The sequence below is a fragment of the Scyliorhinus canicula genome, chromosome 20 (genome assembly GCF_902713615.1).
Source record: "Scyliorhinus canicula chromosome 20, sScyCan1.1, whole genome shotgun sequence".
Lineage (NCBI taxonomy): Eukaryota > Metazoa > Chordata > Chondrichthyes > Carcharhiniformes > Scyliorhinidae > Scyliorhinus > Scyliorhinus canicula.
This window is the reverse complement of record NC_052165.1, coordinates 17064575-17207752: the sequence shown is the minus strand read 5'-3', so window position 1 is coordinate 17207752 and position 143178 is coordinate 17064575. Positions and strand designations below refer to the sequence as shown.

General features: G+C 47.9%; 3 protein-coding genes across 7 annotated transcripts in view; 1 reads left to right on the top strand and 2 right to left on the bottom strand.

The window, feature by feature from the left end:
• Positions 1-7326: 7326 nt before the first annotated feature.
• On the bottom strand, positions 7327-20476 carry tmbim4 (transmembrane BAX inhibitor motif containing 4). Its single transcript, XM_038780168.1, has 7 exons — positions 20302-20476; positions 14529-14637; positions 14146-14251; positions 11736-11769; positions 10697-10814; positions 9209-9254; positions 7327-8077 (listed from the first exon to the last, which is right to left on the bottom strand). The coding sequence occupies exons 1-7, from the start codon at positions 20384-20386 to the stop codon at positions 7871-7873; spliced, it is 705 nt and encodes a 234-aa protein (XP_038636096.1). The 5' UTR covers positions 20387-20476; the 3' UTR covers positions 7327-7870.
• A 19104-nt stretch (positions 20477-39580) lies between these two features.
• On the top strand, positions 39581-100149 carry helb (helicase (DNA) B). Its single transcript, XM_038780432.1, has 13 exons — positions 39581-39848; positions 47683-48039; positions 52974-53167; positions 58067-58840; positions 65402-65582; positions 67667-67808; positions 82554-82699; positions 83326-83410; positions 85530-85589; positions 88210-88375; positions 90688-90834; positions 92668-93351; positions 99465-100149. Exons 1-13 carry the CDS (start codon positions 39656-39658, stop codon positions 99576-99578), a joined length of 3243 nt encoding a protein of 1080 aa, XP_038636360.1. The 5' UTR covers positions 39581-39655; the 3' UTR covers positions 99579-100149.
• A 7495-nt stretch (positions 100150-107644) lies between these two features.
• Positions 107645-143178, bottom strand: part of grip1 (glutamate receptor interacting protein 1) — a 480409-nt gene continuing 444875 nt past the window's right edge. For all 5 annotated transcript variants that reach the window (XM_038780539.1, XM_038780540.1, XM_038780538.1 and 2 more), the window contains 10 exons: positions 140740-140809; positions 138779-138924; positions 129529-129673; positions 128369-128508; positions 127565-127750; positions 111259-111412; positions 110724-110835; positions 109956-110192; positions 109217-109363; positions 107645-109086 (listed from right to left, as the gene is read on the bottom strand). In XM_038780539.1, coding sequence (XP_038636467.1) covers positions 108847-109086; positions 109217-109363; positions 109956-110192; positions 110724-110835; positions 111259-111412; positions 127565-127750; positions 128369-128508; positions 129529-129673; positions 138779-138924; positions 140740-140809 — 1577 coding nt within the window. In that variant the 3' untranslated portion in view covers positions 107645-108846. The remainder of the gene's footprint in view (positions 109087-109216; positions 109364-109955; positions 110193-110723; positions 110836-111258; positions 111413-127564; positions 127751-128368; positions 128509-129528; positions 129674-138778; positions 138925-140739; positions 140810-143178) is intronic.

The following is a 143178-nucleotide window of genomic DNA, read 5'->3' as shown; positions in this document are numbered from 1 at the left end:
AAACTCTATCAAGTTATTGAGACACGACCTCCCCTTCACAAAACCATGCTGCCTCTCGCTATTATGTCCATTTGCTTCCAAATGGGAGTAGATCCTGTCTCGAAGAATTCTCTCCAGTAATTTCCCTACCACTGGCTCACCGGCCTGTAGTTCCCTGGATTATCCTTGCTACCCTTCTTAAATAAAGGAACAACATTGGCTATTCTCCAGTCCTCCAGGGCATCACCTGAAGACAGTGAGGATGCAAAGATTTCTGTCAAGGCCTCAGCAATTTTCTCTCTTGCCTCCTTCAGTATTCTGGGGTAGGTCCCATCAGGCCCTGGGGACTTATCCACCTTAATATTTTTCAAGACGCCCAACACCTCATCTTTTTGGATCTCAATGTGACCCAGGCTATCTACACACCCTTCTCCTGACTCAACATCCACCAATTCTTTCTCTTTGGTGAATACTGATGTAAAGTATTCATTTAGTACCTCGCCCATTTCCTCTGGCTCCACACATAGATTCCCTCCCCTGTCTTTCAGTGGGCTAACCCTTTCCCTGGCTACCCTCTTGCTTTTTATGTATGGGTAAAAAGCCGTGGGATTTTCCATAACCCTATTTGCCAATGACTTTTCGTGACCCTTTTAGCCCTCCTGACTCCTTGGTTAAGTTCCTTCCTACTTTCCTTATATTCTACACAGGCTTTGTCTGCTCCCAGCCTTCTAGCCCAGACAAATGCCTCCTTTTTCTTTTTGACAAGGTCTACAATATCCCTCGTTATCCAAGGATTGCAGAATTTGCCATATTTATCCTGCTTGTCATCAACGTCTGCTCGCATCAAGGGAAGGATCCCGAGGTGTGGGAAATGATCCACATTATCCAAGGGCTCACCGAGGATCTTGATGGCCAGGGGCAGTTTTGTGTGGTAGAAGTGGATTGGTATAGAACCTTTGGTTTCTGGATGTTTATCTGAGGCCCATTCTCTCATATGCCTTGGTTAATGCGTCGACACTGGTTTGTAGCTCGGCCACGTAAATATGCACACAGACGTAGAGTTTTATACGAAGTTCTCTGTAGAGTTTTATAGGAAGTTCTCTGAGCTGGTGGGCCCGGTCTTGGCGAGGGTTTTCAATGAGGCAAGGGACAGAGGGACCCTGCCGCCTACAATGTCACAAGCCACCATATCTCTGATATTGAAGCGGGGTAAAGACCCGGAGGCGTGCGGGTCCTACAGGCCAATCTCCCTGATTAATGTAGACGCCAAGCTCCTGGCAAAGGTACTGGCGGGTAGAATGGAGGACTGTGTACCGGAGGTGATTGGGTGGGATCAAACTGGGTTCGTGAAAGGTAGGCAGCTGGCGGCCAATCTGAGGAGATTACTCAATGTGATAATGATGCCCCCGGCGGGTAGGGAGGTGGAGGTAGTGGTGGCAATGGACGCCGAGAAGGCCTTTGACCGGGTGGAGTGGGACTATCTATGGGAGGTGCTCGGACGGTTTGGGTTCGGGGAGGGATTGGTGGATTGGATCAAATTATTATATCAGGCCCCGAGGGCCAGCGTCAGGACCAACAGAGAAGTGTCGGAGTACTTTAGGTTGTACCGAGGGACCAGACAGGGCTGCCCGCTCTCCCTGCTGCTGTTTGCGCTGGCCATAGAGCCGCTGGCGATTGCGCTGAGAGCCGCAGAGGGTTGGAAGGGGATGGTGAGGGGCGGGGTTGAACACATGGTTTCTCTTTATGCAGACGACCTGCTCCTGTACGTGTCGGACCCAGTGGCCGGGATGGGAACTATACTGGGAATGCTGAGGAAGTTCGGCCAGTTCTCAGGATACAAATTAAATACGGTCAAGAGTGAAATGTTTGTGGTCTAGGCAAGGGGCCAGGAGAACAGATTGAGAGGGCTACCGTTTAGGCTGGTTGAGGAAAATTTCCGGTATTTGGGAATCCAGGTGGCACGAGACTGGGGCAGGCTGCATAAGTTAAATTTGGCCAGGGTGGTGGAGCAAATGAAGGGAGAGTTTCGGAGATGGGATGCACCCCCGCTGTCGCTGGCAGGGAGGGTGCAGACTGTAAAGATGACAATCCTCCCTCGATTTTTGTTTATTTTTCAGTGCCTCCCGATCTTTATCCCACAGTCCTTCTTCAAAAGAGTTAACGGGCTGATCATGAGCTTTGTCTGGGCGGGAAAATCCCCGCGGGTGAAGAAGGCGATGTTGGAGAGGAACCGCAGCGAGGGAGGGCTGGCTTTGCCGAGTCTGATCAATTATTACTGGGCGGCCAACATCGCTACGATAAGGAAGTGGATGGTGGGTACGGGGTCTATTTGGGAGCGGGTGGAGGCGACTTCGTGCAGGGGCTCCAGCTTGGAAGCCCTGGTCACGGCTCCTCTACCGCTGCCGCCGGCCAAGTACACCACCAGCCCGGTAGTGATGGCGACCCTGCGGATATGGGGCAGTGGAGGAGGCATGTGGGGGAGATGGGGGCGTCTGTCTGGGCGCCAATCTGCGACAACCATCGGTTTGCCCCCGGCAGTATGGATGGGGGGTTCCGAGTATGGCGGTGAGCGGGGGCGGGAATGGTGGGTGATATGTTCCTGGAAGGGAGCTTCGCGAGTTTGAGGAGCTTGGAGGAGAAATTTGAGTTGGTATGGGGAAATGATTTTAGATACCTACAGTTGCGGGACTTTGTTCGTAGACAGGTCCCATCTTTCCCATGCCTCCCGCCAATGGGGATCTTCGACAGAATAGTCTCTAGGAGGGAAGAAGGGGAGGGCAGAGTCTCGGGTATATATAAGGTGCTCATGAGGGAGGGAGGGTCCCAGACAGAGGAACTGAAACTTAAATGGGAGGAGGAGCTAGGCAGGGAAATGGAGGATGGGCTGTGGGCAGAGGCCCTGAGTCGGGTAAATTCGACCACGACATGTGCTAGGCTCGGGCTGATCCAATTTAAGGTCGTTCACCGGGCCCATATGACGGTGGCTCGGATGAGCAAATTTTTCAGGATAGAGGACAAATGCGCTAGGTGCGCGGGAGGACCAGCGAACCATGTTCACATGTTTTGGGCATGCCCTAAGCTGAGGGGGTACTGGGAGGGATTTGCAGGGGCCATGTCCCAGGTGCTAAAAACAAGGGTGGTGATGAGTCCAGGGGTGGCAATTTTTGGGGTTTCGGAAGACCCGGGCGTCCAGGGGGAGAAAGAGGCCGATGTTTTGGCCTTTGCTTCCCTGATAGCCCGGCGACGAATATTATTGGCGTGGAGGGACTCAAAGCCCCCGAAGACTGAGTGGTGGCTTGCGGACATGTCGAGTTTCCTGGGGATGGAAAAAATTAAGTTCGCCTTGAGGGGATCTGTGCAGGGGTTCGCCCGGAGGTGGCAACCATTTATTGACTTCTTTGCGGGAGAGTGAGCGTCAGCAGGGGGGTGGGGGGGGGTAGAGTAGGAGGGAAAATATGGCGGGTAGTACCGGGTAGTACCAAAAAAAATATGCACACAGACACAGGCACGGTTTTTGTTGCATGCTGAAGATCATGTCCATTGAGCCTCTTGAAGGGCAGAAGCTACACTGAGACAGAGGGAGGACAAGAGTGAGTACTTTGTGGTATCTCGGCCGGGTTGGGGGGGGGGGGGGGGGGGGGGGGGTGCTGCCATTCCGTAGGGCAGGGACTCACTTTAGGTACTTGGGGGTGCAGGTTGCCCAGGAGTTTTGGGGGGGGGGGGGGGTGTGGCTCCGCAGGTACAACATTTCTAGTTTGGTGAGGAGAGTGAAAGTGAGAATGTGAAGCAAGGGTTAATAGCTAGAACCATCCAGAATAAATGGGACACATTAGTGGAAAGTTACTAAGGAGGGAGTTATTATTGAATTCGTGAGCCGATTCATGACTGTAAGCCAAATAGCCTTGAGAAACAAGGAAGATGGCTGGATGACGGAATATGAAATGTAAGAGCCATTGATAAATCATGGCTGGACACCTGGTGTTTTGCTAAAATTACTATATGCTCATGTGCCAATAGATAACCTCAATGTCTGTAAAATTATGTATTGAAAATATGACAATAACAAATTAATCATGTACTAAACATTTGGTAAAAACAAGCTGTAATCTGTACTGGAGGCAAGCTCAAGTGAATGTAAGGGACAGCCCCTTAAAAAAATATATAAAGATAGGATGCTTTGGGCAAAACTTTGGCACACTCAGAGGTGTTTCTTTGGAATACCTAGAGGGCTGCCCAATAAAGAATATTCTAAAGTACGAACGTGTTCGAGACCGTTTCTTCCAGACTGAGAGACAAGTGAATTAGAGACACATTCACAAAAGCGGATCTGGCAAGGTGGCATGGTCTCCCTCTGTCATTGGCGGGTCGGGTCCAGGCGGTTAAAATGAACGTGTTGCCACGATTTCGGTTTATTTTTCAATGTATGCCGATTTTCCTCCCAAAGGCTTTTTTTAGAGAGATTGAGGGAGTTATTACGTCGTTCATGTGGGGAGGGAAGGTGGCCAGAGTTAGAAAGGTGCTACTGCAGAGGGGAAGGCAGGCAGGGGGTTTGGGTCTTCCGAACCTGATGTATTATTACTGGGCAGCAAATGTGGAGAAGGTGCGGAGCTGGGTAAGAGGAGTTCTTTCCCAGTGGGTCAGAATGGAGGAGAGTTTGTGCAGGGGGTCAGGATTGAAAGCACTAGCAACAGCGCCGCTCCCAATAGCCCCGGGGAAGTACTCGGGGAGTCCGGTAATAATAGCTTCATTGAGAATTTGGAGGCAGTTTCGGCAACACTTCGGGTTGGGGGCAGGGTCAAGGGAAATGCCGATTCGGGGGAACCACAGATTTTAGCCAGGGAGGTGGGATGGAAATTTTCAGAAATGGGATGAGAAGGGCATTAAGACGCTAAAAGATTTGTTTCTTAGGGGTCGGTAGAGCACCCGGCTCTAGCTGCCAATATGCCCTGGAGAATTACCAGCGGCAGCCGCTCGTGGACCTTGCCCATGAAATAGATCCCCCCCCACACTTAGGCCGGCTCACATGCCCGGGCCACCCCCCCCCCCCCCCCCCTCCAAAATGGCCCTCCCCCAACTGGGGCAACGCTGGACTGAGTCCGCAGCCAGCACCCGAGTTTCCGATGGGTGACACCATGAGACTCACGCCATTGGGAACTCGCCCAGAAAGCATCAGTTGGGGGGGGGGGCAGGCAATATCCTGATGCTCTCGCTTTGGAGGGGGCGGAGCATTGCGAAAGCGGCACCGCCCCCGATTTGGTCGAAAACTTGGATTCTCCGGCCAATCGCCGAACGCGATTTCATTATTGGCGACCGTAGAATCCAGCCCACGATCTCCAGGGAGTCATGGGTGACTGAGGCAGGAAAGCAAGTGGTGACCACAATCAAATCAGCCATGATCTTATTAAATGGCAGCGAAGGTTTGAGGGGCTGAATGGCCTCCTCTTTCTTATTTTGATTGTATTTCTTTGGATTATATCGGTTAAGTAGATCATTACTGTAAATCTATTACTTCTTCTTCCATTCACTTATTTTTGTTGTTCATAATTGGTCTAATTTTAAATAGCCACCGCCACAGTTTGAACTTATTCTTCTGCCTATACAAAGTCAAGGAAACCACATGGCAGATATATCCCGAAGTCCAAACTGCAAGGGAAAAGGTTCGGCGTAATTCTTTGAGATTGGATAAGTTACACTTTATTGAGAGGATTTACTTCCAAGAGCAAGTTGTGATGCTGAATGCAAGAAAAATGTTTACTGTAAAAACCCCAAACAGATTGCGCTGCATGGCAGTACATAAGCACAGAAATTAAGATTCACAGAATAGCATAAATCATGTTTCACAGACTGGAATCATTCCTCTAATGAGCTTTAAATTATCTAGAAAGCAAGTGCAATATCAGCATTGCAATATGTTGCAACTCATTTTATCATATTCCGAAGCAGTATTCCGTATTTAAAACGGCGATGTCATTATGTTTGGGTGGCTTGGTTGTTCAAGCTCCCAGGTTGTTTTATTGGGAAGAAACTGCGAGATATTCACACCTGTAAACAATGATCTGAACTGACAATGAATAGATTGTTAGTCTCTAATTCCCAGAGATATGTTATAAGTGTCAGGTTTTGTAAATGATTATGCTTTAAATCATCTATTTACTCCGAAGTTAGAGATAAGTTGGAGGTCGAGAGCAGTTTTTCAACTTTTTTTCCCAGGACCCATTTTTACCAGTTGGCCGACCTTCGCGACCCACCATTTTCACTTACCTTTCATGCAACAGGTGGCCATCACAATCTCTTTTGCTTTGATAGTCAATGTTACATTTCTACTAAGGATTTCAGTTGATGATTTAAGTTCTTCAAAGAATCATAGAATTTACAGTGCAGGAGGCCATTCAGCCCATCGAGTCTGCACCGGGCCTTGGAAAGAGCACCCTACATAAACCCCACGCCTCCACCCTATATCCCCATCTAACCTTTTTGGACACTAAGGGCAATTTAGAATGACATCCAGTGAAGTTATCGGTCTCTGTTGGGATTTTAAGAGAGTATGAACAGACCATTTGGCTCAATTGGTCTGTGTCAAGGTTTATGCTCCACATAAACCACTTCCCAATCTACCCTATCAGCGTATGCTTCTATTAATTTCTCCTTCATATATTTATCTTCCTTCCCTTAAAATGAATTAGTGTGATTTGCCAGTTCCATGTTCTAATCTCTCTGGGTTGAACCAGTGTGCGTGCTTGACCTACTTTAAAAGCATTTGTAGGTGATGCTGCATGGAAAATGGGATACCTCACACCTCAGCTATGCCACATCAGATGGCTGTAGTTGGAAAAAAAAGATACCTGTTTGCATAATCAGGTATGCCTTTTTATAAATGGAAGGGAAAAGTCATCAGGGGCATTTCAGATTTGGGTCCAAATAAATAATTTTGTCCAATATTAAAAACAAACTCTGAATAAATACAATTTTTTTAAAAGAACAAAAAACTGGGACAAGGACCGATCATGCAACTCAGTGACAGAGAAAGTGCAATAAAATCTCACATTTCTCAATAACACATGTCAGTTGAATTGTTTTAAGTCTTTTAACGCATTAAGATTTAAAATTTCTCATCCTGCTTTTAAAGTTCCTTGCCCTTCTAGCTCTGTAGCCTCCACTACCACACAACCTTCCCAGGTCTATGTTCGTCCCATTCTGGCCTCTTACTCAGCCGATTTTCATCACTTTAGCATTGGCATCATGCCTTTTGGCTACCTGGGCCCCTAAAGAAAAAGGGTATTTCACAATTGGCTGCCTGGAAGATTAATAAGTTATTATTTAATATCTTTTAAAATAAACACTTAAATATAAAAGGTGAACTGCACAGATTTTATTTAAAGGGATGTCTTACATGCAATTGAACAAAAACGTTTTTACAGAATAGGACATCAATCTATGAACATTTAAATAATTACAAGAGAAAAGTATTGCAATAAAAAAGGATACGGTGACAATCCTTTGTTGAGCCCACACCTAATCAAAACTTGTTTCCTCCCAATTTAGCATCAAATTTCAATTTAGAGCCTAAAAAGATGTTTTGAACAATCTAAATTCAAAACAAACAAAGCTGCTGACAAAAAAACGTTGATGGATTCTGAGTTTGCATTGGTGCCCATTCCCAGTTTATAATTTACCAAAAAAACTATTTGCCAAAAGTGCCCTCAATTGCCCCAAAATAAAAACTATACAAATTGACTACAATAACTCAAAATTATCTACATCATACAATGAATATAAATATGATCCATTAAGAACAGTGACAATAAATCAGCAAGCCCATACACAAAATGCACCCCTTCATTAAATTTCAGTTAGAGACATATTAACATCTTTACTGCAATAACCCGAGTGATTACTTTTTGTTAAGCGATTGCAGGATTCGAAGGATATGCAAGAATAGGTTAATGATATCCAAGTACAAGTTAATTGAAGCCAGTACATATTCTTCAGGTGAGAGTTTGTGCATCAGTATGTGTGTGTCATAGATGATAAAGCCACAGAAGAGGAGAGCTCCTGCAGATGCAAATACAAGTTCCACTGTGTCGCCCAAGAAGAACAGCTAAAGCAAATTAAGAGACAAACATTAGGAATCCTTTTATGGTTCATGCCATGTGAGAAATGTGAAGCATTTGTCTACAAGGTTGTGCAATTACTTTTTTTCCATGTGACTTTACAGAGTTAAAACAGGCCTGCCATTATTTAAATGTTTCCACATTAAAGACATTATGTAAAAGTTCTAACATACACAGAATCAGACCCAGATTGTTTTTAATATCCCCAGAATAGAAACATGGGGCATATCTTTGACAAGCACCCTGACGTCAACTGATATTCAGCAAAAAGAGATCACACAACTATGTCAAAGATTGTTCGGGTCCAATCCCTGCAAATAAGAACTAAATATAATCCAGCTGGAGAGTGCAGATAATCACATTTTAACTTGTCCCCCTACCAATATTAAATATCAATATCCAATGCACCATTGACTATGGTACATCAAAGTATTTTTACTTCCTTATTTGTTCAAGAGAATGCACTATTATTATTTTCACCTGAGGAAATCGAACGTGTGACTTGGGATATCTTACTGGTCCAGGATTGTGAAGTCTGTCAGTGCCTTCATTCTGTTAGATACACTATATAGCTTTGTGCAACAGATCCCAATAAATACTAGCAAATAAACATATATAAATCACATAAAAATCAAGAATGGATTTATAAAGGCGTTTGTTAAATAACTGATCAAATCAGTGGTTAGCACTACTGCCTCAGGGCACCAGAGACCCGGGTTTAATTCGGCCATGGGTGTCTGTGTGGAGTTGGCACATTTTCCCCATGTCTGCATGGGTTTCCTCCGGGTGCTCCGCTCGGAGTTTCCTCCCACAGTCCAAAGATGTGCAGGTTTGGTGGATTGGCCATGCTAAAAGTTTGCCTCTTAGTGGGCAGTTAGATGGGGTTACGGTGATAGGGCGGGGGAGTGGGCCTGGGTGAGGTGCATTTTCAGAGAGTCAGTCCAGACTCCTGGGTCGAATAGCCTCCTCCTGCAGAGTCGGGATTTTATCTGTGAAATCCAACTTGTTTGCTTATACAAATTAATATCTCTGACCATAAGTTTTTAAATCAAATCCACATTAAAAAATGATATAGAGCTAACTAATTCAGTTACAATTGAAAAAAAACCAATACTTACTTTTAAAAGTCCAGCCAAGATCAAAATCCACAGACATGCAAACAGACTAAAGAGAAGACAAAATAAAAATGTTGGCATTTAGTCTTATCCTGTGTAGGTTGCATGATGACATGTACTATAATCATCATGAATTGTATTTGACAACTCAAGTTAAGCTTCATCACAGCACTGTGGGAACTTGAGATATGGCACATGGGTAACTTCTCTTCTATTTGGTGTTGATTTAAAAACGTACAAGTTATAGGAGTGTACAAACCATTCATTAAGAGTACTTGAAATCATTCAATTTTACATTTTTGGAAGTAATACTCTCTTTCAGATTAAACATATTAAATCATTTAGGGTGGCCCAGTGCTTAGCACTGCTGCCTCACGGTGCTGAGAATCCAGGTTTGATCCCGGCCCCGGGTTACTGTCTGTGTGGAGTTTGCACATTCTCCCCGTGTTTGTATGGGTCTCACCTCCACAACCAAAAGATGTGCAGGGTAGGTGGATTGGCCATGCTAACTTGCCCCTTAATTGGGGACCAAAACGAATTGGGTACTCTATATTTTTAAAAATCAAATAATTTCAGTTTGTGGCAAGCTTGGCTTCTGAATTTAATCGGGAATTACTGTTAGACAACCGCACACAGTACTACATGACATTCTTCCAATTTGGTAATTACAAAGAAGTATTTTCCAGGACGGACACGGCTTTTGTCCACCTAATATTTTTATCTTTATAATCTATTCTTAGTGGTCATGAATATTTTGGGACTAGATCCAACAACATCCAAAGGTTCTTCAACAAATAACCCTGATCAATGCAAGTAGTTACACAATAATATAAATCAGCATCACTGTTATAGCCGAGACCTCCAGAATTTTAAACTGTAATGAACTATAAACACAAACTTATACTGTAAACATAAATAAGGGCATAACATTTGGCACTTCACCTCCCCTTTGTAAAGTTGCAATTTATGAAACGATTGCTTTGGCACAGAAAAGCCATTCAGTACTTTACCCAAGGGGCAATTACTTTGAGTGAATCTTTGGCAGGATGTGCAACTGCAGGACATCATAAATGACTATAATTTTGTCCTGAATCAACGTCCCCTTTCACAGTAAATATAATGTTTCTACACTTGTGCAGAGCTGTTAATTAAGATAATTAAAGCTAAGTTTATAGTTGTAACCGTGATTAGCTGGCACCCAAAACCTTAAGGCTCCTAGTCAACCATGTAAATTTAAGTGCCACACCAAATGGTAATTTATGAACTCAAGCCAGATCATAGGAGGAGGTGTAAGTGTAGGTTAGAGAACAAATGTCTTCAGGTCACAATGGAACAATTTATGGTGGTCAATGATTCCCTGTTATTTAAAAAGCAAGCTATCTGAAGATTTCACCTGGCAAAAGAAGGCGAAGTACCAAAAGATCCAAATAAAAAGGGCATTTGGCAGAACTTTTAAAGTATATCCAAGTATTTTTTCCCCAGTGCACATACCCTGCTCCAAATTTACTGAAATCTCTCTTTGACTGAAACGTGTAGAAAGTCAATGCAACGAATACAGCTGTTGTAAGAGCGAACGCTTGTAGAACCACTGCATAGTCATAGAAGGTAACTAAAATTTAAAAAAAGACAAAGATAGCTTTCATAGAATTTCAAGACAGATATTTCACAATATCTCTGAAACAACACTTGATTTACTGCACTATCCTACAGAATGAATCCTAAAGGATTAGGCACAAATCGATTGATTGATTGGATTGATTAACACAAGCTTTCAGGTGAACAAATGATACAGTGGAGCCCTCAAGATTTAGCTTGTGAAATTCAAACAGTTATGTTGCTTTCTTATGAGCAACCATGGAACATAACCAGATTTACTCGCGCTCATGTTGCATAGCATTCTCAAACAAGTAATCTGATAGGAAAGTCAACAAGAGCTAATTAATTTTTGCTCAGTAATGTCATGTGACTATTGGTGAATTTGAATATCAATCTAATCGCGCAGAGCTACCTTGAACTTAAGCTAAAATTATAGAGCACTGTTAAGCAACTTGTCTGTATGGGTTGGCGGGGGGGGGACACTGATTCTATTAGATCACACTGATGGATTCTTTTCAGTCTATTATATGAGAGTATTGTGGTCCCGTTAACAGGCTGTTATTAAGATTATCACAGAGGATTAACATGGTTTCAAACTTTCATTTTCAAATATATTGTCTTGGAATCATATTGATACCAAAAATCATCAACATCCCCTCCCAACCAAGGAATTATAAGCCAGGAAAATTAAACAAAATTTTGCTTTCAATTATATTTTCATACCAAACTTTCCTAGGCCTTATTTCGTTAGTAGTAAAGCAAAGAGAAAGATTGAAACAATAAAAAGGTCACATGAATATTTCACATTCACATGTTGGCAGTTTTACCATTTTCCAACCCAAGTACCCAAAACTTGGAAGAACATCCATGTAATTGAAATTGAAATGTTACATCTTCCTGTAAACAAGAGTCAAGATTGAGAAAAGTCCCTTACCAGCAGCAGCTACAGTCGAAGCCTCCAGCAGGGTCTGTAGAGAAAACATTATAGCACGTGATAGAAGAATTTACAAGTTGATGCTCAAGCACATTATGACCTTAGCCTTCAGGGCCTGGAGTGGCAGAGGCACTCAGGGGCAGAGATGCTACCCACTGCACCACAAGGTCTCCCGTGGTTCATAATAGCATACATTAAAAATGGAGCCCATCTTTCCACACCTTAAGAGAGTTGTCAGTTGACAGTGGGTAAGTACCAAATAGGATCAGAGCACTGTAGCTGAAATTAGACGATCAACTGAAACCGACATGCAATTTGAAAAAGCCAAGTTGTCTCTTACTACACCTTGCAATAACTGATTACCTTGCTGTGTCATTCTGATTGTGTAGATCAATTAACATATGATTGTCACTTTTTTTAGATATTATATTTAGTCAGCAATAGGAGAATGTGGTGAGGATCCAGTGTGATCTTCAATTAATAATGTACTGCAATTTAGGGGCACCTTCTAAATAGAGACTGATAACCTTACAAGGATGCAAGTCGAATTTTATAGGAGATGCAATACGCTAATAGAAATTGCTTCTAGCCGTGAAGAAAAATGTGTCAGGGAAATAGTCTGAACAGTCAACAGTACAAAAATACGTGTAAAATCATTACAAAAATTCATAAGCATTTCAAGTTCAGTATAATGCAAACTTGAACATTATCACAAACATCTAAATTGTAACTCAAATCTGAAAAACAATTAAACTTCAACAGGATTCTCGTTGCTCACTGGTTTTATCAATAGAAGCCTGGACTTGCATGTTCTCACCTGACAACTTTTAAAATACAGCAAATAGCTTAATCGTTTTATAAGACCAGGATTTGAAGAATGAGAAGCAACCTTATTGAAACATATCGGATTCTCAGGGGTCTGACAGGGTAGATGCTGCTTCTCCCTGTGGGAGAGTCTATGACCAGAGGGCATAATGATACCCACTTAAGATAGAGATGAAAAGAAATTTCTTCTCTCAGAGTTGTGAATCCATGGAATTCTTTACCACAGAGAGCTGTAGTGGCTGGGTTGTTATGTATGTTCAAGATGTGGAGATGCCGGCGTTGGACTGGCGTGAGCACAGTAAGAAGTCTTACAACACCAGGTTAAAGTCCAACAGGTTTGTTTCAAACACGAGCTTTTGGAGCACTGCTCCTTCCTCAGGTGAATCAGGTATGTTCAAGGCTGAGATAAACAGGTTCCTTTTATATCAAATCAGCCATGATCTGAGCAGCACAGTGGTTAGCACTGATACCTCATCACGCCAGGGACCCAGGCACAATGCCTGCCTCGGGTGACTGTCTGCGTGGAGTTTGGAAGTTGTCCCCGTGCCTGCATGTGTTTCCTCCGGGTGCTTTGGTTTCTTCCTACAGCCCAAAGATGTGCAGCTTAGGTAGCCTGGCCATGCTAATTTGCCCCTTAGTGTCCAAAGATGTGCAGGTTAAGTGGGGTTGCGGGGAAGTGGACCGAGGTAGGGTACTCTTTCAGAGGGTAGATGCAGACTCAATGGACCAAATAGCCTCCTTCTGCACTTTAAGAATTCTATGATCTCATTTAATGGTGGAGCAGACTTGGTGACCAAGTGGCCTACTTCTGCTCCTACGTCATATGGATTTATGGACTTATTACATAGGATTCAGTTTTTCCATTGGTATTAAAAGTATTTAGATTCAACAAACAGCATCTGCTTATTCAATGATTATATAAGAGCATGTTTTGCTAGTGTTTGGCAAGGTTTCTAGATAAAGTATTCCACAATTGATTCTTACAATGGTGGCATGTGGCGCAGTGGTTAGCACTGGGACTGTGGTGCTGAGGATCCGGGTTCGAATCCCGGCCCTGGGTTACTGTCCGTGTGGAGTTTGCACATTCTCCCCATGCCTGCGTGGGTTTCACCCCCACAACCCAAAGATGTGCGGGTTAGGTGGATTGACCATGCTAAAATGTTGCCCCTTAATTGGAAAAAAAATAATTGGGCACTGTAAAATTTTTTAAACTCTTACAATAAGAGAATTTTAAAAAACATTTAGAGTACCCAATTCATTTTTCCAATTAAGGGGCAATTTAGCATGGCAATCCACCTACCCTGCACTCTTTGGGTTGTGTGGGCGAAACCCACGTAAACACGGGGAGAATGTGCAAACTCCACAAGGACAGTGACTAAGAGCCGGGATCGAACCTGGGACCTCGGCGCCGTGAGGCAGCAGGGCTAACCCACTGTGCTGCCCTATAAGAGAAATTGACTAGACAAAGTTTTGTGTGGGACCAGTTATCTGATAAAGTGAAGCATTTAACAACAGCTTAACTCGGTGATATAGAGTTAGAAAGTAGGCACATAATCTCAATTCAATTAAATTGTTGAGTACTTACAAAAGCAAACAGGAGATATAGATTAATGGGATGCTGATGTCTGTAGATTGCCAGAGCAATTATTAGACCCAGAGATCCTAAACATGCTACCAACAGCAATGCGGGACTAGAATAGGAATAAGCAATCAATTAGAACTGCATATATAACACAAAGTATGCATTTTTTATGAAATTTGAAATCAGTTTATTGTACAGTGCCAGTCTACAGTAGAAGAACAGTTGCAATCTATTTCAGTATTAGAACTGGAATTGAGTTGGCTTAAATTACAGTCCCTGGAATAGTCACATTGGATCTCACCTTGGTCAAAACAAAACAAAATTCTGGGAAAAGGTGACCTAATCCATCAATGTATAATTTATGTTCTGTGACTAATAGGAGTTACCTTCCATGAACCACATCCTTGATTGTGTCACTATACATGAACACTGCAGATGTCACAGTAGTAATAATAATCTGGACAGTCAAAATGCTGTACACCTTCCGCAGAAACCCTATCAAACAGGAAAGAACAGATATTAAGCAGATCGCATCGAGAGCCAACATTTGTCAAACATAAGTATTGTGAGGGCAGCACGGTGGCCAAGTGGTTAGCATAACCGCCTCACAGCGCTGAGGTCCCAGGTTCGATCCCGGCTCTGGGTCACTGTCTGTGTGGAGTTTGCACATTCTCCCCGTGTCTGCGTGGGTTTCGCCCCCACAACCCAAAAATGTGCAGAGTAGGTGGATTGGCCACGCTAAATTGCCCCTTAATTGGAAAAAATAATTGGGTAATCTAAATTTATAAAAAAAAAAAAAAAACATAAGTATTGTGTACCTGATGAGACATTTGTTAGCATTGCCAAACTACAGTAGTTTTGTGTTGTCGGGAGTTAACTGTTCTGTACCTTCCACCTGCAGCAGATAGTTCAACTGTGGCTCTCATGCCAACTTCCAGAATGTTTGGTCAGATAGCCCCTTGCCATCCACAACCAGTCACAAGAATTCTGATATTCAAATGCCTATAGTTCACAGGTTACTGTTTTTTTGAGTCCAAAATTCTTTTTTTTTTTCAATTAAGGGGCAATTTAGCATGGCCCTGCGCATCTTTGCGTTGTGGGGGTGAAACCCATGCAGACACGGGGAGAATGTGCAAAACTCCACAAGGATAGTGACCCGGGGTCAGGATCGAACCCGGGTCCTCGGTGCCGTGAGGCAGCAGTGCTAACCACTGCGCCACCGTGCTGCCCTTTAGTTCACAGGTTATGATTCCGAATTTGTCAATAAAGTTTCCCCATCTGGTCACATATTTCACCATATAGCCTACTTTGGTTTTGCCCTAGCCTTGTGACGCACCAGGGGATTTATTTAATGTACAACGTTGAAGCAATTGAAATTGAATTCAAAGTATAATTGAGGGCCCCTGCAGTACCCCCTTTTGAAACATAATCTATTAATTTATTTAAAAATTATACACACCCTCTTTCTGACAGAGAATAAGTGTGCGTGCAATGACTTTTAGGGATGTTCAAGTATTTTGCAATGAAGTACAGTATAGAATCTGAAAGCTGGTGCAGGGTTTCAAGGGTTTGACCAGCCCTCACCCTCCACCCACAACCCCTCCTCCATTCGTCAATCCCTATCTTCCCCTCATCCGATCTGTGTCCTCTCTCTCCACTCCTCATTTCTCCCCTCCTTCTTCCCCCATCACCACATCTTCTCATACCCATCTCCCTCTACCCCTCCACAACTCTGCATTTCCAATAAAACCACCCTATCATCCCCAACTCCCCACATTGGCACCTCGGGCTCGTTCAGATATCAAGGTTCGGAATTTTATATGACGGATCTTCCCAAAATTCCCCATGGTGCCGTTCTCTTGTGGGGTCAGAGGAGGGAGGCACATCTGGCATTTATGGGCAGATTCTGGCAGAAGATTCGGCTTCAGTGGAAGGGGTAAAAGCCACAGGGGAAGAGGATCTAAGCCCACAATGGATGATGAGTGGAGTGAGGCCCTTCGCAGGGTGAACCCCTTGTCCTCATGCACGAGGCTGGGTTTTATCCAGATTAAAGTGGTGTTTAGATCCCACCTGACCAAGTCTCGGAGGTGGATGACAGGTGCGAGCGCTGTTCCGGCGCACATGTTCTGCTCTTGTCCCAAGCCTGTGAACATTTGGGTCTCTTTTTTTCGCAACATGTTGCCCATTTTGAACAATGAACTGTGGTCCTAGTTGTCATATTTGGGGTGTCGGACTCGCTGGGGCTGCAGATGGGTACGAATGTTCTTGCCTTCGCTTCATTGATTGCCTGGAGGTGGGTTCTGCTGGGGTAGAGGTCAGCATTTCCACCCAGCGCCTCAGTGTGGTTGGGAGACTTGGGGTTTTTGTGCCTAGAGACGATCAAGTACACAGTGAGGGGTTCTGTTGAGGGATTCTGCTGGAGGTGGCAACCGTTCCTAATTTACTTTAAGGCACTGATCACTGTCAATTGTTAGGGGGGATGGTGCGGTGAAGGGGGTTGTGTTGGTGTTACTTTTAATGCCTTTTTTCTGTAAATTATATTTGATTTGTTTGCATAGATTTGACAATTTTGTAATTTATGAAACAAACAGAATAAAAACATTTTAAAAATAAATTTCTCACTACCCCCCAGGATCTCCTCCCGCCACCTCCTTCTCTCCCACCCCCCCCCCCCCCCCCCCAATTCATCTCACTCCTCATCCATCTCTTACCCGTCTCCCTCTTCCCCGGTCTCACTCCACCATCCCCCCCACCCCCCCAATCATTCTCACCGTCTCTCCTCCCCGTCATCTCTCTCTCTCCCCTCCCCCATCACCTCTCTTGCACTCTCTGCCCCAATCATCTCCCTCCCTAATCTTCCCATTATTTCTCTCCCTCCCATCATTTCTGTCTCTCCATCCCTCATTTTCTCTCTCTCTCCCTCTCATCATTTCTGTCTCTCTCTCCCTCCCATCATTTCTGTCTCTCTCTCCCTCCCATCATTTCTGTCTCTCTCTCCCTCCCATCATTTCTGTCTCTCTCTCCCTCCCTCCCATAACTTCTGTCTCTCTCCCTCCCATCATCTCTGTCTTTCTCCCTCCCATCATTTCTGTCTCTCTCCCTCCCATCATTTGTCTCTCTCATAATTTCTGTCTCTCGCTCCCTCCCATCATATCTGTCTCTCTCCCTCCCTCCCATCATTTATGTCTCTCTCTCCCTCCCATCATTTCTGTCTCTCTCTCCCTCCCTCCCATCATTTCTGTCTCTCTCTCCCTCCCATCATTTCTGTCTCTCTCCCATCATTTCTGTCTCTCTCTCCCTCCCTCCTATCATTTCTGTCTCTCTCTCTCTCTCTCCCTCCCACCCATCATTTCTGTCTCTCTCGCTCTCTCTCCCTCCCATAATTTGTCACTCGTTCCCTCCCTCCCATCATTTCTGTCTCTCTTCCACCCCCAAGCTCCCTTCCCCCCTCCAAATCCCCCTCTCTCTTCTCCCCCACATGCCCCTCTCTATCGCCCTCTCCCCCCATTCTCCTTCGCCCCCAACACATTCTCCCTCTTCCCCCATTCTCCCTTTCCTCCCCCTCTCTCTCCCCCCAATTCTCTCCCTCTCCCCCCCCCCAATTCTATCCCTCTTCCCCCCACATATTCTCTCCCTCCCCCCAAATCTACTCCTCCCCCATTCACCCTCTCTTGCCCCCATTCTCCTCCCTCCCCATTCCCCCCAATTCTATCCCTCTTCCCCCCCACATATTCTCTCCCTCCCCCCAAAATCTACTCCTCCCCCATTCTCCCTCTCTTGCCCCCATTCTCCTCCCTCCCCATTCCCCCCATTCTCCTCCCTCCCCATTCCCCCCATTCTTCCTCTCTTGCCCCCATTCTCCTCCCTCCCCTCCCCATTCTCCCCCTCTCCGCCCCCCCATCCCCCCCTCTCTCCCCATCCCCCCTCGCTCCCCCATTCTCCCCCTCTCTCCCAGCCCATTCTCCCCATCCCCCCCTTCTCCCCCATTCCATCTCCCCCCATTCTCCTCCCTCTCCCTCCCAATTCTCCTCCTTCCCCCCCAATTCTCTCCTCCCCCACCCCCAATTCTCCTCCCCACCACCCCAATTCTCCTCCCCCCACCCCCAATTCTCCTCCCCCCACCCCCAATTCTCCTCCCCCCACCCCCAATTCTCCCTCCCCCCACCCCCAATTCTCCTCTCTCCCCCCCTCCCCAATTCTCCTCTCTCCCCCCCCTCCCCAATTCTCCTCTCTCTCCCCCCCCTCCCCAATTCTCCTCTCTCTCCCCCCCATCCCCAATTCTCCTCTCTCCCCCCCCATCCCCAATTCTCCTCTCTCCCCCCACTCCCCAATTCTCCTCTCTCCCCCCACTCCCCAATTCTCCTCTCTCCCCCCACTCCCCAATTCTCCTCTCCCCCCACTCCCCAATTCTCCTCTCTCCCCCTCCCTCCCCAATTCTCTTCTCTCTCTCCCCCCCCCTCCCCAATTCTCCTCTCTCCCCCCCCTCCCCAATTCTCCTCTCCCCCCCTCCCCAATTCTCCTCTCTCCCCCCCCTCCCCAATTCTCCTCTCCCCCCTCCCCAATTCTCCTCTCTCCCCCCACCTCCCCAATTCTCCTCTCTCCCCCCACCTCCCCAATTCTCCTCTCTCCCCCTCCCCAATTCTCCTCTCTCTCCCCCCCAATTCTCCTCTCTCTCCCCCCCAATTCTCCTCTCTCCCCCCCTCCCCAATTCTCCTCTCTCCCCCCTCCCCAATTCTCCTCTCTCCCCCCCCCCCTCCCCAATTCTCCCCTCCCCCCCCCCCCAATTCTCCTCTCTCCCCCACCTCCCCAATTCTCCTCTCTCCCCCCACCTCCCCAATCTCTCTCTCTCCCCCCACCTCCCCAATTCTCCTCTCTCCCCCCTCCCCAATTCTCCTCTCTCTCCCCTCCAATTCTCCTCTCCTCCCCCCCCAATTCTCCTCTCTCCTCCCCCCCAAAATTCTCCTCTCTCCCCCCCTACCCAATTCTCCTCTCCCCCCCTCCCCAAATCTCCTCTCCCCCCCCTCCCCAAATCTCCTCTCCCCCCTCATTCTCCTCTCTCTCCCCCAATTCTCCTCTCTCCCCCCTCCCCAATTCTCCTCTCCCCCCCTCCCCAAATCTCCTCTCCCCCCCCTCATTCTCCTCTCTCTCCCCCCCAATTCTCCTCTCTCTCCCCCCCCCAATTCTCCTCTCTCTCCCCCCCCCCCATTCCCCCTCTCCTCCTCCCCCCCCAATTCTCCTCTCTCCTCCCCCCCCCAATTCTCCTCTCTCCTCCCCCCCCCAATTCTCCTCTCTCCTCCCCCCCAATTCTCCTCTCTCCTCCCCCCCCCAAAAGTCTCCTCTCTCCCCCTCCCCAATTCTCCTCTCCCCCCCTCCCCAAATCTCCTCTCCCCCCTCCCCAAATCTCCTCTCCCCCCCCTCCCCAATTCTCCTCTCCCCCCTCCCCAAATCTCCTCTCCCCCCTCATTCTCCTCTCCCCCCTCATTCTCCTCTCTCTCCCCCAATTCTCCTCTCTCCCCCCTCCCCAATTCTCCTCTCCCCCCTCCCCAAATCTCCTCTCTCTCCCCCCCCAATTCTCCTCTCTCTCCCCCCCCAATTCTCCTCTCTCTCCCCCCCCCCAATTCTCCTCTCTCTCTCCCCCCCCAATTCTCCTCTCTCCTCCCCCCCAATTCTCCCCTCCCCTCCCCCCCCAATTCTCCCCTCCCCTCCCCCCCCAATTCTCCCCTCTCCCCCCAAATTCTCCCCTCCCCCCCCAATTCTCCCCTCTCCCCCCCCCCCAATTCTCCCCTCTCCCCCCCCCCCAATTCTCCACTCTCTCCCCCCCAATTCTCCCCTCTCCCCCCAATTCTCCTCTCTCCTCCCCCCAAAAAATTCTCCCCTCTCCCCCCAATTCTCCTCTCTCCTCCCCCCAAAAAATTCTCCCCTCTCCCCCCAATTCTCCCCTCTCCCCCCAATTCTCCCCTCTCCCCCCAATTCTCCCCTCTCCCCCCAATTCTCCCCTCTCCCCCCAATTCTCCCCTGTCTCTCACTCTCCCTCCAATCTCTCCCCTCTCCAGCAGCAGCTGCTGCGCAATGTCGGGCGGGGGAGCGGCCGACGCCGCCTCGGATCGGCGGTCAGTCTCTCCGCCTGCCGGCTATCGACCGCCCTCGGGCTGCTCTTACCCATGCGGATGTCGACGCTGGCGGACGCCACACTGGTGCCATAGTTGAAGTCATCCTCGATGGAGGATCTGGGATACGGATCCATCGCGTCTCCAAACAGCCGATCTCAGACTGGGTGTGCGCGTGCGCGAGGCTGCGAGTAACCACTTCCGGGGTCAGCGGGTGACCCGGATCTGCACCAGCCCAGCAGCCGCCCATGGCCCTGTACAGGCCCCAGGCCGCTCATGGCCCTGTACAGGCCCCAGGCCGCTCATGGCCCTGTCCAGACCCCGGTCCCAGGCCGCCCATGGTCCTGTCCAGACCCCGGCCCCAGGCCGCCCATCGCCCTGTCCAGACCCCGGCCCCAGGCCGCCCATCGCCCTGTCCAGACCCCGGTCCCAGGCCGCCCATCGCCCTGTCCAGACCCCGGTCCCAGGCCGCCCATCGCCCTGTCCAGGCTCCTGTCGCAGGATGTGTTCACCCGACTGAGGCCTTTAAATGGTGCACCTGTGCAGCATGGATCAGCAGTCTCCACTTACCTATATCCCCCAACACTGCAGCCCCCCCACCCACACACCTTCTTCTCTGCAGTGCCCCCCCCCCCCATCTCCTAAACTGCAGTCCCCTCACTGACACCTTCTCTGCAGTTCCCACCACCCACACACCTCCTACACTGCAGTCCCCCACCCACACACCTCCTTCTCTGCAGTCCCCCACCCACACACCTCCTTCTCTGCTGTCCCCCACCCACACACCTCCTACACTGCAGTCCCCCACCCATACACCTCCTTCTCTGCAGTCCCCCACCCACACACCTCCTTCTCTGCAGTCCCCCCCCCACCCACACACCTTCTCTGCAGTCCCCCCCCACCCACACACCTCCTTCTCTGCTGTCCCCCACCCACACACCTCCTACACTGCAGTCCCCCACCCATACACCTCCTTCTCTGCAGTCCCCCACCCACATTCCTCCTCTGCAGTTCCCCCACCCACACACCTCCTTCTCTGCAGTCCCCCACCCACACATCTTCTCTGCAGTCCCCCCCCACCCACACACCTCCTACACTGCTGTCCCCCACCCATACACCTCCTTCTCTGCAGTCCCCCACCCACACTCCTCCTCTGCAGTTCCCCCACCCACACACCTCCTTCTCTGCAGTCCCCCACCCACACATCTTCTCTGCTGTCCCCCACCCACGCACCATATCCTCTGCAGTCCGCCCCACTCACCTCTTTCCCTGTTGTCCCCCCACCCACCTACCTGCTACTCTGCAGTCGTTCCCCCCCCCCCCCATCTTTGCAGTCTGTTCCAACCTACCAGCTCTGCGGTCTCCCCTTCCCTGGCTCTGCAGTGCACCCCAGTCTCTAGAGTACCCCCGACACCCCCAGCTCAGTGTCACTAACCCCTGGCTCTGCAGAAACCCTGGTTGCTGCTGCAGTATCCAGATCCAAAGTTGTGTTTTTATAATGATATAAAAGCATCAACCGCTCATAAGGAATTGTGTGAACGCATTGTGGGTTATTTTGTTTAAACTAGACAGGTATGAGAAGCACGGTCGCAATGTGATTAAAACTGTTGTTTCATAGCTCCAGGGCCCCAGGTTCGATTCCCGGCTTGGGTCAATGTCTGTGCAGAGTCTGCACGTTCTCCCTGTATCTGTGGTATTCCTCCAGGTTCTCCGGTTTCCTCCCATAGTCCAAAGATATGCAGGTTAGGTGGTTTGGCCATGCAAAATTACCCTTAGTGTCAAAAAGGTTAGGTGGGGTTACTGAGTTACAGGGATAGGTTGGAGGCGTGGGTTTAAGTAGGGTTCTCTTTCCAAGGGCCAGTGCAGACTCGATGGGCCGAATGGCCTCCTTTTGCACTAAACATACACATAAATAGAAAGCTCAAAGACATAAGCAGCAGAGTTGTATACTGTCTGCTCAGCTCACAGGCCAAAGTGAAAATGATGTTGGATCACATGACACACTTCCATTCCAGTGATGACATCCTGCTATCCCTGAAATACAAGTTACAACAAAAGCGCCCTTAATGTTTCCTCTGAGAGTTAGTCACCCAGAATCAAGTGCTGCCTGACATACTGAGTACTTCCTGCATTTTTTATGTTTCATCCACACCAATCTAAATCTGACCACATCAGTTTAACCATTTTGTCATAATTTTTATTGTCACAAGTAACACTGCAATGAAGTTACTGTGAAAATCCCCACATTCCAGCGCCTGTACAGGTACACGGAGAGAGAATTCAGAATGTCCAATTCACTTAACAGCACATCTGACGGACTTGTAGGAAACTGGAGCACCCGGAGGAAAGCCACGCAGATTCAGGGAGAGCGTGCAGAGCCCGCACATGCAGTGACCCAAGCCGCAAATCGAACCTGGGACCATGGTACTGTGAAACAACAGTGCTAACCACTGCTACCGTGTGGACCGATTCAATCAGTCTAATCCAGTGCGAAGAAAGATGACAGGTTTTTTTATATATATAAATTTAGAGTACCCAATTCATTTTTCCTATTAAGGGGCAATTTAGCTTTGCCTCCTTGGTAGCCTATAGACGGATCTTATTCATGTGGAGGAACTCAAAGCCCCCGAGTGCAGAGATCTGGGTCAGTGATATGACTGAGTTTCTCAGTCTCGAGAAAATAAAGTTCGCCTTAAGAGGGTCAATGTCAGAGTTCACCAGGAGGTGGCAGCCATTCGTCGACTTTCTCGGGGGAAAATTAAAATGTCAGCAGAAGCAGAATTCCAAAGGGGCCAGACTGTTGTTTTATGGTTGTGGTGTGTGAAGATTGTGATGGGGATGGAAATGTTTATTGTACCATGTTTATGTCGCTGTTGTTATTATTATAAAAACTGCAAATACCCTAATACAAATATATATTTTTTAAAAGGGGCAATTTAGCGTGGTCAATCCACCTACCCTGCACATCCTTGGGTTTCATAGAATTTACAGTGCAGAAGGAGGCCATTCGGCCATCGAGTCTGCACCGGCTCCTGGAAAGAGCACCTTACCCAAGGTTAACGTCTCCACCCTATCCCCATAACCCAGTAACCCCACCAAACACTAAGGGCAATTTATCATGGCCAATCCACCTAACCTGCACATCTTTGGACTGTGGGAGGAAACCGGAGCACCCGGAGGAAACTCACGCACACACGGGGAGGATGTGCAGACTCCGCACAGACAGTGACCCAAGCCGGAATCGAACCTGGGACCCTGGAGCTGTTAAGCGATTGTGCTATCCACAATTCTACCGTGTTGTGGGGGCGAAACCCACGCAAACACGGGGAGAATGTGAAAACGCCACACGGACAGTGACCCAGAGCCGGGATCGAACATGGGACCTCGGCACCGTGAGGCAGCAGTGCTAACCACTGCACCACCGTGCTACCCCGACAGTTTATTTCTGTCCCGTATAGCTCAATACAGGTCAACTCGAAAGACATGTACTTTGCTAATGCCTTTACAACCTGTGATTATAAATAAATAATCTTTATTGTCACAAGTAGGCTTACATTAACACTGCAATGAAGTTACTGTGAAAAGCCCCGTTGCCACATTCCAGCGCCTGTTCGGGTACACCGAGGGAGAATTCCGAATTCTCAGCTGGTACGGGAATTGAACCCACGCTGCTGGCCTTGTTCTACATCACAAACTAGCTGTCTAGCCCACTGAGCCGGCAAAGATGTTCATTGAAGGCTCACTTAGAGAAATTGTGACTTGGATTTTGTGATCAGAAAATGAGCAGTGCTTGTCACTACTTACCCACAGATTTTGTGTTTTTTTGCTCTGCAATTCCTTGCAATCAAATAGTCAATAAACAACACACCAGCCTCTACAGCAGTGATTTTCAAACGTTTTTTTCCCTGGGACCCACTTTTGCTAGTTGATCTTCATGGCACATGACACATTCGTTTACCTTTAATGCAAATGTGAAGCCGGTTTGGTCCTCGTAATCTCAATTACTGGCCCTCTATCCAGCCCAACTACCCATGCCCCTCCCTCCCCCCTACAACATTATAAATCTGACCCTACTTCCAGTTCTCCCCAGCTTTGACAAAGAGTCATCCAGGCTTGAAAAATTAGCTCCCTTCTCTCTCCACAGGTGCTGCCAGACGTGCTGAGATTGTCTCACTTCAGGGTCAGCGTTACTGGGTCCCAGGTTCGATTCCTGGCTTGGGTCACTGTCTGTGGGGAGTCTGTACGTTCTCCCTGTGTCTGTATGGGTTTCCTCCGGGTGCTCCATTTTCTCCCACAAGTTCTGAAAAACATGCTTGTTAGGTAATTTGGACATTCTTCATTCTCCCTCGGTGTACCTGAACAGGTGCCTGGGTGTGGTGACTTCGTTGCAATGTTAATGTAAGCCTACTTGTGAGAATAATAAAGATTATTATAGTATTTTCTGTTTTGGTCCAGCATCTACAGTCCCCACATTGGTAGCCCCCTTGTCCGCCTGAGTGTCCTACTGCTGGGCTCCTCTCCTCTTTTCTGCGGCTTTTGTTGTTGACCTTGTGGGTTCGGAGGGGGGGGGGAGGGGCTTCCTGCCCCCTCCCCTCTCCCCTTTTTTCCCACATGTTTCTCAATGTGGCTGATGCACCATCAATTGGACTCGAGTCATAGTGAAGTTCCAAACAACAGGCTTTAATACGCTGGATGTGAGCCAGGCAGTGGTCGTACAGAGAAAGGCCGACTGCCAGCCAACACGAGCTCTTATACCCCGCCTTGTAGGCAAGCTACCAACCTCTCAGCCAATCGGCGGGGAATCACATGACCAGCCACAACCAATTGGCAGAGAGGCACATGACTTGCCTGGGACAATGGGCAGCGAGGCTGCTGTACCAATGGCAGCCTGGTTCTCCGGTAATATCTCTCTAGCCATACTACCACATTCACCCCTTATGGAGAAAGAAGCGGGGCGGGGGGAAGGAGTGGCAGGAGAGACGCGGGGAGGGGAGGTGCATAGTCCAAAGAACTGGTAGTATGACTAGAGGCTACCAACCTCTAAGCCAAATTTAGCTCCCTTCTCTCTCCACAGATGCTGCCAGATGTGCTGAGATTGTCTCACTTCAGGGTCAGGGTTACTGGGTCCCAGGTTCGATTCCTGGCTTGGGTCACTGTCTGTGGGGAGTCTGTACGTTCTCCCTGTGTCTGTATGGGTTTCCTCCAGGTGCTCCATTTTCTCCCACAAGTTCTGAAAAACATGCTTGTTAGGTAATTTGGACATTCTGAATTCTCCCTCGGTGTACCTGAACAGGTGCCTGGGTGTGGTGACTTTGTTGCAATGTTAATGTAAGCCTACTTGTGAGAATAATAATAAAGATTATTATAATATTTTCTGTTTTGGTCCAGCATCTACAGTCCCCACATTGGTAGCCCCCTCGTCCGCTGGGTGTCCTACTGCTGAGCTCCTCTCTTCTTTTCTGCAGCTTTTGTTGTTGACCTTGTGGGTTCGGGGGGGGGGGGGGGGGGGGGGGGGCTTCCTGCCCCCTCCCCTCCTCCCTTTTTCCCCCACATGTTTCTCTGTGTGGCTCCCTTGGGTTCCCTCCTCATCTCTCCCCCCTCCCCCTTTGTACTTTCCTGTTGTATGCGTTCTTGTCTGCTCTCCTCCACCTCCCCAGCTTTTCCTAGTCGCCATTGGCCTCGAACAGGTCTTGGAACAGGCCGACAAATGGCCCCCACGCTTTGTGGAAGCCCTTTTTTTGACCCTCGGATGGTGTCCTTAATCTTCGCCAAGTGGAGAAATTCCGCCAGGTCTGCTAGCCAGTCTGCAGCTGTGGGTGGTGCTGCTGATCGCCAACCGGGCAGGATTCTCCAGCGTGCAATTAAGGAAGCAAAAGCAAAGGAGTCGGCCTCCTTCCCCATATGTAGCTCTGGCTGTTCCAATATCCCGAAGACTGCCACTCTCGGGCTCGGCTCCACCCTCACCCCACAACCTTTTTTTTTATATATAAATTTAGATTACCCAATTATTTTTTCCAATTAAGGGGCAATTTAGCGTGGCCAATCCACCTACTCTGCACATTTTTGGGTTGTGGGGGCGAAACCCACGCAGACACGGGGAGAATGTGCAAACTCCACACGGACAGTGACCCAGAGCTGGGATCGAACCTGGGACCTCAGCGCCGTGAGGCGGTTGTGCTAACCACTAGGCCACCGTGCTGCCCTCCACAACCTTATTTTGAAGTACTTCTGAAGTGTGGTCACCGTTGTAATGTACAAAACACTTCAGTCAATGTGCGTTCAGCAAACCCCCACAAACAATATGATAATGATCAGATAATCTGCTTTTGTTGTGATGGTGATTGAGGGTTAAATATTTGCCAGGGCACCAGGGATAACCTCTCTTGCACTTCTTTGAAATGTGCCATGGAATATTCTATACCCAGCTGGGCAGACAGATAGGGCCTCAGTTTAATGGCAGTGCATTGCTCCCTCGGTACAGCACTGGAGGGTCAGCCTTGATTTCTGTGCTCAAGCCAAGGAGTGGGATTGAACCCAGAATCTTTATGACCTTGCCATGATGTGTCTCACCACAGGGAATGCAGCGAGCCATTTAAATTGCCGTTTACTTTGGCTGCACCATAACGTCACTGCCGGGCAGGATGGTCCATAAATTCATGGCCAGAGATAAGAGTGCCATGAAGTAAGCTACAAAAAGACAGAAAATACTGGCAATAATTAGACGGTAAGGCAGTAGCTGTGAAGAGAAAAACTGAGTCAACCATCTTTCATGGGAACTGGAATAAGTAAGAGATTTTTTTAAAAAAATTATAGAGTACCCAATTATTTTTTTCCAATTATGTGCCAATTTAGTGTGACCAATCCACTTAACCTGCACATCTTTGGGTTGTGGGGGTGAAACCCAAGCAGACATGGGGAGAATGTGGGGCAGCACGGTAGCATGGTGGTTAGCATAAATGCTTCACAGCTCCAGGGTCTCAGGTTCAATTCCCGGCTGGGTCACTGTCTGTGCGGAGTCTGCACGTCCTCCCCGTGTGTGCGTGGGTTTCCTCCGGGTGCTCCGGTTTCCTCCCACAGTCCAAAGATGTGCAGGTTAGGTGGATTGGCCAGGATAAATTGCCCTTAGTGTCCTAAAAAGTAAGGTTAATTGGGGGGGGGGTTACTGGTATAGGGTGGATACGTTAGGCTTGAGTAGGGTGATCATTGCTCGGCACAACATCGAGGGCCGAAGGGCCTGTACTGTTCTATGTTCTAATGTGCAAACTCCACACAGACAGTGACCTGGAGCTGGGACCGAACCCGGGTCCTCAGCGCTGTAGGCAGCAGTGCTGACCACTGTGCCACCGTGCCGCCCTGCACATGTATAGATAGATGGTCACTTCCAGGATGAACCCAGCTGGGAGGCAGCACTGGAGCATTAGCAGGGCCTGGTGCCAAAGCACATTACGTCCCGAGTGTAGTGCCTGAAGGGAATATGAACCAGAGGCCATGCAAAAACCAGGAACACCCTACAGGCGACGTGACAAACAGCATCTACCTCCAGGATGAGCAAGGGAATGTAACAGGCTGAGGACCAACATGTGCAGTCCCTACTTCAGTCAACTCCAGAAACAGAAGAAGGAATTGGAGTATGTTGTTGAGTCTGTTATCTTGCCAGCCAAGTGTGGAGCAAACCGGTGTTGCTGAAGTGCAAGGCTCTAACTGGTGGTATGGTATTGTTTATGTAGAAAGTAGCAGTATTACTATCACACATTTAATGGGGCGTCATGCTGTTTACCAGGCCACTTGAAAGTGTTTCTTGTTTTTTACACAAAAGCAGAATATACTGGACAATCTCAGCATCTGTTTTTTATTGTCTACCAAATGAGTCTTTGGATCCAAATTTGGGAGTTTTCCCGATTGTAGCTTTATTGCCCGTGGGGGGGGGGGGGGGGGGGGGGGGGGGGGCTGCCGAATGGCGGTACTGAGAGGAGAGATATGGACTGTCTTTTTAGAAAGTTGTGGCTCCATTATAACAACTGATGAAGAAAGTTGACGTCCAACTCAACACTGGGCAGGAAATTAAGGGCTGGAATCAATGGGTAAGCGTTGGCAAGCATTGAAGTATAAAACCCCAGATATGGTCTTAAAATTGACACCACCAAGTCAGGTGACCAACCCTAGTGTGATGAGAAGTATGGACAGCGCACTAGGAAATACTTGGTGTACCTGAAAAGAGTTGGTAACTTAGCAAAGCTATACAAAAGACTCTTCTCGGGCAACCCCTCAGGGTCGAGGATGATTTGCTGCTACTCTGGAAGGTGGATTGTGCGGTGGCTAAATTGTCCAATCCTGGATCCACAGACTCTAGTCATCGGACTCGAAACGTTAGCTCTTTTCTCTCCCTGCAGATGCTGCCAGACTTGCTGAGATTATCCAGCATTTTCCCTTTCGTTCCACAGACTCTGCCACAGGTTTGGCAGGTGGTGTGTGACGAGGTGGGTGGGACACTCTGGATTCTACATTCTCCTTCAGCTGTTTACGCTTGGCCTCTGCATGCTCCACCCTCAGCGGAGGAGCTTGTACTCCACGGGAACCATGGGGAAGATATCATTCCCATCCCGTAAGTCCCATGCAGAATATTACATTCCTCACCCCAAAAGTCTGAAGACTCCCTCGCACGACCTATGAGGAGGAGCAGGTGGAGGGCTTCAAACTCTCTTCGGTTTCGCTAAATCGTCGTGCACCTGATGCGCCGGATCAGTCAGCGTATACCTCATTGGGGAATCCCACCTGCAGCAGGAACGTCATGGGGACGATCGGCTGGAGGATGCTGAACTGTGGAATCAGCACCCAAGATCTCAGACATCTGCGTCTCCATTTCTGTATCCAAAGATACACCATCATGCTTACCAGCGTCAACATAGCATGCTGGTTCAATAATGGAGGCGGAGGATCCACCACTGTTTTCTTCCAAGGAATCTAATGAGGGACCAACCTCTACAAGCGAATATGATCCAAATACCGTCTCATCAGTTGGTAACTTGGTAAAACACTGGTCCCGTTTGACGGACGGAGAGGCAGCGAACACCATCGTTGAAGTTACGAATGAACACGTCAGGTGCGAAGCGTCGGAGAGATCGATGTTGAAATGGGCAATTCCCTAGCAAGACCTACCTTCGTGTACCTTCGCGCTGATGTCTGGGAGAATCAAACTAAATTGAGTAGGAAGCCTATTGAGCATCTCAGCGGGACCACACCAGTCACTGCATACAGGGTGGTCCTGTCCGAGGATAAAAAACATGCCAGCCTGGTATCCATCGAGCCCGAAGTCTGCTTCTTTTTAAAAAAATATTTTTATTCTCCATTTTCACATTTTCTTCAGAATTTACACCCCACCAACAAACAGTAAACGGTAACGAATACAAAGTCAATCCCCTTATCAACAACAACGATCCCATCCTCCCACCACCCCAAACCACGGCCCACCTGACAATATAAGCATCAACCGTATATAACCGTAAATGACATCCATAAATTGTAAACCCCCTCCCCCCCGACTCCTCCCCTCCACTTCCTCTTATAAAACTCCTCCGCCCAATCTCTGTTCCTTTCCCCCAACTTTCCATCCCGGCTAGACTCATCAGAACCTGCTCTGCCAGGCTCCGATGGCCGCAGCCCCTCCCCTCACCTCACTCTCATTCAGTGGCTGGCTTAAACCGGCCAAAATAAAAGTCCTTGGATTTGTTGGTCACCCTCAACTTCACTGGGTGTACTATGGCGCACTGCATCTTACTGATGTACAGTGCCTTCTTCACCTGGCTGAAGGCAGCTAACCTCCTCGCCAGCTCCACCGTAAAGTCCTAATATGTGTGTATACCAGCTCCAGCCCACTGCATCACCTGCTTCTGCTTTGCCCAGCACAGGACCTTCTCTTTCACACTGTACCTTTGAAAAGACAGCGTCACTACTCTTGGTAGCTCACTCTCCTTTGGTACAGGCCTCCACAACCGATGAGGCCGATCCAGTTCATATCGGGAGGGATCATCCCCCTTCCCCAATAGCTTCGCCAACATCGTGGCAAAATACTCAGTTGGCCTCAGGCCTTCCACCCCTTCGGGCAGACCCACAATCCTCAGATTCCGTCGCCTGGATCTGTTTTCCAAGTCGTCCATTTTGGCTCGCAAACCCTTGTTGATCTCTATCACCTTCCGCATTTCCTTCCCCATCGAGGTAAGTTGATCATTGTGCTGCGATAATGTCTCTTCCACTTCCTTCAGCGCTTCACCTTGCACCCGCATCTCCGCCACTGCGCTCAATACCACCACCCTCACCGGGGCAATCGCCGCGTCCACCAGCACTTTCAATACCGCCCCCATCTCCTTCCTCATCGCCTCCATATGTTTTGTGAACTGTCTTTCGAGTTCCACGGCCATCACCTTAGTCATTTCTTCAGCCGCGGGCAATGCGGCCTCCCCTGGTGCCCCAGCCTCCACTTTTCTTGCCGTCATGCAGTGACCTTTCCACTTCCCGATGGACTTTCAGCTGCTTTTTTCACGGTTGTTTTTTTACTTATGTTTGACATTTCCCTTCACTGTGCCTTCTCCCTGCTTTTGCCGCCTTCGTTGCCCCTAGGACCGGGCGTTAAACCCCGAAAATGCCATTCCCGAACGGGAGCCCTCCAATGTGCCGAAGTCTGCTTCTTTAATCCCCATTTAATTGTACGTATGGCCCTCTCTGGCAAGCCATTTGATGCTGGATGGCATGCAGGGCCGGCTCAAGGCACCGGCAACTCGGGCAGTCGCCCGGGGCGCCATGTGCTGGGGGGCGCCAGAGACTCGGGTCCCGCGCATGCGCAGTTGGGCCGGTACCAACCAGCGCATGCGCGGTGGCCGCCCTCCCCCAAGGCGCCCCCCCCCCGGTCCGCCCCCCCGCTTGGTCCGCTCCCCCCCTCGGTCCTCCCCGCCCGCCCCCCCCCTCGGGTCCGCCCCCCCCCGCCCCCCCCTCGGGTACGCGCCCCCCCCCCCCCCCCCCGGGTCCGCCCCCCCTCGGGTCCGCCGCCCCCCTCGGCTCGGCCCCGCCCCCCCTCGGCCCCCCCCCTCGGCCCCGCTCGGCCCCCCCTCGGCCCCGCTCGCCCCCCCTCGGCCCCGCCCCCCTCGGCCCCGCCCCCCTCGCCCCCCACCCCTCGGCCCCGCCCCACCAAGGGCGCCGAAGTTCAGCTTGCCCGGGGCGCCAGCAACCCTAGGGCCGGCGCTGATGGCATGGGGCAGTGTGGACATGCCGAATCCCGTTGCCTTTCATGAAAGCGGCAAATTCTTCACTCATGAAAGAGGCCCCGCACCTCCTGTGCAAAAAAAAAATGCGCAATCGCTCAATGTTTGCCTGGGAGGTGATTGTTGCCATCTTGTAGATCTCCAGCCACTTGGAGTGGACGTCCAGCAGAGTGAGAAACATCGAACCCAGGAATGGACCAGCAAAATTAACGTGTACCTTTGTCCAGGGGCGCCCCGGCCACTCCCAAGGGTGTAGGGGTAGTGCCGTGTGGAACCTCTGGTGCTCTTGACAGATGGAGCACCATGCAGCCAATTTCGCGATATCGTGTCCAAACCCGGCCACCAGACCAGCATCTGCATTTTAGACACTCCAGGGTGCCTGTTGTGAAGGTCCTTCAACATGATTTCCTGGCCCTTTGCCAGAATAAGAACCCTTGTGTCCCACAGGAGGGTACTGTCTTCCAGAGTCAGTTCCGAGAACTTTGATAAGGATTCCTTCAACTCCCCTGGTAGCTTTTGATGCTGGACACAGTATAGCACCAGATATCTATCCTTGTTAAGAATCCTCATTACTATATTGATTAGTTTCCCTGCCTGCCACATGGGAGACCGAGGTTCAATGCCCAGATAGCGAGATTTTAACTTGTCCCGAAGCTCCCATGGTGTTATTTTGAGCGACACGGTGGACAGTGATTAGCATTGCTGCCTCACAGCGCCAGGCACCCCGGTTCCATTACGACATCGGGTGACTATCTGTGTGGAGTTTGCACTTTCTCCCCTTGTCAGTGTGGGTTTCCTCTGGGTGCTCCAGTTTGCTCCCACAACCAAAGATGTGCAGGTTATGTGAATTGGCCATTGTAATATTGCCCAAATGTTCAGTGGGGTTATGGGGATAGGAGCGGAATTAGATCTAGGTAGGGTGCTCTATCAGAGCAAGAGCTGATGCACACTGGATGGGCCAAATGGACTCCTTCCACACTGTAGAGTATCAATGATTCTATGATGGGGTCGGTTTGCATCCAGTCACGAATATGCAATGCAGCGTTGTGCAAGGAGTCCCTAAAATTCAGGACAGCGACCACTTTGTCCACTGCAGGGGGGTTTGCAGAGTGGATCTGCAGAGGAAGACGGCTCAACGCATCAGTATGCGCAACCTGAGTCCCTGGGCGGTGCTCGGAAGAGTATTTGTAAGCAAGGTCCAGCGCTGGATCCTGGTGGAATCAATTGATGGGATTGCCTTGTCTTCACGGAAGAACTTGTGATCTGTGAGAGTAAAGAAGTGGAGGCCATAGATGTACTGATGAAATCACTTCACTCCAAATACTACCGGCAGACCTATTTTTCTATTTGATGGTACTTTCGCTCAGCTACAGCCAGCGTCCGGGAGGCAAAGGACGTTCATAGCCATCGCTCATCCAGTGAGACAGGACTGCCCTGATCCCATATGGCGATCCTTCACATGTGACTAATAATGGCTTGAAGGATCAAAATATGTCAACTCCCCTGACGAGGACAATCGCTGTTTCACTTTTGTTTAAATGCCTCATCCTGGGCCTTGCTCCGCACCCAAGGCTGGTGCTTCTTGAGGAGCAAATGAAGGGGGGACCAGGACGGTTGCCAAATTCAGAATGAACCTGCCACAATAATTGACCAATCCGAGAAAAGAGCGAAGCTCCGTTGCATCACGAGAGGAGGGGGCCAGTTTGATGGCTCTCAATTTCTCTGCGACCGGGCGCAGGCCATCTTGGTCCACCGAACACCCCAAATAGTCAACTTATTTTGCCTGAAACATGCACTTTGCGCACCACAGATGGACCCCATACTCGGAAAAGTGCTTCAAACACCGCTTTGAGGTTCTGCACATTTTCCTGTCCGTGGTGACTGACATGTCATCTAAATAAACCGCATGCATGGACTTCTGGTGGCGGCCATGGAGGAGTAGGTCGCACATTTGATAGCTCCTGCCTCTGACGGACTTTTGGGCCTTTTTCTCAGTTTTTTCCCGGATTTTATTGGATGAATTTGTGGAGAGTGAGAGTGAGGAGAAATCCCCCTCCAGTGTATGGAGAATTGGACCAGAAGTGGCCATGTAAGAAGACAAAGTTTAACAAGACATACACGAGCAGAGCTGGCAACGCGGGAAAGCATGGCGGAGAAGCAGGGCCGCGGGAAGATGGCACGGTGGTTGACGGAGCAGCTGGTGAAGTTTTTTGAAGATTGCTTCGTCAAGCTCAAGAAGGACATGCTGGACCCAATCAAGGCTTCGATTGATCAGGTTCTGCAAAATCAGGAAGTCCACGGACGTGCGATCTGGGAGGTGGAGAAAAAGGTGTCCGAGCACAAGGAATATCTAACCGTGCTGGAGACCAAGGTGGAGATGACGAATGGCCGCCAGAAAAGAATACAGGAGAAACTGGAGGACTTGGAGAACAGGTCCAGGAGGCAGAACCTGAGAATCGTCAGCCTCCCGAAGGGCAGTGAGGAATTGGGTGCGAGGGCCTATGTGACGAACATGCTGGAGAAGTTGATGGGGCTGAGGCATTCTCTCGGCCCCTGGAAGTGGATAGTGCGCACAGAGCCCTCGCAAAGAAGCCTCGAACGAGCCGCCGAGGGCGATGGTGGTACGTATGCACCAATTCCTGGACAAGGAACATGTTCTGCGGACGGCCAAGAAACAGCGGAGCAACAGGTCGGAGAATTGTGAGCTGCACATTAATCAAGACCTGGGAGCGGATTTGGCCAAGAGGTAAGCCGGGTTTAATCGGGCAAAATCAGCCCTCTTTAAGAAGGGGATGAAGTTCGGGATGTTGCACCCAGACCCAGTGGGTCACATATGAGGACCGGGAATTTTACTTCGAAACACCAGACGATGCATTGACTTTCATCAGGAATGTGAACTAAAGATACTGAATCCTTAGGGAGAGTATTGCAATGGCGATTTGTTGGCAATACCTTTTGTTCTGGTTTGAATAAGTAGTTTTATGTGCAATAAGGGGCTGTTTCGATGGCTAAAGTTAACTTTGTCCTACTGGGAGCTGGTTGGGGGGGGGGGGGGGGGGGTTCTGTGGTTGCTTTTTCTGGGGTTGTTTTTCCACTTTTTTATTTACTGTTTGTTTACTGGGGAATGTGATGCTTTGAATATGTATGATGTGGAGATGCCGGCGTTGGACTGGGGTGAGCACAGTCCGAAGGAGCCGTGCTCCGAAAGCTCGTGTTTGAAACAAACCTGTTGGACTTTAACCTGGTGTTGTAAGACTTCTTATTGAATATGTATGTCCAAGTGGGGGGAGAGGTGAGAGAACAATGGGGAGACAGTCTGTTTGGTGCCATGGGTGGGAGATATCAGGTCAGCTGACTCACAGAAGCACATCGGTGGGCCAGCAGGTGATAAGCTTGAGCTTGATATGGGGGGTTGGGTTTCTGGTGCTGTGACTCGAGGGGAGGGAGGGTGGGAGTTGCTTTGCTGACAGGGGAGGGACTGTTACTAGGGGACAAATGGGAGGTCGGGGATGGAGGATGCACGAGGGCGGGCTCAAGGAGGCCGGGGATGCGAGCTGGAGGCTGGCCTAAAAAGGGTGATGGCTAGTCGGCAGCTGACTACAAGGAACGTTAGAGGGCTAAACGGGCCGGTCAAGAGGGCTTGCATGTTTGCGCATTTGAGGGGCTGAAAGCGGACGTGGCAACGTTAAAAGAGACACACCTAAAAGTTACAGACCAGGCTAGATTGAGAAAGGGGTGGGTTTGCCAAGTATTCCACTCAGGGCAGGACTCAAAGACGGGGGGGGGGGGGGGGGGGGGGGGGGGGGGGGGGGGATTTTGATTAATAAACGGGTGGCATTCGAGGCAGGGTGAATTGTGTCAGACAGGGGGGGCAGGTACAGAATGGTAAGTGGGAAGCTGGATGGGGTGGGGGTGGTACTTGTGAACATATATGCTCTGAATTGGGACGATGTGGAATTTCTGAGGCGGATGTTAGGTAAGATCCCAGACTTAGAGTCACATAACCTGATCATGGAGGGGAGATTTTAATACAGTCATTGATCCAGAATTGGACCGGTCAAAATCCAGGACAGGGATGGAGTCAGCCGCGGCAAAGGAACTGAAGGGGTTTATGGAACAGATGGGGGGAGTAGACCCATGGAGGTTTGCTGGGCCAAGGGCGAAGGAGTTTTCTTTTTTCTCACATACTTTTAAAGATCTCTGGTCTGGTTATAGTACTGTGCCATGGGTTGGTTGAGTGAGTGTGTATCTGGCGCCACTGGATATGTAAGACTCCTGATCTCTCCGAACATGTGTATCCCGCAGGCCGTCAACATTTTGACCGTCTGCCGCTCGTTCTTTTGTGATGCTGTTGGCACAGAAGAAGAAACGCATCCTTTCTGTGTACTGGTTTCAATTTACAACACCAGCATCAAGTGCATCTATTCGCCCAAACAGAGGCATGGAGAAATAATTGGCTCCAACCTGGCTCCAGAAGATCGGGGAGGTGGCTCAACTGAGTAGGTCGCAGTGTTGACAGCAATCCAGTTTACACCTCGTCGCCAGTTTAATAAGGACTCAGGAGTTCACACCGAGTAAAATAAAGAACTTTGTTTTATTCACAATAACGGTATGTACACGACCCGGTAGATCCCTGCCGGGTATCATTCCAGTTGGTGCCTTGCTGGCCGAACTTTTATACAATGCTAAATGGAGTTTCCCCGCCCCTCAGCGGGGGAGCTCGTACTCTGCAAGAACCATGGGTTCCCATCCTGTAAGTCCGGTGTGGGATATTTCAGTCAGTATCCCTGCGAGAGATAACTGCAGATACTAGACATGCTTGGTGAACTCAGCTGGAGTTCACACTCCATGGTTGTTTGATGGCGTCAATGTCATGTGAAAGAACCCCATACATGTTGGTAGTGGGCTCCTCCACATGTTCCAGATGTTCCCTCACAGACAGCGCAATGCATTCAGCAATTGCTGCAATTGCCGCTGTATAGGAAGTGTTTTCAAAGTCTGCATTTTTATTCTTCTGAACAGAACTGGATGTGATCTACCTTGGTGGTGAGTAGGGACAGAGGTGATTCTCACTGGGAAAGGAGAATGAAATCCTTGAACTAAGTTCCATTCAAACCATGGTGCTTCAAAACAAGTAACGATTGAGATAGAGACTATTTCTAAAGGATCAATATAAGATCAGGGGAATGAGGTGGATTAAATGTCAGCTACTGGGAAGGTGCCTTCAATTTGTGTGATGCAGGGGGATTATGGGATAGTTTCAGTGTGAATATCAGTAGGTTATGATACTTTACAGGTAAATTACTTTACACTTATTGTTACATTTAGTCTATATCAGTAAGTTATTTTTTACAGCTAGTTTTGATTGAAATCTGAGTGCTACCACTGTTACCATTAGTTACTGGTGGAATTAAAGTACTTCCCATCGCTTATAAACCACTCTCCCACCTCCCGGTGGAAGTTTCTCTTCCTTGCTTGCTTATTTGTGGCCTCCCGGTTGAAACTCCGCCTACATCAGCTACAGGAATCCCTCAACAGGGAAGGAAGTAAGGAACTGGGAAGAAACTGGGAATGGCAATTGCTCAAGAGTGAGAGAGACATGCAAGAAGCTGCAGAGTGTGGTGAACTCAGCCCAACGCATCACACAAGCTTGCCACCCTCACATTAATTCTGTATACACCTCCCACTGCCTCAGGAAGGCAGACAGCATTGTCAGAGACCCCTCCCACCCTGGCATTGCCTTCTTCCAGACCCTTCCATCAGGCAGAAGATACAGAAGCCTGAAGATCCGCACATCCAGACATAGGAACAGCTTCTTTCCACAGCTACAAGACTCTCAACAACTCCCCCTCAACTGATCTGTTCCTGTAAGAACACTATTCATGACGCCCTATGCTGCTCTTGCTCATATATTTGCTTTGTTTGGCCCCTTGTTCCGCACTGTAACCAATCACTGTTTGTCAATGCACCATTTGTCAATGTACTCTGTTGATTGTTCTTTTTGTCTACTATGTACGTACTGTGTACATTCCCTTGGCCGCAGAAAAATACTTTTCATTGTACTTCGGTACATGTGACAATAAATCAAATCAAATCAAATTCCACACTGACTGCAGTAACTGATTCCACCTGATGCAGGAGACCAGTAAAGGGTCGAGTAGCCTTTCATTCTCCTGAGGGATACTTGAAGACTGGAGCTTGAGACTTCGAGAGGCTTGCATAGAGTGCAAGAAGCACAGTCTGGAGGGAGAATACAACACGGAGGGTGAAGGAGCAAAACCAGGAGTAAAGATAGTCAGCTGCAGTTTGCCCCAAATTTTCTCAGGTCAAACATCTTGATTTTAAATTATCTTTGTTTTCAAATCCCTCCATGTCCTCCTCCCTATCTGCGTTATCTCCTCCAGCCCCTCAACCCTCCGAAATATCTATGATCCTTTAAATCTGGCCTCTTCAGCATCCCTGACTCCATCGCTCCATTTAGGAATAGGCAATAAATGCTGGCCTAACCAGCGACACCCACATCCCATAAAGAAATATCATTGGTGGTGTGCTTTTGGTTACCCAGGCTCTGAGTTCTGGGAGTCCCTCCATACCTCTCTACCTTGATTTCCCCCCTTTAAGACCTAGCTCACAGACTAAGCAATTGTATTACAGCTAGTGTCTCCTTTTGTGCCGCAGTGTCATATTTTGTTTTACAGTGCTGTTGTGTAGTTGGGATATTTTATTATGTCAGAGGGAGTTCTACGAGTATGCGTTGTTGTTGTAAATATCAATTGCATTTGCAAGCCTGGTCATAGTGCCACATGATAAACATATCCTCCTATTTCTTCCCCTTCCCTCACAATTCTTTCAACGAGGGTTGTTAGAATAGAATAGAATCCCTACAGTGCAGAAAGAGACCATTTGGCTCCCATCGAATCTGTACCAACCCTCTGAAGCACTTCACAGATGCGGGTTGTGTTTGCTGCTTGCTACTGCTGGTGGCTGCAAATGCCTGGAAGCTGCTGTCGCTGTTTCATACTTTTTCTTTCTTTTTAAATTTAAAGTATCCAATTTTGTTTTCTCCCAATTAAGGGGCAATTTAGCGTGGCCAATCCACCTAGCCTGCACATCTTTGGATTGTGGGGGTGAGAGCCACGCAGACACGGGAAGAATGCGCAAACTCCACACAGGCAGTGACCCGGGGCCAGGATTGAACCAGGGTCCTCGGCGCCGTGAGGCAGCAGTGCCAACCACTGCACCACCGTGCTGCCCATTTCCTTCCTTTTCTGCAGCTGGAAAGGACTGTTTTTTCTAAGATACCTGTGTCCTGGCACACCGGGCTCAAGTGGATGTATGAGTCCGGAAGGCAATTCGGTTTGAAGCCAGAAGACGCTGCGGGACCTGGTGCGTGACATTGATCCAAAGGGGCCACCTGACGACCCCGTTGAAGAAATGCTTTTGCAGATTGCTGATGCATTTGAGTTGAGTGCCTCATGTAACTGGCACGTCACCGCGGGTTAAACACGCTGGAAGTCAAGGTTGTTCAACTGCACCTTGAGCACCAGCAGAATACGTGGGTGCCAGGATTTGGTTCCGGTTAGATTGGGCCATGTGATAGGGCCTGCACAGCTACGGCTCCTGGATGGAAAATGCGTGGAACAAGTCACACATAGCTGGACGGATCATTTCTACAACAAAGTTCTGGACTCAGGCTCAGGCTTATCCTCAGTTTCTCTTGAGGAACCTGCGCGGGGTGATACCGTGCGTTCGGTTTTATTTGTGAAAATGAATATTTGCATTGGTACTGATGTGGAACGGTGACGTTTCCTTGTTGTTTGATGGTTGTCCCGAAGTATGGAATGTTACCCAGTTGATTTTCAAATCTCTGTTACTGTTGGCTGTTCAATAAACAAAATATTCCCCACTGAAGGAGCACTGCCTATACCTGTTGGCAGCCTTATCTGTTCTAGTGATTGAATCTGAAAAGTGTCCTAGAAAGGTTTGCATGTTTGGGTGGATGAAAGGAAAGGGAGTGGGGTGGATGAAAGGAAAGGGAGTGGTGTGTGTGTTGGGGATCCGGATTGGTGTTGGCGGGAATGGGCGGGCTGCAGTGTGCTGGAGCTGCCGGCGGTGTGGGCCTGAGCTGAGGTGCCCTTCCCGGGATTCTGCACCATGTCCCGGCGGAGCGCGGACCCAGGGAAGACCAGGCTGCTGGAAGGATACATTGTATCGCCCAAGGAGAAAGAGCAACAAGATTCGGATACAGAGGAGGAGGAGGACCCGCAGTTCCTGGATCTCAGCGACATGATGCTTGTTTCTGACGGTGCAAGTTCCATCAAAGCCTCTTCCGTGGCGCGGCATTTCGGTAAAAAAACGCACAACACGAACTTCATTCGCAATCTGTTCCATGTCGCACACGGTGCAGTCCAGCCCGAGAAGTGCAGCTCAAACCTTTTCAAACTTCCCTCTTTCCGCTGAAGGGATCCTCCCAGTTGAATTGGTGTGGGGCCTTGTGTGTGTGTGTGAGAGAAAGAGACGGTGCCATTCCCACAGGCAAACCTGAAAAGAAAATGGTCTCAACCGGTCTGGCAGCATCTCTACAGGGAGAAAGCACAGTTAATGTTTCATTTTTTTTTTATTTTTTTTTATAAATTTAGATTACCCAATTATTTTTTCTATTAAGGGGCAATTTAGAGTGGCCAATCCACCTACTCTGCACATTTTTGGGTTGTGGGGGCGAAACCCACGCAGACACGGGGAGAATGTGCAAACTCCACACAGACAGTGACCCAGAACCGGGATCGAACCTGGGACCTCAGAGCCCTGAGGCGGTTGTGCTAACCACTAGGCACAGTTAATGTTTCATGTCTGACCTCCAATACAGATCAAAATGGGTCATTAGGGCTGCACGGTAGCAATATGCACAGTTGCTTCACAGCTCCAGGGTCCCAGGTTCGATTCCCAGCTTGGGTCACTGTCTGTGTGGAGTCTGCACGTTCTCCCTGTATCGGCTTGGGTTTCCCCGGGGGGGCTACGGTTTCGTCCCATAAGTCCCAAAAGACGTGGTTGTTAGGTGAATTAGGCATTCTGAATTCTCCCTTAATTTTCCCCAACAGCCGCCGGAGTGTAATGACTAGGGGCTTTTCACAGTAACTTCATTGCAGTGTTAATGTAAACCTACTTGTGACTACTACTTGTAAAGATTATAATAACTATTATTGATGTCGTGCAAATCTGGTTATGGCTGCTCACTCGCGAGAATACATTACCAGGATGTATGGCTTTATGCTGCACCTTCCAGCTCCATGTGATGCCCATCCCCAGTGGCATGATGTCATGCTGGGGCAATTTGCAACAAATCCAGTCATGATACGGAGATGCCTAGAGGCTGCGGGATTGAGGCTGGGCATTGCTCCCTTATGTGTGTGGTGGGGGAAGGTTGGGAGAGGGGTGCGCAGCGGAGAACGTGATGGGAAGGGGGGAAAAGTGTGCCCCCCCCCAATTCTTCAGTTGCGGGGGTTCACCCCGAAGCTTGTTGGGGGGTTCCTCCATGGCCATGAGGGGGGAAGGGAAGTATATTTTTTAGTGTAATTCGAAACGCACCAATCTCAGTGTAGTTGGTCTTGCTGGCTTAATGAGGCCCCATCAGAGTGATGGCACAAAACACGGCCACTGAATCTTTTTTCTGACCATGTCAGAAGATCTAGACAGAGAACTTGGCTGTGTTTCTGGGGAGAAACACGACAGTTTCCATTCAGAACCTGTCACTTGGCCATTTGTTCAGAAAATTACACCCCTTCATTATTTCTCTCTGTGCAGCTGTTGCCAGACCGACTGGGTGGGATTGTCTTCCCTCTTCCGTGGCTTATAATAATAGTAATAATCTTTATTATTATCACAAGTATGCTTACATTAACACTGCGATGAAGTTACTGTGCATGTTCTGCAGTGGCGGATGGCGGCTCGCCAATGTACGGTTGTGGGATCTTCTGGTTCCGTCATTGCCAAACAGCGTTTCCAGTTGAACGCACCCCTCGCGTCCGTGAAACCCGCAGCAAGGGTGCACCATCGGCAGTTCCATAAGATCCTGCCAGCGCAAGCGGTTAGAAAATCCTGCCAACTGTGATGGCTGTCGCTCCTGACCTCGAAGAAAGCTGCCCACAAGGATCTTGTGATCTTTGGTGTGGATTTTCTCCTTTGCTATTATTAGTTGAATCTGGTGCCAAGTCCAGGGGATATTCAGATGTCCAGCTAAAGTGAAGTCCTCAATAGTGAAACAGCCAGTTACATTGGCACAGTTTTTGCGATTGTATTGACGGTGAATTTGTCAGGATATCCTTACTCCTCTGAAACTAACAGCAACATCTGGATTCAGCAGATGTGCAGTTAAACAAAGAAATCCAGAAGTTGCTGATACTGATTCCACTCTTCTTGGGCATGTTCTATAAGATCCTCCAGGGTCAATATAAATCACACTGGCGCAAAGGTTACTTTTACACCATTGGTTGTTGAATGAAGTGCAATGTGGTTTAAAAAATCTTTTTATTGATTTTTTAAAAAGAGGAGAGGAGCAGGAAAACAAAGTACAATACAGTATCAGTTATTTTTATAAATTTTAGAGTACCCAATTCATTTTTTTCCAATTAAGGGGCAATTTAGTGTGGCCAATCCACCTACCCTGAACATCTTTTGGGTTGTGGGGACAAAACCCACGCAGACACAGGGAGAATGTGCAAACTCCACACGGACAGTGACCCAGGGCCGGGAACGAACCTGGGACCTTGGCGCCGTGAGGCAGCAATGCTAACCACTGCGCCACCGTGCTGCCGTTCAATACAGTATCATAATGCAACTCTGCTCCAATAAACAAACAAAAACTACAAAAATAAAGTTAATTTTTTTTTCATAAAGTTAGAGTACCCTCTTCCAATTAAGGGGCAATTTAGCGTGGCCAATTCACATCTTTGTGTTGTGGGGACGAAACCCATGCAAACACGCAGAGAATGTGTAAACGCCACACGGACAGTGACCCAGAGCTGGGATCGAACCTCGGCGCTGTGAGGCTGCAGTGCTAACCACTGCGCCACCGTGCTGCCCCCCCACAAAAAGTAAAATTAACAGTTGACAGTAATTAACTCTTTAAAGAAAGAGACAAATGGGGCGGCACAGTGGTTAGCACCGCTGCCTCGCGGCGCTGAGGACCCGGGTTCGAGCCTGGCCCCGGTCACTGTCCATGTGGGGTTTGCACATTCTCAACCCCACAACCCAAAAAGTTGTGATGGGTAGGTGGATTGGCCACGCTAAATAGCCCCTGAATTGGAAAAAAAAAGAATTGGGTACTCTACATTAATAAAAAATTTAAAAAAGAAAGACAAATAGTTGCCATCTGAGAAAAAAAGTTTGTGTCTGGGAGCTGGACCCCCTCTGACAGATTGTGTCCTTTTGGTAACTTTTTACAATTGGCAGCTTGTTTCACACAGACAGAACTGAAGATTTTTAACTTCCGCAGTAAATAATGGAACTAGAGATTTTAAACTGGTTGCAGTTTAATATCTAATATCTAAAGATGCCCAAATTGCCCTCTTCAACCAGTTTAAACTTGGATCGTGACGCTCAAGATAAAACCCTTTGACAGTAGATTAGGAACAACTGGCCCACAAATCTGTCTCCCTCTTTGAAGTATCGCTGTCCGGACTCGGGGACTCCTGCCTGTCAAGATAAATGTTGATGTCAGCTTGTTAACCATAACAAAAATGATTTTGATAGAAAAATAGGGAGACATTGGGGAATCTGGGAAGAATATTCGTTTTTATGGATTGAATTTTGCCAGCCAGGGAAAAAGCAAACTATTCCAGCACTGCAAATCCTCTTTACCTTTGACCAGGCTTGTAAGATGTCTTCTATGAACATGGACTCTCTTGCAACTCATGTTCACCACTAAGTAGCGAAAACCAGCACCAAATATACAAAACGGCAAAGCTCTTGGGGGATTTGTTTGGCACTAGAGTTAATTAGGAAACACTCACTTTTGTTGATATTCAATATATAGTCAGAGAAAAAGCCAAAGGCACTGAAAATATTCATTATGCCATCAACACAGGGTTAGTAATCTCTGATAGGAGGTCATCAGCATATCAGGATGCACGGTGCATCACACCGGCTCGAAAGATACCCTTTAGCAGTGTAGAGAAGGGTATTGACAGGGCTGTCGCCAGGGCAAAGAGCAGTGGGGACAGAGGGTACGTTCGACTGGTTCCCCTGGATAAGGGGAAGTACTCCTGAGTGTAGAGAGTTAGTGGGCACACTCCCTGTGTGGGAGGTATAAAGGAGGCGAATCCATGAAGGAAATTATGGACCCAACTCAAATTTATCCAAAATTGCAAACCAATAATCCCACTGCACCCGGTCAAAAGCCTTCTTCGCGTCCAGAGAGAGACGACAACTTCAGGCACAGTCGAGGCAGTTAGGGAAAGTATAATGTCAAGAAGATGATGTACAGGGCAGCACGGTAGCCTAGTGGTTAGCACAGCTGCCTCACGGCGCTGAGGTCCCAGGTTCGATCCTGGCTCTGGGTCACTGTCCTTGTGGAGTTTGCACATTCTCCTCGTGTCTGCGTGGGTTTCGCCCCCACAACCCAAAAATGTGCAGAGTAAGTGGATTGGTCACACTAAATTGCCCCTTAGTTGGAAAAATAATTGGGTAATCTAAATTTATAAAAAAAAAGATGATGTACATTTGAGGATAATTGGCATCCCTTTATAAAGCCAGATCACATCGGGGAGACATGGCTGCAAGCGGCACGCCATTTCCTTAGCTCACAGCTTTATGCCCGAGTTTAAAAGAGAGATTCCGATATGAGCCACATTTTTCAGGATCCCTGTCCTTTTTTTAGCATAAGCCAAATGGAAGCTTGTGTCAATGCAGGGGGAAAGAAAATAGTCAGATAATGAGTCGTTAAACATATCTCGCAATAGGGGCGCAAGTTGAGTGCAGGACCTTTTATAAACATCAATAAGGAAGTCATCAGGGCCTAGGGCCTTACTACTTTGCATCAACTTAAAGCAGTTTGTTTTCTCATCCAGGCGCAAAATGTCATCTAAGGCTGCGATTCACCAGAGCAATTTCAAAGTCTGGTTTTGGGTCTGTTTGGTGGGATGTTTCTCGAATACTGCAGCACTGAGATACACACCGCTATTCAATGTCACTGCATGTTTGGGCCGCGGGGAGTTTCCGCCCGGCGAGGCCATACTGAGAATGTTTTCCTGCCCTGGGGAATTAAGCTGCTTCGCGGGACCGGCTCCTCGCAGATCAGGGTGCCATTGAAAGGTTCCCCGTTTTCTACACCCCCTGTCTTTCAGCACCTCCTGCTTTCAGGGCATCAACCCCAAACCTTTCTGCAGCATCCCCCCCCTTATCATGGGCATAGCTCCCCAGCCCATGGCTGTGCCAACCTGCTACCCTCAGCACTGAGGGTGAATCTCAGCACTGCCAGTCTGGCACCCTGGCAGTCTCAACCAGGCAGCCTGGCAGTGCCAGGTAGGCCCACCAGGTTCTGAGATTCCATTTAAGGGGAGAACTGTATTCTTTTATTCATCAACATTCCCATTAAAACTGGAGTGAAACACCTGGCCGACCCGTGCTTTACTTAATCTGTTCTGATCTTTAACACGAAGATGCATTTCTTGAAACATCAGTGTTAAGGCTCTTGAGATGTGAAAACACTTTGGAACGTTTTACTGGGCCATTTAACCTCCGCGTAACTGACTAACCTGATAGAGAGCCCCTGAGCGCCTGAGCTAGTCAGACGGAGGAAGACTTTATAAGAAGCTCGGTAAATTGAATAGGAAAGAAAGCAAAGCCGAGGGGATCCATGACATCGTGAAAATGGCCAAATACAAAAAGGTCTTTGATTATCTTTGGGAGGAAATTCCTCCCACCCCACTCCATCCCCAGAACAATCCCAAATCTAGAACAAAAACCCAACAGTGTGATAAACCTTTAAATGAAACCATGAATCAAATCCTAAGGTTGGCATTTGAGCTAATAATAATAATCGCTTATTGTCACAAGTAGGCTTCCATGAAGTTGCTGTGAAAAGCCCCTAGTCGCCACATTCTGGCACCTGTTCGGGGAGGCCAGTACAGGAATTGAACCCGCGCTGCTGGCCTTGTTCTGCATTACAAGCCAGCTGTTTAGCTCACTGTGCTAAACCAGCCCCTGATATCAAGGTAGGTGGGATAGTAAGAGGAGGTAAAAAGTCTACAAATGGATATAGATAGGTTAAGTAAGCGTTCAAAAATGTAATACAATGTGGGCAAAAATGAACTAGTCCACCTTGGCAGGAAGAATAGAAAAGCAGTACACTATTTCCTCAGGGAAATTGAAGAACGTGGTGAGTGTACAGAGGGTGGCCTGGTACATGAATCACAGAAAATGGGATTTCTTAATAATATCAGCATTTCAGGCGTTCGGTAAGGTAGACTGGAGATTGTTCACAATGTTCAATTTTAGCCATTGGATGATGGAATTTCTGTCCATTCCACTAACTTGTCCACATCCTTTTGGCGGTTTCTGCACTGTTCCCCTCACAGTTCACAATGCTCTTCATTGTAAACAGCCTGCTAACCCTTCTAGGGTGTCACCTGAATGTTTTTTTTGAAAGATGTGGGGCAGCTGCCAGTGTCCATAGAGCTCTGACTTCGCGTGAGTTAAATGGCTTGGAAGCTTGTCCCATGTGTGCAACCAGGGAGTTAGGCCAGAAAATCCCATTCTTTCCTGTGCCCGTTCTGTAGATGTCAAGTTATACTCAAATTTCCTGTGAATGCTCCAAGAATAAGTCCAAATGTAAAATAGACAGAAATCCGCGTAAACAATCAGAATCCAAGGGAATCACCAAACTCACACCATGAGTGACATGGTAGCACAGTGGTTAGCACTGTCGCTTCACAGCTCCAGGGTCCCAGGTTCAATTCCTGGTTTGGGTCACTGTCTGTGTGGAGGCTGCACGTTCTCCCTGCGTGGGTTTCCTCCGGGTGCTCTGGTTTCCTCCCACCAGTCCCGAAAGACGTGCTGTTAGGTGAATGGGACATTCTGAATTCTCCCTCAGTGTACCCGAACAGGTGCCGGAGTGTGGCGACTAGGGGCTTTTCACAGTAACTTTATTGCAGTGTTAATGTAAACCTACTTGTGACAATGATAAAGATTATTATAATAAAATATCCTTTTTGTGACAATTAAAAGTTTCTACCTATTTAAGCATCACCAATGCCTGTTAGGCACAGTGTGCTTAACAACCTGCAAAGTTGCATGTGACTTTGTAGGTGTACCATAAAAATGGATGAAAAGAATCTGAGTATGCGGTGCCAGTCTTGACCAGAAACTTTCAATTAAATAAAAGGAAAAATAACTTGCTCCACCTGAAATCCTGATTGTTATTTGAAGAGAGCGGCCGGAATTCTCCGTCCGTCGGGATTTGCTTTTCCCGCCAGTGGGTTACACAGCGGTGTGGTTTCGATGAGAAATCCCATTGACAAGCTGCGGGAGGATAGAATCCCACCGCCAGCGAACAGAACCCGTCGAGAAACACACGATTGGGGAACCGGAGAATCCTGCCCAACCTCTGAACATGCAGAATTGTAAGAAAGGTGTATAGAGCCCTAAAACCTGGGGGTGGGTCAGTTATTACGAATGGAGGGATCGAAAGGCGATTGCTATGGATTAAGAAGCATTGGGCATTTACTTGCTCAATGACCTCAAGCTCAAAATTCTTTTGAATCTTGACTAACACCCAGATTCCATGTGTCTCTCTGGGTGCCCATGCGCAAGGAATTCCATGCCAACATTTCCAGGAAAGGAGTGAAAATTGGGTCAGGGAATCTTTTTTATTTAAAAAAAAGTTTTCTTTTGCCCAAATAAACCGTTAATGAGTGATTGAATGTGCAACACGATGAACCCTCGCTGAGCAATCATTTCAGAATTTTCTAACACTTCTTGTTTCCTCAATATGTTCTGTTGAGCAGGTGAACTTGCATGAGAGCACCATTAGTTGGAAGATCTATAAGCGGATTTAGTAGCCATAGGGTTCCTACAGTACAGAAGGAGGCCATTCGGCCCATCAAAATGTATTCCGACTTTTTATGGTAAAACTGTTAAAAGTTAGCAATTAACTTTTAAACTTGCATTTATGTATCTTTCTCCAGTTACAATCCAAGACCTTGAATCCAATTTGACTTACCAGGTGTGTGGACGGTTTCATTTTACTGCTCCATGGTGGAAAGTGACTGCAAAGATCAAGGACACCAAAGGGAAATGGTATTTACAGTATTATCCATCCTACAGTCTGAGGAGCTGCCTGAGCCATCCAAGAAGTTACATCAGCCTGCTCCTCACAAAATGTCACGTCCACGATCAACATAAACAAGCCTTTTTTGAATATTTGCCTGAGAATTGTAACCTTGAGTTTTCGAACTTACTGACGGCTTTACAATTATTTGCGAAGAAGGAGGATACAGCAAATGGTATTGCACGAAGCATTATTGCAGCCATCAATAGTTCAGGTAAGCATGGTTGGCTCTTTATGGGTTATAGACCTTTTGTTGAAAATTGCACATGATCATCAAGAGTTCAGTAGCAGAAGATACCTTTGATCATCTGATGCAAGAGTAAAATAAAAAGAAATGAAAGACACTAAGTCGTCCCATTAAATTGCAACAGGAGTAGTGCTTTCTCTCCATTGGATGTCAATATTGACAAAAATATTGATCGTTGAGCTCTTTCAGAAAAGTTGTACAGTAATGTAATGATTGAAGTTGAAGGATTGTAATCTCGGGATTATTCCCTGTGCCATGTGCCAGTGAGGCTAGAAATAGGAAGATAGAGCAGCTAAACACGCGGCTAAACAGCTGGTGTAGGAGGGAGGGTTTCTGTTATCTGGACCACTGGGAGCTCGTCTGGGGTAGGTGTGACCTGTATAAGAAGGACGGGTTGCATCTAAACTGGAGAGGCATAAATATCCTGGCCGCGAGGTTTGCTAGTGTCACACGGGAGGGTTTAAACTAGTATGGCAGGGGGGTGGGTACCGGAGCAATAGGTCAGAAGGTGAAAGAATTGAGGGAGAACTAGGGAATAGGGCCAGTATGGCTCTGAGGAAGAGCAGACAGGGAGATGTTGCTGAAAACAGTGGCACAGTATTACAGGTAAGGCAGGTGAACTTAGAGCTTGGATTAGTACTTGGAACTATGATGTTGTTGCCATTACAGAGACCTGGTTGAGGGAAGGACAGGATTGGCAGCTATACGTTCCAGGATTTAGATATTTCAGGCGGGATAGAGAGGGATGGAAAAGGGGTGACGGAGTTGCGCTACTTGTTGGGGAGAATATCACAGCTGTACTACGGGAAGACACCTCAGAGGGCAGCGAGGCTATATGCGTAGAGATCAGGAATAAGAAGGGTGCAGTCACAATGTTGGGGATTTGCTACAGGCTTCCCAACAGCCAGCGGGAGATAGAGGAGCAGATAGGTAGACAGATTTTGGAAAAGAGTAAAAACAACAGGGTTGTTGTGATGGGAGACTTCAACTTCCCCAATATTGACTGGAACTCACTTAGTGCTCGTGGCTTAGATGGGGCAGAGTTTGTAAGGAGCATCCAGGAGGGCTTCTTAAAACAATATGTAGATAGTCCAACTAGGGAAGGGGCTGTACTGGACCTGGTATTGGGGAATGAGCCAGGCCAGGTGGTAGAAATTTCAGTAGGGGAGCATTTCAGGAACAGTGACCACAATTCAGTAAGTTTTAAAGTGCTGCTGGACAAGGATAAGAGTGGTCCGAGGGTGAATGTGCTAAATTGGGGGAAGACTAATTATAACAATATTAGGCGGGAACTGAAGAACCTAGATTGGGGGCGGATGTTTGAGGGTAAATCACCATCTGACATGTGGGAAGCTTTCAAATGTCAGTTGAAAGGAATTCAGGACCGGCATGTTCCTGTGCAGAAGAAAGATAAATACAGCAAATTTCGAGAACCTTGGATAATGAGAGATATTGTTGGCCTCATCAAAAAGAAAAAGGAGGCATTTTTCAGGGCTAGAAGGCTGGGAACAGACGAAGCCTGTGTGGAATATAAGAGACATAGGAAGGAACTTGAGCAAGGGGTCAGGAGGAATAGAAGGGGTCACGAAAAGTCATTTGCAAATAGGGTTAAGGAAAATCCCAAGGCTTTGGCACATTCTATGTTCTATGTTCCACGCGTACATAAAAAGCAAGAGGGTAGCCAGGGAAAGGGTTGGTCCACTGAAGGTTAGGCAAGGGAATCTATGTGTGGAGCCAGAGGAAATGGGTGAGGTACTAAATGAATACTTTGCATTAGTATTCACCAAAGAGAAGGAATTGGTGGATGTTGAGTCTGGAGAAGGGTGTGTAGATAGCCTGGGTCACATTGAGATCCAAAAAGACGAGGTATTGGACGTCTTGAAAAATATTAAGGTAGATAAGTCCCCAGGGGCTGATGGGATCTACCACAGAATACTGAAGGAGGCTAAAGAGGAGATTGCTGAGGCCTTGATGGAAATCTTTGGATCCTCACTGTCTTCAGGTGATGTCCCGGAGGACTGGAGAATAGCCATTGTTGTTCCTTTGTTTAAGAAGGGTAGCAAGGATAATCCAGGTAACTACAGGCTGGTGAGCCTTACGTCAGTGGTAGGGAAATTACTGGAGAAAATTCTTCGAGACAGGATCTACTCCCATTTGGAAGCAAATGTTCGTAATAGCGAGAGGCAGCATGGTTTTGTGAAGGGGAGGTCGTGTCTCAATAACTTGATAGAGTTTTTCGAAGAGGTCACAAAGATGATTGATGCAGGTAGGGAAATGGATGTTGTCTATGTGGACTTCAGTAAGCCCTTTGACAAGGTCCCTCATTTTTAGACTGGTACAAAAGGTGAAGTCACACGGGATCGGGGTGAGCTGGCAAGATGGATACAGAACTGGCTAGGTCATAGAAGGCAGAGAGTAGCAATGGAAGGGTGCTTTTCTAATTGGAGTGCTGTGACTAGTGGTGTTCCGCATGGATCAGTGCTGGGACCGTTGCTGTTTGTAGTAGAGATAAATGATTTGGAGGAAAATGCCCTGCATTGTTTGTAGATCTTGTTCCAGTCTATGTATTTGTACCCGTTTATCTGAGGAAGTACACTGTGAGGCAGCTTCCGTAGCTGCTGACTGATGGGGTATTGTTTAGTACATGGCGGGGCAGTTTCCGTAAATATTGCCGGCTCCATTCGCCCACAATCATTCTTATCTTTGGCTCGTAACTCCTCTTCAGCCTTTTAGCTTTAGCCCCGCGATAAAGGCGGACGTCAAAGGTCCACAAGTACTGCCATCCATATCCTCGGGTCCGATGTTATTCAGACCCGAGTGTTCCAGCCGGACAGTTCTGAACCTTTCACCCTATTCTTTTTTTTTTTACAAACGTTTTATTGAGGTATTTATGGTTTTACAACAACAACAAAATAAACAATGTACATGAATTTATAAACATAGTGCAAAAGCCGTCTTCCTCCCTTACAGGTCCCACCTTTACTAACCCTCTACTCTAAGCTAAGCTATCCCCCAGTACCCCTCCCCCTTCTGCTGACGGTTAGTTTTCCGTAGAGAAGTCGACGAATGGCTGCCACCTCCGAGTGAACCCTAACATTGACCCTCTCATGGAGAACTTGATTTTCTCCAAACAGAGAAAGCTAGCCATGTCCGATAGCCACGTCTCTGACTTCAGGGGTTTTGAGTCCCTCCAAGCTAATAGTATCCGTCTCCAGGCTACCAGGGAAGCAAAGGACAGAACCTCTGCCTCTTTCTCCTCCTGGATCCCCGGGTCTTCCGACACTCCGAAAATTGCCACCTCTGGACTCGGTGCCACCCTTGTTTTTAACACCATGGACATGACGTCCGCAAACCCCTGCCAGAATCCCCCAAGCTTTGGGCATGTCCAGAACATGTGGACATGGTTCACTCGCCCTCCCGCATACCTTGCGCACCTATCTTCTACCCCAAAGAACCTGTTCATTGGGCTACTGTCATGTGAGGCTAGCGAATGACCTTGAATTGTATCAGGCTGAGCCTGGCACATGTTGTGGACAAGTTGACTCTATTCAACGCGTCCGCCCAGAGACAATCCTCTATCTCCTCCCAACTCCTCTTCCCACTTGCGCTTCAGCTCCTCAGTCTGCGTCTTCTCTGACCCTATGAGTTCCTTGTAAATGTCAGAGACCCTCCTTTCTCCCACCTACACTCTAGAAACTATCCTGTCCTGTATCCCCCTTGGTGGTAGAAGCGGGAAGGTTGAAACCAGCCTGCGTAGGAAGTCGCGCACCTGCAGGTACCTAAATTCATTTCCCCTCACCAATCCAAATTTCCCCTCCAGCTCCCTCAGTTTAGAAAAGCTCCCCTCTATAAACATATCCCCCATCCTCTCAATCCCTGCTCTCTGCCATCTCCGAAACCCTCCATCCATCCTCCCCGGGGCAAACCAGTGATTATTACAGATTGGAGACACATCGATGCCCCCTCCGCTCCCAAGTGCCTCCTGCATTGCCCCCGACCCTCAGGGCCGCCACCACCAGCTTCCAAGTTTTCTATCATCCGCAAATGTTGAAATTGAGTCCGCTGCTCCATGGTTTAGGTCATCTATATATAAGGAAGAGCAAGTGTCCCAATGCTGACCCCTGGGGAAAATCATTACCAACCTCCCAATAGTCCACAAAACACCTGTTAATTATTCAGGTTCCTGGCACAGCCATGCTGCGACTGTCCCTTTTACCCCATGAGCAAGAACGTTGCTCACAATTCTGCCATTAGATGTCTTTTGGAAGTTTATGTGCACCACATCAACAGCATTGCCTTCATCAATCTCTCTCTGACACATCTTCAAAAAAACTCCACCAAGTTAGTTCAACACAATTGTCCGGTAACAAATCTGTGTTGGCCTTCCTTAATTAACCTGCATTCATCCGATTGCTCATTCAGTTTGCCGAGATATTTTGTTTCTAAACTGACTGGCCTGTTGTCACTGGGCTTATTTTAACACGTATTGTTGAATATATTGGTAAAACAGGAAGTAAATGGGCTGCTCCTATTTCTATGCTCCTGGAGGATTGTGAGACCATGAGAGACACCACCAAAGCCTTTAAGGATAGGTTTGATGTTGGAAAAAATAGTAATTAATTAAGGAATATGGGAAGTTTGTTATTATATGGGGGTTAGGATTACTGCTTATACAGCAGATAACTTCCATTTATATGGTGCCTTTAACATGGAATAAATCCCAGGATGCTTCAGACGTGTAATCAGAAAAATATCATTTCATATTATTTTAGAAATGGACTGGGGCAGTATATAAAGAAATTGGCTTGTCGATGTTGATTTGAGCATTGAAGTGATGCATGTGAGAATATGTACATAAGGTACCATTTGAGATTCAAGTTATTAATTTGCCATTAATTTAGATGAATGGCAAAATATGCAGCGCACTTTGGAGTTCCCAAACCTGATGAAGTACCTGCCAGGACTTTTGCCACGGCAGGTTTTACATATTTTGATGCCGCGGATGGAAAATGGAAGAAAGCCACTCGACCCTGGTACACTAGAGGGGTTGGACCAGATGATTGAGACAGAAGTGTGGAAGCTCGGATTCCGGCTGGTAAGTTATTCTCTGTGCACTATTGTCAATGTGAACAAATCCCGATTATGTTGAATTTTTGTCTGCGCATTTAAAAGTTGTTTTTTTTTTAACTGGCTTCTGACTTCTGAAGTACCATATTATTTGGCTTCAAGGCTAGGAGGCTGTTTGACATCACAAAAGAGAAGTATTTTGCCCACTCTTAATTTATGCTTGTTATTCATCTCAGTAGCCGAGGCCACTCAATATTGATGTTATTACTTGATATTGTAAAATAGGACTTGCAGAAAGTAAACAGTAACAATGGTCAGCTGGCAACAAAAATATTGGGTGCGATTCAATGGAAAAATTCTAAGTGTCATTTTGGGTGCGTTTGGGGGGTGTTTCTTGACGGCCGGGCTGGCAAGTTCGCTGCGCTGAGGCCCCACGAGATTCTTGCCATTACTGCCTGTCTTGTCGTTTGATTTGCCGGACTCGCGCCCTAACTCGTCTCTGCTTTTAAATGCTCCCCTCACCACTCGCTCCCAGTCACCACACAAGCGCAGACCTATGCCTCGCTTTGGGGATGCCGATGTCACAAGGCTTCTTGATGCTGTGAATGAGAGGCGGACCACTCTGCTCCCCCACTGGGGTCGGAGGACCAGCAGTAGGGTCAGCAATGCCGCCTGGGTGGCAGAAGCAGCGGCTGTTAGTGCGGGCAGCATGACCAGGAGGACTGCCGGCCAATGCCGGAAGTGGAGCAACGATCTCCAACAAGCTGCAAGGGTAAGTTACCACCTCTGTCCCGGCATCAGTCCCGCCTGCCCAGCCCAAATTCCCAAACCCCACCCGCCTCTACAAATCACTGGTTGACACCTCTCACCCTTCCACATCCGATCTTCGTGCTTGTTCCTCAGAATCGCCTTGTACCCATCAGCAAAACCCCTTCAGGTGCAGTGCCTACACATGCCACCTGCTATAGACCCCCTCTGACCCATCAAGCCTGCGGGCAACAATGCCCTCTCTTTGTCCCCGCAGGAGAAGATAGCCCATAATAAGCGGGAAAGGGTCAAGACTGGGGTAGGTTGGCAGAGATCCGAGTCCTCGCCCCTATGAGGAATGGGCGCTGGAAATCGCGGGGTTGCCCGAGGAGAGAGCGGTCACCATCAGCGAGGTGTACCATAGAGGTGAGGATCCACTGCCCCTGAACCCAGATGACCTGTCTCAAATGAGTTGTTTATGTCAGACAAAATGATCTATCCTTCTCATTGACAACATATCCATTGTCTGGCAGGAGTGTCCCCCCCCCTCCCCCAACCCCCCCGTAACCCAAGAGACCACCTCGGAGGAGACCACTGCGAGGCATCACAGCTATCACCTTCATCTTTCACCAGCACAGAGACGGCCACCTCAGTGGATGACATAAGTGGACAGGCTTTTGGGGCACAATCTGGAGAGCACCACACAGTTGCTGATGCACCTCAGGTAGAGGCAGGAACATCCAGGGGAGACAGAGGCCAGAGGTCTGCCGGATCCCAGGACTCAGATGGTTTTTAGTCAGATGCCAAACCTCTGGACAAGGTTCGCCCAGGACTGATGCAGATGATAGAACACAGTCGTGACATTCAGGAGGGGGTGTCAGCGACATTCCATTGACTGCATAGCCGATTGGAGGTTTCAGGAGCAGGAGATGGTGTCGACAATGCGTGACACCAAGGCCAACACTGCTGGGGTGGCAGCCGCAGTGAAAGGCCTGGAGCATGACATCCGCGTCTTGAATGCTGGTGCCCAAGGCATGGCTCAGTCTGTGACGACCATGGCTGAGGGTCTCGACATCATGTCGCAGCCGCTCAGTGACATGTCCCAGACGCAGGTGGATATTGCTGAGGCACTCCAGAGAATGGCGCAGTCACTGAGGAGCATCACTGAGGGCGTTGACACCGTGGTGCAGATAATTGTGAGCAGCCGGGACTGCCAGAGCCAGAAGACTCGGAGGCCTCTGGAGCTCACTGCAGCCGCCCCTCCATCCCACGGAGTCCCCTCAGACCCTAGGGTGTCAGGGAACAGGAAGTGCTGGAGGCCAACCCAGGGGACTGCCACGAAGGAGACAACGGAGGTCTCCAGTTCTTCTGAATTCCCCCCCGCACCAGTGCATCTCAAGTGCAGTTGGCAGAACAGGGTGGCGCAGTGACCCCTGTCGCACCGGTAGGTTGGCCAGGGCCCTCCAGATCCAGGCTCTCCAGAGGCCGCCTGTCAAGGGTCCGGAAAGCATCCTGGGGACACGGCTAGACGTAACAGTAGACAACGAAAGATCAAGAAGAGTGAGGAGCACTGTGTGGGCCCTGGGGCGGGGGGATAATGATCTGTAGCTGGGGGCATGAAAATGTAAAATTTTCCTTATTAATACATGTAACACCTGATACAGGTGAAACCTCTGTCACATTAATCTTCACAGCGGTCCTGCCTGCACCCCACACCATTGCCCTCCACTCCCCCCTCCACCACCCCCGCGCTGTCAGCAAAAAGAGAGGAGTCAGACCGTTGCAGAAACTGAGAAGCGCCAGACCTTTCCTCATAGCGAGTTATCATCACTCTCCTACCTGTACATTGACTCGCTGACAGGCCGACACAGATCCATCACCCTGGAGTGATGTTACACAGACCCTTGGAGGGTGGAACAGGGTGATTGGGGGAGGGGGCGGTGTGATGGGGGAGGGGGAATTGGGGGAAGGAGGGAAATGAGGGCGGGGGGGAAAAGGAGTGATGGGAGGGAGAGAAATGGGGTGGGAGTTTGAACTGACCAACACAGCCATGTCCTTTGAGAATCCGGAGATGAGGTCCTCCCTCAACCTCTGGCTATGTAGGATCCTTGCCGCCTCCTGCCCTCCATCCTCCAGCCCCCCCTGGTCCGCCTGCGCCTTCTCCAACAACGGCGCATTCCCTTCTCCTCTTTCAGCATGTTGCCCCGTTCCTGTGCCAGGTTGTGGAAGGCACAGCAGACCACCACAAAGCGTAGACCCTCAAATCACCCAAGCCTCTCCCACCCTTGCGTGTCCTGCCTTTTCTCAGAGTGCCATCCAGCAAGCCAGGTGTGCTGGAAAACCTTGCTCTGCACACTTGCCTCCGGCCACATCTAGAGCCCTTAAATCCCAGATCTCTGCCGGGACCATTAGGGAGACCGTACTCAGGTGCCCTCCCTTGATCCACACACTTACCCTTTGGTCGCAAGAAGGTCCCCAGTACTGAAGGCCAGCTCTTTAGTATTTGATCGGCAGCTGCCTCTATGGTGCTGATGCTCCTTGAGTTCAAGCACACTGTTCAGGCATCAACGTTCGCTTGGCCTGCAGTATTCATCCTCTTAAGACATGGCACATGCGCTCTTGAGGAAGCACTTGAGAGTTGAGGAATGTGAAGTGCACTTACAACTAACCTGGATAATTCTTCAGATGAAATAGCCTTCAGCTGTGAAGCAAGAGGCTGCTCACAGTCAAAGGGGGTGAAATTGACTTTCACGAGATAAACTGCAGCAGGGCTCTGTCCTGGGAGAGTTTGGTCGGACAGACAGGCTACAGCTGTGGTTGTCCCTATTATGAGTCTCCACAATATTTAAAGACGGCATGAAGGCCTCACAGACGCAAAGCCCCACCCACCCCACCCCACACCGGCCAAGGCGCAACCTCTGACGTAGAATGCTTCAGCCCCCTGACCAAGCCCTGAGCTCCCTGCCAGCCCAGAACACTGGGCCAGCAGCTACAGTCCGCTTCAGCTGCATACCGGAAAACGGAAATGGCTCCTCACTTCCCTTCAGCAGCCATTGCGCCAGCTTCACGGTTTTTGAAAAGGAGTACTAAGCGACACCCGCGTGATTTCTCTTTGAGGAGTTGAGTAATTCCCGGGAGGCCTCGGCATTCGACTTCAATCTCGCTAATGAGATTGAAATGAATGCGAATCAGAGTTAATGATATACTCGCCGTTTTTGGGTGAGATTCGGAACTCGCCAATTCGGAATTCCGGGAACGGGCGGGGTGAATTGCAAAATAGTTTGCGCCCGGCTCGAATCTCCATTTTGGCCTTTCCTGCAATTTACCCAGTGCATCCAGATCTGTGCCGGGCGCGACACGGTGGTTAAATCGTGCCCATTAACTGTGCGATGAACAAAATCTGACAGTCAAAGTGGGGAGAGGAAAGAATTGCGGCAGTGAGAGAAACCGAAAAAGAATTAAAGATTGGCATATCTTTTTATTAAACAGTAAAAATATATACAAGGCCAAATGGTACAAACACTAATTTTGTGTTGGAGAAACAGGGTACCCTCCCCTCAGTACCAACGCATGGGGAGGGGGAGTGGATACTCTGATTGTTAAAACAGTCCACAATACAATTGTACAAAAAACAAGCGGTACAAGCACTAAACTTTGCCCTGGAGAGACCAGATGCCCTCGCCTCGGTACCAACAGAAGGGAAAAGAAGGGGTGGTGTGGAGTGAGGGGAAAGGAGGGTGGTGGGGAGGGAGGGAGTTGGGGGAGGGGGGCCCAATAGGGCACTGTCTAAACTATCTACGGAGGCAGAAAAACAAAAAAACCTTCAATTATGATGTGCCAGATTCCGGGAGTCCCCCAGATGGGGGTGAGGGGCGACACAGTGTCAGGCACGAGTGAGCCCTGCCTCCTGCTACAGAGAGCCTCATGTGCAGCCTCCGCTCCCGACACTGGGCGGCTGACAGCTTTTGGACAGTCAAACAAAATAAATAATTATAGGAAACAGTACCATGGAAAATCAGCTCATATCCTAAATCTTCCGCCTTAATAAGTCATTTATCAAAGGCTAACCCAATATGGTAATTGTAGCTCTGATGAAAGAGTTCCTGAAGGTACAGCTGTTCTCCTATTAAGTACTCGGTTTAAGAAAGGTTTCTCAAAGACATTTCTTTCTTTTTGATAGATTCTCTCAAAGGAGCTGAGACTCATTGGCTGTGAGGCGACCCTGTTAGCCTTTGAGGAAACTGATCTACTAAGGACGATTCCAGAGTTACAGAGGCATGCTTTGGTCATTTACGATCAACTCAAACATATCTGCTGGAAGAAGGGACACACATATGTTAAGGTTGAAGAGCTGACTAATTTACGCCCATCTGAGTTCAGTATTGAAAGCGCATGGGAATCACTAAAGTTTCTGAAGGACCACAAAATAATTGTAATAGAGAAAAAACGAGGGTACCTCCCGTGTTTCTACAACTGTGAGAAGGATATCGCGCTTTGCATTAAGGAACTTATGGACAAACCTTCGTGGCACATCCCTGTGGCGGAAGGTTGGAGGAACACCGAGGGGCAGAGGGAAGGACTAGCTGAAGATGTCGAGCACAGTGAGGATATTGGTTTGGACCCAGGTCAGTTGAAAGCAGTTAACATGATGTGTGCAAATCCTGTTACCGTCATCAGTGGTAAAGGCGGATGTGGGAAGACTACACTCGTCAGTCTCGTCTTCAGAGCGGTGGTTAAAAATATGGCGAGCGCAGACAGTAAGGAATTGTTGCAAGCGTGTCAAGATCTTGAGAGGGATGAAGGGGCTCCTAAAATGTGGGATATTCCAGCAAGTAAAACTCCTGATGTTGACTCCGGTGGGAAAAGGCCGACGGTGCTGTTCACTGCACCAACTGGAAAAGCAACGTCTCTTTTAAAGAAGAAAACTGGATTCGATGCTTATACTTTACACCAGGTAATTACACTGTTGCACATGGTTCAAATCTTTTAAATGTGTTTTAGCATGAAGTAAACAAATTACTTTGAAGAGAATTCCTAAAGCACTCTTACCACGACCGTGTTGGAGGTTAAAATGGGGCCTTATGTTTTTAAAGGGTGCATTCCTCCAGCCTGCATGTAAAATTCAATGAACCGTTGATCAGTTTCTCCAAAACATTGCAAATTTTTTTTCATCCTTTTTTAAATATAAACTTAGAGTATCCAATTAATTTTTTCCAATTAAGGGACAATTTAGCGTGGCCAATCCACCTACCCTGCACATCTTTGGGTTGTGGGGGCGTAACCCACGCAGACACGGGGAGAATGTGCAAATTCCACACGGACAGTGAGCCAGAGCCGGGATCGAACCTGGGACTTCGGCGCCATGAGGCAGCAGTGCTAACCACTGTGCAAAAATACCCAATTTAAACTATGCTGTATATTTCTTTTCTGCATCAGGCAGTACATTGTTAAGTCTGATCAACTTTGGTTACTCTGGCTGATTTTGTTTTTTAGAAAAGTGTTTTAAAAAAAATAATTTTATTCTCCTTTTTCACAATTTTTCTCCCGAATTTACACCCACCAACAACAAACAATAATCAACAACAAATATCTCAAACCCCATAACAATAACAACGATCCCATCCTCCCACCAACCCCCAAACATCAGCCCGCATGTTAACATAAACAAATGACAAAAAAGGAATCAGGGATTACCCATAGCGATCTTTAATATACACAGTCCCATCCCCCCCAACTAATGATCGATGTTATCCAGTTCTTGAAAGTGCATAATAAATAGTGCCCATGACTTGTAGAACCCCTCCGAGCTTACCCTCAGTTCAAACTTAACCTTCTCAAGGGTCAAGTATTCCAACAGGTCCCCCCGCCATGCCAGGGCACAGGGTGGAGAGGCTGCTCTCCATCCCAGCAAGACTCGTCTTCGGGCGATCAACGAGGCGAAGGCTATGATATCTGCCTCTGCACCCGTTTCCAACACTGGCTGGTCCGACACCCCGAATATAGCCTCCTGGGGACCCGGGTCCAGTTTCACGAGCACCACCTTGGAAATTACCCCAAAAACCTCCTTCCAGTAATCCTCTAGCTTTGGACAGGACCAAAACATATGGACGTGATTAGCAGCCCCCCCCCCCCCCCACGCTCACACACATCTTCGACTCCTTCAAAGAATCAGCTCATCCTCGCCCTCGTAAGGTGCGCTCCATATACCACCTTCCGCTGTATCAGCCCCAACCTCGTACATGAGGTGGAGGCATTTACTCTCCGGATCACCTCACACCAGAACCCCTCCTCCATATCCTCTCCCAACTCTTCCTCCCACTATGCTTTGATCCCTTCCAGTGGTGCCATATCCTCTTCCAAAACAGCTCCGTACACCGCTGACACTACCCCCTTCTCCAGTCCCCTCGTCGTCAACACCTCCTCCAGCAATGTGGAGGCCGGTCCCTCCGGGAAGCTCGGTATCTCCTTCCAGGTAAAATCCTGAACCTGCATGTATCTAAACATTTCTCCCTGCTCCAGCCCATACTTTGCTTCCAGCTCCCTCAATCTTGCAAACAGACCTCTAAGAAACAAATCTTTTAGCGTCTTAATCCCCTTCTCTTCCCATTTCCGAAAAATTCCATCCCACTAGCCTGGCTCAAATCTGTGGTTCCCCCAAATCGGCATTTCCCTTGACCCTGCCCCCAACCCGAAGCGAAACTGCCTCCAGATTTTCAATGAAGCTATTATTACCGGACTATCGGGAGCGGCGCTGTTGCTAGCGCCTTTAATCCCGATCCCCTGCACAAACTCTCCTCCATTCTGACCCACTGGTAATCAACCCCTCTGACCCAGCACCACAACTTCTCCACATTCGCCACCCAGTAGTAGTACATGAGGTTCGGGAGACCCAAACCCCCTGCCTGCCTTCCCCCTTCCCTCAATTTCCCTGAAAAAAAGCCTTTGGCAGGAAAATCGGTAGGCATTGAAAAATAAACAGAAATCGCGGCAACACATTCATTTTAACCGCCTGTACCCGACCTGCCAGTGATCTTTGGTTCTGTTGTTTGCCCTGCTAACAAAATCCAGGTGAAATACAGGGGTTGGATTTTTCGCTCCCCAACGCCGAGATCGCGTTCGGTGACGGGGCGGAGAATCTGGTTTGGCGTTGAAATTGGGTGCGGCGGCAGTTTTTAAATTCTCCACCCCCCAAAATCGGCGTATTCGCGGAGTACGCCGTGCCGAGTAACCACCGCCTCAGGTCATTGCCTGAGGCCCGCCCCGCGATGCTCCGTTGCCGATTTCCCGACGGCGTGGATTACGTGTCCTCAAACCGTCCGGGTCCTCGCCTGGCGACTGCTGACTCAGTCTGGGGCCGCCATAGTCATTGGGCAGCACGGTAGCATAGTGGTTAGCATCAATGCTTCACAGCTCCAGGGTCCCAGGTTCGGTTCCCGGCTGGGTCACTGTCTGTGCGGAGTCTGCACGTTCTCCCCGTGTGTGCGTGGGTTTCCCCCGGGTGCTCCGGTTTCCTCCCACAGTCCAAAGATGTGCGGGTTAGGTGGATTGGCCATGCTAAATTGCCCGTAGTGTCCTAAAAAGTAAGGTTAAGGGGGAGTTGTTGGGTTACGGGTATAGGGTGGATACGTGGGCTTGAGTAGGGTGATCATTGCTCGGCACAACATCGAGGGCCGAAGGGCCTGTTCTGTGCTGTACTGTTCTAAATAGTCGTGGGAGGGCCGGTCGCTGGGCAAGGGGGCTTAATTCGGGGCTGGGGGCAATGTCGGCGGGTGGTCCAGGGCGCACGAGCGGCCGATGCGGGACACTACTTTGCCGGTCCAAGTCCGTGGGCTGAGTCCACCATGAAGTAATATTCCACCGGAAACCCATCCGGCCCTGCCACCTTCCCCGACTGCATCCTCCCAATCGCATCTTTTATCTTCTGCTCCACTATTGCTCCTTCTAACGTAGCCTTGTCTCCCTCCCCTAGCCTCGGGTACTCCAACCCATCTAGAAATTCCAACATCTCACGGTCTTCCCCGGGTGGTTCTGACCTGTACAACCTCTCGTGAAACTCGTCAAAAACTTTGTTAATCAGCTCTGGAGCCACCACCAACTTCCCGGCCCTTTCCCGTACCCAAAGAATTTCCCTTGCTGCTGCCTCCCTCCGGAGCTGACCTGCTAACATCCATGTTCATAAACTGCACCCCTTGCTCATCTCAGTTGGCGCACCGCCTTCCTGGTGGATAGTCGGTCGAAGCTCGCCTGTAGTTCCTTCCTCTTTCCCAGCATCGCTGGGTCCCCATCCTCCGCATAACTCCTATCTACCTCCAACATCTCATCTATTAGCCTCTGCCGCTCCAACCTCTCCTCTTTGTCCACCCTGGTCTTGAACGAATATCCTCACCCCTCACCACCGCCTTTAGAGCCTCCCAGATGACTGCCTTCGACACCTCAGCCGTACAGTTGAATCTTACATATTCCTTAATTACCTTTTCAATTTTCTCACAGAATACTTGGTTCCCCAAAAGCCCCACATCCAGTTTCCACCCCGGCCTCTGCGCTACCCCCTTCTCCACCACCATATCCACCCAATGTGGCGCGTGATCTGACAGAGCAATTGCTGAGTATTCCGACCCCTTGACTCCAGCCAGCAAAGCCTTTCCCACCACAATAAAGTCAATCCGCGAGTATACCTTATGGACTGCTGAGAAAAACGAGTATTCCCGTTCCCCTGGGTGCAGGAACCTCCAAGGGTCCACCCCTCCCATTTCCACCATTAGCCCACCTTTGCCCCCCCCGATGGGACCAGCGAGCGCGGCCGTGATCTGTCCAACCTTGGCTCCTGCACCAGGTTCCAGTCCCCCCCCCCCACAATCAGCTCGTGTGTGTCCAAGTCAGGAATGGCTCCAAACACCTCCTCGCAAATCCCGCATCATCCCAATTGGGACCGTATATACTTACCAGCCCCACTAATCTCCCCTCCAGCGCCTCTGTCACAATCACATATCTACCTCCCTGATCTGCCACCACCTTCTCCATCTGGAAGCGTACTCTTTTGCTGACCAACACCACTACCCCTCGAGCCCTTCCATCAAATCCAGAGTAAAACACTTGGCTAACCCAGCCCTTTTTAAGCCTCACCTGGTCCTTCACCCTTAAGTGAGTCTCCTGCAGCATTGCCACATCGGCTTTCAAACTTTTAAGATGCGCAAGCACTCTTGACCGGACCTCCTAGCCCTCTCACGTTCCACGTGACTATCCTTACTGGGGTCTCTCACCCCCCCACCTTTCTTATCCACCATCATCATACCCCCAGGCCCTGCCCCATAAGCCTGACCCGCCCCTGTCCATTGTTAACATCGAACCCCTTCCTCTTGTAAACCCCCCCTACCTTTCCCCCTGAAACAGCATCCCCCAACGTCCACCCCTTCCCCCTCTCTCGCTCGCCTCGTAGGCCCATTGAAGCCTGCTATCCAGGCTCCAACGTCTGCAGCCCTCCTCTCCCCTCACCTCCCTTCACTAGCTGACTTTAGCTAGCTAGTGCGGGTGGCTCCCCCGCCAAGATATATCATCCCCTTCCACCCGGTCCCAGAGAAAGAAACAAAACAAACCCAACAATCCAACCCCTACAATTCACTAACATAACATTTAACCGTCACAACACAGAACGTCAATCAACCCACCATTAACTTGAAGTCTGTAACAATGCAAAGAGAAGTAAATTACAATACAAATCCGTAAAAATAAAGTTATAACATTTATACATTTTCCGGCTGTTCAAACACAGTCCACAGTCTCTCTTCCAGTTCCGCTCTTCACGTCTGTCCCAAGTCTCCTGCCCTCACGAACATCTCAGCCGCATCCGCTGTCTCAAAATAAAAGTGTTTGCCGTTATACATTACCCTCAACTTCGCTGGGTACACCACACCAAATCGTACCCCCTTCTTGTACAACGTCGCCTTCACTCGCCCAAACGCCACTCGTCTTTTTGCCAACTCCAATGTCAAGTCCTGGTAGAACCGGACCGCAGTACCATCCCATAGCACCTCCCACTTCTGCTTCGCCCAGCTTAATACCTTCTGCTTCATGCAAAACTTATGGAAGCAGATAATTACTGCCCTTGGGGGCTCGTTCACTTTGGGTTTCGGCCTTAATGACCGATGAGCTCGGTCTAGCTCATACCGGAAGGGGTTCTCACCCCATCACCCTCCCCCATCAGCTCCGCCAACTTCTTAGCGAAGTATTGTGTTGGCCTTGGGCCCTCTGTCCCTTCGGGCAAGCCCACAATTCTCAAATTGTGCTGCCATGAACGGTTTTCCAAGTCTTCAAGCTTCGCTCGGAGTCCTCTGTTAACCTCCACAGCCCTCCGCAGCTCCTCACCCATCGAGGTGACCTGGTCGCTGTGTCGTGACACGGCTTCCTCCACTTCCTTCATCTTCTCGCCCTGCTCTCTCACCTTGGCCAATGCCTTTGCCACCTCCACCGGGGCGATTGCCTCCCCCACCAGTGACTTCGATACGACCGCCGTCTCCTTCCTCAAGGCCTCCATGTGCCTCGCAAACTGTTTTTCCAGCTCCACCGCCATCACCTCGGTCATCATCTCCACCGTAAATAGTGCGGCCCCGCTTTGCAGTTCGGCTTCCGCCATCCTGTCAACACTTTTATTCGTCTTCTCCTTCAGCGGCGAACCCATGTGTCCTCCTTGCTTCGACTCTGCTTTTCACATCCTTTAGCGGCTTATTGTTTTTTACTTTCTTTCTCTTCTATCCTCCACCCTCCTATCCTTCATCAATATGAATTATTCTTTTTTCTTTTGCAAAAAAAAAGGGGGAGGAGAAAAAAAAACCTTCACCAAACTTCTTTAAATCTTCAAATCTTTCTTTCTCCTCTGCACTCATCCAGAGCTCCCCTGCGACATGCTATTCTCCTTGATGGAGTCCCTGTGTTTTTCCAGCTCCTGTGTTGGAAGCTCCATCCTGTCGGTGGGTGGGCCGTCATTCGCGTTGACGATTTCTCTTGGACGCCATATCCTGCCCCACTGGGCTCCGTGTGTTTGAGGTCTGGATTTTCCTCTCCTGACTCCTGTTACTTCTGCCGTTTTCCAGGCTCTGTGGCTGGTTGGAGGGCATTTTCTTGGTTGGCAGCTAGTTTAGGGTAAGGGCGGGTTTTTATTTTTGCTGTTCCGGTGTCCGATTAATGGGCTAAAAAGGCCGAATTTAAAGTTGCCAAGGGAGAGCTACCTTTCGTGCGACTGTTTTGCACATCGCCGCCACCAGACGTCCACTCTGGCTGACTTTTCAGGATCACCATGATGTATGTAGTGAAGGAGCTCCTGAAGGGTCAGCATATTGTTTGTAAGCAGTGTTTATGGGTGCCAACAAGGGGTGCTGGAACCTCTATGCATATGGGAATAAAAATCTTGGTAGCAGTTACAGTTTAATGTATATTTCAACTTTGATCAAAGTGATTTGAGTGGCAAAATTCTTTATACTCTCTGGATAAAGAACATATACGATTTTTTTTTAAAAAACAGGTGATGTGGAATTTCTGGTCGAACAAGAAAGCTATGTTGCCGGGAGCACCTCGGGCTTGGATGTTTTCCGATGTGCAGGTTCTGATTGTTGATGAGGGGAGTTTGGTTTCTGTGCAGATCCTAAGCACAGTTTTAAATCTACTTATGAAGCACGCCAATCTCAAAAAGCTTATAATCCTTGGTGAGTAGCTGCTGATGAGAGTTTTGCTCATCTTTGGCATTCATTCCTGTCTTCAACACGCAATGCAAAATACCATTTTCTTCAGTTTTCCCTTTGCATTAACAGGCTGCGGAGTACGATGGAGTGGTGTCAAGTACGTATGAAGTTTATATGGCTTCAATTATCATGCTACTATTAATCACCATTTAAATCAATAATTTGGTGAATATGAACTTGTGAACATTTAAAGATCTATCACAATCATCGAGAGTAAATGTACTTAGCGTGATAGAATTTACAGTGCAGAAGGAGGCCATTCGGCCCATCGAGTCTGCACTGGCCCTTGGAAAGAGCACCCTACTTAAGCCCACACCTCCACCCTATCCCCGTAACCCAGTAACCCCACTTAACCTCAGGGCAATTTAGCATGGCCAATTCACCTAAGCTGCACATCTTGGGACTGTGGGAGGAAACCGGAGCACCCGGAGGAAACCCAAGCAGACACTGGGAGAACATGCAGACTCCGCACAGACAGTGACCCAGTAGGGGATTGAACCTGGGGCCCTGGCGCTGTGAAGCCACAGTGCTAACCACTATGCTACCGTCCTGCCCAATTAGTTAGCCTTTCGCCATTTATTGACAAAAAAGGGATTGGGGAGACAGTATCAACCAGTTTCTGAGTTAAAGGGTCCTGCATTTTGTACACACAGGCGGCCTGACCATTGTGATATCGAGTCCTCACTGTTTTCAGCCACATAAAATCAGTGTTTGATCAAGTTAATTGGCTGTATCTGTTTCTGGATCATTCTGTGAAATGTATGGAGAAACTAGGTGGAGTGTGCACAATACAAGTTCCGGTGCTTTTATTGAGGCCTAAAGGAGCCTAAACAGCGACTCTTAAAGGTGCTGCTAAATGCTGACAAAGAAGTGGCAAGCAAAGACTGCCCCACCCAATTCCACAGCACAATTGTGGGCTGCTGTAGGTCTGTGCTCAGCCCACCTGCGCCGTTCTCCACACAGCCCCCAGGGACTTACCAGTCACAGAGCATTGGCCGCGCTGCTTCTGGAGATGGGGGAGGTGCCAGTAGCCCACCTCTGCTACTAAAATGAGACTGCATGACCAATTTCAGATCGCGCTTGAGAGACTCACTTACCAATTCTGCTGAATATGAGCGAGGAGCTGACGGTTGATGCTGGTTGTCAGGCCTGGGATTGTTTGTGGGGGTTTGTTACCCGTGAAGAGTTGAAGGGTGTTGCCAATGGTGGTACCGTGCGCTGCTCGCCTCCTCTCTCACCCCAATGTATGTCGTGGTGGGTGGAGTTTGCAATGCGGCCACAATAAGGTCCCCAGGTTTCACTCATCCTTCACTCACACCTGCCCTCTCTGAGCCACTCCCTCTCACCATGCTGCTGCTCCTGACCCTGAAGGAAGCGATGGGTCTCGTTCCCCCAGTCCACTCTTCTCCCTCGCCCTAATTGCATTCCCTCCTTCGAGCACAGGACAATCCACCTCTGGAGTGAGTCCAGTCCCCTGATAGCCTCTCCCTCTTTCCCCCGTCTCAATTCCCAAACATTCACCCCATTTGAATCTGGGTTCCAATCACCCGATTACTCAACCCAGACCCCTCCCCAATCAGAACCCCCCCTTCCCCACCACCACCACAAGACCCTGCACTCCACCCCAAAGTTGCTGCTGCAGGAGAGCATCCTGAATCAGTGTCCCCCTGGTTTTCCTTCTGCTGTTCTGCTCATGGAATGAAAAGCAAAAATAATTGAGGAGCAATTAGTGCGTTGCCGATGTGTGTTAAGTAAATTTTTGATACAAATAAAGAAAACTCTGAGAAAACTCAGCAGGTCAGGCAAATTTTGTGATAAAGTTTCAGATAGATGACCTTTTATCAGAACCGGTTAATGTTTTTCTGTGTTCGCAGATGTCAGATATACTGAACCTTTCCAACATTTTTTGTTTTTCTTGTCTTTGTGACTTCTGACATGTCGTGCCAATGTACCATTATTTGTTCACCACTGCACTTAAAATCAGCCTTTTTGAACGGACCGTTCCTAATTTAATTAAGTCTAAAATTATTTATTTTTAATCCTTCTAGGTGACGTTAGACAGTTACCAAGTATCGAGCCTGGCAACATGTTAAGTGACGTATACTCCAGTTTCAAACGAATTAGATGGAGCATTGAGCTTGAAATCAATCATCGTGCAGAGAGTCAGCTGATCATAGATAATGCTGCTAAGTACGTCTTTTATTCTGTTTCAGAACTCGCATTCATAATAATAATCTTTATTAGTGTGACAAGTAGGCTCACATTAACACTGCCATGAAGTTACTGGGCAAATCCCCTAGTCGCCACACTCCGGCGCCTGTTCGGGTACACAGAGGGAGAATTCAGAATGTCCAATTCACCTAACACGCACGTCTTTCGGGACATGTGGGAGGAAACCGGAGCACCCGGAGGAAACCCACGCAGACACGGGAAAAACGTGCAGACTCTGCACAGATGGTGAATTCAAAGTAAGATGGTTTGCCTGTAATGTTTCTGTAATCACAGCAAATTCCATCACACAGCCGCTTCATTCTCTACTTAGTAGACTTTGATGAACTTTGAACGGTCTTAAAACACAGACCCAAGAATTTAGACTAACTTGTTCCAAGAATCTTGATCGTGACTAGTTAGCTCCGAGGTTCCTGACTAGTTTGCTCCGAGTTCCTGACTAGTTTGCTCCGAGGCTCCTGACTAGTTTGCTCCGAGGTTCCTGACTAGTTTGCTCCGAGTTCCTGACTAGTTTGCTCCGAGGTTCCTGACTAGTTTGCTCCGAGACTCCTGACTAGTTTGCTCCGAGGCTCCTGACTAGTTTGCTCCGAGGCTCCTGACTAGTTTGCTCCGAGACTCCTGACTAGTTTGCTCCGAGGCTCCTGACTAGTTTGCTCCGAGGCTCCTAACTAGTTTGTTCCGAGTTCCTGACTAGTTTGCTCCGAGGTTCCTGACTACTTTGCTCCGAGGCTCCTGACTAGTTTGCTCCGAGGTTCTTGACTAGTTTGCTCCGAGGCTCCTGACTAGTTTGCTCCGAGGCTCCTGACTAGTTTGCTCCGAGGCTCCTGACTAGTTTGCTCCGAGGTTCCTGACTAGTTTGCTCCCAGACTCCTGACTAGTTTGCTCCGAGACTCCTGACTAGTTTGCTCCGAGGTTCCTGACTAGTTTGCTCCCAGACTCCTGACTAGTTTGCTCCCAGACTCCTGACTAGTTTGCTCCGAGTTCCTGACTAGTTTGCTCCGAGGCTCCTGACTAGTTTGCTCCCAGACTCCTGACTAGTTTTCTCCGAGTTCCTGACTAGTTTGCTCCGAGGCTCCTGACTAGTTTGCTCCGAGGCTCCTGACTAGTTTGTTCCGAGTTCCTGACTAGTTTGCTCCGAGTTCCTGACTAGTTTGCTCCGAGGTTCCTGACTAGTTTGCTCCGAGTTCCTGACTAGTTTGCTCCGAGGTTCCTGACTAGTTTGCTCCGAAGCTCCTGACTAGTTTGCTCCGAGACTCCTGACTAGTTTTCTCCGAGGTTCCTGACTAGTCTGCTCCGAGGTTCCTGACTAGTTTGCTCCGAGGCTCCTGACTAGTTTGCTCCGAGGCTCCTGACTAGTTTGCTCCGAGGCTCCTGACTAGTTTGCTCCGAGGCTCCTGACTAGTTTGCTCCGAGGTTCCTGACTAGTTTGCTCCGAGGCTCCTGAATAGTTTGCTCCGAGTTCCTGACTAGTTTGGTCCGAGTTCCTGACTAGTTTGTTCCGAGTTCCTGACTAGTTTTCTCTGAGTTACTGACTAGTTTGCTCCGAGTTCCTGAATAGTTTTCTCCGAGTTCCTGACTAGCTTGCTCCGAGGTTCCTGACTAGTTTGGTCCGAGTTCCTGACTACTTTGCTCCGAGTTCCTGACTAGTTTGTTCCGAGTTCCTGACTAGTTTTCTCTGAGTTACTGACTAGTTTGCTCCGAGTTCCTGAATAGTTTTCTCCGAGTTCCTGACTAGCTTGCTCCGAGTTCCTGACTAGTTTGCTCCGAGGCTCCTGACTAGTTTGCTCCGAGGCTCCTGACTAGTTTGCTCCGAGGTTCCTGACTAGTTTGCTCCGAGGCTCCTGACTAGTTTGCTCCGAGACTCCTGACTAGTTTGCTCCGAGGTTCCTGACTAGTTTGCTCCGAGGATCCTGACTAGTTTGCTCCGAGGCTCCTGACTAGTTAGCTCCGAGGTTCCTGACTAGTTTGCTCCGAGGTTCCTGACTAGTTTGCTCCGAGGATCCTGACTAGTTTGCTCCGAGGCTCCTGACTAGTTTGCTCCGAGGCTCCTGACTAGTTTGCTCCGAGGCTCCTGACTAGTTTGCTCCGAGGCTCCTGACTAGTTTGCTCCGAGGCTCCTGACTAGTTTGCTCCGAGGTTCCTGACTAGTTTGCTCCGAGGCTCCTGACTAGTTTGCTCCGAGGCTCCTGACTAGTTTGCTCCGAGGCTCCTGACTAGTTTGCTCCGAGGTTCCTGACTAGTTTGCTCCGAGGTTCCTGACTAGTTTGCTCCGAGTTCCTGACTAGTTTGCTCCGAGACTCCTGACTAGTTTGCTCCGAGTTCCTGACTAGTTTGCTCCGAGTTCCTGACTAGTTTGTTCTGAATTCTTGACTAGTTTGTTCCGAGTTCCTGACTAGTTTGCTCCGAGTTCCTGACTAGCTTGCTCCGAGTTCCTGACTAGTTTGCTCCGAGACTCCTGACTAGTTTGCTCCGAGTTCCTGACTAGTTTGCTCCGAGTTCCTGACTAGTTTGCTCCGAGGCTCCTGACTAGTTTGCTCCGAGGCTCCTGACTAGTTTGCTCCGAGTTCCTGACTAGTTTGCTCCGAGTTCCTGACTAGTTTGTTCTGAATTCTTGACTAGTTTGTTCCGAGTTCCTGACTAGTTTGCTCCCAGACTCCTGACTAGCTTGCTCCGAGTTCCTGACTAGCTTGCTCCGAGTTCCTGACTAGTTTGCTCCGAGGCTCCTGACTAGTTTGCTCCGAGGCTCCTGACTAGTTTGCTCCGAGGCTCCTGACTAGTTTGCTCCGAGTTCCTGACTAGTTTGCTCCGAGTTCCTGACTAGTTTGCTCCGAGGCTCCTGACTAGTTTGCTCCGAGGTTCCTGACTAGTTTGTTCTGAATTCTTGACTAGTTTGCTCCGAGGCTCCTGACTAGTTTGCTCCGAGTTCCTGACTAGTTTGCTCCGAGGCTCCTGACTAGTTTGCTCCGAGTTCCTGACTAGTTTGTTCCGAATTCTTGACTAGTTTGCTCCGAGGCTCCTGACTAGTTTGCTCCGAGTTCCTGACTAGTTTGCTCCGAGGCTCCTGACTAGTTTGCTCCGAGGCTCCTGACTAGTTTGCTCCGAGTTCCTGACTAGTTTGCTCCGAGGCTCCTGACTAGTTTGCTCCGAGTTCCTGACTAGTTTGCTCCGAGTTCCTGACTAGTTTGCTCCGAAGCTCCTGACTAGTTTGCTCCGAGTTCCTGACTAGTCTGCTCCGATGCTCCTGACTAGTTTGCTCCGAGGTTCCTGACTAGTTTGCTCCGAGGCTCCTGACTAGTTTGCTCCGAGGTTCCTGACTAGTTTGCTCCGAGGCTCCTGACTAGTTTGCTCCGATGCTCCTGACTAGTTTGCTCCGAGGTTCCTGACTAGTTTGCTCCGAGGCTCCTGACTAGTTTGCTCCGAGGCTCCTGACTAGTTTGCTCCGAGTTCCTGACTAGTTTGCTCCGAGTTCCTGACTAGTTTGTTCCGAGGTTCCTGACTAGTTTGCTCCGAGTTCCTGACTAGTTTGCTCCGAGGCTCCTGACTAGTTTTCTCCGAGACTCCTGACTTGTTTGCTCCGAGGCTCCTGACTAGTTTGCTCCGAGACTCCTGACTAGTTTGTTCCGAGTTCCTGACTAGTTTGCTCCGAGGTTCCTGACTAGTTTGCTCCGAGTTCCTGAATAGTTTTCTCCGAGTTCCTGACTAGTTTGCTCCGATGCTCCTGACTAGTTTGCTCCGAGGCTCCTGACTAGTTTGCTCCGATGCTCCTGACTAGTTTGCTCCGAGGTTCCTGACTAGTTTGCTCCGAGGCTCCTGACTAGTTTGCTCCGAGGCTCCTGACTAGTTTGCTCCGAGTTCCTGACTAGTTTGCTCCGAGGTTCCTGACTAGTTTGCTCCGAGGTTCCTGACTAGTTTGCTCCCAGACTCCTGACTAGTTTGCTCCGAGTTCCTGACTAGTTTGCTCCGAGGCTCCTGACTAGTTTGCTCCCAGACTCCTGACTAGTTTTCTCCGAGTTCCTGACTAGTTTGCTCCGAGGCTCCTGACTAGTTTGTTCCGAGTTCCTGACTAGTTTGCTCCGAGTTCCTGACTAGTTTGCTCCGAGGTTCCTGACTAGTTTGCTCCGAGTTCCTGACTAGTTTGCTCCGAGGTTCCTGACTACTTTGCTCCGAGGTTCCTGACTAGTTTGCTCCGAGGTTCCTGACTAGTTTGCTCCGAGGCTCCTGACTAGTTTGCTCCGAGGCTCCTGACTAGTTTGCTCCGAGGCTCCTGACTAGTTTGCTCCGAGGTTCCTGACTAGTTTGCTCCGAGGCTCCTGAATAGTTTGCTCCGAGTTCCTGACTAGTTTGGTCCGAGTTCCTGACTAGTTTGTTCCGAGTTCCTGACTAGTTTTCTCTGAGTTACTGACTAGTTTGCTCCGAGTTCCTGAATAGTTTTCTCCGAGTTCCTGACTAGCTTGCTCCGAGGTTCCTGACTAGTTTGCTCCGAGTTCCTGACTAGTTTGCTCCGAGGCTCCTGACTAGTTTGGTCCGAGTTCCTGACTACTTTGCTCCGAGGCTCCTGACTAGTTTGCTCCGAGGCTCCTGACTAGTTTGCTCCGAGGCTCCTGACTAGTTTGCTCCGAGGCTCCTGACTAGTTTGGTCCGAGTTCCTGACTACTTTGCTCCGAGTTCCTGACTAGTTTGTTCCGAGTTCCTGACTAGTTTTCTCTGAGTTACTGACTAGTTTGCTCCGAGGCTCCTGACTAGTTTGCTCCGAGTTCCTGACTAGTTTGCTCCGAGGATCCTGACTAGTTTGCTCCGAGGATCCTGACTAGTTTGCTCCGAGGCTCCTGACTAGTTTGCTCCGAGGCTCCTGACTAGTTTGCTCCGAGGTTCCTGACTAGTTTGCTCCGAGGATCCTGACTAGTTTGCTCCGAGGCTCCTGACTAGTTAGCTCCGAGGTTCCTGACTAGTTTGCTCCGAGGTTCCTGACTAGTTTGCTCCGAGGATCCTGACTAGTTTGCTCCGAGGCTCCTGACTAGTTTGCTCCGAGGCTCCTGACTAGTTTGCTCCGAGGCTCCTGACTAGTTTGCTCCGAGGCTCCTGACTAGTTTGCTCCGAGGATCCTGACTAGTTTGCTCCGAGGCTCCTGACTAGTTTGCTCCGAGTTCCTGACTAGTTTGCTCCGAGTTCCTGACTAGTTTGTTCTGAATTCTTGACTAGTTTGCTCCGAGGCTCCTGACTAGTTTGCTCCGAGGCTCCTGACTAGTTTGCTCCGAGTTCCTGACTAGTTTGCTCCGAGTTCCTGACTAGTTTGTTCTGAATTCTTGACTAGTTTGTTCCGAGTTCCTGACTAGCTTGCTCCGAGTTCCTGACTAGTTTGCTCCGAGGCTCCTGACTAGTTTGCTCCGAGGCTCCTGACTAGTTTGCTCCGAGTTCCTGACTAGTTTGTTCTGAATTCTTGACTAGTTTGTTCCGAGTTCCTGACTAGTTTGCTCCGAGTTCCTGACTAGCTTGCTCCGAGTTCCTGACTAGTTTGCTCCGAGGCTCCTGACTAGTTTGCTCCGAGTTCCTGACTAGTTTGCTCCGAGTTCCTGACTAGTTTGTTCTGAATTCTTGACTAGTTTGCTCCGAGGCTCCTGACTAGTTTGCTCCGAGGCTCCTGACTAGTTTGCTCCGAGGCTCCTGACTAGTTTGCTCCGAGTTCCTGACTAGTTTGTTCCGAATTCTTGACTAGTTTGCTCCGAGGCTCCTGACTAGTTTGCTCCGAGTTCCTGACTAGTTTGCTCCGAGGCTCCTGACTAGTTTGCTCCGAGGCTCCTGACTAGTTTGCTCCGAGGCTCCTGACTAGTTTGCTCCGAGTTCCTGACTAGTTTGCTCCGAGGCTCCTGACTAGTTTGCTCCGAGTTCCTGACTAGTTTGCTCCGAGTTCCTGACTAGTTTGCTCCGAAGCTCCTGACTAGTTTGCTCCGAGTTCCTGACTAGTCTGCTCCGATGCTCCTGACTAGTTTGCTCCGAGGTTCCTGACTAGTTTGCTCCGAGGCTCCTGACTAGTTTGCTCCGAGGTTCCTGACTAGTTTGCTCCGAGGCTCCTGACTAGTTTGCTCCGATGCTCCTGACTAGTTTGCTCCGAGGTTCCTGACTAGTTTGCTCCGAGGCTCCTGACTAGTTTGCTCCGAGTTCCTGACTAGTTTGCTCCGAAGCTCCTGACTAGTTTGCTCCGAGTTCCTGACTAGTTTGCTCCGAGGTTCCTGACTAGTTTGCTCCGAGGCTCCTGACTAGTTTGCTCCGAGGCTCCTGACTAGTTTGCTCCGAGGCTCCTGACTAGTTTGCTCCGAGGCTCCTGACTAGTTTGCTCCGAGGCTCCTGACTAGTTTGCTCCGAGGCTCCTGACTAGTTTGCTCCGAGGTTCCTGACTAGTTTGCTCCGAGGCTCCTGACTAGTTTGTTCCGAGTTCCTGACTAGTTTGCTCCGAGGTTCCTGACTAGTTTGCTCCGAGTTCCTGACTAGTTTGCTCCGAGGCTCCTGACTAGTTTGCTCCCAGACTCCTGACTAGTTTGCTCCGAGTTCCTGACTAGTTTGCTCCGAGGTTCCTGACTAGTTTGCTCCGAGTTCCTGACTAGTTTGCTCCGAGGCTCCTGACTAGTTTGTTCCGAGTTCCTGACTAGTTTGCTCCGAGGCTCCTGACTAGTTTTCTCCGAGACTCCTGACTTGTTTGCTCCGAGGCTCCTGACTAGTTTGCTCCGAGACTCCTGACTAGTTTGTTCCGAGTTCCTGACTAGTTTGCTCCGAGGTTCCTGACTAGTTTTCTCCGAGTTCCTGACTAGTTTGCTCCGATGCTCCTGACTAGTTTGCTCCGAGGCTCCTGACTAGTTTGCTCCGATGCTCCTGACTAGTTTGCTCCGAGGCTCCTGACTAGTTTGCTCCGAGGCTCCTGACTAGTTTGCTCCGAGATTCCTGACTAGTTTGCTCCGAGGCTCCTGACTAGTTTGCTCCGAGGCTCCTGACTAGTTTGCTCCGAGGCTCCTGACTAGTTTGCTCCGAGGTTCCTGACTAGTTTGCTCCGAGACTCCTGACTAGTTTGCTCCGAGGCTCCTGACTAGTTTGCTCCGAGACTCCTGACTAGTTTGCTCCGAGGCTCCTGACTAGGTTGCTCCGAGGCACCTGACTAGTTTGCTCCGAGTTCCTGGCTAGTTTGCTCCGAAGCTCCTGACTAGTTTGCTCCGAGGCTCCTGACTAGTTTTCTCCGAGACTCCTGACTAGTTTGCTGCGAGACTCCTGACTAGTTTGCTCCGAGGCTCCTGACTAGTTTGCTCCGAGGCTCCTGACTAGTTTGCTCCGAGGCTCCTGACTAGTTTGCTCCGAGTTCCTGACTAGTTTGCTCCGAGGCTCCTGACTAGTTTGCTCCGAGGCTCCTGACTAGTTTTCTCCGAGACTCCTGACTAGTTTGCTGCGAGACTCCTGACTAGTTTGCTCCGAGGCTCCTGACTAGTTTGCTCCGAGGCTCCTGACTAGTTTGCTCCGAGGCTCCTGACTAGTTTGCTCCGAGTTCCTGACTAGTTTGCTCCGAGTTCCTGACTAGTTTGCTCCGAGGCTCCTGACTAGTTTGCTCCGAGTTCCTGGCTAGTTTGCTCCGAAGCTCCTGACTAGTTTGCTCCGAGGCTCCTGACTAGTTTTCTCCGAGACTCCTGACTAGTTTGCTGCGAGACTCCTGACTAGTTTGCTCCGAGGCTCCTGACTAGTTAGCTCCGAGATTCCTGACTAGTTTGCTCCGAGTTCCTGACTAGTTTGCTCCGAGGCTCCTGACTAGTTTGCTCCGAGGCTCCTGACTAGTTTGCTCCGAGGCTCCTGACTAGTTTGCTCCGAGTTCCTGACTAGTTTGCTCCGAGTTCCTGACTAGTTTGCTCCGAAGCTCCTGACTAGTTTGCTCCGAGTTCCTGACTAGTCTGCTTCGATGCTCCTGACTAGTTTGCTCCGAGGTTCCTGACTAGTTTGCTCCGAGGCTCCTGACTAGTTTGCTCCGAGGTTCCTGACTAGTTTGCTCCGAGGCTCCTGACTAGTTTGCTCCGATGCTCCTGACTAGTTTGCTCCGAGGTTCCTGACTAGTTTGCTCCGAGGCTCCTGACTAGTTTGCTCCGAGTTCCTGACTAGTTTGCTCCGAAGCTCCTGACTAGTTTGCTCCGAGTTCCTGACTAGTTTGCTCCGAGGTTCCTGACTAGTTTGCTCCGAGGCTCCTGACTAGTTTGCTCCGAGGCTCCTGACTAGTTTGCTCCGAGGCTCCTGACTAGTTTGCTCCGAGGCTCCTGACTAGTTTGCTCCGAGGCTCCTGACTAGTTTGCTCCGAGGCTCCTGACTAGTTTGCTCCGAGGTTCCTGACTAGTTTGCTCCGAGGCTCCTGACTAGTTTGTTCCGAGTTCCTGACTAGTTTGCTCCGAGGTTCCTGACTAGTTTGCTCCGAGTTCCTGACTAGTTTGCTCCGAGGCTCCTGACTAGTTTGCTCCGAGACTCCTGACTAGTTTGCTCCGAGTTCCTGACTAGTTTGCTCCGAGGTTCCTGACTAGTTTGCTCCGAGTTCCTGACTAGTTTGCTCCGAGGCTCCTGACTAGTTTGTTCCGAGTTCCTGACTAGTTTGCTCCGAGGCTCCTGACTAGTTTTCTCCGAGACTCCTGACTTGTTTGCTCCGAGGCTCCTGACTAGTTTGCTCCGAGACTCCTGACTAGTTTGTTCCGAGTTCCTGACTAGTTTGCTCCGAGGTTCCTGACTAGTTTTCTCCGAGTTCCTGACTAGTTTGCTCCGATGCTCCTGACTAGTTTGCTCCGAGGCTCCTGACTAGTTTGCTCCGATGCTCCTGACTAGTTTGCTCCGAGGCTCCTGACTAGTTTGCTCCGAGGCTCCTGACTAGTTTGCTCCGAGATTCCTGACTAGTTTGCTCCGAGGCTCCTGACTAGTTTGCTCCGAGGCTCCTGACTAGTTTGCTCCGAGGCTCCTGACTAGTTTGCTCCGAGGTTCCTGACTAGTTTGCTCCGAGACTCCTGACTAGTTTGCTCCGAGGCTCCTGACTAGTTTGCTCCGAGACTCCTGACTAGTTTGCTCCGAGGCTCCTGACTAGGTTGCTCCGAGGCACCTGACTAGTTTGCTCCGAGTTCCTGGCTAGTTTGCTCCGAAGCTCCTGACTAGTTTGCTCCGAGGCTCCTGACTAGTTTTCTCCGAGACTCCTGACTAGTTTGCTGCGAGACTCCTGACTAGTTTGCTCCGAGGTTCCTGACTAGGTTGCTCCGAGGCTCCTGACTAGTTTTCTCCGAGGTTCCTGACTAGTTTGCTGCGAGACTCCTGACTAGTTTGCTCCGAGGTTCCTGACTAGTTTGCTCCGAGGTTCCTGACTAGTTTGCTCCGAGGCTCCTGACTAGTTTGCTCCGAGGTTCCTGACTAGTTTGCTCCGAGGCTCCTGACTAGTTTGCTCCGAGGTTCCTGACTAATTTGCTCCGAGGCTCCTGACTAGGTTGCTCCGAGGCTCCTGACTAGTTTGCTCCGAGGCTCCTGACTAATTAGCTCCGAGGCTCCTGACTAGTTTGCTCCGATGCTCCTGACTAGTTTGCTCCGAGGATCCTGACTAGTTTGCTCCGAGGTTCCTGACTAGTTTGCTCCGAGACTCCTGACTAGTTTGCTCCGAGGCTCCTGACTAGTTTGTTCCGAGTTCCTGACTAGTTTGCTCCGAGGTTCCTGACTAGTTTGCTCCGAGTTCCTGACTAGTTTGCTCCGAGGCTCCTGACTAGTTTGCTCCGAGACTCCTGACTAGTTTGCTCCGAGTTCCTGACTAGTTTGCTCCGAGGTTCCTGACTAGTTTGCTCCGAGGCTCCTGACTAGTTTTCTCCGAGACTCCTGACTTGTTTGCTCCGAGGCTCCTGACTAGTTTGCTCCGAGGCTCCTGACTAGTTTTCTCCGAGACTCCTGACTTGTTTGCTCCGAGGCTCCTGACTAGTTTGCTCCGAGGCTCCTGACTAGTTTTCTCCGAGACTCCTGACTTGTTTGCTCCGAGGCTCCTGACTAGTTTGCTCCGAGGCTCCTGACTAGTTTGTTCCGAGTTCCTGACTAGTTTGCTCCGAGGTTCCTGACTAGTTTGCTCCGAGTTCCTGAATAGTTTTCTCCGAGTTCCTGACTAGTTTGCTCCGATGCTCCTGACTAGTTTGCTCCGAGGCTCCTGACTAGTTTGCTCCGATGCTCCTGACTAGTTTGCTCCGAGGCTCCTGACTAGTTTGCTCCGAGGCTCCTGACTAGTTTGCTCCGAGATTCCTGACTAGTTTGCTCCGAGGCTCCTGACTAGTTTGCTCCGAGGCTCCTGACTAGTTTGCTCCGAGGCTCCTGACTAGTTTGCTCCGAGGTTCCTGACTAGTTTGCTCCGAGACTCCTGACTAGCTTGCTCCGAGTTCCTGACTAGTTTGCTCCGAGTTCCTGACTAGTTTGCTCCGAGGCTCCTGACTAGTTTGCTCCGAGACTCCTGACTAGTTTGCTCCGAGGCTCCTGACTAGTTTGCTCCGAGGCACCTGACTAGTTTGCTCCGAGTTCCTGGCTAGTTTGCTCCGAAGCTCCTGACTAGTTTGCTCCGAGGCTCCTGACTAGTTTGCTCCGAGTTCCTGACTAGTTTGCTCCGAGGTTCCTGACTAGTTTGCTGCGAGACTCCTGACTAGTTTGCTCCGAGGTTCCTGACTAGGTTGCTCCGAGGCTCCTGACTAGTTTTCTCCGAGGTTCCTGACTAGTTTGCTCCGAGGTTCCTGACTAGTTTGCTCCGAGGCTCCTGACTAGTTTGCTCCGAGGTTCCTGACTAGTTTGCTCCGAGGCTCCTGACTAGTTTGCTCCGAGGTTCCTGACTAATTTGCTCCGAGGCTCCTGACTAGGTTGCTCCGAGGCTCCTGACTAGTTTGCTCCGAGGCTCCTGACTAATTAGCTCCGAGGCTCCTGACTAGTTTGCTCCGATGCTCCTGACTAGTTTGCTCCGAGGATCCTGACTAGTTTGCTCCGAGGTTCCTGACTAGTTTGCTCCGAGACTCCTGACTAGTTTGCTCCGAGTTCCTGCGAGGTTCCTGACTAGTTTGCTCCGAGGTTCCTGACTAGTTTGCTCCGAGGCTCCTGACTAGTTTGTTCCGAATTCTTGACTAGTTTGCTCCGAGGTTCCTGACTAGTTTGCTCCGAGACTCCTGACTAGTTTGCTCCGAGACTCCTGACTAGGTTGCTCCGAGGTTCCTGACTAGGTTGCTCCGAGGCTCCTGACTAGTTTGCTCCGAGGCTCCTGACTAATTAGCTCCGAGGCTCCTGACTAGGTTGCTCCGAGGTTCCTGACTAGTTTGCTCCGATGCTCCTGACTAGTTTGCTCCGAGGCTCCTGACTAGTTTGTTCCGAGGTTCCTGACTAGTTTGCTCCGAGGCTCCTGACTAGTTTGCTTCGAGGCTCCTGACTAGTTAGCTCCGAGGCTCCTGACTAGTTTGCTCCGAGGTTCCTGACTAGTTTGCTCCGAGGTTCCTGACTAGCTTGCTCCGAGTTCCTGACTAGTTTGCTCCGAGGCTCCTGACTAGTTTGCTCCGAGTTCCTGACTAGTTTGCTCCGAGGCTCCTGACTAGTTTGCTCCGAGGTTCCTGACTAGTTTGCTCCGAGGCTCCTGACTAGTTTGCTCCGAGGTTCCTGACTAGTTTGCTCCGAGGCTCCTGACTAGTTTGCTCCGAGGTTCCTGACTAGTTTGCTCCGAGGCTCCTGACTAGTTTGCTCCGAGGCTCCTGACTAGTTTGCTCCGAGGATCCTGACTAGTTTGCTCCGAGGCTCCTGACTAGTTTGCTCCGAGTTCCTGACTAGTTTGTTCCGAGTTCCTGACTAGTTTGCTCCGAGGTTCCTGACTAGTTTGCTCCGAGGCTCCTGACTTGTTTGCTCCGAGACTCCTGACTAGTTTGTTCCGAGTTCCTGACTAGTTTGCTGCGAGACTCCTGACTAGTTTGCTCCGAGGCTCCTGACTAGTTTGCTCCGAGGTTCCTGACTAGTTTGCTCCGAGGCTCCTGACTAGTTTGCTCCGAGTTCCTGACTAGTTTGCTCCGAGTTCCTGACTAGTTTGCTCCGAGGCTCCTGACTAGTTTGCTCCGAGTTCCTGACTAGTTTGCTCCGAGGCTCCTGACTAGTTTGCTCCGAGGCTCCTGAATAGTTTGCTCCGAGGCTCCTGAATAGTTTGCTCCGAGGCTCCTGAATAGCTTGCTCCGATGCTCCTGACTAGTTTGCTCCGAGTTCCTGACTAGCTTGCTCCGATGCTCCTGACTAGTTTGCTCCGAGTTCCTGACTAGTTTGCTCCGAGGCTCCTGAATAGCTTGCTCCGATGCTCCTGACTAGTTTGCTCCGAGGCTCCTGACTAGTTTGCTCCGAGTTCCTGACTAGTTTGCTCCGAGTTCCTGACTAGTTTGCTCCGAGTTCCTGACTAGCTTGCTCCGATGCTCCTGACTAGTTTGCTCCGAGGTTCCTGACTAGTTTGCTCCGATGCTCCTGACTAGTTTGCTCCGAGGCTCCTGAATAGTTTGCTCCGATGCTCCTGACTAGGTTGCTCCGAGGCTCCTGACTAGGTTGCTCCGAGGCTCCTGACTAGGTTGCTCCGATGCTCCTGACTAGTTTGCTCCGAGGCTCCTGAATAGTTTGCTCCGAGGCTCCTGACTAGGTTGCTCCGAGGCTCCTGACTTGTTTGCTCCGAGGCTCCTGACTAGGTTGCTCCGAGGCTCCTGACTTGTTTGCTCCGATGCTCCTGACTAGTTTGCTCCGAGGCTCCTGACTAGTTTGCTCCGATGCTCCTGACTAGTTTGCTCCGAGGCTCCTGAATAGTTTGCTCCGATGCTCCTGACTAGGTTGCTCCGAGGCTCCTGACTAGTTTGCTCCGAGGCTCCTGACTAGTTTGCTCCGAGGCTCCTGACTTGTTTGCTCCGAGGCTCCCGACTAGTTTGTTCCGAATTCTTGACTAGTTTGCTCCGAGTTCCTGACTAGTTTGCTCCGAGACTCCTGACTAGTTTGCTCCGAGACTCCTGACTAGTTTGCTCCGATGCTCCTGACTAGTTTGCTCCGAGTTCCTGACTAGTTTGCTCCGAGACTCCTGACTAGTTTGCTCCGAGACTCCTGACTAGTTTGCTCCGAGGCTCCTGACTAGTTTGCTCCGAGGCTCCTGACTTGTTTGCTCCGAGGCTCCTGACTTGTTTGCTCCGAGACTCCTGACTAGTTTGCTCCGAGGCTCCTGACTAGTTTGCTCCGAGGCTCCTGACTAGTTTGCTCCGAGGGTCCTGACTAGTTTGCTCCGAGGCTCCTGACTAGTTTGCTCCCATGATCCCGACTGGTTTGCTCTGTGAATCCTGAATAGTTTGCTCCGAGTTCCTGAATAGGTTACTCCGAGTTCCGGACTAGTTTGCTCCGATGCTCCTGACTAGTTTGCTCCGATGATCCCGACTGGTTTGCTCTGAGAGTCCTGACTAGCTTGTTCTGAGTATCCTGACTAACTGGCTCCGAGAATCCAGACTCAGCACGGTGGCGCAATAGTTAGCATTGCTGCCTCGTAGCGGCAGGGACCATAGTTCGATTATGACCTTGAGTGACTGTGTAGAGTTTGTGCATACTTCATGTGTCTGCGTGGGTTACCTCTGGGTGCTCCGGTTTCCTCCCACAGCCCCAAGATGTGCAGGTTAGATGGATTGGCCATTCTAAATTGCCGCTTAGTGTCCAGGGATGTGCAGGTTAGGTTATGGAGTTGGCAGGAGTGGACCTGGGTAGAGTGCTTTTTCAGAGGACCAGTACACATTGTGCCGAATGGTCTTTTGCACTGTGGAGATTCTGTGAATACTGACCAAACTTCTTTGAAAATCCTGAATAGTTTGCTCCGAGAATCGTGATCCTGACCAAACTGCTCCGAGAATCATTTTAAAAAATAAAATTGCAATTAAAGGGCAATTTAGCGTGGCCAATCCACCCCCCCTGCACATCTTTGGGTTGTGGGGGTGAGACCCTCACAGACACGGGGAGAATTTGCAAACGCCACACGGACAGTGACCCATGGCCGGGATCGAACCCGGGTCCTTGGTGCCGTGAGGCAGCAGTGCTAACCACTGCGCCACTGTGCCGCCCATCTCCGAGAATCCTAATCCTGACTAGTTGGCTCTGAGAATTCTGATGGTCCCACGTTTGCTTTGAAATGTTTTTGATGTTTGCATTAGGATTTCCTGTTCGTACTTTGTCAACTTTTTGCAGCACTTCTGCTGCCGCATTGCCTGCTTTTCGCATTGTTGGTCACTCTTTCTCCCTTTTATGTATCGCTGATCTGATCAGCGTTCACGTTGTTTCTGCATGAGCTGTGGACAATGGATAGGGATGGGCTGCTGGACCTTCTGCGAGGGGAACCTAAAGCTGTGCAAGTCCCACTGGCCTGAGTGTAACATGAAATTACCCTCCTGCCTCCTCAAGGTGCCCTTTAATAGCACGATTCAAACTGCCAGTCGGGCGGCACATGTCCAGCCTCGCCTGCACACTCACAGCTTTATGCAAGTCAGCACCTCCAGGGCCAGATACTAATTGCCACTGCTACCCACAAGTCAGTGGCTTCAGAGGAGAAGGTGAAAAACAGTGGGGGAGGAGGTGGGGTAGTCATTTCTGAAAGATCTTCAAAAGACTTTCTTGAATAACGTTCTTTTGATGTAACCATTTACTTTCTCATGAATTCTTATCACTCAGAATTGCTGAGATGGGATTGAAGTCGACGTATCGAGGGTTGGAATACGATGCAGTGATGCACATATCAAAGGGTATAAATGTCACTGTTCCAACGCCTGATAAAAAATTCATTCTTGTTTCTCTACCCCATGATTCGGGCCCCGTTGGTGAGTGTGAAAATTGTTCATTTACTTCATTGGGCTTGCTACCTGAAAGGGATGTTTTAAATCAGCGGTAACTCTTGGGAAGAATTTTCCCCGGTGATGGGATTTCCTGCTGACCCGGGATGCTCAGTATGAGATTGGCTGGCAGTTCTATTGTTCCTCAAAGGCCTCAATCGGGGCAAGGGCTGGCAGATATCCCTAGGCCTCATCTGTCCACTGTAAAATGTTGGACAGGTAGGGAGCTGGTGGGAGGGGAGCGTGAAGACCACCTGTGAAATTTAACTGTCCCTGCCACCTGCAAACCCGCCACTGGGGCTGTGTTAAAAAAAAAATGACACTCGACGGTTTATGATGGCTGAACACAAATTAATGCTTTTAACTGAGACTGTTATGCAGACCAAATATCTAAAGATCGTGACTGGGACTTTGAATTTGGGCCTAACGTTGCATGTGTTGACTGCAGGTTTGCACGGAGGAACGCTGGTAACAAGAATGAAGGACTGATTAAGTAGCATCCTCACATGAAAGATTAAATTAATTTAAAGATGGCACGGAAGCTTCATTGTTACTTGTGGTTGTGATTTTTTTTAAGGATGATGACTGCTTCTAAATATTTTTATCACCGGCAGTTCTCCAAGAGGCTATCAAATATTTACTAAAAGAAGCCCCAGGATTAGAAAATGATGTGACGTCCCAGTTCATTGCATTTAGACGGTAAACATATTTTTAAGATATTTGGTAATGGGGTCAAAGTGTTGTGTTTTTCCCTAAGGTCCCAGTGCAAAAAGGAAATGGGGAGGAGAAGGAAAGGACAAGGAGTCGGCATTACTGCCAGCGAAATGAACGTATAGTGAAAGTCGCCACAGTCCCAGAGGACCATAGGCCGCTCTCCCCTTCTAAGAGAGAGAGAGCTGACTGGTGGTGATTTAACCTGAAGGTCACCACTCCTCAGGCAAGGGGCACGGTTGAGAAGGCGTGTGCAGTAAATTGAGACTAGCTGAATATATTACTCATCACAAGCTGAGTAGTATGTAGGTCAAAGCTTCAAGCTTTATATCAACTAAGATTTATTGATGAAGTGTTGGCTAGTGTAGACTTGAGAGATGAACAGACACTTCCAACACTGATGAAGGTTCAACTCAATTTTATTAACTACTTCTAACTAACTAACACACGATGACTGTGGGTCTAAATGATGCTAACTTAAACTAGAGACCTAAGCCTTGTCCGAACCAGTTGATTCTCTCAGCACGTGTTGTAAGTCTGTGCTGGGCTGGATGAGTTCTTATTACACTCAGAGGCAGCACCCAGAATGAGCGGGAACCGTGGTGCCCTCTGCCTTTATAGTGTGTGTATTCTAACTGGTGATTGGCTGCGGTGTTTGGTGGGAGGAGGGGGGGGAGAGACGGTGGGTTAGCACTACAGCCTCACAGCGCTGAGGACCCAGGTTCGATCCCGTGTGGAGTTTGCGCATTCTCCCCGTGTCTGCGTGGGTCTCACCCCCACAACCCAAAGATGTGCAGTGTAGGTGGATTGGCCACGCTAAATTGCCCCTTAATTAGAAAATAAAAAGAATTGGGTACTCTAAATTGCAACAAAATAGTGAAGGTACTGTTGAGCCGCTGCCTTGAACTGCTGCTGTGAACATAGTGTATGTGCATTCACAGCGCTGTTAGGCAAGGAGGTCCAGGTTTGTGACCCAGTGACACTGAAACAAATGATGATAGAGTTCCAAGTCAATATGACTTCTGATTTGGAGGGGGATTTGCAGGTGGTTACGTTTCCAATTCACCTCCTGCCCTTCATTTTCGAGGTGGCAGAAATAGTAGGTTTGAAATGTGCTGTCGAAGGAATCTTGGTGGGTTGTGCAGTGCATCTTGTAGACTCTGTGGCGCAATCGGTTAACACGGTTGACTGTTAATCGAAAGATTGGTGGGACGCAATTATTTGGGGGCCAGTTTAGCACCCTTGGCTGGACAGCTGGTTCGTGAAATTTTTAAAAAAAAATTACAATTAAGGAGCAATTTAGCGTGGTCAATCCACCTACCCTGTACATCTTTGGGTTGTGGGGGCGAAACCCACGCAAACACGGGGAGAATGTGCAAACTCCACACGGACAGTGACCTGGACCCAGGTCCTCAGCGCCATGAGGCAGCAGTGCTAACCACTGGGCCACCGTTCTGCCTACTATTTACTTGCACCTTGTAGTTGGTGCACATTGCTGTCACTGAGCAACTTCTGCTCTTAGAGGGAGTGAATGTTTCTGGTGATTTTCGTGTGACTTTAATTGTAATTCTCATTCTTTTCAACTCACGATATTTCATAATAAATGTCGAAGTGTAACCATAAATTGTAACGTTACACAATCTCTTCTGGATCAGTTTAGGTGGAGTTTGAGCGATGACACACCTGAACATCTGTAATTTTAATGCTTTGATGTGTAATCCTCGGCTGCAATGATCTAAAATATGCTCAATATGCGTTTATCTTTGAACTGGATTGTTGCAATATTTTTTTATTTAAAAAAAATAAATTTAGAGTACCCAATTCAGTTTTTCCAATTAAGGGGCAATTTGGTGTGGCCAATCCACCTACCCTGCACATCTTTGGGTTGTGGGGGTGAAACCCACGCAAACACAGGGAGAATGTGCAAACTCCACACGGACAGTGACCCAGAGCCGGGATCGAACCTGGGACCACGGCGCCGTGAGGCAACAGGGCTAACCCACTGCGCCATTGTGCTGCCCCGATTGTTGCAATATTGAACAAATCTTCAAAGGTCAGCTGATGCATAAATCTGCCTAACAACTTCTGACTTCCTCTTTTTATGCAGGATGGATTGTGCCTTAATTAATGAACTCTGCTGCAAGCAATATGCAGACCATCTGACTAGGTGAGAGGTGCTAGGTGTATTGCTCGTATTTTCTCTTCTATGTCTGACGAGCTCAGCGGGTAGAGGTAGGAAAGGTAGAGATTTTAATAATAATAATCTTTATTATCACAAGTAGGCTTACATTAACTCTGCAATGAAGTTACTGTGAAAATCCCCTAGTCGCCACACTCCTGTTCAGGTACGCGGACGGAGAATTCAGAATATCTAATTCACCTAACAGCACGTCATTGGGACTTGTGGGAGGAAACCGGAGCACCGGGAGGAAACCCATGCAGACACGAGGAGAACATGAAAACTCCGCACGGACAGTGATCCAAGCCGGGAATCGAACCTGGGTCCCTGGAGCTGTGAAGCAACAGTACAACCCACTGTGCTACTGTGCACAAAGGACTGGAAAATACTAGAGATGGACAAACCGTGCTGGGATATACATCACACGGCTTCCTGCCTCTGGAACCTGGGCACCTTGGCACTGTTAACCTGGCACCCTGGCAGGGCCACCAATGCCCAGTTTGGCAGGAGTACTTCCAGCGTGCCAAGGGGTCGGGCCTGGGAAGACTTACCAGGTGGAGGGGTGAGGGAGTGTTCCTGGGGGCCATTCCGAGATGGGGGGGGGGGAAACGAAAATGGTGGTGGGGAGGAGGGGGGATGGTGGATGATGATCGGGCAGCCAAATAAAATGGTGCCCCGATCTGTGAGGAGTCTTTCAAGCTCGCCAGCAGGAAATAATTCTAAGTGTGGCCTTGGCGGAGAGAAGCTCCCGGAGGACAAAGAAAAACGGTAAAATGCCGTTAAATAGCGGGGTGTTTCCCAGCACTGTAGCTGCTGAGAAACACCCCATGAAACGCCCCCCCAAACCCAGACATAAGAGTTTTTATAGTTAAATTTTCCACTGAATACCAAGTTTAGTAAATTATTGCATTGTGACAGAGCATGAGTAAAATACAATTACAGTTTATAAAAGAAACATGAGGGCCACAAACAGCATCTGTTAGCTGTCCAGCTGTTCGGAACATTGGTGTCGGCCATTCAGCCCCTCTTATCTGTTCTGCCATTCAATTTGATCATGGCTGATCTTAATTCGAACTACACACCCGTATTCTGTAACCAAATTTCCACATTTTCAGTTGAGCTGGCATGAATAACCATTTGGGAGTTTCAGATTCCACCACCCTCAGTATGAACAAGTGCTTTCTGACATCCCCCCCTTGAGTAGCCGAGATTTTTTGCAAGGCACCGCACACTTGGTTCTAGACAGCTCCATCAAAGGAAATAGTTTGCTATCTCGAGACAGCTAAGAATGAAACTTCTAAAATGGTTCAGTAGCAGATCTTCGATGTTTCATTTAAAACAATGGGGGCGATTTTCCAGCTGCGTTGTGCCCACCGAATCTCCAGCTATTCCTGGAGAATAGCGGACGAGTCCTTAAACGGGGTTTCCACCGGGCGGCGATCGGATCGCGATGCTCCCCAACTGTAGTGCCCGATGCAATGTGGATCCCGCCTCGCTGGACCTGAACATACACAAATATTTAAAGAGTCTTTAAGCTAATTTAAACAGGCTCAGGCATTGGGGGTGGGGGGCATGGAGGCCACTGAAGCCACTGAATTTAGAGGACCCAATAATTGTTCTTCCAATTTAGCATGGCCAATCCTCCAAGCCTGCACATCTTTGGGTTGTGGAGGCGAAACCCACGCAGACACGTGGAGAATGTGCAAACTCCACACGGACCGTGACCCAGAGCTGGGATCGAATCCGGGTCCTCGGCGCCATGAAGCAGCAGTGCTAACCACTGTCCCGCCCCTTTGGAGCCTTTACAACGGTCTAAAAATATGTCCCCCTATTCTGCGGCCTCCCTTTAAGTTTAACTTGCGTACAATTTTATCCTCATCATTTGCATGCTTCCTGCACTTGGGAGTTGTGAATAATTATACAGATAGTTAGATGGTGAAGAACTGAGTGCAAACTATCAGGTAGAGAGGTAGGAAAGATTGAGATTTTAATAATAATAATAATAATAACCTTTATTGTCACAAGAAGGCTTACATTAACTCTGCAATGGTTACTGTGGGAAAACCCCTAGTTGCCACATTCCGGCGCCTGTTCGGGTGCGCTGGGAGAATTCAGACTGTCCAATTCACCTAACAAACCCCTAGTCGCCACAATCTGCCGCCTGTTCGGATACACTGAGGGAGAATTCAGAATGTCCAATTCACCTAACAAGCACGTCTTTCGGGACTTGTGGGAGGAAACCGGAGCACGCAGAGGAAACCCACACAGACACGGGGAGAACATGCAGACTTTGCACAGTGACCCAAGCCGGGGATCAAACCTGAGATCCTGGTGCTGTGAAGCAACAGTGCTAACCACTATGCTACCATGCTGCCATTTTTGCAGGATTTGCACCAATAGAGTTGATTTAGGCCAATATTTTGGACACCCTTTTGGCACTGTGCTTACACTCAAGGTTCTGCATGATTTAGTTTATGCAGTGGGATTGTGATGCAATATTGGTGTCTTTGATGAAAATTGTGTTCTTGCAGTTTGACTGGACTTGTCAGAGTTCAAAAAGTGAAATGCCAGCCTAATTAAAGTGGCGCAAATTTGATTTGTATTTTAGGAGTGCTGAAAATAAGACTGTGTTCCAGGTTGGGGACAAAGTATGCTGCACAAAGAACGGTTACATCAGGGAATTCACAGAAGAATCAGAGCCAAAAGTAAAGAAAGAGGCAGAGAAAGAGAAGCACATTCGTCTGTGTAATGGAGAAATCTTTTTTATTCTTCAGGTGAACCATGCATTTACTAATTTGCTGTTAATAGAAAGGATCTTGCCACATAAATGGTTGCAAGGAATTCGGATGAATAATTATATTGTTCTGCTCATTTTATTAACTATTCGAAATGATACATGAACAATAAGACTTTATGGGAGTTGAACTAGTAAAATTTTTTTAATGAGAAGATTCCACGCTTGCTTCTATTGCTTCTCCCCGCAACTCTTTCCTCATTTGGTGTTGGCTGGGTTGATAGCCACCTAGTGGTAAATCACTGGACTAGTAATCCTTAGGCCCAGGCTGAGGAAGAGGAACAGAACGCTCTGGAAAAACTCAGCAGGTACAGAGTTAACGTATCGAGTCCTTTGACTCTTCATCAGAACTGAAAGGAGGGAGACTGTGTTAGAACTGTACAGACTGCAACAAAAAATAGCAACTTTAAGATCAAAAGACAGAGAGGGCCTGGTGTGAGAGGGGGGAGGTGTGTTTTACATTGAGGCAATACGTGCATGTAATATTAAAAGAAAGAAAGTGGGATTTAAGATGGAGAACGAAGTCAAAATCTAAAGTTGCCGAACGTATTGTTAATTTCCGAAAGCTACAATGTGCCCAACTCAAAATATTAACTCTCTTTCTCTCCTGATGGATGCTGGCAGACCTGCTGAGTATTCACAGCACCAGATTGCAGCATCCACCGTATTTTAATGATCTGAGGACATGGGTGCCAATCCCACAATGGCAGCTGGTGGAATTTAAATGCCATTAATAAATCTGGAATATAGAGATAGTCTCAGTCATGGTGCCCATGAAATCATCAACGATTCTTCTAATAGCCCATTTGGTTTACTGGTATTCTTTCAGGTAAGTAAATCTGTCGTCCTTCCCACGCCTGGCCTGCACGTGACTCCAGATCCAGATCAGTGCGGTGAACTCTTCCCTAAATGGCAACCCCCTAATTTAGCCACTGTCCCTGCTCATTCACTGGGAAAACCTCACTTTTCCCAACATTCAGTTTGCAGAAACGTATTAAATTCTAACAGGTTTAGACCGGGTAGATTCTCGATGGTGGGGAATTCCAGAACTAGGACAAAGGACACAGCACAGGAACAGGCCCTTCGACCCTCCAAACCTGCGTTGATCACTTGTCCCATCTGGGCCAATCGCCTGTTATCCTTCTATATCCCAGATCTCTCTGTGTGTCTATGTTCCTGATGGCTCTGCCATTTATTTTATAGCTCTCACCTGAATTCGATCTACCAAAATGCATCACCTCTCATTCGTCCAGGTGAAATTGCATCTGCCATTTCTCCGCCCAATTTTGCAGCCTATCTATATCCTGCTGTATTCTGTGAGAATCTTCATCGCTATCCGCAACTCCTGCAATCTTCGTATCATCTGCAAATTTGCTAATCAGACCAGCTACATTTTCTTCCAAGTCATATATTACAAACGGCAGAGGTCCCAGTACTGATACTTGCGGAACACCAATAGTTACAGACCTCCATTCGAATAAACCCTTCCACTGCTGCCCCCTGTCTTCTCTGGCCGCGCAGTTCTGAACTAGGGGTCATAATTTGAGGATAAGGGCAGCACGGTGGTGCAGTGGTTAGCGCTGCAGTCTCACGGCGCTGAGGTCCCAGGTTCGATCCCAGCTCTGGGTCACTGTCTGTGTGGGGTTTGCACATTCTCCCCGTGTTTGCGTGGGTTTCACCCCCACAACCCAAAAGATGTGCAAGGTAGGTGGATTGGACACAATAAATTGCCCCTTAATTGGAAAAATGAATTGGGTACTCTAAATTTATTTATTTTTTTTAAATAATTTGAGGATAAGGGGTAAACGTTTTAGGACTGGGGTGAGGAGAAATTTCTTCACCCAGGGAGTGGTGAAGCTGTGGAATTCGCTACCACAGAAAGTAGTTGAGTCCAAAACGTTGTGTAAAATCAAGAAGGAATTAGATAGAGCTCTTGGGCTAAAGGGATCAAGGGATATGGGGGGAAGGCGGGATCAGAGTATTGAACTTGATGATCAGCCATAATGAATGGTGGAGCAGGCTCGAAAGGCCGAATGGCCTCCTGCTTCTATTTTCTCTGTATGTTTCTATGTAAATAGTAATTTTACACAGTAATTTTTACCCAGGCAATAAGTACCAAATTGATTACATTTCTTATCCACCCAAATCCTATGACAAGGAAAAGCAGGAAGGGTGTGAAGCGAGAAATTGGTTTGCTAACACTCGGCATCTAAAGTTAAAATTACCCCAAAGTTTCTTGTATTTGAATGGAAATAAGTTTTAAAATAAAGTTGTTTTCTTGTTGGTTTGCAGCATAAAACTGAACAGGTTCAGAATAGAAGCACAGAGTACTTGCTACTGGATGATAAGGAAAATCGGCAAATCTTTGTGAAGTATAAAGAAATAATGAGAGAATGCAGACTCCAGCATGCGTGGGCCAGAACAATCCATACGTTTCAGGTAAGAAGAGTGACTGTCAACACATCTCTTGGGCAGTGTCATCTCTTCCGACACCAATGAGCTGCACTTTAGCTCATTGAGGTTGCGTGGAGCTTTGGCTATGCTGGTGAGCTGCCTCTGGCATAGGGAAAGGTTGCATTTCCAGGCGCAATCTGATTGTGTGCTCAGCTACCCCGGGCCAGGGCCAAAGATGGCAACTCAGCTGCGCAGCTACATCCTTTTTTAAAAATAAATTTAGAATACCCAATTATTTGTTCCCTATTAAGGGGCAATTTAGCGTGGCCAGTCCAGCACAACCTTTTGGGTTGTGGGGGTGAGACCCACGCAGACACGGGGAGAATGTGCAAACTCCACACGGATAGTGACCCGGGGCCGGGATCAAACCCGGGTCCTCAGCGCCGTGAAGCAGCAGAGCTAACCACTGTGCCGCCCTATGGCGACATCCTATTAGCGTGCACTAAGAGCAGAATTGTGCCAAGACTGTCATGTGGCGCAGCAGTTTTAAATTCACTACACAGAGAAAATGCCTAAACTTAAGATATGAAAATAGGTTGCTTGTTCCATTGCGTCTCTGGTTATTCCTGTCTCTAACCATTACCTGGGAAAATCATGGAACTGCAGGCACACTCCCCAGGGGAGAGTCTCTGGATCTTTTGGCCCTTGTCGCGATTCTTGCTGGGCCGTTGAATCGGGCGTGAGGCCCAAAATGGGATCCTCGTCGGGCGTCAAACCTGTTGCGAGTCTCCCAGTCCCCTCCCCTTGGCGAGATCAGATTATCGCCCAGAAACGGCGAGAAGCTGCTCAGAACTCATTAGCATCCATTTCAATCTCGTTAGTGAGATTGAAGTGGAATGCTGCGGCCTCCCGGGATTCTCCCGCTCCCCTCTAGCTGGAAGTCCCATGAGTGTGAATCACTATTGGTCACTAAAAGCCAGTTTAGGGGACCAGACACCAGTGACACTGAGGGGGAGCAAGGGGGCGAGTAACCTCTCTACACTCTTACCTCCAGAGTGCTGAGAAGGGTCCTTCTAGGTAGGTTGGAGTCGGGACCTCTCGTTCTGGGCTGGAGGGGCTCAGGTCGGGAGGCCTTTCCCGGGATGGGGGTCGTGTGGCAAGTCTATAACCTTGAAAACCTTCAAACTCTCTCAAATGACATGTAATTTTCAGTGATCTGGCAGAAGCAGGTAAAAGTCTTTTTTTATTCATTCACGGGATGAGGGCGTCGCTGGCTGGGCCAGCATTTAATGCCCATCGCTGAGAGTATTTACGAGTCAACCACATTGCTGTTGGCCTGGAGTCACGTGTAGGCCGGACCAGGTAAGGACGGCAGATTTCCTTCCCTAAAGGACATTAATGAACCAGATGGGTTTTAATGGCAATCAACAATGGTTTCATGGTCAACATTAGACTTTTAATACCAGATTTTTATTGAATTCAAATTTTGCCATCTGCCATAGTGGGATTCGAGCCCAGGTCCCCAGAGCATTATTCTGGGTCTCTGGGTTACCAGTCGGGTGACAATACCAGCACACCACTGTCTCCCCGCTGAGGCAGTGACGTTTCATGTAGATGTCAGTTATTCATCAATTGTTTGATTGTGGATGACATCGTAGCTGATTGGGCTCCTTAAGTTTCCAACAGGAGATACATGGGTAACGATCAGGAATAGAAACGTCAATCAAAAATCTAGGGATGCTGAAGTTAGTTATAGCATCCAACTATGATCCGGGAGGAAATCAGCCGAACCACCTCAGCTCTGGGACATGCTAGTCTGTGCTAAGGTTCTGCATTTTTGGAGCACCTTTTGTAATGTAACTCCACCTTGTATTGCAGGGCTCGGAGGCTGACACGGTTGTGTACGTTGTAGGATCAGCAGGAATACAGAACTGGCAGCACATCTATACCGCGGTCTCACGAGGGCGTCAGCGTGTCTATGTTGTTACTTCCGAGGACCATTTTATTCAGGCAGTGACGGCCAAAAGCCCGCGCAGGAACACACGACTGCGCGAATTGCTGCAAGAGAAGTTACTCAAAGCGGGGCCCGCCTCGTGCATTGAAGGAGCACTGTCTCAGCAACAGCCAAGTTGGATGTCTTCGGGGGTGCCTTCCACACTTGCAGCAACCAACTCGACCCAGGTTGATTCGGCGGTGCCCCCCATGCAGGTCATGGATGACCCTGTGTTGCATATAGCCGATGAAATAAAGGAAGGTGACAGCCAAACGGGTCGTCAGAGGCAATGCTCCTTTTCGGAAGATTTGGCATTTGCGCAAGATTATAGCTGGTCCCCTCAAAGCCTGGAGCTTGACCACAGAGATTGTGATGAGGCACAGAAAAATCCAACAGCAGCGTGCATCTGCTCCCCTCAAACTAGCGACGGAACCACAGGGGACACCCCCGTGGGGGCGACTGGTCAAGAAGCCACAAGTTACATCAAAGTTGAAGCATCCTGGTCTCCTGGCAGCAAGAGAAATAGCAATACTTTGGAAGACGAGAAATCACCTCAAAAATGCTTTAAGGTAAGTTAAAATGTTATGTGCGGGTTGGTGTAAAACGTCTGGGGGATTAATATTGATTTTGATATTATTGATCAACGCTGATTTTTGGCAGTGTGAAAGACGGAAAGTAGCACACACCTTTAGCAGCCAAGTGTGCAGCACTATTCACTGCAAAGTGTTGGAGAAAACATCAGCCCGCAGCAACAGTAACATCCCTACCTTTTATCTAACTCCTGAGGAGCAGTAATTTACCTCAAGGTAGTCTTCGCATTGTTCTACTCTCAGTCTTTCCTTCAGGGCTGATCTGTTAATGTTATATACATCCAAGAGAAAAATCCCATCTTTGCTGCTGTGCAATTAAATATTTTCAGCAAAAGTAAGTCTTGGCAAGAGGTTTTATATTTGACGTCCACTTGCTGACAAAGGTATCAAAAGGCGAGAAGGTAAACTTCACAATTGCGCCCAACTTGGAGCTCACATCAGGAAATGATGTGCCCCTTGTGATTTTACACCCATTCACTTTAATGGCTAGAAAATGATAGCACACGCTGGGGAGGTTGCAATTATGGCAACTGTTAGAAACTTTCTCATAAGGAATATAATCAGTTCTTCTTTTATTCCTGCACCTCTCCTCGAATGGCGATCTGCTTCCGATTCTAGTGAAGTATTGCTCCACTTTCCCTCCCTTCCTCCAGCTCCCACCAATTTTCTTTTCTCCCAACTCTCTGTTGGGGATTGATTCAATTGGCCCTGACCGAGATAAGTTTGGGCCCACCCTTGCGACCAGTGGCAGTCACCATCGGATTGCCATTCAGCTCATTTTTACTCATGGAGATCCATATTTCTCATCCGAACGTCCAAACTGGGGAGCCTGAGGAAGGTGCAGCCTAGCTGCTCCTGGGGCCCTCCCCTCGGAGAATTGGAGCATTTGCGGAGGTCCCGCCACGACCCCATTTGACTGCCCTAGCTGCCGAATTGCAGTAAGTTTAAATCTCCCTTTGTTTAAATGCCACCGGTGTTTTTGCCGCTCTGCATAATGTTGCATTATCAAGGTACGAGAATCCCACCATGATGACTCTCCTAGTGCCATTGGGACGCAGTCCTGATTCCCCGCTGGTGGGGGCACATAGTCTGGGAAACGGGGAATCCCGCCCTAAATCTAGAATTGCACTCCCTCTCATTGGGCTTTTTATATGCTGGTTAATAAAGTTCTCTTAATGCATTTCAAGAATTATTTACTTTCTGTGCCATTTGCTTTGATTGTATCCCAGTTGATATATGAAGTCCCAAACTATTATTTCCCTATTGTTTTTGCACTCCGAAACATGGCTACATATTTGCTCTTCTAGCTCCTTCTCACTATTTGGGGGCTCATAGTACACTCCTCGTAGTCTGGCCCCCTTTGTATTTCTGAGCTCAGCCCATATGGTCTCATTTGATGCTTTCTGTATCATCTCTCACAGCTGTAATTGATTCTTTAGCCAATAATGCTTCCCCCCCTGCCTTATTAACCCCTCTCTGGGTTGAATACCCTACATCCAGTAATATTGAGCTGCCATTTGTGCCCCTCTTTAAGCCATTGTAACAATGCTAATATGCTGCCATGTCTCCATCTCTGTCCTCGGCTCGTCGGCTTTCTGTGCTATACTCCTTACGCTTAAATAAATACCGTTTAAAATTGCGACATTCTTGTGCCGTGAACCTTTTCACCTTTGCCTTTTCAGAGTCACTCATTAACTTTTTATCTCTCACTCTTTGCTCTGAATTTGTCTTATCTGAATCTGCCCTCCGGTTCCCATCCCTCTGCCAATCTAATTTAAACCCTCCCCAACAACACTAGCAAGCCGCCCTGCAAGGACATTCATCCTGGTCCTATTTAGGTGAAGACCCCCTGCCGGCTTATACGGATCCTACTTTCCCCAGAACCAGTCCCAATGTCCTAGAAATAGATAGGTGGGGTTAGGAGCGTGGGTATGACCATCTGGAAGATGTTGGCCAATTGAGTGTTGGTAGTTAACCAAATGGAATATGACTTCCAAATCCTAAGGAGTGACTGCTGATTGCCCCATCAGTGACGTAGCAGCAACTCAGGTAGTTTATACTTAAATATCACCGAATTGTTGCACGGTACTGAAGGAGACCATTCATCCTGTCATATCTGTGCTAGTTCTCTGAAGGAGAACTCCCCTGCCTTCTCCATGTAGCCCTGTTTATGCTTTCCTTTTCAGATAATTTATTTCGCTCTTGAATGCCTCAGTTGAACTTGCCCCCAAAACTGGAAGACAGTGCATTCCAGATCCCAACCACTCGCTCCGAGAATTCCCTCAGCCACTCGCTCCGTAGGTTTCCTCATGTCACCGTTGCTTTTTTGGCCAATTATCTTAAATCTGTACCCTCCCCCTTCTTGACGCTTCCAATATTGGGAACAGTTTTCCTTTATCTACTTTGTCCAGCTTCCTCATGATTTTGAAAACCTCTATTAGATCTTCTCTCAACCTCTCTTCAGGAAAGGAAAAGAGTTCCAACTTCTCCAATCTATGGAATTGAAGAAGTTCTTCATCCCTGGAACCATTCTCATTCATCTTTATCTAATGTCTTCATAACTTCTTTAAAGTGTATTGTCCAGAATTGGACTCAATACTCTAGTTGAGGCCAAACTAATGTTCTCTACAAGTTTAATGAAACTTCCTTGTTTTTGTACTTTATGCCCGATTGTTAAAGCCTTGGAATACCTTTTGCCTTATGAACCACTCTGTCAATCTGCGCTTTCACCTTCATTGATTCAGATACATACACACCAGGGCCCTCTGCTCCGGCATCCCCTTTAGAATTTTACCCGTTATATTACTTCTCCCAACGTTCTTCCTACCGAAATGAATCACTTTACACTTCTCTGCATTAAATTTCATCTGCCTCTTGTCTCCATTCCATCAACCCAACTTGACTATGTCCTTTTGAAATCCTACACCACCCTCCTCACAGATCCCAATATCTCTCAAGTTTTCTATCGTCCACAGATTTTGAAATTGTGCCCTGTACGCCAGGGTCTACCTCATCAGTACATTTGTGTTGTACTGAAAGAGCAGGTGTCCTAACACCAACCCCGAGGAAACTCCACTTTCAACCTTGCTTCAGTCCAAAAAAACATCCATCAGCCATACTGTCTCCTTCCTGCCACATGGTTCATATTTGTATCCATGTTGCGACTGTCCTTTTATTTCATGAGCTATAACTTTGTTCACAGATTGTTATGTGGCACTATATCAAATGCCTTTTGGAAGTCCGTGTAGAACACATCAACCGCATTACCCTCATCAGCCCTCTTTGTTGCTACATCAAAAAACTCCAGCAAGTTAGCAAAACCCATTTTGCGCTCAACAAATCCGTGCTGTCATTCTGAACTAACTTACATTTGTCCAAGTGACTATTAATTTTGTTTTGAATTATTGTTTCTAGAAGCTTCCCCAGCTCTGAGGTTTTCTTTTAAAAAAAATTTCCAATTAAGGGGCAATTTAGCATGGCCAATCCACCTACCCTGCTCATCTTTGGGTTGTGGGGGTGAGTCCCACGCAAACACAGGGGGAATGTGCAAACTCCACACGGACAGTGACCTGGGGCCGAGATCGAACCCGGGACCTCAGCGCCGTAGGCAGCAGTGCTAACCACTGCACCACCATGCTGCTCTTCTCACCACTGAGGTTAAACCAGCTGGACTGTAGTTACTGGGCTTAACTTTACACTTTTTGAACAAAGGTGCAATTGTGGCATTTCCCCGAGTCAAAGGAAGATTATGGCCAGTGCCAATTCCACTATTAGTTCTTTCAGCATCTCATCCAGGCCAGGGGCCTCATCAACTTTAAGTACAGACAGCCTATCCATTATCACCTTGTTTTTCATTTTAAACTCCTCTGCTTCTATCTTTACCAAGAGGTAGTTCAAAGTATTCACGTAATACCTCAGCCATGCCCTCTATCTCGATGCGCAAATCCCCGTTTTGGTCCCTAATCGGATCCGTTTATATGCTGGGAGAAAACCTTGGGAATTAAACTGCAACCCTCTCATTTTTAAGGCAGCTCACTGGTCATTTTACCGGTCAGTCTTTGGTCTCAATTTATCTGGGTCAGATCCATTTTTATCCATTGATGTTGGCTTTCCCCCAGTTAATCTTTCTTATTATGGATTGTATCTTGCTCTTTTTCACAGCCAATGTAAACCTTATAATGAAGTGATCACCAACCCCCTCCCACAATGATGACAGAGACTTGATAGACTTAGCCTACCTCATTCCCAAGAGCCAGGTCTCTCGGCACCTCGTTTCCCATTGGATTTGAGACATCCCGCTGTCGAAAATGTTCCCGAACACTCTCGGAACCCCTGACTCTTTCAGTTATCAATGTAGAACTGGTTTAGCTCAGTGGGCTAGACAGCTGGTTTGTGATGCAGAACAAGGCCAGCAGCGCGGGTTCAATTCCCGTATCAGCTGAGAATTCAGAATTGTACCCGAACAGGCGCCGGAATGTGGCGACTAGAGGCTTTTCACAGTAACTCCATTGCAGTGTTAATGTAAGTCTACTTGTGACAATAAAAATATTATTTTATAACTGCTACCATCTGAGTGCATATTCAGTCTCCCATTATAATTACGCTATAACTCTTATGCCTCACAATAATGTCCTGACAGATTTCTTTCTCTCCATCTTGATATTCGTCTCCAGTATCACCTCCCGGTTCCCACACTCCTGCAAAGGTAGTTTAAGCCCCTCTCCAATAGCACCAGCAAATCGCCCCACAGGGAAATTGGTCCCTGCTCTGTTTAGGTGCAACCTGTCTAGCCTTGCAGCTCTCATCTCCCCCATAGCCTGTCCCAAGAATCTAAAGCCCTCCCTCCTGCACCATCTTTCCAGCCACACATTCATTTGCTTTATTCTCTTATTTCTATACTCAGTTGCATGTGGTACCAGACGTCCTGCTTTCCAATTTCCTACTTAGTTCTCCAAATACTGACTGCAGGACCAATCCCCGCTTTCTGCGTATATTGTTGGTACCGATGTAGACCATGACTGTTGACCATGCCCCCGCCACAGGATGGTCTGCATCTGCTCAGGTGACATCCTTGAGAGGCAACATACCTTCCTGGATTCATGTTTGCAGCTAGAACATAGAACATAGAACATAGAACAGTACAGCACAGAACAGGCCCTTCGGCCCTCAATGTTGTGCTGAGCCATGATCACCCTACTCAAACCCACGTATCCACCCTATACCCATAACCCAACAACACCCCCCTTAACCTTACTTTCATTAGGACACTACGGGCAATTTAGCATGGCCAATCCACCTAACCCGCACATCTTTGGACTGTGGGAGGAAACCGGAGCACCCGGAGGAAACCCACGCACACAGGGGGAGGACGTGCAGACTCCACACAGACAGTGACCCAGCCGGGAATCGAACCTGGGACCCTGGAGCTGTGAAGCATTTATGCTAACCACCATGCTACCCTGCTGCCCCCAGCTGCAGAAAGACCTGCCCGTTCCCCTATCCAATTCTCTTCCAATTGTCTGTGTTCCCCTGTACAGCCGAACCAACCATTGCGCCATGAACTCTGCACTTTCCAGAGGAACTACACTTTTTTCATCAGTATTCAGAATGGAATGCCTGACATTGAGATGCACCTTGGGCACTCCTGTGCTACCTGCCCATTTCTTCTTGACTGCTCAGTCTCCCCCTCTCCTTGCCCACTTTTAAGCTGCGGGGTGATATTTGTAAACATGCCATCCATGGATTGCTGAACCTCACAGATACACCACAGTGACACCAGCTGCCTCTCAGGCTTCTAAAGCTAGAGCTAGACAGCACTTTACAATGGCCATCCGAGGTCCTGGAGTTCCCGTATAGCATGGAATGTGGACTCTGGTGGTCAGAGAAGCCCTGCCATTCCTCTATCTGTTAAATAATAAACCGTGCTGTTCCAAAAGCAAAAAGAGGCGGAGTTCTGTTATTGCCTCGTGGGCTGGCTGGCGTCCACTGAAAGACTTAGAACCGTGACTAGATTTATTTCATGGGCAGGTACTTAAAAACTGTCCAGCTTGATCTGTTTAGATGGTCGCGTAAGATTTTATTTTGTCTTGCAGTTATCCTTGAAGGAATCACCTCTTGGCTGTACTAGGTTTAAGCAGCTGACACTTGACTGCCCGTCTCCAGGAGGAAACCTTAACGCAAAGCAGTTGTTTAAGGAAGAAAAATGAATGAGACGACAAACTGACGACACACAGACATTACACAAAACAAGACGCTGAAATTACCAAGTTGAAGGAGGAACATGCTTTCGTAGAGGAGGTTCTATTCCCGGAGAACTTTCCGACAGCCGTGCTTTTAAAGTGGTTTGAGGCGTAAAAAATCGGTCTGGTCGGATATTCAATTTGTTTTTATTGCGGTCAATCACTAGTTTCTCTTCAAAAAAACCCCAGGACATTATTTCCTTTCCTAAAGCAAATTGTTCTGCAGGAAGCAACGTTTAGATTTTACATTTACGTCACCACCCTCGTGTCTGACTCGTTTTACACTGTATTTGCATTTTAAGCATAGTTTGCGATCTTAAAACTAATCCACGCTGGAGCCAGTTTTTAATCTGATTTTATTTCATCTTGCATATCCCATACAAATCAGCAGTGAAGATTCCCGAAACTTTAAGAGGATGATAAATATCATGCTACCAAAGTAGGAAATTTGTACAAAAATACTTTACAGTTTATAATACTTGTTTGTTACAAATAAAAATACATTGTCCAAAGGACAGGTATGACAGATTTGATTCAAGTTTCCCTAGATTCTAGCTGTCTCTTTTTGTGTTGTTGGCAGTGCTTTTGTTTTCAATATGAATAACATCATTAGGCTGGAAACTTAACAAAATGGGTGTGTTCTTCAGTGGATGTTATTTAAATGAGTCACAGCAGGGTACAGATGCTCCCTCAACTATTTTGAAATATGAGGTGTAATCTTAACTTTCACCACTGGTTGGAAAACTGGCAGCAGTGGGCTGATTTTTATTTTCTCTCCCCATTGGCCACCTGTTCCACATTCGGCCCAATACTCCTCCTCACACCCACCACATTCTGCCTGATGGCGCAAGTTAACATCTACCCCCATATGCTTTGATTCACTGGAGTGAGGCACAACCAACAATAATACTAACATATTTAACCAGCCTTTAAATTCATGTACATCAAAGTAGAATTCATGTTTCAGTTATACTGATTTACAAAGTCAATCTTTTACAAATACAAATGTGTTCATAACTATTTACCAGCCCCAATGCTGGACCTTAACATGTAGAAGACACAGATGAGCAGGTTTAGGATTACCGATTTGAACATGGATTAATGGATTAATATTAAGACTAAGTAATCCGAATGGCAGGTACTTAACAAGAGATACAGTTCTGGTGGCAATATCGGAATCCCCAAGTTGAGTGATGAGGCGACAAAGTCCTGGCAGACAGAAGGTCACCTGTGGTTATTTGTTTTGCATGAGGATGATATTTTATTTTCTTAGCAATTAGGGTTCTTCGTTTGCAAATCAGGGCTTTTTTAAAACCCAAGACTACGGTTTAAAACCTTAACTATGGTTCTTGCGCTTTGAGGATCTTGTTCTTTTGCAGACTGCAGTGTTCAAGTCAGATAATTATGGTTTCAAGTATTACTGGAAATCAGAGCCAAGGTTTAGGGCGGGTTGGCAGTTTTGGTTAGAGAAGCGATTACAGCTTTGTGGAGGTATGGATATGGTCGAGGCCATATGGATTGAGTTTAGGAAGAGGAAACAAATGGGCAGTTGCACTACTGAGGGGTATCGTATAGACCCATAAACAGTCAGAGGAAGATGGAAGAGCAAATACGTGAACAAATCTCTGAGAAGTGCAAAAATATTAGGGCAATAATAGTCAGGGATTTCAACTACCCCAATATTTAAACTGGGATAGCCTTGGTGTGAAAGGAATAGAGTTAACAGAATTTTTAATGTGCATTCAGAACTTTTTTGGCCAACATGTAGCAAGTCCAACAAGGGGGGGGGGGGGGGGGGGGCGCGATTCTGGACTTAGTTTCAGGAAATGTAACTGGGCAGGTGGAAGGAGAGCCTGGGGGATTTTGGTGGTAGCGATCATAATTCAGTTAGTTTTAACATAATTAAGCAAAATGACAAAGATAAACCAAGAGTTAAAATTCTTAATTTGGAGCAAGGTCAATTTTACTGAGCTGAGGGGTGATTTCGTAAAAGTGGACTGGAAGCAGCTACTTGAAGGCAAATCAGTGTCAGCGCAGTGGGAGGCATTCAACGGTGAGGTTGAATGGGTTCAGAGGAAACATGTTCCCACAAAGAAAAAGGTGGGACGACCAAATCAAGAGCCCCATAGGGCAGAAATGTAAAGCTTATGTCAGACACCAAGAACTCACAGAAAGCCCAGAGGAATATGGAAAGAGGAGGGGTGAAATTAGACAGGAAATTAGGAAAGCAAAGAGAGTGGAACTTCCGATGGCGTTATGGGGGGGGGGGGGGAGACATGCACGAGGCGGTTCCCGCTAGAGTACTGTGCTTTTAGCCCTTTTCGTTTAGTTTCAGGGGTATTTTCATTTGAAAACACACATTTAATGAGATAAGGAACCTACATAGGTGAAATGCCCAGAAAAGCCAGAGAAAACAAGACAGAAATGAGAAGTTTGTCGATAAGAGCCGGAGGCCTCCCAGGGCTCGTCGGTGGAAGAAAATGGCGGAGGCAGCTCTGGGGCTCCGACCACTCCACTAGCGGCCGAGATGCTTACTAGCACCAACACAAATCGAAGGCAGAGGCCTTGTCTCCCATCCGTTTGGCGTTGGAGACGACCAATGAACCAGTAAAGGCACATGGGACCATGATGAAAGGTATGGAAGTGGCCCTTTTGGGGCACACTGACCAGATGGACCCTCTGGAAGAGGAGATATTTCTGATGGCCAATGCAAACAAATCGCTGACGACTAAAGTGGATGATTTGGAGAATTGTTCCAGGAGGCAAAACATCTGAATTGTGGGGCTATAAGCAAGGATGGAAGGCCCAACTTCCTCAGAGTATTTTCCAGAGATGTTTGGGAAGATGACGGGGAGAGTGGACCCGCATTCTCTCCTACCGCCCCCTCCACCCCCGCCCGGGTTGGAGCGAGCCCACCGAACACGCCGACAGAAGCCTCATCCCGACAAACCACCGCAAGCTTCAAAGAAAAAGAGCGGGTCCTGAGATGGGCAAGGGGGCATCATGACTACAAATGGGAAGGCCATGCCAGGACATGAGAGCGGAGCGGAGCTGGTGAAGAAGAGGAACAGTGTTCAACAAAGCCAAGGTCGCCCCATACAAAAGTGGCGTCTGGTTTGGGGTGGTGTACCCGGCGTGGCTAAGAGTGACCTTTGAAGGAAAAAACAATTATTTTGATGCGCTGGGAGAGGCGGATTCCTTTGTAAAGAAACATGGTTGGCCACGGAGTGATTCAGGTTTATGGATATTCAGGGTGGACATGTTGAATTGTTGGGGATCCTCACTCATGTTTTCATTTTCTGTTCTTGTTGGGGTTGAATGTTTTGCTTAGGTCTGGGGCTGAGATTGATGTGGGTTTTTGTTTTAACTGTTGTGAAAATACATAGCTCCCTGGTGGACTATAATGTTTTAAGGGGTTTTTATACATTGTGTTTTTTTTTGTAGTCATTCTTCTTCACTCTAGGTAGAAGCCACCCTGCTAGCCGAAGAGTTAGCTAACGGGAGCAGTGTTCAGGGGTTGACTGCAGCTGATTATAGTAGTTCAGTTTAAGATAATGAGCTGAATGTTTTTGTATTGTTTGGGTTAAGTTTACTGGAAATAGGTTTTAGTTGTTTAGGCTCGCTGTGCTATTTTCTGTATGTGTATTTGGGTGTGGTAGTGTCTGAGGGCGAGGATTGGGGTGGGGTTTGCAGGGGTAGGGGTAGATTGCTGATGGTGACTGCAGATTTTTCTTTGTTTAACCTTGTTAGTAGATTTGGCGGCCATCCTGGGTGGGCCTGGTTGCTGTACCTTCCAAGTAACTGTTGGAAATGGCAGATTTGTAGCGCTTTGTGCACCCGGGAATAGAGATTTTTATTTTTTCTTCCATGTGCACAGGTCCCTCCCAGCGTCCGCCTAGGAGATTGAGTACGCCATCATTAGCGGACAAGAGATTTTGTGAATGCATGTGCACTGCCATTGGGAATATATTAAATGTAAAAGAAGTGAGTTCACCTCACCTTTTACGCTGTGGAAAGCCCCTTGAGGTTGTCCTCAGAGGGGAGATAGATTCCTACAAAGTGCACATGGTGATGACAGTGAGGGTGGAGCAGCAGAGGTGGGTGGACTCCATTAAAAAAAAATAAAAAATTTAGAGTACCCAATTATTTTTTTTTCCAATTAAGGGGCAATTTAGCATGACCAATCCACCTAACCTGCACATCTTTGGATTGTGGGGGTGAAACCCACGCAGACTTGGGGCGAATGTGCAAACTCCACACGGACAGTGACCCAGGGCCGGGATTCGAACCCGGGTCCTCGGCGCCGTAGTCCCAGTGCTAACCACTGCACCAAGTGCCGTCCTTGGTGGACTCCATTCTTGAGATGGACCATCAGTACTCACTTGCCCCAACACTGGAGGTGTTGGCAAGTAAGAAAAATAACTGCAGACATACTTTTAGCTATTATCAACGAAGAGGGTGGTTGGCCAGTTGCGACGTTCGAGGGGTAAGTCTTTATGAACACAGGGAGAAGGCCAGTCGCCTCTTAGCTCACCAGCTGAAGGGACAGGCGGCTTTTAGGGAGGTTCAGTGTTCGCAAATGTGATAACTGAGTGAATCCCATCCCACGTTCAGAACAGGTGAAAGGCTTCTCACCAGAGTGAGTGCGCTGGTGTGGCCGCCTGGTTTCCACCCCACCTCAGGTCAATGCAGGTTTTGAAATGTTTTATCGGGATCTCCATAGATTGGAGACTCCGACGGAGGGTTCGGTCAGGACTGATTTTTTTGGATGGATTATCCATTCCAGCTGTGGGAGCAGGAGTGAAGAATTGAATCCCCACTGGACCCAGAGGAAATTATAAAATGCATTGGGTTGATACATTGGTACCCAAACCGGAGGTGATCGTTTCCCAAGATGCTGAAAGGTGCCTGAGAGTGGAGTGGGAATATCTGAGATTTTTGGGAGGTTTGGATTTGGACAAAAGATTATATCCGGGATTTGTTTAATTTAAAGGGTCCCCACTGATAATGTTTGCATGCATGCTTTGAATTCTGGCTGCTTCCCGCTGAGTAGGGGCACGAGGCAGGGGTGTCTGTTGTCTCCACTCCTGTTTGCTTTGGCAACAACTGCTCACATAGCGCTGAAATCTTACATTACGTGGAGTGGTGTAAGTCAGGGAGGGGTGGAGCATAGAGTTTCCTTGTACGCAGATGACCTGCTTCTTTATATTACGGACTCAGTATCCACTATGGACGGGATAATGATGCTGCTTGGGAGTCTTGGCTACTTCTCTGGGTGTAAGTACAATTTTGATAAGAGCGAATGCTTCCCAGTTAATTCTCCGGGGGACGAGAGCCCAGCTGGGGACTCTAATTTTTCGCCTTGCCAGAACCAGCTTTTGTCATCTAAGAATCTGGGTGGTCCATGAATGGGCCTCGCTTCATATACTGGTCTGGTCAATGGCGTTGAATATGACTTACATAAGTGGGACAACCTCCCCCCCCCCCCCCCCCCCCCTATCCTTGGTGGGCAGGGTTCAGACTATCAAGATGTGAACGTGCTCCTAAGATTTTTAGTTCTTTTTCCAATGTCTCCCCAAGTCCTCCTTTGTCAAAGTTAATTAGTGTCCTAATTGGGTGGGGATGACCCCAAGGATCTGGAGGTCCAGAGAGCCAGACAGGTTGCTTGCCTTTGCCCAATTTATTATTTTACTATTGGACAGCCAATATTCAGAACAAAGATAAGTACATGATGTGGAGATGCCGGCATTGGACTGGGGTGAGCAGAGTAAGAAGTCTTACAACACCAGGTTAAAGTCCACATGTTTGTTTCAAACACGAGCTTTCGGAGCACTGCTCCTTCCTCAGGTGAAATGTACAAAGAAAAGTACAGCACAGGAAGAAGCCCTTCGGCCCTCCAAGCGTGCCCCGACCATGCAGCCCATTTAAACTAAAACCTTCTACACTTCCGGTGTCCGTAACCCTCCATTCCCATCCTATAGAAGGTGTGGTTCAGTGATCTGGGCTTCGTATGGGGGCAGATGAAGGCGAGTTCCAGCAAGGGTTCCAGCCTTGTTGCAATAGTAGCTGCATCTCTCCGGTAAAATATTACCCGAATCCGGTTGTGGTGTCCACCCTGAGAATCGGTTCCATGACTTTATTGCATCAACTTTTTTTGCCAGGGGATTTGGACTCGATGTTTAGGTCCTGGGAGGGGAAGGGCTTGGGAGTGATCTGGAGGGAAGGTTTACCAGCTTTAGGAGGTGTTGGAGAAATTTCAACTCCCTGGTTCCAGTTTTTTCAGATACTTTCAGGTTCGCCCCCATGCCCTCGGCATCCCCCCCCCCCGTTGACGAGGATTTTGTCTTTGGCCGTGTCTAGTGGGGTGTCAGTCTCGCCAGTGCTTCAGTCGGCGTGAAGGTGGATGTCCTCGCCTTTGTCTCGTTAATAGCCCGGAGACGCGTTCTGCTTGGGTAGAGGAGGCCTACTCTGCCCCGTGCCACGGCCTGGTTAGCTGACCTCATATCTTTCTTCCATTTGGAGATGGTCATGTACACCATCAGAGGGTCGGTGGAAGAGTTCTAACTAAGGTGGCAGCCATTCATTTCCTTTTTTAAAGAGCTAGTCACCGTCAGTTGTTAAGGGGTTTAGTTTGGTTTTGTGGGGTTAAGTTAAAATGCGCTTTTGCTTGTTTGTCTTGTTTTTTTAATTTTGTAGCTTGAGTTTTTATATATAGTGAAAAATTTTAACAAACATTTTTTTTTAAAAAAGGAAAAAAATACCAAAAAAAGGTAACCGACGGGTGGAGGATGAGGAGGTGGATACCTTTTAATGAATACGATGAGTCCGTCTTCACAAAAAAAGGGGCAATGCAGACGAAGTTAAGGAGTGAGTGTGAAGTATTGTATATGATATCCGTAAGGAGAGAGTAAGTATTAAGGGGATTAGCATCCTTGAAAATGGATAAATTATTCGTGCTGAATGAGAGGTACTGCAGGTGGTTAAAAGAAACCAGGAAGGAAATTGCGGACGGTCTGACCATTAATTTCCAAACCTTACTGGATACAGGTGTGGTGCTGGAAGACTGGGGTGGGGTCTGCTAACATTGCACCTTTGTTTAAAAAGGGAGCAAGGGATAGACCGAATAATTACAGGCCAGTCAATCTGATCTTGGTAGTGGGCAAATTATTAGTGAGTAATTTAATTGAACTTTTTGAGGATTAATGAGGGTGGTGCGGTTGATGTGATCTGCATGGATTTTGACAAGGTCCCACATGGAAGACTGGTGAAAAAATAAAAGTCCGTGGGATCCAGGGAATGTAACAAGCGGGATAGAAAATTGGCTCAGCGGCGTGATTGTTTCATGTGGTTTTACTGACGGCTCAGTCATAGGTCCCCTGCTTTTGTGTATAGAATGATAAAGAAGTTTGCAGACAACACAAAAGTTGGCTGCGCGGTTGATCAAGAGGAAGGTTGCTGTAGACTGCAGGGAGATGTGAATGGAATGGTCAGAAACATGGCAAACAGAAATCAACCCAGAGAAGTGCGAGTTGATGCATTTGGGAAGGTCAAACAAGGCAAAGGACTACATAAATAAATGGGATACTGCGTAGAGGAAGTGAGGCACCTTGGAGTGAACGTCAAAATATCCCTGAAGAGAGCAGGGCATGTTAATAAGGTGGTTACGGCAGCAGATGGAGTCCTTTAATCTATTAGCTGAGACATAGATATAAGAGCAGGGAGGTCATGCTGGAACTATATTAGAGGGTACGGAGCAGATTTAAGAGGATGTTGCCAAGACTGGACAGTTGCAGCCATGAGGAAAGATTGGATAGGCCGGGGCTGTTCTCCTTGTAACTGAGGGGGCCGAGCGGAGATTTTTATAATAATCTTTATTAGTGTCACAAGTAGGCTTACATTAGCACTGCAATGAAGTTACTGTGAAAATCCCCCAGTCCCCACTCCGGCACCTGTTTGGGTACACAGAGGGAGAATTCAGAATGTCCAAATCACCTAACAACACTTCTTTCGGGACTTGTGGGAGGAAACTGGAGCACCCGATGGAAATCCACGCAGACACGGGGAGAACGTGCAGACTCCGCACAGACAGTGACCCAAGCCGGGAATCAAACCTGGGTCCCTGGAGCTGTGAAGCAACAGTGCTAACCACTGTGTAGGTTTGACTGAGACTGTTCTATAAAGCAGTTAGACAGTTACATGGGCAGGGTGGGTAGAGAGGGATATGGGCCAAATGCGGGCAAGTGGGACTAGCTTAGTGATAGAAACCGGGCAGCATGGACAAGCTGGGCCGAAGGGCCTGTTTCCATGCTGTAAACGTCTATGACTCTACAAAAGTGGGAGAAGCCTGGAGCGAGTGGATGTGAAGGGCCCAGTCACAGATTTAAAGTGATTAAGAGGGGAGATGATGAAAATAATTTTCACCCAGAGGGGTGTGGACGTCTGGAACCCGCTACCTGAAAGAGGCAGAAACCCTCAACTAATTTAAAAGATGCCTGGATATGCAGGGCCTCACCGTAAGCAGCAGGGCCTCGGGTCAAATTCTGGAAAAACGATTGGGCTGTGTGGCTCAATTCGCGGTCGGCGCAGACACGCCGGATGAGGCAAGTGGCCTCTTTTTGTGCCTAAGCTTTCTATGGTACACAAAACTTTCACTGCTTCCCAACGAGAATCCCATTAAAGGCAATTAGTAATAGGAAAAAATTCAAAATCAATTCATAGAAGCCGACATTTCAATAAAATATACACTTAGCTAGGGGTGTGCTGAATCAACAGTTTTATTTAATTAAGATTCTCAATTTAATTAAAAAAGGGTCATTTTACATTTTTTAGGCAGCACACATGTAACTTCTTTTGTCCAGTAACCAGCTGGCAGCAGTAAAAGATTTAAAAAAAAAAGAATTTGGACAGTAATCACCAGGAAAAAAATAATCTTGGCATAATAATTGCACAGGTTTTGTTTCATGGCTGTGCCCTGCATAGACTAGCTTAGTTATGATTCACAGTTTGGTCAAACCTTCTAACAAGCTTCTTTTGTCATGGGGAGGGAGGGAGGGAGGGGGGAGGGGATTATCAAAAAGATTGGTTTCTGCTGATTTATGAATATGTGTGCTTGGAACCTGTGAGAGACACAAATGACTGACCGTAAAGGTGAGAGTTCCACAAATGAACATTAAAGTGAGTTAGCACCATTGAAAATCCACAATATATCTCAGTCTGGTGGACCGGATTCCTTGCACTACAATGTGTTTGTATTTTCCAGTATGTCTGTGCTGCCAAGTCTTCCTTTCTGATGCCTGAAAACGTGAGCATCGTCTTGCTCTCCCCATTCTACCGCTTGTGAGGACGGATCTGCGGAGAGCACCTCCTGAAAGGCCAGTGGGTTCCTGCTGATGACCAGATCGAGTTTATTGCCAGAATCTGCGATTAGAGGCACCACCAGGCAGCAGTCAAAGTCCCTGGTACGGATGTGGTTCACCTGTTGGAAGGGAATAAAGCCGACAGCAATCCATTCAGTCTCTGCGTTCAAGAAATGCAGACTGCCACAAGTTTTATTTGTAGTGCTTCATATGGACTTGGAATAGATTTAAATGTTGAATATGATATACCTGTAGCAACCTGTCATAGGGCTTGACACCACCCAGGGCAGCTGGTCCATTTGGGCGGGTGTTGTTGACATACACACCTTTCTCCAGCAGACCGTCTGAAACACTGAATCCAAAATCTTCAATATCCGAATCTTTGTACAGTGTCACCTGTGGAAGATTTCAAGAAGGCATCACATTTCCAACTTGGTACAGATTCGGCGTACAGCGCATGTATTGTTTGAATAGCGGGCTGGGTTTTGCTACATTCCATTAAAACAGCTTTTACCGCCAAGATATGCAACAGTACAGAGTAACAGTGCGCAGCCTTCAGACAAATCATTTGGATAATAGGGCTTTTCTGTTGGAAAGTAAATTACCACACAGAGGGGCTGGTTTAGCACAGGGCTAAATCGCTGGCTTTTAAAGCAGACCAAGGCAGGCCAGCAGCATGGTTCAATTCCCGTACCAGCCTCCCCGAACAGGCGCCAGAATGTGGCGACTAGGGGCTTTTCACAGTAACTTCATTTGAAGCCTACTTGTGACGATAAGCGATTTTCATTTCATTTCATTTTGCAGATTGACTTCTGAGTCAAGCTTTACAAGTCAGGAAAATGAGTTTTGCTCGTCCAATCACTGCAGGGAATTGAGTCAAACCGATAATTCCGTATTTTCAACTTTTAAGTTTCCAAGATGGAACAAATCTGAATTGACAAGCCCAGAAGCATGACTGGAATAAATATTATTTTATGAAGTCTGAAACCTTGTGCAACTCCACCGGTGTCGGTGACATGATTTCTTTCATTTCTTGCTTGATTTTTCTAATCGCAAACAACTTTGATCTCCCACCATCAGACGGTAAAGTGTTGCTGCGGGAGGTTTGGGTGTAATGTGCCCTGACGGGATTTCTCTCCTGAAAGCTTGACTGCCTTTCCAGTGGCCTATGTCCTAGGCTGTTTTCATGATTCAGACTCATTGCACTCCCAGACATGATGGTGGCCTGTTGAATGAAATACAAAGCTGTAAAGTTAAAGGTCCCGGAAAATGAAATGAAAAGACAATTCTCGTTAGGAATGGTGGGTAAGGGGTATGAAAGTTGGAATGCACGGTGTTACGTTCACGCTTAAAATAGTTGATTCAGAACATTAGTTAGGCAGAATAAAGTTAGTATTGAACGTCATTTTAACAATGTATGCACAGGTTTGTTTGAGTATGGATTAAAAAGCAACATTTATCTACTGTTAAAAACTGAGCTGCAAGTCTTGCATATATTAGAGACTGTACAATCTTAAAAATGACTGCCTCACACCAACATTGAACACTCAAAAAAAAAGAGTACCAATATAGCCAAGTTTCTCAAATTCAGATGGTTTTGGTTGGCAGCCTTCTTTAAAGAGGAGCTAGGTTCCTGTAATTATTAAGACCATATATAGGCTCAAGAACAAAAGCTGGATGCGCAAAATACAGACTCACTCAATATTACTGTTCTGAAATGGTGCCAACTATGTATGCAAATAGCAAGACCTCGTACCTCCAATTCTCTCAGAATTCCTGACTGACCACATGTTTCCAAATCTTCTAGAGCCTGGGACCAAAAACTTTCTTCCTGATCTGTTTCCAATCCGTCATGACCACCTACATAACTGAAATTTGTTCAAAGGAAATAAGTATACATATATATTATTAAAAATTGCACAGGGCAGCGATAGGCAACATCGGCCAGAGAGTGGCTCTCCTTCATCACATTGGGCCGCAGGATTGAAACCGGGGCTTGTTCACTAACCATTACCCCATGAATAAGATTGAACACGTTAAATACAAGCCAAATATTTTATAAGGAGTTGTAGAAAATGCTTAATCATTCATGTATTAATAGTCGAAATTCTGGCCCACGGGTTCAGTGAGTAGATTGTGTGATCAAAGCAAGTGCTGATTCCTGTTCATTACTGAAGTTGATCATCTCACAGATGAAATATTTCAAGGCAAAAGAGGCCAAGTCGTAGCACAGGGAAAAAAAAACTCATTTCAGCATCTGTTCCGACTGAAAAATGAATTGTACAACTCACCCACTAGTGGTGGGTCTATCCCATTCATCGTCACTCAGTGCCACTTCATGATATGGGTTATTATTATGCCTGCTGACAGGTGAAAAACTCAATTTGGCACTTCTCCATTCATGCGCATGAAGGCTGTAGCCAGAGGCTTGATATCCGGAAGGACCTAAAAAAGGAAATAATAGGGGAGTCAAGCCCAGGAGATCAGAAATAAGATAGGAATGTATGATAAAAGATTCAAAACCAGTTGAAACACTGGGCAGGATCTTGGGTATGCACAAAATGAAGAAACCCGAGAAGGGGAGAAAGGCAATCAAAATAATTACGCGGGCCATTCATTCTTGGTGCTGCACAGACAGCAAAAAAGAGCATTCAACCAAACGTAGAACACAAACATGTCAAGCTCCTTAACTGAGTTAATGTTAATGTTCTCCAAAGAAAATACCGTGGTCCGCGCCCAACATCAAACTCTGCCACAAAACCTTCATTTAATCACATTCACAGACTGCTAATAGTAGAAATATGATCCAATTTAACAGTTGCTATGGTAAAATCAGAATTTACAGTATTAACCCATCCCGTTTGAAATTAAAACCACAAATTGCAGCACACGATTGCCAAGTTACTTAATAATGCCTTGCCGTGACGTACAATCCTGATCGTAATGGTACACCACGTACAATTTAGTCACTCGTTATTCAGCAAATTTTACTTTATATCTTCTGTCATCTCTTGGTCAAGGTGCGCAAATCATACCGAGTTGTAATAGACCAATCATAAGCGCTGTGCACAAGTCTGGAATGCACCATACTCGCTTGTAAACTTAAGAGAAATGTCTAGTATTCAATTAGTGCAATCAACATTATAAGCAATTCATTATGCAGAGAATACATTTTGCACTTGAGGCTTATCAAGGAGGCAAGAAATTTTGAACTGCACGATGACAAGAAAGCACTGCAGGAAATGCAATAAGCTTCTGGGTGGGATGTTTAATCAAGCAAAACCCATTACATGTCTGCAGCAGATATAATTTTAGATAGGCACGTCGAGGCTATATTAATGTTGACGGGTCGCAGGAAATGAGAGAGGTTACCATTAAGGGAGGTCACACGTTTCGATGAATGAATGTTTGATATCAAGCTTTCCAACTATCATAATTTATGTGTGTGTGTGTGTGGGGGGGGGGGGGGGGGGGGGGTGCAATGTGAAGATATTCAATTGAATATTATTAATACTAATAAATTATTTAAACAGAGAAAGGTTAATTATTTCATCCCAGCCAAGCTTTTATAATGCTGGAGCAGGGATTAAAGTCTGTTATCTATAATACATAGAAAGTGATTACATTCAGTACGAACTATCATACAGACTTTCTTTCATTGACTCTACAGCACAGGAGGAGCCCATTCAGCCCATCGTATCTTTGAAAGAGCTATCCTATTAATTTCATTCCTGCTGTTGCCCCAATTCCTGCAAATCTTTCCTTTCTAGGTATAGGGCCAACTCCTTCTTAAAGTATTGAATCCACCATTTCGAGCAACATGTTCCTGATCAGAATTCATTGTTTAAAACAAAACCTCATATTATTCTGGCTTTATTTTTTGCCACTTTTCCTAAATCTTGAATCCTCTTATTGCAGACTCGTGCACGAGTGAGAAATGTTTCCCCCTAACAAAATGAGCACCTCTATCAAATCCCTCTTTAACTTTGTCTGCTCCGAGGAGAACAGTTCCGACTTCATCAGCTGGGGCCCAGATGTTAAACGTCACCAAAGCCCAGATGACCATATTCCCCTTTGAGTAGGGGAGAGCTGACTGGTGACGATTTAAACTGAGGACCACTATACCTCAGGCGAGGGGCAAGATTGAGAAGGCGGGGATTTCATGAATAATGTCAGCTGGGATTACGGCAGCACGGTACCATAGTGGTTAGCACTATGGCTTCACAGTGCCAGGGTCCCAGGTTCGATTCCTGGCTTGGGTCACTGTCTGTGCGGAGTCTGCACATTCTCCCCGTGTCTGCGTGAGTTTCCTCCGGATGCTCCGGTTTCCTCCCACAGTCCAAAGATGTGCAGGTTAGGTGGATTGGCCATGCTAAATTGCCCTTTGTGCCCAAAAAGGTAAAGTGGGGTTACTGGGTTAGGTTGAAAGTGTGGGTTGAAATGGGGTGCTCTTTCCAAGGGCCGGTGCAGACTCGATGGGCCGAATGACCTCCTTTCTGCACTGTAAATTCTATGATTCTATGAACCCGCGCTGTTGGCCTTGCTCTGCATCCTGAACCAGCTGTCGAACCAACTGAGCTAAACAGCGCCCCCTCAGGCCCAGACAGGGTAGGCAAGAAAGACCTGTTTCCCTCAGATAATGGAGCAATTACCAGGGGGCATAGATTAAAGGTGATTGGTAGGAGGATTAGAGAGGACATGAGGAAAACCTTTTTCACCATGAGGCGCCTGGAACTCACTCAATTGGTGGTTGAGAGGGTAGCGCAGTGGTTAGCATTGCTGCCCCACAGCGCCGAGGACCGTGGTACCACCCGGCCGTGGGTCACTGTCTATCTCTCCATGTCTGCGTGGGTCTCAGGAAAGCAAAATTCCGGGCTAATCTCATTGCATGTAAACAGTACGTCTATTGAAGAAATATGTTATCATGCATGAAACATGCAGGAAAAATAAAATAGATTTCATACTTGTATAAAATATACCTGTATATTTAAGGGTACAATTTTACAGGAAATACAAGAATAAAGACACCTATTGCTCATTCAAAACTTTTTTTAAAAAAGAGGCCCCAATCCTTTTTTTTTCCAATTAAGGGGCAATTTAGTGTGCCCAATTCACCTACCCTGCACATCTTTGGGTTGTGGGGGTGAAACCCACGCAGGCACAGGGAGATTGTACAAACTCCACACAGACAGTGACCCGGGGGCAGGATCGAACCCGGGTCTTCAGTGCCATAGGCAGCAGTGCTAACCACTCCGCTGCCGTGCCACCCCAACACCCGTGGTTCATAAGCACAAATCTTGGAAAGTGCCAAGTCCCTGTTGATAAAACCTTCTTAAATATCAGACGGCATTTGTGGATTTATAAATGAAAGTTGAGCACAAAGGCAGGGAAATTATGCTGAACCCTTTATAAATCATTGATTAGTTTGGATCAGATTTGCCCAAATGGTACCGGAGATGAGGGACTTCAGTTATGTGAAGAACCACATAATAGAACCATAGTAAGATTAAGGCACAGAAATTGGCCATTCAGCTGTTGTTAGTGTCAATCAAAAGGGAGAGAAAACAAAAAAAACTAGCCGCTGATTTTAATCCCACCTCCCAGCACCTGGTCCATAGTCTTGCAGGTTCCAGCACTACAGATCCAGGAACCTTCTAAACGAGTTGAGCATTTGGTCCTCAACCACCAATTTTTGTAAAATTTACAAATTTAAAGTACCCAATTCAGTTTTTTTCCCCCCAATGAAGGGGCAATTTAGCGTGGCCAATCCACCTACCCTGCACACCTTTGGGTTGTGGGGGTGAGGCTCACACAGACACACAGACAGCAATGCTGACCACTGCACCACCCCTATTAGGCCAGAATTAAACGTTAAACTAGTTTAATTATCTGGCAACAAGTGTTCGCCTTCAAACAGTAATTCAAAATAACAAATATGCTATGCTTCCCACAATAATGGACCATCTTTCACCACAATGACTTCTAACTAGAAGTATTTAAAGGTGACTAAAACTAGGGGACATCCATTTAAGATGGAGATGAGGATTTTTGTTCTCTCAGAAGGTCACGAGTCTTTGGAATTTTCTTCCCTTGGTGAGCAGTGGCGGCAGGGTCACTGAATATTTTTAAAGGCAGAGGTAAACAGATTTTCCACGAACAAGGGAGTCAAAGGTTAACGAGGGTCGGTCGAACGTGAGGACGAGGTCACAATCAGATCAACCGTGATCTTATTGAATAGTGGAGCAGGCTCAAGGGACCAAGTGGCCAACTCCTGTACCTAATTTGTATGTGAATATGTTAACTCCGAGTCTAGTCAAAAACCTGCTCCAGTAGCTTTCTGTTTAAACAACTTGCATTTATATATTTTGGCCTAGTAGTTTGTAGTGCATCCCTGGGGTGACCTTTGTGTTGTTTTATTTACATATGAGAGATGTCTAATCAGAGTAGTTTATGAGGGAACTATCTGTCTCTCACGGGATCAACTTAACATATGGCCCTGCTACGGGTTCTGCTGCTCTGACATTATGATCGGTCATGAAATTAGTGACAATTTGGAGTGTGGCCACCACAAATATGAAGCTAGCGCTTTGTATCGCTGCGATTTTTCTGCTTTAATAATCTGAGCATATTTATATATTGAGCTACTCAATCAGTTCAAACTCAATTTGGAAATTAAAGATCATGATTCTTAAGAGAGCTTGCCTCCACCTACTTAGCCATTATTTGACCAGCTGGCGAAGAGCCACTACTATTTCCCCATAAATCGATTGGCACCAAATTGCCTTTCTTATTGCTTTTAGTTTTGTTTTGGAGCTGGAAACTTACTAGTGCCTGGATAACTGATGCGCTTGTGGACCTTCAGTGTACTTATTTTCAAAAAGAGGAAGCAGTGAGCTAACAGGAAGTGACATGATGTCACAGTGGTTAGCAATGCTGCCTCACAGCGCTAAGGCCCCGGAATTGATTCCGACTTCGGGTCACTGTCTGTGTGGAGTTTTCACATTCTCCCAGTGTCTGCGTGGGTTTTCTCCGGGAGCTCCGGAGTTTCCTCCCACAGTCCAAAGATGTGCAGGTTAGGTGGATTGGCCATGCTAAATTGTTCACAGATTAGGGAGGGTTACAGGGATTTCAGCCTCTTCCTTGTCTTCAGACAAGAATGCTGGTGATAGGGCAGGGATTGGACCTAGGCAGGGTGCTCTTTCAGAGGGCCAGTGCCTCCTTCTGCACTATAGGGATTCTATGATACTATAATATCTGACAGACTTAATTCAAAGCTCCCTTGTGAGATGTGGAAATGTGGTGAATGTAACTCCGTAATTCACACTGTATTGTATATACTTGAGACCATGCATTTGTAAGCGCAGTTGCATTGCCCGACCACCAGGGGGAGTAGTGCTGGGAATGCTTAGGAGTTTGTACAGGGCTCCACCCTTGGCTCCGCCCACGACTCCTCCCCCTGGACTGCTGTATAAATACCAATGCTCAGAGCCAGTCGTTCAGTTCATCGAGAGTTTAACGCGGAACAGGCTGGCTCTGTTGTAAGTAGATTAAAACCACTGTTCATATCTTAAAGCACATGTCTAGTGAATTGATGGTTCCATCAAGAAACATGTCAAATTTTAATTTTTTTAAAAAGAGATTTTTCTTTTTAAATCATGCTTTTTTATGGGCACCCTGTGCCTGGTACAGAGAGCCATGCAATAACGACTTTTTCACCAGAGTTTTGGTGTATGTCCTCCAAATGTACGTTTTGAGCTACCTCTAGAGTCTACCATCAACAATTTAGCAGGAATAATTAGCGTTGACCTCTTTTTCAGTTATTATATTTTTATCTATTCTGTTTATCTTCTAGTTGACTTGTTTAAGATTGGCAGGGTAGCGTGGGAATAAATACCTTCAGCATAATCTTAAACATTGCTCAAAATGGAATCAGTAGTGGGAAAGAATGCTTGGAAAGTAAAGGGTTAACATTTAATTAAATTAGGAAGGTTTATACAAACAACATTCTTCATCAGTCATCTAAGCCATGCCATCAAAACCACAGGCCTGGAGACAGCCTGCTAAAGAGGAGCTTGGGGGGTACTTTTGGAAGTCAACAGGGGTTCAACAGCAACACAAACAGGGCTAAACGCCACTCAGTTTGGTGAACAGAAGTGAGGGGTTTTCTTTAAACATGAAGGATGTACAAGACTGCGTTTTTGACACTCGCCATCCAGTCTCAATCTTCAGTTCTATGCTTAGTGTTCATACATTTGTGAAGATTGAAATATATTAGGGAAATTAGATGATAAATATTGGGACAAGTTAAGAGTTGAAAGCCTGGGGATATAATGTGTGGCTCCTGTGATCATGATTTTAAAAATAATTTTGTTTTTCTTCTAGGGAACAGCAGGAGAAATTGATGAAGGAATGTGTTCATAGGTCTGGGCTAATGCACAGTGGTTTGTCTAGGGAGGTCCCTGAGGAGTTATTGTGCCTTTGCAGTCTGCCGATATTTTAAAAAAAATGTAAAATAAATTTAGAGTACCCAATTCATTTTTTCCAATTAAGGGGCAATTTAGCACGACCAATCCAGCTCTCTGCACATCTTTGGGTTGTGGGGGCGTAACCCATGCAAACACAGGGAGAACGTGCAAAATCCACACGGAGAGTGATCCTGGGCTGGGATTCGAACCTGGGACCTCAGTGCCGTGAGGCAGAGTGCTAACGTCTGTGCCACCAAGCTGTCCTTCAGTCTGCAGAGATAACTGCCGGGATTCTCCAATCCCGCGGCCAAGTTCTGACGCCGGCGTGAAAAGCGCCGTGAGCCACTCCGGTGTCACCGGGCTTCAAGTGGCAGGTATTCACCCCTTCCTAGGGGCTAGTACGGCGCCAGAGTGGGGTCCGCAACTCCGGCGCCCGAAAGCCGGTGTGCCACAGCTGGCGCACGGCCGGTGCAAGTCCACACATGCGCGGCGATCCCACCGTGCCCGAGAATCAGCGGGCCGGTGGGCCGTGATTCTCGTGCCCACCCGCCGATTCTCTGACTGGGCGCAGGGTCGGAGAATCCCGGCCAACTTTTTTTTAATAGTTTGGGGAGATTAGACCATTACAAGGTAGAGCCATGGAAGCTGTGGAGAGAGGCAGTTTTGGAGAAAAGACTTTTGGAAGTTAAGTCTGATCTGACTTAACTTGGCTTGGGTCACCGACCACAGATAAAGGCAGTTTTCTTTCCCAGTCGGACAGTGGGGGGGGGGGGAAAATGAGTAATAATATTTTGAAAGCAGAGCATTCTTATCTGGGGCTGGATTCTCCGACCCCCCGCCGTGTCGGAGAATCGCCGGGAGGCGGCGTCCCCACCCCCGCCGTCTCCTGAAGACTCCGGTACCAGAGATTCGGCGGGGGCGGGAATCGCGCCGCGTCTAATGGCGGGCCCTTCCCCCCCGTCGATTCTCCGGCCTGCGATGGGCCGAAATCCCACTGCTGTCATGCCGGTCCTGCCGGCGGGAATCAAAACACATCCCTTACCGGTGGGACTGGCGACGCGGGCGGGCTTTGGGGTCCTGAGGGGGGCGCAGGGCGATCTGGCCCCGAGGGGTGCCCCTACGGTGGCCTGGCCCGCGATCGGGGCTCACCGATCGGCGGGTGGGCCTGTGCCGTGGGGGCAGTCTTTTCCTTCCGCGTTGGCCATAGCCTTCACGATGGCGGACGCGGAAGTGACCCCCTCCGCTGCGCATGCGTGGGGATGACGTCAGCAGCAGCTGATGCTCTGGGACATGCACGGACTTCCGCTGGCCAGCGACGTCCCTTCGGCCCTGGCTGACGTGGCGCCAAAGGCCTTTCCTACCGGCCGGCGGGGCGCCAGCCACTCCGGCGCGGGCCTAGCCCCTCAAGGTTAGGGCTTGGCCCCTAAAGGTGCGGAGAAATCCGCACCTTTGGGGCGGCCCGACACCGGAGTGGTTTCACGACACTCCATCACGCCGGGACCCCCCGCCTCGCCGGGTAGGGGAGAATCCCAGCCCTGAAGACAAGGAAGAGACTGAAACAACCGAGTTGAAGCAGTTATTTGAAGAGATTCAGCCAGAATCTGAAGGGGTTCTAATAAGGATGGCATGGTGGTTAGCACTGTTGCTTCACAACGCCAGGGTCACAATTCGATTCCCGGCTTGGGTCACTGTCTGTTTGGAGTCTGCATGATCTCCCCATGTCTGCGTGGGTTTCCTCCTACAAGTACTGAAAGATGTGCTGTTCGATGATTTGGACATTCTGAATTCACCTTCAGTGTACCTGAACAGGTGCCGCAGTGTGGCGACTAGGAGCTGTTCACAGTAACTTCATTGGAGTGTTAATGTAAGCCTACTTGTGACAATAATAAAGATTATTATTAAGAACCAGAATTTGTTGTGTACCACAAATATTACTCTATGCTCTGCTAACTCTAAGATGGATTGAGAGCTGTAGCTTTCTTTTCTTGTTTACTGGGAAATTGTTGGATTAAGGGGTCATTGTAAACTGTTCTTTTCCGGGTGTGAAGTTAGAAGTTTAATATTATATTTATAATAAAGGTTTTAGAAATACCAAAGCCCTATTTTTTCATGCAATCATTCGTGGAGTGAATTATTATTTTTTAAAAAATATTTTTATTCTCCTTTTTCACAATTTTTCTCCCGAATTTACACCCAACAACAATCAATAACCAACAACAAATATCTCAAACCCCATAACAGTAACAATGATCCCATCCTCCCACCATGCCCAGGCATCAGCCCGCATGTTAACATAAACAAATGACAAAGAGAAAAAAAAAAGGAATCAGGGATTACCCATAGCCATCTTCAACATACACAGCCCCCCCCCCCCCCCCCCAACTAATGTTCGATGTTATCCAGTTCTTGAAAGTGCATAATAAATAGTGCCCATGACTTGTAGAACCCCTCTGAGCTTCCCCTCAGTTCGAACTTAACCTTCAAGGGTCAAGTATTCCAACAGGTCCCCTCGCCACACCAGGGCACAGGGTGGAGAGGCCGCTCTCCATCCCAACAGGATCCGCCTTCGGGCGATCAACGAGGCGAAAGCTGGTACGACACCCCGAATATGGCCTCCCGTGGACCCGGGTCCAGCTTCACATGCACCACCTTGGAAATTACCCTAAACACTTCCTTCCAGTACTCCCCCAGCTTTGGACAGGACCAAAACATATGAACGTGATTAGCGCCCCCCCCCCCCCCCCCCCCCCCTCCACAACGCTCACACACATCTGGAGGCATTCACCCTCCGGAGCACCTCACACCAGACCCCCTCCTCTATAACCTCTCCCAACTCTTCCTCCCACTTCGCTTTGATCCCCTCCAGTGGTGCCTTATCCTTTTCCAACATAGCTCCGTATACCGCTGACACTGTCTCCTTCTGCAGTCCCCTTGTCGCCAGCACCTCCTCCAACAACATGGAGGCTGGTTCCTCCGGGAAGCTCTGTATCTCCTTCCTGGCAAAGTCCCGAACCTGCATATACCTAAACACTTCTCCCTGCTCCAGCCCATACTTCACTTCCAGCTCCCTCAATCCTGCAAATCGACCCTGAGGAAACAAATCTTTTAGAGTCTTAATCCCCTTCTCTTCCCATTTCCGAAAGCTTCCGTCCCACCTCCCTGGCTAAATCTGTGGTTCCCCCAGCTCTGCATTTCCCTCGACCCTGCCCCCAACCTGAAGTGTTGCCGAAACTGCCTCCAGATTTTCAATGAAGCTATTATTCCAGACTCCCTGAGTATTTCCCCGGAGCTATCGGGAGCGGGGCCATTGCTAGTGCCTTCAGCCCCGACCCCCTGCACAAACTCTCCTCCATCCTGACCCACTGGGAATCAACCCCTCTGACCCAGCTCCGCACCTTCTCCACATTCGCCACCCAGTAGTAGTACATCGGGTTCGGGAGAACCAAACCCCCTGCCTGCCTTCCCCTCTGTAGCAGCACCTTTCTCACTCTGGCCACCTTCCTTCCCCATATAAACGAGGTAACTCTTCCCTCAATCTCCCTGAAAAAAGACTTTGGCAGGAAAATCGGTAGGCATTGAAAAATAAACAGAAATCGCGGCAACACATTCATTTTAACCGCCTGTACCTGACCTGCCAGTGACAGAGGGAGACCATCCCACCTTGCCAGATCGGCTTTCACTCTCCCCACCAAACTAGTGATGTTGTATCTGCGAAGCCTTCCCCACTCCCGGGCAACCTGCACCCCCAAATACCTAAAGTGAGTCCCTGCCCTACCATCCCTGCCCCCACCCCCGGTTGAGACCGCAAAATACTCACCCTTGTCCAAGTTCAGCTTGTACCCAGAGAAAGACCCAAATACCTGCAGCAACTCCAATATTCCTCCCATTGACGCACTCGGCTCCGACACATACAGCAGCAAGTTGTCGGCACACAAGGACACCCTATCCTCTATCCCACCCCTCACTATTCCTTTCCATGCTCCCGAACTTCTTAATGCGATGGCCAATGGCTCAATCGCAAGCGCAAACAGCAGGGGGGACATAGGACATCCCTGCCTCGTCCCACAGTGGAGAGAGAAGTATCTCGAACTGATATTGTTCGTGCAGACACTCGCCTTTGGCTCCTTATATAATAACTTTACCCAGTAAAATCTTGGTCCAATCCCAAACCGTTCCAGCACTGCCATCAGGTACTCTCATTCCACCCGATCAAACGCCTTCTCGGCATCCAATGCCACCACCTCTGTTTCCTTCCCTTCCGCCGGTGCCATAACGACGTTCAAAACCCTCCTAATATTCGAAAACAGCTGCCTCCCTTTCACGAACCCCGTCTGATCCTCACCTATCATCTTCGAGAGGCACTCCTCCAGCCTACCCGCCAGTACCTTTGCCAATACCTTTGCGTCCACATTAAGAAGTGATATGGGCCTATACGACCCACATTCCGTCGGATCCTTATCCTTTTTAAGCAACAGTGAAATCGATGCCTGCCCTAAGGTTTGCGGCAGCACTCCCTTCCCTATCGCATCTTCAAACATCCCCACCATCAGGGGTGCCAACTTATCCTTAAATTTTTTTATAATATTCCACCGGAAACCCATCCGGCCCTGCCACCTTCCCCAACTGCATCTTCCCAATCGCGCCTTTTATCTCCTGCTCCAGTATTGCTCCTCCTAATGTAGCCTTGTCTCCCTCCCCTAGCCTCGGGTACTCCAAGTGGAGTGAATTATTGAGCGGGATTCTCTCCTACCCGGCCGGGGGTGCCGGCGGCGGTCCCAGCACCGAGGGGTGGTGTAAACCACTCCTGCGTCGGGCCACCAGGAAGGTGTGGAATCCTCCGCACCTTCAGGGGCTAGGCCCGCGCTGGCGGGATTGGTGCCGTGCCAACTGCCGCGGAAGGTGCTTGGCAACGCGCCAACCGGTGGCGAAGGGCCTCCGCCGGTGCGGCACAGTTGGCGCATGCGGGGGAGGGCTAATCTATGCTGGCGTCATCCCAGCGCATGCGCAGTGGGGAGTTTGTCTCCGCACCGGCCATGGCAGAGGTCCACAGCAGCCGGTGCGGAGGGAAAGAGTGCCCCCACGGCACAGGCCTGCCCACGGATCAGTGGGCCCCAATCGTGGGCCAGGCCCCTTGAGGGCACCCTCCGGGGCCAGACCCCCCCCCCCCCAAGGCCGCACGCAGAGAATGCCGCCCATTCTTTCCTAATATGTCTTAAAGTAAACTAAAATCTTGGGGTTTTGGTCCAGCATTCTAGCCACTGTTGGGGTCTGGTCTAGAATTGTAATAAATCTCTGTTACAAAAGCATGACTAAAAGCTAAGCTTTGAAACTAATATACAGAGATGATTACCTCTAAAATCAATGTTCTTCAACAGAAAAGGGTACAGAAGTCCCATCACCACATAAAACGCAGGTACACCATCCTCATGTACCAGTCTCTCCTTCTGAATCCCAAATTACATTGCCATCTGTCTCAGAACCCGCATTCCCCAATCTCCCTCTCCTTTTTAAAAAATAAATTTAGAGCATCCAATTATATTTCCAATTAAGGGGCAATTTAGCGTGGCCAATCAACCTACCCTGCACATCTTTTTGGGTAGTGGGGGTGAGACCCACGCAGAAACGGGGAGAATGTGAAAACTTCACACGGACAGTGACCCAGGGCCGGGATTGAACCTGGGACCTCGGCGCCAGGAGGCAGCAGTGCTAACCACTGCCCCACCGTGCCGCCCCAATCTCCTAATCCTTCATTCCCGTGTCTCCTTCTGTTCCCAACACCTGCACTCTCAAGCTTCCCATTGCAATAATGCCACCCCCTATTCCAGTAGGATTGTCAAGACAATCTCGTCTCCCAGCTGATTCCTGACTCCACAGCCCTGCTGATTGTTACACATCAGCGTGGCTCTGTGGTATTGTCATGTGATGTCACTGAAGCTGGAAACCTCTCGAGTGACGTCACAGAGCCAGTCGTTTTGGGGAGGTGCACTGTGGTGCGATGCTCAAATGGCTGATTCCCCAAGCTCCTGGGAGCAGTGCTCTTTAGGGGTAAGGGGGGTCCAGGGGCGCTGGGATCCCTGATGCCAGGAGCTCAAAATTTGCTAATGCATGTCAGTGCACGGGCTTTCCTTGGCTGACTTGGTAACACACTGCAATAAATATCTCCAATTAACTATTGCTGAACTTGGCTGTAAACTGTTGATCGTGCTGTCTTGTATTAGCCTTCAAGAGAAGATGGGCCGTTTCTGTTTTTACAAAAACATTGAGAAAAAGGGACGAAGAGGGAGTTTTCTGCATTGTAAAATTAACCAAGACATTTAATGCTACACTGCTTTGGGAGCCGTGGTAAACCTGTTATGTTACACAATGCCTCTCTTGGTTACTCGCTGATTACATTGGGAAGCTAAATTCCCAGTTTAATATCATGGTTTTGGAAACAATACATTAGCACTGGTTGAGTGACCAGCAAACCCCTCTACCCATTTCTGTGGTGATATATATTAGACATCTCATGTAATTCCATCTATTTTCAATCACCAGTGTAAGTATCACAAAGAGACAGAAGGCTTCTGGATACTGAATAATCTATTGCCAATTACCAGGCACATCACAAACTAATCACTGTACATTGCAGGCAAGGGGCAAGCTCAAATTAGATGTACATTTGAGTCACTTCTGATTTTAAAAAATTTGATTTTAAAGTGCTAATTTGAGTATCTGGTGTCAAAACATCTTCCTGAGTGGATGCATGTCACATTTCTGTTATTGCATTTTTGTACTTTTCCTTTGGATACAGGAGTGGAATGATTCACAGGCTAATTATTTGTCTGACAGAGATGATATGAACACTTTCTATAGCCGCACCATCTTTATACCAACTGATGAGGTTGCTGGTCCTCTAAGGCAATGGTCCCCAAAGCACATATGATGGCTTGGGTCAACAGACGCAAGTGTCCTAGGGGATGTCAACCCAGAATTGAGAGGCAGAGCTTGCCAGGACTGTCGAAAGCAGGGTTTGAACCCTCAATCTTCTGACTCCGAAACAAATGCTATCACCAAGCCTGGAACCAAGAGCAAGAGGCCATTCAGCCCTTAGATCTTGCTTCATCAGTTAGTAAAATCAAGACTAATGTTCTATCTCAAAGTCACCGGACGGGATTCTCCGATCCTGGGGCTAAGTGTTGACGGTGTCGTAAACGCCGGAGCGTTTTGCGACGGCGTCATTTGGCCCCTAGGATCAGCGATCCTGCGCCGCACAGAGGGCCAGAACGGCACTGGAGAGCCTCACACTGCTCCAGCTGCCGATACGGGCGTCAGCACGGCTGGTGCATGTTTGCGCATGCGCCCCACAGCCGGCGCGGGTTTGCGCAAGTGCGTGGGCTGCCGTCTCCGCGCCGGCCCCAACGCAACATGGTGGAGACCTCCAGAGGCCCGGTGCAGAGGAACATAGGCCCCCACCAGGATAAGCCTGACTGCTGAACGGTAGGCCCCAATCGCGGGCCAGGCCACCGTGGAGGCTCCCCCCCCCTCCGCTGGAGTCGGATTTCCCCCCCGTCCTCTCCTCTCCCCTGTAAATTCCGTATGGATACAGGTTATGGGCCTGTTAACTGTTTCAATGTGACCAACACATCTCTGGCAATGGCTTCTTCTTCCAGTCATCACAGGAATACCAATAGTTTCCATATTGGGAGCCCATTCATTAATTTACATTTTCTCGCCCGTAGTGTATTTTTTAATGGTGTTAAGCCGGATTTTTCAGAAACTTTCTCAAAATAAGTTGATCGAAGGGAGAGGAAAAGAGGTGACCCTCAATTTATGGAATCGTGTCCATATAGGAGCCGAAAAAGGAGAAACCGAAAGATGAGTGAAAGCAAGAATCAGAGGTCATCGAGCTCAATGGCAACGAGACAAAGCGTGTCCAGCTCACTGGTCGATGGAGCAATGGATCGAGCACCTGGATGAGAAGTTCGCCCGGCATCGCAAGGAGTGTACAGTAGATGTAACCCAGATGATAGCCTCGATTAAGGAGGTGGTTGACCGTGTGGAGGAGAAAATGACGACCCAGGGACAGGAGATTCTAACGTTGCAGGAGCTGGCGACTGAACGAGAGGAGGAGTCCACAGCAATGGCTTTGGCAATTAGCATACTGCAGGACAGTCAGAAACGGCTGCTGGATAAAGTAGAAGACTTGGAGAATCGGTCTCGCAGGCAAAATATCGAATCGCCGAGCTGCCAGAGGGAAAGGAGGGATCAGATGCGGGAGCGTATGTGGGGAAGATGGTGTAGGAGATGGTCGGGGCCGATGTGTTTGACAAGCTGCTGGAGGTGGACTGGGCGTACAGGGCGCTCGTACATAAGCCCCAGGATCGTGAGCCCCCCCGAGGGCCATGGTGGCTACATCGATTCCTCGACGAGGAGCGTGTCATGAAGTAGGCCAGGCAGACAAAACGATACATGTGGGAAGAATCAGAGATCTTGTTTAAAATTTCGGTCTTTTCATTCTGTGAGTTAAGTTGCGATGTTGGGGTAGAAAAGGGTTTTGGTGTTTTTTTTTCTTTCCTCTCTTCTTGGGTAATTTGATTTTGATTTATTGCTTTACGTACTGGATCACAGAGGGAAGAACTTTTAAGATGCGATGGGGTGTTTTAGTTTCTGCAAGGAGGATGGTTGATTCTTGCATGCATAATTTAGCTTAAGCTGCTTGAAGCTTCTTCTTTTGTGTTAGATTCTGTGTGAAGATGATAGGACTGATAAGAATCGGTTAAAGGGGGAGGGGTTTGCCTCGTTGCCTGCGTGTTGGGGGATGGTATGTTTGCTTTTTGGGATTGTTGTTACTGTGTTAAGTGCTTGCGTTATTGATAGGTGTGATAGAATCTGGCAGTCGGCAGGCTTTTTGACACCAGAGGGTGGGAGATGCTGAGCTAGCTGGACATCTGGTTCACGGGAGCAAAGTGGGGGAGAGCTGAGAAAAGGCGGAAGGGGGGAGAGGGGGGGGGGGGGGGGGGGGGGAGGGAGTACTGCTGATGGGTAAGGGATAGTTAGGAGAATGGAGATCAGATGGCGGCGGCCGCCGAAGGGCGGGTCAAGTGAGGTGAGGAACACAGGCTAGGAGCTGGCATAGGAAAGGTCATGGTTGACCGACAGGGCGGGGGCCAAAGGCAACCCCCCCCCCCCCCCCCCCCCCCCCGCGACCAGACTGGATATATGGAATGCTCATGGACTGAACGGGCCAGTTAAGAGAGCTCGTGTGTTCGCACACCTGCGACAGTTAAAAGCGGATGTGGCTATGTTACAGGAGACACACGAGGTTGGGAGACCAAATTAGTTTAAAGAAGGGGTGGGTCAGGCAAGTGTTTCATTCGGGACTGGACTTTAAAACAAGGGGGTTGGCTATCCTGATAAATAAAAGGGTGACATTCGAGGTGGGGAGGTTAGAGGTAGACCCGGGAGGCAGATTTATATGGTTAGCGCGAAGCTCGAGAGAATGGCAGTGGTGCTGGTGAATATACATGCCCCAAACTGGGATGATGTCGCCTTTATCAGGAAGGTGCTGGGGAAGATCGCACTGGCTGATCATGGGGGTGACTTTAATACGGTCCTGAACCCGAGGTTAGACTGGTCGAGTGCTAGGTTGGGAAAGCTATGAGCAATGGCAAAGGAACTGCGGGGGTTCATGGAGTGCATGGGAGGGGTGGATCCGTGGAGATTTGAGAGACCAAGGAGCAGGGAATATTCATTCTACTCCCATGTACATAAGGCGTACTCCAGGATAGATTTCTTCATGCTGGATAAAACACAGTTAGCAGGGGCTGAGGACACTGAATACTCAGCAATTGTGGTCTCAGATCATGCACCACACTGGATAGACCTATGGGCAGACACGGCAATGTCCCATTGCCAGAGATTGATCATGTACATTGATATCGGAATATCACTACAATGATCTGGCTCATTGTGAAGCTGCTCGATCAAATTTACAGCTCTTATCAGTACATCTGGCTAAGACCTTTCGCAAGGCCTCTCCGTTTAGTGTGTCAAAGACAATTAAGCATGGGCAATAAATGCTGGCCTTCCCCGTGATGTCAACACCCAATGAATAAATAAAAGAAAGAAATAGTTTAAATTCAACTGTTACCTTGACTTCCATAACCTGTGTCTATGCCTGACCCATCCCAGGATTCCACGGCGCTATCCACACTGGGAATAGTAGCAGAGTACATCTCACAAAACTTGGCTGGCTTTTGCACAGTGGGAATCTCATCTTCCGCATCGCTCAATTCGCTCAGTTGGCCAGAGACAGATGATTTTTTAGGACTGGACACTGTTAAAAACAAAGACCACCAAACATTGTATCTGAAAATCAAAAACTATAATTTACAAAAAAAAAATCAATACTGAATTCTGCACCTTGTCAAAACAATGTCAGATGTCGTGCCTTTTAATTTAGGTTTAAATCCAGCCACAAATTATGAAGTGAAGCCTCCCCCTTTACTTGGAATTACAGACAAACACCAAACTGTCTCTCATTTGTGAGGCAGCTTCGTACAAGAATGCAGAAAATGCTAATAATTCTGACATAAATCAGGCCACTATTCTTGTAATGTTGGTCATTCATGAAAGTGTCATGGATTTGCCTCGTTCCAGCAGTAACACCAATTTAACAGGATGTTAACGGGATGCAATATGCCCAGCAACAGATAGAAATCTGCCCAACAACAGCAGGCGCCAGCCCACAAAAGGCAGGGTGGGACGCATCAGCCCCAGAGCCAGTGTTCCAAATTGGTGTATCCCCCCCCCCCCCCCCCCCCCTCCCCACCCCTCGCAGCTAACATCACAGTGGCTAGTGACAAAAGCAATCCATATTTCCAAAACTAAAATAGCAGCTTCAGCATCAAGCAATTCAAGAAGCAAATATGAATGGAGCAAGTTAAGTGCTCACCATCGAGTTGTTTTTTAATCTTTAGCGTGACAGTCTCTCCTGCCATCTGCAAAAGATGAATAGCTTCACTTAGTGGTTTACCCTTCAAGCTGCTGCTGTTTATAGCCAAGATTCTGTCTCCAATATGGATGGCACCGGTCCTGCAACATAAGACATAAAGCTTCGATTTAAGTTTTTAAAAAAAAAGTACCGAGCTGCTGAAACAGATGGCAGGAACAATCTTTGGAGTTATATATAATTTTATGGGCATGTTCTGTGATAGCTTCATGCATTTTGAGTCTGATTTATCACAGTTTTATTGGGCATAAAATTAACAAGGCCAGAATGACAATCAAATTCTGCGACAAGAAATAGTTTCCACACGAATGACGTTCCTGATAAGAAATGTAAATCATTCTTTCCAAACTACAGAGGGTTTTAAAAGAAGGGTGGGGAATACCAAGTGTCTTTAATAGACTCTCTTCCTCTCCTGATAGATTCTGGCTGACCTGTTGTGTTTTCCAGTGTCCTCTGTTCTTGTTTCAGATTCCAGTATTTACAGTATTTTGCTCATGTTAATAGACTCAGATGGACTTATGTGTAAACAATTTGCTCAGCATGTTAGAAATGCTCATCACTTTCTCGGAATATCTTAATGTGTGTTATTTTCAAACCACGCAAAAATCTAATGAATCTCCCATCCATTAACTGAGCTATTTTCTCCATCTTATTAAACCATTAAAAGAAAATGTATTGTCTGCAAAAACAAGGTATTACGCTGGGGACACAGCAGTCACATATTCGTACGCTACATATCTGGATGAGTCAGCAGGCACATACAGTTAGAGGCCAAATGTATATTTAGATTTTACATTTCCAAATGAGTCATTGGTTATACAGGGTTGCAAGGCACTCCCAAATTAATGGACATGTAAACAGATAGTTATTAAGTTGCAAAGCTCTAGCTATATAACTTCACATTCTACTGTCCAACTCAGGGAATTGCCTGCGAACTTGCGTTCTGCCTATTTTTAGTGAGCAAGAGTAGCCAGAGCTGACATGCCCTCACATTCTCCCATTCCCCATGGTAAGTGGTCAGCTGTGAACTAGGGTTCTCAGACTTGGCTGAGGTAACCGATTGGGAGAGTTGTGCATTATTTGGGACAAGGACTCGATATTACCTTTCAGCCAAACCTCCTTTTGTTAGACTGGAGATGATGATTGGATCGAAAGGCTCTTCAGTACCAGATATGGTGATTCCTAATGGACCACCGTAACGTTTTAACTCCACGGTATAAATGATTGCCCCAGAACTCTCTTGTTCATCTGGAATGTAAATCAGAAGGTATAATAGCTTTTGTACAAAAGTAGCAGCTGGACTGTTGAAAGGAAGGAATTTACCAGTTTGCAATCCAAACCAGGAGTATGAGAAAATGGAGAATCCCATTCACACTGTTAATCCAGCTGGCATGTGACAAATTCTTTCACTTAATCTGGAAACTCTTTTGCATCATTAATAAAAAAAAAGGCCTAGCACTGAAGTTCTTGTTTCTCAGTTAACGTCAGATTACATAAAGCCAAACAAAGGATTGTTTCTTCTGTGATTCAGACATGCAAACAGTTTGCATGATTTTACATTGCTTCCTCTCCGCGACCAGAGACAAAATACAGTCCATCAGCAATAATGCAAACTGTACACTTTATTATTTCAAAAGAATATCTATTGATATGAACTAAGCAATGTAAAGACAAATTAGAAGGTTGTACTAATTAAGCTGATGTAAGCAGCTCTGAATTAAGCTGCACTGGAAAGAAATGGAAGATGATGTGGTGAAACCATCATGCTACTATTTAGAAGGAAGGATTGGCAGCTCTCATCGATTTAAGCCAGGTCTGGTTAAAATTTAATCAGATTGAATTAAGCCACCTACAACTGTTATTTCAGCTTTAATTTATGCCAAATGGAAGCAAAAATAAGTTAAATTCCATTATATGTAGCTTTTATCAAGATTCAATTCCCACCTCGCCCCCTTCTTTCTTTTCTCTGGTTTTTCACCTGGACCTCAATGGTGGCCAAAGTTATCCGGCACAGTCAATAGAAGACACACTTCAAGGCACATGATGGCCATGATTATTCAGCATGGCAGCACAGAGGTTAGTACTGCTGTCTCACAACGCCAGGAATCCGGGTTCAACTTCAGCGATGGGTCACCACCTGTGTGGAGTTTGTACGTTCGCCCAGTGTCTGCGTGGGTTTCCTCCGGGTACTCCGGTTTCCTCCCACAGTCCACAAATGTGTAGGTTATGGTGGATTAGCCAAGCTAAATTGTCCCTTAGTGTCCAACAGGTTAGATGGGTTATTAGATTAAGGGGGTAGGGGCATGGGCTTAGTTAAAGTGCTCTTTGAGAGGGACAGTGTAGACTCGATGGCCCGAATGGTCTACTTCTGCACTTGAGTATTCTAAGATTATCTTTTTTTAAATAAATTTAGAATGCCCAATTCATTTTTTCCAATTAAGGGGCAATTTAGTGTGGCCAATCCACACACCCTGCACATCTTCGGGTTGTGGGGGCGAAACCCACGCAAACACGGAAAAATGTGCAAACTCCGCACGGATAGTGACCCAGAGCCGGGGTCGAACCTGGGACCTCGGCGCTGTGAGACAGCAGGGCTAACCCACTGTGCCACCATGCTGCCCATTCTAAGATTATCTAAATTCTCCTCACCCCCGGTCAGCTGGTGGTGCTGCCTGGGCATTTTGGCAGTGCCAAGCTGGCATTTTTCCCACAGTGGGGATTGGTCCCGGGGGGGAGGGGGGGGGGGCAGGTGTTGCCCTGTATGGCTGCAAGAGGGTGCGGGGGGAGGGGGCAGAAGACTCCTATATAGGTGAGTTGGGGCTTTGGGAGTTACAAGATTGGGACGCCATTTTAAAATAGCATCCCGATCTTCTTCTGCACTGAGGGGTTCCGGCGAGCGAAGCTCCCGACTGCAGAAATTGGAACTAAGTGCGGCCTCATCGGGAAGCTCCCCGCTGAGGGCCTGAATCTACCCGAGTGGGAACAGAGTGCTGTTCAATAGCGTGGGGCATTTCGGCACTCTGAGTGCCGGGCAGCACGCGGCTAAACACACTCATTCTGGGACTCTATCCCATTTGGGTAGATCACGTCCTAATTTGTTTTTCATTCGCTCACTTCATAAACCAATTTAATTTTGATTTATACTGCCCAATTCTTTTTTTTCCAATTAATGGCCAATTTAGAGTGGCCAATTCACCTATCCTGCACATCTTTAGGTTGTGGGGGGTGAGACGCACACAGACACGGAGAGAACGTGCAAACTCCACACGGTCAGTGTTTTGATGGATTTTGGGGTGACTTGGGCCTGATTTTAAATGGGGAAGTGGAAGCACAGCACTCCTGCCTCAAAGCAGACAATCGCATAAACTGAGCTCATTACCATCAAAATTCCTGATGTCCTGCCCAACACTCAATCAGGTCCACTGGCCGGGATTCTTCAAAATCCCGGCCGTGCTGACGCTGGAGCAAACACAACGTTCACGCCGACGTCAACGGACCTCTTGGCCCAGCGATTCAGTGGGCCGCAGGGGACCAGGGCGGCGCCGATATGCGGCCCTGCACTGCCGGCACGGGTCCATACATGTGCGTGGGGGCCGTCTCCATTGCCGGTGCCGCGCAACATGGCGGACCCACACAGCGGGCCCGCGCGGAAGGAGGTAGGCTCCCCCCCCAGATCGCGCGCGCCCGCCGATCGGTTGCCCCCGATCGCGGGCCTGGCCGTCATGCAGGTCCCCCCCCCCGGAGTCTGGGTGGTACCAGGTTGGAAGCACGGCGGTGGAATGCGGCGGGAACCCGACTGGTCGACTGCGGAGAATCGCATCCCGGCGTCGGAGCAGCATGGCGGGAATTTCCGGCGTCACCGACAGAGTCACCGTCTCTGACTGGCAGACAGATACGAATCTGGTGGCAGCAGATCAGAATGGGGGAGCCACTGAGTCTGAAGGTGATCAGCATTGGGGGGAGCAAGGGGAAGGGGACAAATCAATCTCTCCTAAAGCAATGCCATGTCGTGTTTTTCTTAAATGCAATTTCCATTATAGTGGAGATTTAAAAACAAAATTCCAATGAAGGGGAAATTTAACCTGGCCAATCCAACTACCCTACACATCTTTGGGCTGTGGGGTGAGACCACGCAGTCACAGGGAGAATGTGCAAACTCCACATGGACAGTGACCCGGGGCCGGGATTGAACCCGGGTCCTTGGCGCTGTTTGGCAACAGTGCTGACCACTGTACCACTGTGTCGCCCTTACTGTAGTGGAGTTACAAGAACTGTGCACACTGTGCCTGGGTGGCACCAGCAGTGCCAGAGGGCCACCCTGCCCAGAGGGCAAGCATCTGGGAGCCTCCTGGGCGACCCCCACAGGTGTCGTTCCGTCTGGCCGCCGTTTGTGAGGACCAGCACTGAATGGCGCTCACCCGAGATTTCCGAGATGAAGGGGTTACATCCCACGCCTTGGGTAGATCACTTGAATGAGCTTTCTCACTCCAATATACAGATTTGCTAAAAGTGATCCACACACAATGGGCAAGATTTAGATGGCATTAGATTTTGCAAGGTGGGGCAAGCCGTATAGATCTCGGGTGAGGGATCACCTGGCATCTACCGACTGCATCACACCGAGCTGCCTTTCAGATTTCATAGAATTTACAGTGCAGAAGGAGACCATTCTGCCCATCGAGTCTGCACCGACTCTTGGTCCACACTTCAAACCTATCCCCAGAACCCAGCAACCCCACCGAACCTTTTTGGACACTAAGGGCAATTTATCATGGCCAATCCACCTAACCTGCACATCTTTGGACTGTTGGAGAAAACCGGAGCACCCAGAGGAAACCCACGCAGACATGGGGTGAACGTGCAGACTCCGCACAGACAGTGACCCAGTGGGGAATCGAACCTGGGACCCTGGAGCTGTGAAGCAACTGTGCCTGGGTGTGCTAACCACTGTGCTACCATGCTGTCCACGATGTAACGTGGCTGGTAGATCACGGCCTTAGATATCAGACTGCCAACATACAAAAAAGCCCAACAGGTAACATTTATAATGGTAAAACGTGAGAACATTGCCTCGGCTGATCATGTATATACTTGGCCCATGCTAAAGGATGAATCATATTCTTCAATTATTTTTACATTACTGAATAACATACGTCTAAAACCAGCGTGACAGTTAATTATGCAGCATTGGCAAATTCTAGGCTTCTTCTTCAAAGACACTTTGATGAATGAGTAAGTGCTGAAGTGTATTCTTGTGTCTACTGGATGAATATGACTCAGAAGGGTTCTGCTCTGCTGCTCTTTTGCATAATTCAGATGTCAAAAAATAACACAGCGAATCCTCTCGATTATGTTCTGCTAAATGAGATTTACAATTATGTTCTGCCTGTTGTTTCTGAACAACTTACTTAATGCAGAGATCTTCCTCGAGTGACTAGAAATACTTTGTTTCATTATAAGCGGCAGAAAGACATACTTAGCAAGATTGTAGTAAAATTTAACCAAAATAAAATGCACATATATTTTAAAAAGTCTTTCATCATGAAGAAATGAAGGCGCGGTAAGTCTATCTCCTTATGCCATCAATCCACCTATTCGCCCGAGGTGGCCATCCGTCTCTCTCCAGGAAACAATCTAACTAAAGCAATTATCCACCTTGAAGGCCTTTCTGGTAGGTTGTTGGCACAACCCCTGGGTGTCATGCGGGTCTGTCTGATTGGCTTCTCTGCTCACTTCTAGTTTTGTTGTTTTTAATTTACATCCCCAGGTAGTTGAATCCTTCACCACAGTGAACAATTTTCCATAGTCATATGCAAAATTCCCACACGATTCCCATCATTGTTGAAGATGCTTGTCAGATCAGTTCTTTGTTTAAAAAATAAATTTTGAGTACCCAATTGATTTTTTCCAATTAAGGGGCAATTTAGCGTGGCCAATCCACCTACCCTGCACATCTTTGGGTTGTGGGGGCGAAACCCACGCAAACACGGGGGAGAATGTGCAAACTCCACACGGACAGTGACCCAGAGCCAGGATTGAACCTGGGACTCTGGCGCCATGAGGGAGAAATGCTAACCACTGCGCCACCATGCTGCCCTTTGTTAGATCAGTTCTATGTTTCCACTCCAATCTCCTTCACGTTTGGTTACCTGAAAATACTTTTCTGCTCATATCAATGTATTTTTGATTTCTATCATTTAATTTCACACTTATTGCTTTCTTCTTATTTTTGATTCTTTTTAAGACTGAAAACAAACCAGGGCTGGTGCTAGAGCACAGAGGGAAAGGGGAGGCCTTGATTGGTGGATCAGCGAGCACGGTGTAAAAGGGGAAGCTGTGATTGGTGGATCTGGAAGGGATGGGGATGCACTTAATGGAGGTTTAATAAGCTTGAATGGTGTGGCAGGGCGGGGAAACAGCTTCTTCAGAAAGTTCCAGCGTTTCAGACTTATCTGTGGAAACTATGGCCACCTAAGGAAAGTTGCTCACATCATTTTTACGCTCTTGTGTTGTTTCAGTTCAGTTTTTTACTGCCCCCAAATTTTGTCACCCTTGGTGATTACCTATTTGCCTCGTGGTTGCACTGGTCATGTTTTTTAAAAATAAATTTAGAGTACCCAATTCATTTTTTTCCAATTAAGGGGCAATTTAGCGTGGCCAATCCACCTACCCTGCACATATTTGCGTTTTGGGGACGAAACACACGCAATCACGGGGAGAATGTGCAAACTCCACACAGACAGTGACCCAGAGCCGGGATCGAACCTGGGACCTCGGTGCCATGAGGCAGCAGGGCTAACCACTGCGCCACCGTGCTGCTTTCTGGTCTTCTTTTTTTAAACTGTTCCTCAATCTCCACAGAAACAGATCTCCATCTTCAGCAACGTTTCAGTAAACAAGCAAAGACTATGTCAAATCGAGCATCCAAAACAAAACACAGGATTATCTGATACAGAGCTTTCCCACACCACACAAGATACTTACAAGAGCGCAGATAGGTAAATTCTTCTTATTTAAAAAAAATAAATTTTAAGAGTACCCAACTCATTTTTTCAAATTAAGGGGCAATTTAGCGTGGCCAATCCACCTACCTTGCACATCTTTGGGCTGTGGGGGTGAAACCCTCGCAAACACGGAGAGAATGTGCAAACTCCACACAAACAGTGACCCAGAGCCAGGGTCGAACCTGGGATCTCAGCGCGTGAGGCAGCAGTGCTAACCACTGCACCACTGTGCTGCCCCCAGGCAAATTCTTCTTAAACCTTTCATTGTACTCCATTGTCATTACGCTAACGTTCATTTAATCTAATGTTATTACTTTTGGAGAAAGGTCTGGCTTCCATTTCACACTTTGTCCCAAAGCATCTGATCGATTAACTCTAAGAGACTGCAAGTTTCAGCCCACATTATTTCTTGCCGCCAATGGAGTGTCTAGTAATAGATACATTTCTCATAAAGCTAATTTAACTCTGAAGCGCTGGTGATTGAATAAATCAATTTAAAATCTAAAAGTAAATGATGATTGTTGTTCGAGATACGCATCAAGGTTTCAGTTATTTGTGCTAAAGTTCGAGTCCTGTGACTAGTTGCTGTTTAAAACATTTGAAATATTTATGGCGTGATTTGTCCGAGAGGTCTTTTCTGTTTCTCCGCAGCTGGCCTCAGCAGAAGCGCTAGAGAAACCCTATGAAAAAGTTAATGGCAACAGTGCCATTTATCCAGGATTTCCACGACTCTTCCTCCACCGTTAGGGAGAATGAAAAGGAAAACACATGGAGATGTTCATCCGTATAATCCGTCTTTTTGGAGGAAAAGTGAAATGAAGATGCTGCCCGTCTGTTTAGGTGTTGTAAATGGTCCCTTGACAATACTCAAAAGTAATATCCAGCGGACCAGGCTAATGCTCCGGAAACTCGGGTTTAAATCCCACCATGGTGTCTTGTGGAATTTAAGTTGAATTGATAAATCTGTAATTAAAAGCTAATCTCGTAACATTGACAATGAGACTATTACAGATTATCGTAAAAATCCATCTGGTTCACTAATGTCCTTTAAGAATGAAATCTGCCGTCCTCAGTAATATCTGGGGGCTTGTGCCAAAATTGGGAGAGCTTTCTCACAGACCAGTCAAGCAAGAGGCTGACATAGTCATACTTACGGAATGGATCATACCTCACGGAAAAATGTCCTAGCCACCACCATCACCATCTCTGGGCATGTCCTGTCCCACAAGGCAGACCCAGCAGAGGTGTCGCAGTGATATAAAGTCAGGCAGGAGTTGCCCTGCAAGTTCTCAACTTCAATGTGAACCACATGAAGTCTCATGGCATCAGGCCAAACATGGGCAAGGAATGGTCCTGCTGATTACCACATCTGGTACCCCTCGATGTTGAACACACTTGGAAGAAGCGCTGACAGGGCAGCACAGCGGCGCAGTGGTTAGCACTGCTGCCTCAAGGCGGCCGTTCAAGCCGGGTTCGATCACGACTCCGGATCACTGCCCATGTGGAGTGTGCACATTCTCCCCTTGTCTGCATGGGTCTCACCCCCACAACCCAAAAGGATGTGCAGGGTAGGTGAATTGGCCACGCTAAATTGCCCCTTAATTTGCAGTGTTAATGTAAACCTACTTGTGAAGCTAATACTGATAATTATTATTATTATTATAATAATTGGAAATAAAGGATTGGGTACTCTAAATTTATTTTATAAAAGGAAGAATCACCGAGGGTGGCAAGGGTGAAGAATGTACTCGGGGACTTCAATGTGCATCACGAAGAGTGACTCCTACTGACTGGATTGGCTGGGTCCTAAAGAATTACATGTTAGTCTAGGTCTGCGGCTACTTGACCTCGTTCTCACCAATCTACTTGTCACAGATGCACCTGTCCATCTGATAGTCCTGGTGGGAGTGACCACTGGACAGTCCCCGTGGAGATGAAGTCCCAATTTCATATTGAGGACCCCTTCCATCATGTTGTGTAATATTACCAACTAGCTAAATGGGACAGATTTCAAACAGATCTAACACAAACTGGGCAACCGTGAGGCTCTGTGAGCTATCAGCAGAATTAGATGCAAACACAATTTGTAACTGAATGGTCCAAGCTTATCTCCCAATCTACCACTACCATCAAGGTTGGTGATCAATCCTGGTTCAATGAACATTGCAGGGGGGCCGCCGGGAGCAGCGCCAGGCATATTTTAAAAATAGATGTCAATCTGGTGAGGTTACAACACAGGACTACTTGAGTGCCAAAGAGCATAAGCAACAAGTGACAGACAGAGCTAAGCGATTCCACAACCAACAGAAGAGATCTAAACTGTGCAGTCCTGCGAATCCAGGCGTGAATGGCGATGGACAATTAAACAACTGACTGGAGCAGGAGGCGCCACAAATATCCCCATCCTCAATGATGGAGGAGCCCAGCACGTCCGTGCAGAAGACAATGGGCAGCACTATGCTTATTTTTTGGCACGGTGTCATTTCAGGCAGGAAATGTGTCCAGTAGCCCGCTGACAGTGTTGCTGGGCATTTTTAAACTCAGTCGAGAGAAAAAAAAGAGATGGGGTAGGTCCCACGATCTCACGCAGCGCCCTGTCAGCAATTTAGGATTTTAAAAGATGTGCACTGAAATTAGCCCCCTCCCCTTTCCTGGGCATTGCCCACGTCAGGGTACTTTGGGTACCTCCCGGGCATGACCCTCATGGGAGGTGGATGGGGGGGGGGGGAGGAAGGGGGGGGGGGGTTGGTGGGGGTGGTAGGCTGTCCTCATCTGTGCACTTCCAGTGAATTCATGGCAACGTGAATGGACAATTTAACGTGGGGTGAACTATCAGGGATAAAGGTCTGATAATCGTATTTAAATTGATGCAAGCCGGGATTCCCAACTTTTACAGTCGGAATTCCCGTTATGTCATCAGCGGGAGGACAGGGAATAATGATTGCGGAAAGCCCACTGGCAGAAAAGCTGGGGTTTCTTTGGACTCCAGCCTCACAACTCAAATCATTCTTGCGGGAAAAGAATGGTTTCATTTCCTCAGAAACTGGCTCCTTTACCCGTCCTGCAAGTAATTTGTCTTCTCGGATGGACAGTAAATACTGGCCTAGTCTGTGACACCTACATCCCATGCACAAACAAAAAATCATGCATGCCCAGCGGAACTGACCAATGCTCATCCTCTTCATTGTAACTTCAGCCAAAGCCCTGAAATTTGTTAAAAATAGTGTCATGTTGATTTTCCACATTTCTTACTCCTACTGAACGTTAGGAGTGGGCAAGTGCATCTTTGAAATGTTTGGTCCATTGTAATGAATGCCTATTTAAAAGGTAGCCGCTTGCTTCTTTCTACCTGAGTTGTCTTCATCTTTGCGTATCTTTAGTTTCACAAGTTCCTCGCACTGATGAAGGATCTGAACTGCATCTTCCATGGAGCAGTTATCCAAACGAATGCTGTCTATGGCAAGCAGCTTGTCTCCCAGCTCCAATGTTCCAGTTCTGATTGAAAGCACAAAGTTTATATGAGAACCGTTTAACTATCACTTGAGCTTTTAATCTAATCTTGCATTAAAAACTGAAATGTGCGGTTTCTACATCTACTGTATTTTCTTTGGTTTCTTGCATACCCAGTTGATGGCGCATTAGCCCAACAGCTCTGTATTTTTTTTGGAGACTGCTGAGTAATTCTAGTTTACATTGCACAATGTACAGAGGGTTCCAAAGGCAGTTAGTATATCCTTTAAAAACAATCATTCACAATATGTGAAGTGTTGCTTGCAGTCCAACATTTATTACCTATCCCTAAATAGCCACAAGGAGTGCTACAGTCTGTATGGTGTAGTTATACCCACTTTGCCATTAGCAGGGGAGTTCCAATGTTATGATCCAGCGATGAAGGAACAGTGATATATTTCCAAGTCAGAATGTTGTATGGTTTGGAAGAGAACTTGCAGGTGCTGGGATTCCTACACGCCTGCTGCCCTTGCTCTTCTAGGTGCTCAAGGTGTTGTCAAAGACACCCGTGGCGAGTTACTGCAGTGCATCTTGTGGATAGTACACACTGCTGCCAATGTGGTGGAGGGACCAAATTAGACGAGGTGCCAATCAAGCAATTTCTTTGTGCTGGATGGTATTGAGCTTCTTGAATGTTGTTGCAGCTTCATTCATCCAGGAAGTGGAGAGTATCCCAGCACTCCTGCCTTTCAGATGGAGGAGAGGTTTTGTGGGATTAGGAGATGATTTACTCACTGGAGGATACCTGGCTTCTGACTTGCCATTGTAACCACACTACTTATGTGGATGATGCAGTTAATTATCAGGTTGTTGGTGACCCCCCAGGATGGTTATGACAGGGTCTTCGATAATGAGGTCGAGGGGAATTGAAGTGAGAGGGTGATGGGAAGACATTGATGCAGGGACAATAGTAAAGGATCAATATTGGGTGTAATTTAAAGGAATAAAAGTAATTGATTTTTCATGGCTGAGCCTGCAGAATATTAGTGTCACAAGTAGGCTTACATTAACACTGCAATGAAGTTACTGTGAAAATCCCCCTGTCGCCTCACTCCGGCACCTGTTCGGGTACAGAGGCAGAATTCAGAATGTCCAAATTACCTAACAAGCACATCTTTCGAGAAGTGTGGGGGGAAAGCGGAGCACCCGGAGGAGACCCACGCAGACACGGGGAGAACGTGCAGACTCCGCAGACAGTGACCCAAACTGGGAATCGAACCTGGGTCCCTGGTGCTGTGAAGCAGCAGTGCTAAACGCTTCCGTGCCACCAAACATTATATTAAAAATACCAGTAACACACCTGAACCCTATACAATAAGTATGGAATTAAATTAAGTCATCACTGGTGTTAGTCCCTGTGAAGGCTGATTTTTTTTAAGGGGTCGAGAATAGTATATCACTGAGATCAAACGACAAAATGGAAAGGTGGTCATCATGACATGTTGGATACGCAGGAGACAGAGGATAGGAGGCTTGTAATAAGAACTGGCAGGTGATACAGAAAAAAAAAGCTCATTATAAATTATGTCATTGAAACCATGGTAACTTTAAATTTTATAATAGGCTGATAGAAGACTAAAACCACTTTAATTGCAATGGAATTTGTTGTTCCCGCATTTGACAAAATTCAAGCGACTGCCCCACATTCAAGCTTGCGTCAAAAGTTGTTTATGGCTTATCATCACGTACAACACATGAATGTCTTATTTGACAGGAAGCTGCATTTGGGCATTTACAAATGTGCCACTAGACGCGGACGATGACCAATTAAAAAAAAACTTGCCAAACAAAAAGGCTCACCTGTGTGCCACGCTTCCTTTTTTAATGTCTGAAATGATGAGTGGGTCTCCTGGTTTTCTGCTTGCAGGCGCTGTGGTAACAGAAACGGGTTTTCATTTTGGAAAACATTTCTCAAAAGAAAAACAAAACCATTTTCTTTAACATTTCATTGACCGGTTTAGCTTCAAAACAGTGATTCAGATAAATGCACATCGGTCGCGACAACACTAGAGGGTGCTGCGCTTTCACAAGAGACTGTCGGAGAGGTGGGAAAAAAAGTGAAAGGGACGTCAAAATATCTAAAAGTATTTTCAATAATCTGCCCAGACGACGAGGGCTGATAAATACCCCAAAGAGGTATCTGCAATCTATAAATATTCTCAAAATTAAACATGAAAAAAGGGTAATTTAATTTTACTTCACCCAGTGGAAATGACTACACAGAGACACGAACAATGTTAAGGTGATGGCTAAAGAACTAAAATGCTCAATCAACAGCTGCCAGCTTAATGTGTTGCTGGTGATTTTCAGCCATTGTGAAATATCTTCCAATTACTTTTGTTGCTTTTTAATTCATTTCTTGGAAAATACACGTCCATGCAAGGTAGGCGAGCACTGTCAGAGGACTTGGCCGTAATTTGTTTAAAAATAAATTTAGAGTTCCTGCTGGGATGGAGAGCAGCCTCTCCACCCTGTGCCCTGGCGTGGCGGGGGGACCTGTTGGAATACTTGACCCTTGAGAAGGTTAAGTTTGAACTGAGGGGAAGCTCGGAGGGGTTCTACAAGTCATGGGCACTATTTATTATGCACTTTCAAGGACTGGATAACATCGAACATTAGTTGGGGGGGGGTGGGTGGGAGGGTTGAGGGGAGGGGGGCTGTGTATATTAAGGATGATTCTTTTTTGTCATTTGTTTATGTAAATATGCGGGCTGATGTTTGGGGGTTGGTGAAATGAAAATCGCTTATTGTCACAAGTAGGCTTCAAATGAAGTTACTGTGAAAAGCCCCTAGTCGCCACATTCCGACGCCTGTTTGGGGAGGCTGGTACGGGAATTGAAACATGCTGCTGGCCTGCCCTGGTCTGCTTTCAATGCCAGCGATTTAGCCCTGTGCTAAACTAGCCCCTAGTTTAGTTTAGGTGGGAGGATGGGATCGTTGTTATTGTTATGGGGATCGATATATCTGTTGCTGATTATTGTTTATTGCTGGTGGGTGGAAATTCGGGAGAAAATGTGCCTGCACATATTTGGTCTGTAGGTGCAAGACCCACGCAAACACGGCGGGGGGGGAAAGAGTCGAGTAACATAACCATTACGCCATTGCCTCCCTATTGCCTTGGCATAAGTTAGTGCCTTCAGGAGATGTGAGGGGGTAACGTGGGTGGTAGAATAAATATATTTTGTTTTATAATGATCCTAATGAGGTGCTTTGGGCTGTTTTATTACATTGAAGGCACTATATAAGTGGCTATTGTTTTTTTTAAATCTTTTAATCCTAGCAAAAAATGTACATCATTAAATGATAAGGAATCCAAAATGTAGTGGGATGATGAGTCATTCAGTTGGTGACATTTCCCTTCAAACATTTCTCTCCTATACAGCGCGACATGACAGCTTGTAGCAAATCATGTTTATTTGCAGTTAGTTTTCCAGACCCAGTTTTAGTTTTCCTGAAATTCGGAAATTTTACTTTGAAAACTTCTATGATGCATAAGACAAAAAAAATGTACGAATTGAAAAAAAATATATAAATAATCTGCGAGGGAAGGTTCACCTCCACCAAACACACATCGCTGCTACTTGCCAAACAGAATTTCCCTGGAAATAAATGCAAATCCACAATTGATAAACCTGCATTGATGATACCACAAGAAAGCTCAACCCTCTTCTGTGCGGGCCATATAGCATTTCTGTCCATTACTGTACAAATCACAAACGTGGTCACTCAGCAAAGAACTGGTAAGAATTCCATTAAACAAGTTGGCCAGGAGATGTTGTACAAAGACAAACAAACTCAAGGTTGCAGCACAGGGCCAGAAATGATCGGCAACGCACTATTTAGGGATTAACTGTCACTTGCTGAGTGTTTCTGGGAGAATTATTTTCTGCCCATTAACCCTTCACTGCAAAAGTGAATCCTGAAGACCTGCCAACCAGTTGACCCACAAAGCATTCGAATTGATTGACTGAATAGCAGTTAAGTAGTTTAAGGAAACATTAAAAAAGCCTGCATATGCTAGGGGAGAGTGGCAAGAGGTTTACACAGCTAAACTCCAGAGCAATGCAAATGAGGAGATACCACATAACCGGTTTGATGACGGATTTCACAACTTTCTAACCTTTGGGTGTTTTCTTCTCTCATGGTCTATGCTTCTGCATTGAATCTTCCTAAGATTATCAGCATATCCTGCCAAGTCCTGCCGTGAATGAAATGTTTACAGTGTGTGATAAAACACAG

Excerpts from the sequence above, each read along its gene's own strand:
- helb (XM_038780432.1), top strand. The coding sequence starts at position 39,656 with ATGTCCCGGCGGAGCGCGGACCCAGGGAAGACCAGGCTGCTGGAAGGA. Across the intron at positions 53,168-58,066 it reads GGAAGCTCGGATTCCGGCTG|ATTCTCTCAAAGGAGCTGAG; the intron begins GTAAGTTATTCT and ends TCTTTTTGATAG. Across the intron at positions 88,376-90,687 it reads AAATCTTTTTTATTCTTCAG|CATAAAACTGAACAGGTTCA; the intron begins GTGAACCATGCA and ends GTTGGTTTGCAG.
- tmbim4 (XM_038780168.1), bottom strand. The coding sequence starts at position 20,386 with ATGGATCCGTATCCCAGATCCTCCATCGAGGATGACTTCAACTATGGC. Across the intron at positions 14,638-20,301 it reads CAGCGTCGACATCCGCATGG|GGTTTCTGCGGAAGGTGTAC; the intron begins GTAAGAGCAGCC and ends CCTGTTTGATAG. Across the intron at positions 11,770-14,145 it reads TATATCTCCTGTTTGCTTTT|ACCCTGCTGGAGGCTTCGAC; the intron begins GTAAGTACTCAA and ends TTTTCTCTACAG.